At 38.7% G+C, this 137864-nt stretch overlaps 19 protein-coding genes, 1 long non-coding RNA gene and 4 other non-coding genes across 40 annotated transcripts in view; 10 read left to right on the forward strand and 14 right to left on the reverse strand.

The window, feature by feature from the left end:
* Positions 1-9961: 9961 nt before the first annotated feature.
* LOC6561350 (protein telomere ends associated) lies at positions 9962-18183 on the reverse strand. Of its 4 annotated transcripts, none has more exons than XM_043214659.1 (15): positions 18071-18183; positions 17696-18004; positions 17329-17637; positions 17213-17269; positions 17145-17157; positions 16714-17081; positions 15972-16655; positions 15578-15913; positions 15451-15516; positions 13942-15387; positions 12700-13885; positions 12106-12643; positions 11949-12047; positions 10864-11888; positions 9984-10190 (listed from the first exon to the last, which is right to left on the reverse strand). In XM_043214659.1, exons 1-15 carry the CDS (start codon positions 18163-18165, stop codon positions 10182-10184), a joined length of 6540 nt encoding a protein of 2179 aa, XP_043070594.1. In that variant the 5' UTR covers positions 18166-18183; the 3' UTR covers positions 9984-10181. The 4 variants fall into 4 exon arrangements, with proteins under 4 accessions (XP_043070587.1, XP_043070594.1, XP_043070592.1 ...); XM_043214657.1 differs by having other exon boundaries at positions 17145-17166; XM_043214652.1 differs by having other exon boundaries at positions 9962-10190; positions 16714-17166.
* A 270-nt stretch (positions 18184-18453) lies between these two features.
* Positions 18454-19228, reverse strand: LOC6561233 (mediator of RNA polymerase II transcription subunit 29). Its single transcript, XM_001986430.3, has one exon. It carries the CDS (start codon positions 19166-19168, stop codon positions 18551-18553), a length of 618 nt encoding a protein of 205 aa, XP_001986466.1. The 5' UTR covers positions 19169-19228; the 3' UTR covers positions 18454-18550.
* A 122-nt stretch (positions 19229-19350) lies between these two features.
* LOC6561147 (probable N-acetyltransferase san) lies at positions 19351-20602 on the forward strand. The gene is made up of 3 exons (XM_001986431.2): positions 19351-19497; positions 19629-19952; positions 20015-20602. Exons 1-3 carry the CDS (start codon positions 19490-19492, stop codon positions 20220-20222), a joined length of 540 nt encoding a protein of 179 aa, XP_001986467.1. The 5' UTR covers positions 19351-19489; the 3' UTR covers positions 20223-20602.
* Positions 20603-20605: 3 nt separating this feature from the next.
* LOC6561148 (putative gustatory receptor 47b) lies at positions 20606-22379 on the forward strand. The gene is made up of 3 exons (XM_032734849.2): positions 20606-21607; positions 21672-21833; positions 22234-22379. The coding sequence occupies exons 1-3, from the start codon at positions 20651-20653 to the stop codon at positions 22354-22356; spliced, it is 1242 nt and encodes a 413-aa protein (XP_032590740.1). The 5' UTR covers positions 20606-20650; the 3' UTR covers positions 22357-22379.
* Positions 22380-22557: 178 nt separating this feature from the next.
* LOC116805144 (putative gustatory receptor 47b) lies at positions 22558-23559 on the forward strand. Its single transcript, XM_032735637.1, has one exon. The coding sequence runs from the start codon at positions 22558-22560 to the stop codon at positions 23557-23559; it is 1002 nt and encodes a 333-aa protein (XP_032591528.1).
* A 790-nt stretch (positions 23560-24349) lies between these two features.
* LOC6561341 lies at positions 24350-25764 on the reverse strand. 2 transcript variants are annotated; one of them, XM_043216257.1, is made up of 4 exons: positions 25587-25764; positions 24887-25493; positions 24787-24817; positions 24350-24407 (listed from the first exon to the last, which is right to left on the reverse strand). In XM_043216257.1, exons 1-4 carry the CDS (start codon positions 25750-25752, stop codon positions 24387-24389), a joined length of 825 nt encoding a protein of 274 aa, XP_043072192.1. In that variant the 5' UTR covers positions 25753-25764; the 3' UTR covers positions 24350-24386. The 2 variants fall into 2 exon arrangements, with proteins under 2 accessions (XP_043072192.1, XP_001986469.2); XM_001986433.2 differs by lacking the exon at positions 24350-24407 and having other exon boundaries at positions 24564-24817.
* A 4576-nt stretch (positions 25765-30340) lies between these two features.
* On the forward strand, positions 30341-35326 carry LOC6560840. The gene is made up of 3 exons (XM_001986435.2): positions 30341-30862; positions 33594-33744; positions 33825-35326. Exons 1-3 carry the CDS (start codon positions 30676-30678, stop codon positions 35233-35235), a joined length of 1749 nt encoding a protein of 582 aa, XP_001986471.1. The 5' UTR covers positions 30341-30675; the 3' UTR covers positions 35236-35326.
* Positions 31863-32620, reverse strand: LOC116805033. 2 transcript variants are annotated; one of them, XR_004364986.1, is made up of 3 exons: positions 32591-32620; positions 32364-32486; positions 31863-32175 (listed from the first exon to the last, which is right to left on the reverse strand). It is a non-coding gene; the product is annotated as an uncharacterized LOC116805033 (long non-coding RNA). The 2 variants fall into 2 exon arrangements; XR_004364985.1 differs by having other exon boundaries at positions 31864-32175; positions 32375-32486.
* Positions 35317-36244, reverse strand: LOC6559308 (translocon-associated protein subunit delta). The gene is made up of 2 exons (XM_001986436.3): positions 35846-36244; positions 35317-35788 (listed from the first exon to the last, which is right to left on the reverse strand). The coding sequence occupies exons 1-2, from the start codon at positions 36083-36085 to the stop codon at positions 35528-35530; spliced, it is 501 nt and encodes a 166-aa protein (XP_001986472.1). The 5' UTR covers positions 36086-36244; the 3' UTR covers positions 35317-35527.
* A 2962-nt stretch (positions 36245-39206) lies between these two features.
* LOC6559309 (AF4/FMR2 family member lilli) lies at positions 39207-45462 on the forward strand. Its single transcript, XM_032735638.2, has 4 exons — positions 39207-39292; positions 39879-40463; positions 42993-43663; positions 44561-45462. Exons 1-4 carry the CDS (start codon positions 39207-39209, stop codon positions 45172-45174), a joined length of 1956 nt encoding a protein of 651 aa, XP_032591529.2. The 3' UTR covers positions 45175-45462.
* Positions 45463-45871: 409 nt separating this feature from the next.
* LOC6560541 (CD151 antigen) lies at positions 45872-48779 on the reverse strand. Its single transcript, XM_001986438.3, has 3 exons — positions 48514-48779; positions 46824-47012; positions 45872-46764 (listed from the first exon to the last, which is right to left on the reverse strand). Exons 1-3 carry the CDS (start codon positions 48586-48588, stop codon positions 46294-46296), a joined length of 735 nt encoding a protein of 244 aa, XP_001986474.2. The 5' UTR covers positions 48589-48779; the 3' UTR covers positions 45872-46293.
* Positions 48780-50639: 1860 nt separating this feature from the next.
* LOC6560542 (extracellular superoxide dismutase [Cu-Zn]) lies at positions 50640-55443 on the reverse strand. 2 transcript variants are annotated; one of them, XM_032734965.2, is made up of 5 exons: positions 55293-55443; positions 53036-53104; positions 52513-52969; positions 52402-52423; positions 50640-50918 (listed from the first exon to the last, which is right to left on the reverse strand). In XM_032734965.2, the coding sequence occupies exons 2-5, from the start codon at positions 53096-53098 to the stop codon at positions 50807-50809; spliced, it is 654 nt and encodes a 217-aa protein (XP_032590856.1). In that variant the 5' UTR covers positions 53099-53104; positions 55293-55443; the 3' UTR covers positions 50640-50806. The 2 variants fall into 2 exon arrangements, with proteins under 2 accessions (XP_032590856.1, XP_001986475.2); XM_001986439.2 differs by lacking the exon at positions 50640-50918 and adding an exon at positions 51023-51285 and having other exon boundaries at positions 55293-55416.
* An 851-nt stretch (positions 55444-56294) lies between these two features.
* LOC6560297 lies at positions 56295-64192 on the reverse strand. The gene is made up of 4 exons (XM_032734420.2): positions 64072-64192; positions 58603-59024; positions 57365-58426; positions 56295-57096 (listed from the first exon to the last, which is right to left on the reverse strand). The coding sequence occupies exons 1-4, from the start codon at positions 64147-64149 to the stop codon at positions 56649-56651; spliced, it is 2010 nt and encodes a 669-aa protein (XP_032590311.1). The 5' UTR covers positions 64150-64192; the 3' UTR covers positions 56295-56648.
* LOC116804991 (persulfide dioxygenase ETHE1, mitochondrial) lies at positions 59829-61993 on the reverse strand. Of its 5 annotated transcripts, none has more exons than XM_032734421.1 (6): positions 61654-61764; positions 61017-61363; positions 60800-60944; positions 60371-60734; positions 60194-60312; positions 59829-60140 (listed from the first exon to the last, which is right to left on the reverse strand). In XM_032734421.1, exons 2-6 carry the CDS (start codon positions 61212-61214, stop codon positions 60085-60087), a joined length of 882 nt encoding a protein of 293 aa, XP_032590312.1. In that variant the 5' UTR covers positions 61215-61363; positions 61654-61764; the 3' UTR covers positions 59829-60084. The 5 variants fall into 5 exon arrangements, with proteins under 5 accessions (XP_032590312.1, XP_032590314.1, XP_043072316.1 ...); XM_032734423.1 differs by lacking the exon at positions 61654-61764 and adding an exon at positions 61814-61993 and having other exon boundaries at positions 59831-60140; positions 61017-61194; XM_043216381.1 differs by having other exon boundaries at positions 59831-60140; positions 61682-61763.
* Positions 64193-70518: 6326 nt separating the features above from the next.
* Trnat-ugu lies at positions 70519-70590 on the forward strand. Its single transcript has one exon. It is a non-coding gene; the product is annotated as a tRNA-Thr (tRNA).
* Positions 70591-78982: 8392 nt separating this feature from the next.
* Trnat-ugu lies at positions 78983-79054 on the reverse strand. Its single transcript has one exon. It is a non-coding gene; the product is annotated as a tRNA-Thr (tRNA).
* Positions 79055-85510: 6456 nt separating this feature from the next.
* On the forward strand, positions 85511-85582 carry Trnat-ugu. Its single transcript has one exon. It is a non-coding gene; the product is annotated as a tRNA-Thr (tRNA).
* A 614-nt stretch (positions 85583-86196) lies between these two features.
* Positions 86197-86268, reverse strand: Trnat-ugu. Its single transcript has one exon. It is a non-coding gene; the product is annotated as a tRNA-Thr (tRNA).
* A 449-nt stretch (positions 86269-86717) lies between these two features.
* On the forward strand, positions 86718-94019 carry LOC6560578 (SET and MYND domain-containing protein 4). 2 transcript variants are annotated; one of them, XM_001986441.2, is made up of 6 exons: positions 86718-87151; positions 87430-87625; positions 87685-88044; positions 88573-88815; positions 88878-89765; positions 93963-94019. In XM_001986441.2, exons 1-5 carry the CDS (start codon positions 86827-86829, stop codon positions 89746-89748), a joined length of 1995 nt encoding a protein of 664 aa, XP_001986477.1. In that variant the 5' UTR covers positions 86718-86826; the 3' UTR covers positions 89749-89765; positions 93963-94019. The 2 variants fall into 2 exon arrangements, with proteins under 2 accessions (XP_001986477.1, XP_032590504.1); XM_032734613.2 differs by lacking the exon at positions 93963-94019 and adding an exon at positions 89865-89933.
* On the reverse strand, positions 90483-93345 carry LOC6559224 (mucin-5AC). Of its 2 annotated transcripts, XM_032734615.2 has the most exons (3): positions 92783-93302; positions 92471-92689; positions 90483-90563 (listed from the first exon to the last, which is right to left on the reverse strand). In XM_032734615.2, exons 1-2 carry the CDS (start codon positions 93285-93287, stop codon positions 92511-92513), a joined length of 684 nt encoding a protein of 227 aa, XP_032590506.2. In that variant the 5' UTR covers positions 93288-93302; the 3' UTR covers positions 90483-90563; positions 92471-92510. The 2 variants fall into 2 exon arrangements, with proteins under 2 accessions (XP_032590506.2, XP_032590505.2); XM_032734614.2 differs by lacking the exon at positions 90483-90563 and having other exon boundaries at positions 92346-92689; positions 92783-93345.
* Positions 90563-91387, reverse strand: LOC116805011 (gibberellin-regulated protein 14-like). Its single transcript, XM_032734616.1, has 2 exons — positions 90871-91387; positions 90563-90776 (listed from the first exon to the last, which is right to left on the reverse strand). Exons 1-2 carry the CDS (start codon positions 91370-91372, stop codon positions 90598-90600), a joined length of 681 nt encoding a protein of 226 aa, XP_032590507.1. The 5' UTR covers positions 91373-91387; the 3' UTR covers positions 90563-90597.
* A 437-nt stretch (positions 94020-94456) lies between the features above and the next one.
* Positions 94457-115487, reverse strand: LOC6559225 (aquaporin). Its single transcript, XM_001986443.2, has 4 exons — positions 114646-115487; positions 102843-103027; positions 95181-95534; positions 94457-95111 (listed from the first exon to the last, which is right to left on the reverse strand). The coding sequence occupies exons 1-4, from the start codon at positions 114659-114661 to the stop codon at positions 94923-94925; spliced, it is 744 nt and encodes a 247-aa protein (XP_001986479.1). The 5' UTR covers positions 114662-115487; the 3' UTR covers positions 94457-94922.
* An 8063-nt stretch (positions 115488-123550) lies between these two features.
* Positions 123551-130175, forward strand: LOC6560222 (aquaporin AQPAn.G). 2 transcript variants are annotated; one of them, XM_001986444.3, is made up of 5 exons: positions 123551-123796; positions 128346-128579; positions 128645-128788; positions 129150-129572; positions 129767-130175. In XM_001986444.3, the coding sequence occupies exons 2-5, from the start codon at positions 128388-128390 to the stop codon at positions 129800-129802; spliced, it is 795 nt and encodes a 264-aa protein (XP_001986480.1). In that variant the 5' UTR covers positions 123551-123796; positions 128346-128387; the 3' UTR covers positions 129803-130175. The 2 variants fall into 2 exon arrangements, 1 of the variants encoding a protein (XP_001986480.1); XR_004364972.2 differs by having other exon boundaries at positions 123563-123796; positions 129150-129686.
* Positions 130176-130747: 572 nt separating this feature from the next.
* Positions 130748-137864, forward strand: part of LOC6559362 (protein quiver) — an 8476-nt gene continuing 1359 nt past the window's right edge. The window contains exons 1-6 of one of the 4 annotated variants that reach the window (XM_032734470.1): positions 130748-131005; positions 132541-132659; positions 132730-132805; positions 134964-135020; positions 136733-136879; positions 137626-137864. The exon at positions 137626-137864 is cut by the window's right edge and continues 1359 nt beyond it. In XM_032734470.1, coding sequence (XP_032590361.1) covers positions 132757-132805; positions 134964-135020; positions 136733-136879; positions 137626-137858 — 486 coding nt within the window. In that variant the 5' untranslated portion in view covers positions 130748-131005; positions 132541-132659; positions 132730-132756 and the 3' untranslated portion in view covers positions 137859-137864. Of the gene's footprint in view, positions 131006-131620; positions 131640-132540; positions 132660-132729; positions 132806-133428; positions 133477-134963; positions 135021-136732; positions 136880-137625 lie in introns of those variants that run through there. The other 3 variants (XM_032734471.1, XM_032734468.1, XM_032734469.1) reach the window with 3 other exon arrangements.

Consider the following 137864-nt stretch of genomic DNA (forward strand, 5'->3'; position numbering starts at 1 on the left):
AAAAGATTGACTTTTTCTGGTAGTAAAATATATATATATTTTTAGAGATCATATTGCGTTACATTTTGTCAAATTTAACTCTTTTCTTTGTGCATTTAAGATGTAGTAATATTTGAAGCAAACTATTTTATTGTAAATATATTATAAATTAAACTAAATAACAAAGTATAATAATTTTGACTTTATCATTGTAGTCCATTGTGAATAAAATGGTTTGTAATCATATTGATGGTTCGCAAATTCTTAAAAAATTATCTTTAATTACTATTGTCATATCAATAAACATTGTAAGACAACTGAAACTTCAATTTATTTATTTATTTTATTGGCTACTGCTATTACTCTTTGCCATCATTTCCATTTGCTCGCAAGATCTTGAAAAAGGAACTTTAATAGCTATTCCATTATCAAAATGCAAATCTCAATAAACATTCAATAAACAATTTAAGGAATATTGTAAAGGTTTTTCCATCTCTTTTTCCTCTCTCTCTCTAAAGGTTTTACAACTTTTGCCAAATTGTCAAATTCTTGTTCGGATCATTTATGTTGTCCTCAGTTCACCCACTGCGTTCACAAGGTCACCAACTCCAGCTCCTTCCTCGCAGCGGGTGGGAAAGTGCCGGCGCTTAGCTTCGATAAGCTTCCGATGGAACACAAATTAAATAAAAATCAAGCAATAAGGCAAACAAAAAAAAAAGAGGCAAAGGAAAGGAGGAAAAACAATTTGATGAACTACCAACTAGGATTGCCATGGGAGCCGGGCTCATTACACACCGCTGGGATGCCGCGTGCGCACGTTGCTGCCACACCCACAATCTTGCGCCCGGTTATGAATAGAGATGGAGTAGGATGGATTACTCCAAGGAGTAATCAGGCAGCCAACCAGCGAATCAACGAACCAAAGAAGCAACCAGCACGCAGCCGGATTCAAGATGACGACGACAAATTGACGTAATGAAAATGTTTTCGAGTTGAATTTACTTTGAGGTAATCGCGAATGACTTGCCCAATCCAAGTGTGTGCGGCTGTGTGTGTGTGTGTGTGTGTAGAGTGTTGAAGGGTGCTCAGAAGTATGCTATGGAAAAGAGAGAGAATTTGTCAAATTGCATATCCCAAAAAAAGTTATGAAGCAACAATAATAAGAATCTTCCACTGCGAGCAGAGCACCTTCTGGTGCAGATCGCATCTTTCTATCGCAATGCGAAATGTTTCAATATGTTTTTATGTTTTCCAACAGCATGTTGAATGCTTCCAAATCGCTGATAAACGCTACAAAAATAAAGCAACAACTTGTGAACTGAAGGCGAAGAGGGACAACAGAGGAAGAACAGACTCCGATTCCGATTCCGATTCCTACTGCGACTTGGACTCCAACTTGGCAGCAGCAGCAGCAGCAAAACAACAAACAAAACAATACAAAACGACAGACAAAACCCAACCAACGAACGAACGGACGAACGACGACTGACGACGACGACGACGACGACGAATTTCGGTGTCTTTGAACAGCGCCTCCGTCCATGGAGTCATGGGAACCAACTTTTCACATTCCGCGCGTGCTTCTGTTTTGCAGTCTTCGCTTTGACTTCGATATTCGGTGTGCGTTTTTGCTTTGCTACCCGCGTCCCCCTCTTCAGACCATTTGGTCTCTCTCAATCTCTCTTCGCTGCGGCGGCACTGGGCAAAAGACAAAAGCCCAAACACAGGCAGCAACAGCAGCATCAAAAGCAACCAAGCCACGATGGGCAATCGCAGCAGGACGAAATTCTAAGCGCAGTTTTTCGATATCGAACACGATCGCTTTTGTGCTCGTCAGTTGCAGTCGCAGTCGCTATTGCAGTCGCAGTCGCAGTCGCTGGCTCTGATAAGGCATGCGCTTTGCAATACCTGGAAGTGGACCGACTACTCGGACTCGGACTTGGACTTGGACTGGGACTCGAACTGGGATAATCAAATTGTTGCTTTTCTAGTTTTTCCCAATTGGTCGTCGCTGCGTCGTTCGAGCAGCAATCGCAAATTTCTTATCTGCGTCGGCAAATGGCCAAAACAAACAAAACGGCCGACGCTCGTCAGCATGGCATTAAATTGCCCATCGCAGATCCTCACTCCCCATCCACTCCCCATCCACTCCCCACACAACCATCGGCGAAAAGCACACTCAGACCCAAAGATGATGAAGTCCGCGGCGGCTCAACTGCAAAATGCTTTCAAGTTGTTTTTGGTTTTTGTTTTGCTCGTTGGCAACGTTGGCAACGTTGCGTTTTGCAGCTTCGAAGTTGGCGAATGCAGTTGTTAGCAGCAGCCGTTGTAGCTCCGCCTCCCCTCGCACACACACACACACACATCCCTCCTCTCTCTCTCTGCAGTCTCTCCCTTGCCGTAACAATGATCATCGATCGGGCAGCTCGAAACAAGCAGCCAACGAACGAGTAGCAACCAAATTTGTTTCATGATGACGGCAACTACACAAAACCCACAAATACATTTACTATGCATTTATAAAAAATACATACACTTAGAGAAAAATTAAGCAGTTTATATAAAATTTATTATTATATCAAGTCCAAAAATTGTCCAAGTTCATTTATAAAAATTTAGAGATGCAAGGCAAAATCATAGAAAATCTTGGACTCCAATCAAGTAAGCGATGTCAAGTTTAGTTGATTTTTTTCCAAGTGTATATATATATATGTATTTCTATACACTCGCACACATGACGCACGATCCCAATCCCAGTCTTGAGAAACTTTAAAGTCATTGTTACTGTTGTTGTTACTGTTGTTGTTGCTGTTGCTGTTGCCAGCAGTTGCAGTTGCAGAGCAGTTGGTAATGGCAGGGACGCGGTTGCATGCCTCCCGTGTACGCGCGGGTATGCAACACGGTTGTTGTTATTGTTGCTCTTGGACCATGCCCCGATTGACGTTTAAGACGTCGAAGTTGATGTCGATGACGATGACCGTGTGACAGGGGCAACTAATACAAATGACCCACAGCTCAATGGTTGTCCACGTGGGCGCATGAGTCAGTGGAAGCGGCAACAGCATCGAAAATGTACAAATAAAATATGCCAAAATGCAATTTGCATATTTCCACTAATGTATTATCTATGTAAATTTGTATATTTATTTTATAAATGTGCTCTAGCGAACAGTAGAATATATTTAAAGATGTTTGAAATAATTAAATGCACAATTTAAAAAAGATAGAAAGAATATACACCTTCTCCTCGCTGCAGCCCATAGGTCATAGAACAAAAATTAATAACTATTAAAATAAGTATCTATATACTTAGCAGATTCGTGAACATTCACACATAAACAATTTTGTAAGCTTTATGGAAAGTTTGATAATGAACAAGTCTCAAACTACAACTTTGTACATTAAATAGAAAAAAGGCATATTTTCTGGAAAGTTGGCAAGCAAGATAACTTTTATACTTCAGTTAATAAATTAAACAAAGCTAAAAGTAATTACATATATATGAATTCTTAAGCTGTATATTGCATTAACCAATAATTGAAAGTGAAATTGATGTATTCCAAGTATAAAATTAGAAAAACAAGATTAATATTTTATTTCAATAAATGAAACACAAATTGCATGCATTTATACAGAAAATTAATATAATATGCATATATTAAATGAATAATAATGAAAATATTAAAGACTGTTGATAAAATCAATAATAATTATCACAATTATTATGAATTCAAATAGAAGAACAAAACAATCTCATACTCATAATCTGAAGGGACAAAAAGTAAGAGAGTAGTGATACCTTATGGAGCAGCCATTGATAAGTTCACCTTGAATCATCATCCATTTTGCCAGCAGCTCCAATACCAATGCAAAATTGCAGTCAGTTTTATTTATCGATCGATTGCTGGCAGCAGCATGCCCCCAGCTTGTCTGCCTCTCCTGTTGCTATCGGGGCAGCGATTGCCTTATGATGATGATGATTTGCTGTCATCAGCGATTGCGAACAGGGCACAACAACGTCAATGAGTAGATCAATCAAAAACGCCGTCAGAGTGGAGGCAGCAGCATTAAATGCCTGGCAATAATGACCAATCGGAAGAATCTTAAATGCATCATCACGTTTAGCGCAGTATCCGGTCGTTGGACTTGGGGACTTGGACTCGCACTCGGAGCTCGGAGCTCGGCGTCTTTTTCCCAATGTGGCCACAGCGCGATAAGAAAAACAGAAATTAATTTCGAAAAATTTCATGTTCGGCATTTGCTTGGGTTTCTTTGCTTTTTCTTTTTTCTTCTGTTATTTGTTCCCTTTTTTTTATTCTATGCAGGCTCCTTACTTGCCTGCCTTCGCAGCAGCCGAAAGCCAGAAGACAGTCGAAGTTGCAATTGCAGTTCCAGTTGCAGTTTTCACTGCACTCAGAAAAATAATAAATGCCCAAGAATTGGTCAAATCTATAAAAAGTAGTTCAAGTTACAAAACTGTTTATGGTTTGATGATTTGTATTTCAAATTTAAGTCCCGACGGTATTCAAAATATTGGCAATAAAAAACATATTTAAGTTATTTCTCTTTAAGCAAAATAAAACGCTTTATTATACTTAAAAGAAGAGCTACAATTTTTGAAAACTTGTTGATTTATTTCTGTATGCAAATAAAAAAAGTAAATGCAATTATAAATATTGCATAGCATCAATAACAAATTATTTTCTTTATCCTTGATTAACAAATTTTATTTTTTGGAATCCATTTTGTAGCAGATGCCACATTTTTCTCATCAATAGAAAAAAGTATTTCTCCCTTGTAATTTAAGCTTTTATTCTAAGTGAATATAAAATTATCTATTTTCCTTTTGCAGATATGTTTTTCTAAGTGTAAGCCTCCATAGCCGACCAGCATTCGAATTCAATTGGCTTGTGCCTGGCTCATTGAGCCGTTTGCGGTTGATATGCGTTATTAGCCAACAAGTATGGGCCATCCGCATTGCAGCACAGCATTTGCCGCATTTGCCGATGCAACGATGCAACTGCCCCATCCTTTTCCGCCCCCTTGATAGCCCACCCTTTGTAGCTAAGCCGAAAAATGTGTATTTTGGTTAAATTTAATTAAAATTTCATTTAGCCATGAGCTCACTTGCCGCTAATGGCTGGCCACGTCACACACACACACACACACACACAGAGAGACACACATACTGACAAATACCCACATCCACAGCCCAGTCGCACTCACACCGCCGCCCCCTTGCAGCTCCACACCCTGCTTGCCATGACGATTAGATTTTATTAAAAAGCCAAATATGCACAATTATTATGCTACGCCAACCACTTGACAGTCCATGAGTCCATGAGCCTTAATATATACAGGATGTGTTATTGCTGTTGTTTTGCTGTTGTTGTTGCTGTTGTTGTTGTTGTGCCGCACCCTGCCCAGCTGGCCGCCACAACCGAATCCACCACCCGACCATTAACATTAACAATGCCCTTCCTTTGCTGCTGCTGCTGCTGTTGCTGTCTGCGGTGTCCTGGGCTGTGCACAATTCGCTTATTTGCTTTTTAATAAAACAGGTGCTCGACCTTCAACGTTGACGGCGCGTAAATGAAGGGCGGCCCATCATCATCAGCGTGGGTTGGAGCGGAGCAGGAGGGGAGGGGTTGGGGGGTTGATTGTATTCCCTTCCTTGATGCCCAAAAACATACGCTCGTCGGTGCGTGTGTCCTTGCTATCTTTTATCATTTAATTTCGCATTCAAACGTTTCGCACCCTCGCAGCATCAAAAGGATGCAAAAGGGATCACACACACACACACACACACAGCCGAAAGTCATGGCCTTCCCCTCACAGACCCTTCTCCTCTGCCGAAACCCACTACTATTCTATACCCTCTGTGCGTGCGGTCGTCATTCGACCCTGGGCAATGTTGTCATTTTTCATTTTGCACAGCGCCCCCGAAAATTTGTATATGTCAAAAAGTCCAACATTCCAAGCAGGACCAGAGCAGCATCATCATTCTCATTCTCATCACCAGCAGCAGCAACAGCATCAGCATCAGGCATTGTCAGCACAAGCATCTTGATGCTGCTGATCTGGCAATTAGGCCAAGCGGAAAGCGTGCGCAACTATTGAAAGAGGGCGCCTTGGCCCAGGATCAAGCACGAGGACATTTAGTGGGTGGTTGGGGAGTTGCTTGGTTGGTTGCTGGCTTGCTTGCTTGCTGGCTTGCTTCTTGTTTGGTTGCTTTAGGCTGTGCGTGTGCTACAAATCGTTTTGTGATTGCTGAAAGCTGTCGTTGGACTTTATTGGTTTCTTGCCACGAGATTTCATCTACACAGAGAGAAAATCTCAAGCAATCAATGCAAGCGTAAATTAACATGTAAATGGCATTAAATAACAAATAATTGATATGAATTTACTACATTTACCATCACTTAAATAATCTGCAAATCTCTGGCATTCCTCCAAACGTAAACTCAAATGAAATAAATAGAGGATGCCTCAAAGCACGAAATCCCTTTAAAATAAGTTTAAAATTTAAGAAAATGACACCAAGCAGAAGCTAACAATCTAATCAAGTATTAAATTGATTTACAATTGAATTTATAGTTTTATAGAGATTTACTTAAGAGTACAGAATAAAGTAATATAAAGAATATAGTCTGTTAAGAGTCTTTTACTTTATCAGCTGTATTAATTTTGTTGTAGCTCCTACTTTGATATATATATTTTTTACTATTTGCGATTCACAATCATTTCCAAGCTTTACACAGATTCAACATTTCGACATTAGGACCATTTTAATAATTTGCTTTTCCTTTGATATATCACTTTAAATATTTACATCTTAAAATGAGTTTATGCTTGATGAAGTAGCATTTCGAAACAGGATGATTTCAAATAATTTGTTGGAGATTTTGAGCAGTGCATCACCGAAATTGGTGCTAGTATTTTAATTTTATTTATTTTTTTTTTTGTTGACTATCATTTCTATTATCAAGAGTCATTGACACCCTTTTATTTGTTTTTACATTTATTGTTTTTCTGCTTCATACATTTATCTGAGCGATAATCGCTTACATGCCACTTGTGCGTCGCTGAAGGGGGATGCTGCTAACTTGGGCCGGGGGCGGTGAGGGGAAATGAGAACAATGCCGTGAAATAAGGATTAATGGTGTACACGATTATTTGTGCCTTGGCGACAGACAGACAAACAGTCAGACGGACAGAGAGAGACAGACAGACAAACATATTAAAAAATACAATACGAAAACTGTCGCGAGGGCGGCTCAAACAGGAATGGGAATGGGAATGGCAATGGGAACGGGAATCAGGATGAGGATGCGGCTGCGGATGTGGATGTGGATGAGGATGAGAACATAAGGACAGGCAGTGCTCGCATATTCATGGCATGGCGTAGGTCGAATTTAATAAAAGTCCCTGCGCGGCAACATCTCGAGTGCGAGACTGCCCTCAGCGGGATGGGGGCAGGAGGGCGAACTGAGATGTGTGCGTGGGTGGGTGGATGAAATGGTGGTTGGGGATGGTGGCTTGGTTTTACTGGTTTTGTTTTGTTTGTTGCTGCTATTGTTGTTGTCGGCGATTTCGCCACGCTTCTGGTTGGCTGTTTTTCTGCTTTCTGTTTGCGCACAATTGTTTTAGCTGCTTGGGGTTTCCTTTATTTGGATGATGAAGAATTTATTTGAAAATTAAGAAGACAAATTATTTAATTTCGACTTTATGAGGTTTTTGCAGCTGCAAGTTGCTGCTTCCCTTTCCCTCCCCCCCACCCAAGCTAAGTGCTTGAAAAATCCTTTTTGTCAGAGCGTGGCGGGTGGGGATATAAAATCAGCTTGGACAGTCCTGGACTGTCTCGGCTGCCCTGGTAAAGGGTTGGCTACTTCAAATTGGAGGCGGCAGCGTTGGCGGCCATTTTGTGCCATTTATGTTGGTGGACGCGGGTTTTTGCATTTTATGCCCGTTGTGGTAATAAACACGCAGTAAACGCGAAACGCAACCAAGGATTAAGGAGGGGTGGCCTCTTGGAAAACGAGCACGTCAGAAACTTAATTTCATTTAGTTTTATGTACATTTCATTAAGCAAAAAATTTCTAGCGACGCGACACAGCTCGGGCTGGCTGGCAACACAATGTATGCCACATTGAAGTGCCCCCACGACGTGGCAAGGACTTGGACTTGAGCGAAGGGACAATCAAGATAAATAGCAAGCGGAATTTTTATTGCCGAAAGGATACGAATGAAAATAAACAACAAAAACAAAGCACACAAAACAAAACAAAGGGCAACAACAGCTTAGCTTATAGTTAGAAAAAGAGTTGAAAGTGTTGACGTGACTGCGAGTTTGTCCTCACAGGACACAGAGAGTCCCTTACACACACACACACACACACACACACACACACAACTATTCAAAAGTAGTGGTAATGCCCCACACTCGCCGCACACCTTTTATGTGGAAAATTTTGTCAGCGTGTTTTGTATTTTCCAAATTTATTGCCACTTGCAACATTTTGTAGACGGGTCCCATTGCCCATAGATTATCTCGTCGTTTAGAGCCTAATATGCAGCCCCGAAGGCAGCAACAATATGATTTATAACCCGACCAAACCGATATATGATCGCACTGTGTATGTTTGTTTACGGTTGCGGCAAACTTTACAGACAATGTCCCTGCCCCTGTCCCTGCCCCTGGCACTGCCACTGAAACTGTTTCTAGCTGCCACTCCAGCTGCGATGCGCACATTTTTAATTACACTTTTTACAAGAAAATTAAATGACAACATGTCATCGCTAATTAAATTGTTCTCCTTTCGGTTGCTTGTTTGTTTTGTGTTCCGTATGTGTGTCATATTTGTGGTGTGGACAGCGGGGCAAGGGTTGTGCGAGATGGCACCGATGATAGGGTTAAGGTAAACATATTTATCAAAATGTTATAAAATGTTCTATATATATTCATTAGGTTGACATTTGTTAGTGCAGCAGCAAACAGTCATCAAATAAACATTCTATGTTAAATGATAAACATAATTATTGAATTATGATAAACATAATTATTCTCAATTACAATCATTTACATAAATAGTTTCTTTTGACTTAATTTAATATAATTTCAGTATAATTTTTAGACTAAACCTTCTACGGTTGCTGCTAGGATATTTAAAAAGCGCGCCAATTACAGCTTTAAATTGGGAAAGCAACTCTGCCAGAAGCTATAAAACAACTCTGTGTTTACATGGATGGTAATCTGAATGGCAAACATGCAAAAAGTATTTTAAGTATTTTCGTCTTTTGCCTATCTGTGTGCTAATTTAAAATTTGAAATTGCCTTCGAGTACAAAGTAAAAAAAACTGCACATAAAACTGTCTTATAAGATATAGATGTCTAATATTATCAGAGTAAAATCCAAATAATCCTCCCTTTAGTACTTGTCTCCATTGATTCACTTTACAATCGACGCTTTAATAACAATTCATTTGTAATTTGCACAGATTAAATTTATTTTATTTAAAAATATAAAAACAAATTGATGTCATACTCTCCATAAATTTTTCTGCGTTGCAACAGAATATTGCTGTGGGGAATCTACAGCTTGCATTTTGAAAATAATACAAAACAATTCTATGATACTTCAAACACTTCCCCAACCTTCGTCATATAAATTGAACACCATTTAAGCATTATTATTTTGGCGCCTCTCAGTTGTTATTGTTAAAATCTGCGCTTCTGTTCTCTTAATTGTGTCTAGATACCCACACCAAAATAATAGTTGCGCCTTAATTGGCATTTTGCATATGAATATCAAGGATCACTTTCCGGATCTCTTTCAACTGATTACCGATAGCAATTAAATCAAAAATTTAAAAAATATTGATCGTAGGAATACGATTTTTAACTATTAAAAATAAATATTTAGTTATTGGAGATTGATGATATCATACCTAAATTATTTCATTAGTTTCTATTGCAATAAATGCAGTAATACAAGCCTCTTTTATTTTCAAAACAATTTTAATATCATACATAAATACATAATTAAACTGATGAATGGTTAAGAGACTGATTTTGAATGAGAAAGTAACAATTATCGAGGTTCGACTGTCTGATTGACAATCTTTAACTTCTTAAAGATTTAAATGACAGCAAATTTGAAAAGAACTCAACAGCAGGCACATAATTACATCAATTACTATCATTATCGCTTCTGAAAAGAGAGAAACAAACATGTGAGACTACAGTGTATAAATCAGTTTCCTTTTTATTTAAAAAAAAGATGATATAATAAATAGATTTTATAATAAACACTTGACCTGTCGCATACGTTCGAGTATCTCAGGTCGTATTACTGAGCTAACATCACATTTGGGATTTCGTTTGGTGGATTTACTCACTGATTTATTCACAACACCACAGGCAGCCCATTCGCGCGTCTCGTTCTCGAATTCAAGACTAAACTGGGCAAAAGGACTCGCCACACGCATGAAAATGGCAAGGACTCGCATGCGTAAATCTACAGTGGCATCCTTTTTCAAGGAACTGTGCAAATTGTAGCTAAACTCGCCAACTTCCGACAGCAAATACTGCAGATCAGCCAGCAAACTGGGCGTACAATACGAGAACAAGGACTCCAGCAATGGACCATAGACATTGCAGAGCTGTCCATGAACGGAGATCAGTGCCTGCTGATAGGCACCACCCACAACAAGGCTGTTAATGTGATATTTGCTAATGTGGGCCGTCGTCAGACAGCCAAAGTATATAAATCGCTGCAGACTGCGGAATACGATGATCTTTGGTCTTTGAAGCATGGCTTGTGTCCTCGCCTGGGTTTCTTGCTGCGTATTACTAGCACTAATCTCATCTATTACTAAATTTACCTTGCGCTGACTAACAAATGGAGCGTCCAGCAAATTTTGCAGTTGCGAAGACGCCAACAGTGTATTGTCTGTGGAGAGCGCTTGGGAAGCAGTCATCGCTGGTTGATCCTCACTGCCCTGATTGGAACTCGGGGACAACTCCTGCAGTTGCTGGTATGTCGGCAACTCATTGTTTGTAGGCGCGGCGGATCCTTGCGGCTCCTGATTGACACGATTCGAACCTGTGGGCAACTCCTGCGTTGACATTTTTTTGTTTGCATGCGCGGCAAATCCATCCGGCTCGATGCGTACCATTGCTATAAGCGGCAACGGACGAAACTCGTGCCTTAACTGTGGCACATTGTCCGTCATCAAACGTAGTTTTTTTCTGGGCACTGTTGTTGCTGCTGCTGTCGCCTTCTGTTTGCCTAGCACGGTTCTGATTGGCGCCGGCGCTGGCGCTGGCTCTGCTGTTGGTTGCACTGGAGCTAATGCTGGAATTGGCTCTGCCTGTGGTTGCACTGGAGCTGATGCTGGAATTGGCTCTGCCTGTTGTTGCACTGCTACTGATGTTAGACTCGGTTGCCCGGCAACTGAGGGTGTCCACGGGGGATTTGGAGAGTGCCACTTTATCTCTGAATAAGGAACTGTTGGAAGCAACTCCAAAAACAATTCTTGAATTATATCTTGCGGTTGAGACAAGCCTTCAACAGGAGGTGAATTAGGCATCGAAAAGCAAGCAAGATCGGCGGTTATTTGTTGATCCTCATCATTGTCGATATTGATGATTTGATCCTCCGACGCTATAAGTTCGCAATTGAATTCCCCGCTCACATTGCTGCTGGGCGAGAAGCGCATCATGTTCAGCAATTTAACTGGCTCCTTCTTGATGACAATTGCCGGCTGCGTGTGGCTCTGATTGAGCGGATCGTTTTGAGGGTCCGCCGCTTGTGAGGCCGGACAGATACTATCCATGTTCACAAAACATGGCGGGCAGAGCGATGCATCAAGTTGTGTCGCCGGACAATTATTAGAATCCTCAAGCACTATAGACAAGAAAATAATTGCATTTAATTACTCATTAACATTACAAGAGCAAAACTGACCTGCATTGGGAGGAGGAAGCTCTGTTGGATTTTGCTCTGGGCTATTGGCGACCACTTCGCCAGATGAGCCAATGCAATCCTCAATCATGCACAGTGGCACTTAAAATAAGAAACTGGTTAACACAAATTGTAGCATTTAAAAACTATTTACACTCACTTGTAGAAGGCGGTTCCGAGAATTCAATTGGCACCTGCTGCATCGCGTTAAGTGACTGAGTTAGCTCCTCGGCCGTTATTTGGGGCACCTGATATAGCCAGTGATCGTGTGCCCAGCACAGCGTATAGTGTTCCACAATCTCATTGTGCAATTCTTGCATATCTTCAATGTCCTGGCCAGTGCGTGCCTTAAACTCCTGCTCAACAATCTCATAGAAATTGCTGAACCGCACCAGTTCGGTCCAATGCAGCATCTTTGGCGACAACTGACCCAAATCGAAGGACTCTAGTCGTATGCCTTTGCTGTGCAACAGTTGCGGCAGCTTTTGCAACTTGACGTGCAGATTAATCGGCCAGTTTCCCTTGCTCAGCACATGATTATAGCATTTTCCCAAAATACTCGCATCCTTGTAGAACGACGTGTCCTCATAGATGCTCGTATACAACTCGAATTCCTTATAGCTCAAAGACGAGAGGATACGCCAAATGGTATTCTTTAGGCCATAACTCGTGCATATCAGATACTTGAGATTGTGCTCCTATTGCATGGAAATAACAAATTAGTTATGGTTTTTAATAAACGTTTAATTATTACCTTGCTGCTGTCCTTGAAAAAAGCGGAAGCTGTTGCATCGTTCAAGCTAGTTGTTGCTAGTGAAGCGGTGCTCGCTTTGCTTCCCTCTTCCATCAGCAAATTCAAGAGTTGTTCACTTGTCCTTGTCACAGCTGTTGTCTCAGTAGTGGTTGCCGTTGCTTTGCTTGCAGTTGTTGTTGCTGACGAAATTGTAGTTGTACTGTTTACAGTTGTTGTCGTCGTGCTAGCAGCTGTTGTTGAGAGCTCCTTCTTTGCAACTGTTACTACTGTGTTGCCAGTTATGGTTGCAGTTGTGCTGGCAGTTGATGTTGCTGTTGCTGGAGTTGTTGAGGCTCTCGTTTCAACTGTTGCTGTTGAGATGACAGTTTTTGTCACAGTTGCTGCTGTTGTTGGAGCACTCTTTGCAACTGTTGCTGCTGTGTTGCCAGTTGTTGTAGCTGTGCTGGCAGTTGCTGCTGCTGTTGTGCTGACAATTTTTGTCACAGTTGCTGCTGCAGTTGGAGCACTCTTTGCAACTGTTGCTGCTGTGTTGCCAGTTGTTGTAGCTGTGCTGGCAGTTGCTGCTGCTGTTGTGCTGACAATTTTTGTCACAGTTGCTGCTGCAGTTGGAGCACTCTTTGCAACTGTTGCTGCTGTGTTGCCAGTTGATGTTGTAGCTGTGCTGACAGTTGCTGCTGCTGTTGTGCTGGCAGTTGTTGTTTCTGTTGCTGGGGTTGTTGAGTCTCTCGTTGCAACTGTTGCTGTTGTGCTGACAGTTGTTGTTACAGTTGCTGCTGTTGTTGTAGCGCTCTTTGCAACTGTTGCTGCTGTGTTGCCAGTTGCCGCTGTTATATTATCCGCTTTGCTTGCAACACTTGCAACTGTTGTTGCTGCTGCTATGTTTGTTGCGATTATAGCTGTTGTTGTTGTTGATGTACATTTTGCAACGGCTTCACCAATCTCCTCAGCGCAAGTTGCAAGCGCATCTGCAACAGTCTCGTTCTCAGTAGTTGCTTTCACTTGATTATCCTTTAACCCTTCAGCTGCTGTTGCATTTCGCTCTGTGCTTTCTTTAACCAACTGTTGCTTCTTCGTGCCCACAAAATGTTTCTCCAACAAACCGCATATCCTGGGGCACTTTATGCGCCGCGCGATATACGTTGACAGATTGTGGGGCGTATAACGAACCACATTCAACTTTTCCATTCTGAAAAAAAGAGATTGTTAAATCAGGTTTAAATAAAGTTGAGCCGCATTATTTACTTGGCAAGTTCTGCTTTTCTGGCTGCATACAGTGCTTGTCTGGTTTTCAGTTTGACGGCTGCTGGATCCCGCCGGGGTTTCTGCTGTGGCACTTCCAACAATCTTGATTTCAGTGCAGCCGGACACGGATTCATCATGCACCTGTATTTATCTCGTATCTGCGGCGTCCGATAGAAAGCATCAAAGTAGGCCAGTTTGCAGTCATCTTCGTTCATCTGGGCGTACTGCGGCTCCAGCTGCATTTGCTTGACAACCTCATCCAATTTGAGTAGTTTTGAAAAAATATTGTACGACAAGGGATATTGAATGGCCGTTTTGGGTTGCGACTGTGCCACTGCCGCCAGCTGCTCAACTCTTGGTGGTTCAGTGACTGCGAGTGAATCCTGTGGCAAGGCTAAGGCACATTCGGTGACTGCAACACTTGACGCTTTATTATCGCTCTGCCTGGCCAAAGGTATAGCTAACTGTAGCAGTTTCTGTTGCAAGTCAACGGGTGCAGCATCAAAATTATAATTGCACAAATGGCGCGCTCGCCTGTCGGTGTAGAATGAGTGATAGAAGCGCCTCAGCATTCGCAGATCACTGCGCTCATTCTCCAAAATATGTTCGTCGTCCCGTTTGTCTGTCGATAGCGTATTTGCTAGCTCAACCCGTACCGAGTCGTAGTTAATGCAACGTGTGAACGTCTGAAAGGAAACTGGAAATTCATAAGTGATGTCCTTCAACGTTATCAAAATCCTCTCGCTCTGCACCAGCATATCCATGTTGGTGGTGGGAATCTCAGTCACTTCTTTCACAGGCTCTTCTCGTTGGGGCTGAGATTCACATTCAGCTTGTTGTTGAGTAGGAGCAGCAGCAACCTCTGGCATCTTTAGCAGTTTTATTCGGAGTGTAGCCGGACATGGTTTCAACTTGTATTCAAACTTTTCACGCATTTGTGGATCCGTATAGAAAGCTTTATAGTATTCCAAGGCGCATTCATCTTCAGATTTATCCTTGTACTCCGCACAGTTCATCATTTGCTGCACGATTCCATTGAGATTCGTAAAGCAGTTTTTAAATGCTTTGTACGAGACGGGAAAGGTTTTGAATAGTTGATCCTCTTCTTCATTTACCTTTTGTGCCATTTCCCTTGCAGCTTCATCCACATGTTTTTTGGCAATCTCATTCAGCGGCACAGCAAAGGCCAAGAGTTTAGACAATAACTGTTCGCTCACATTCGCAAATCGATATTCATATTGGGTGCGAACGATTGGACGCACATAGAACGAGCGATAATATCTTCGAAAGATCTTCTGACACTGTGGATGTCGGGAATTTGGTACCATCGCCGCCAATTGTGACTCGTCTTCTGTGACACGCATCAACAATGGCCTAATTAGTTCACCGTAGTTTATGCAACGCTCGAACGTTTCAAAAGACACCGGAAACATATAACGACCAGCACTATAAAATAGATTTTACAACTTTTTAATAAACATTCAAAAGAAGAAAGAAGATTTCTCATACTTGCCAAGATCCATAACGACATCGAATACGCAACCAGAACTGATCATTTCAGGCATTTCCACATCACTACAATTGGTTAAAACGCTCAAACTGATTTTAAATTTTCAGTATATATTTAAGTAATTACCAGTTCTTCTCAGTTTCTGCTTGCTCCGCTGCCTGCTCCGCTGCCTGCTCCGGTGCCTGCTCCGCTGCCTGCTCTGGTTGCTGCTCAAATTCTTGCTCCAGTGCGTTGTCAGGTGGCTGCTCCGATTTCTCCTCCGTTGCCAGCTCCGGTTGCTGCGCCGGTGCCTGCTCCAATCCTTGCTCCAGTGCGCTGTCAGGTGGCTGCTCCGATTTCTCCTCCGTTGCCTGCTCCGGTGGCTGCTCCGGTGCATGCTTCGGCGCCTGCTCCGGTGTCTCCTCTGTTGCTTTCTCCGTCGCCTTCCCTGGTGTCTGCTCCAGTGCCAACTCAGTTGACGTTCTTTAATAGATTTGGCGTTTTTTAATTCACTCAATTTGACTAACAACGAGAATCTTACTTAAGTACGTTGTTCGTCTCCTGTTGTTCCTCGCTGCCCACTGCTATTGCCAATTGCGTTAATTTTTCTCTAATTTCTGCTGGGGCTGCATTAAAATGGTTTTTGAATTTTTGGTGCAATCTATCGTCCAAATAGAAGGTATAATAGAAGCGTTTAATGAATTGATCATCACACGAACTGCTGCCTGCTGGTTTGCCTGTTTGCTTATCCAAGGTCTTAACGATTTGAGTTTTCAATTCATCGTAATTGATATAGCGCAGAAATGTTTCCAAAGAAACTGGATATTCATAGGTAATACCATTGATTGTAATCAGATTCCTTTCGGATGGCAACGAAGTTTGGTTATCATTGCAGTCCTTCTCAGCGTCCATGATTTTATCAGACGAAACGACAACTTTTGCTGGCAAACTTAGCAGTTTTTTTCGCATCTTGGCCGGGCATGCTCTGAGCTCGTACTCAAAGCGAACGCGTATTTGTGGATTTGCATAAAATTGCTGAAAATACTCCAAGGCGCACTCATCTTTCGATTTGCCTTGATATTCCTCGCTGCGCAGCATTTGTTGTGCAATCTCATCAAGATTTTTGACGAAACGCTGAAATACTTTGAATGTAACTGGAGGCGTGACTGGGAGAGACGCCTGCTCATCAGTTGCAGCAACAATCTCAATCTCGGGCGACAACTGTCTGTAGAAGATAATCAGGGATATAGTTCAGTTATTTATATGGTTACTTCAACTCCTACTTTTCGCAGTCCACTGCCGGCTGATCGACCATTTCAGAAAGGACAATTTGCGTTGCTTGTTGGATATTTGGAGGATCCTCTAATTGAACAATGTCCGTCGGTTGTCGGTCAACATCTGCATCGTCCACTTGATCCTCAACTTGATGCTGTATTGCAGCTGGCAACGGTTCGCTCTGCATCTGCATTTGTCGCAGTATCCTGGCATCCTCTTCGCTCGGCAGAGCGAGTATGAGGTTCCTCAGTCGAGTCGTACAGCCTGCCAGTTGATATGGATAAGTGTCGCGTATTTCCGGCGTCAAATAGAAGGACAAATAATACGCATGGGCACATTCCTCAAATCCCTTGTAAGCATACTCGGGTTCGTTGACCTTTAGTCGAAATACGATATCATAGATATTTGTGATGTATTTCTCGAAAACGACATAGCTCACAATTGATTTTAAGCTGCAAATACTAGAGATATTTAATTATCAGCATATGCTGCTGGCATTCAACTCACCTGCTCGGCTGACTCGTGGTTTGGGGCAGTTCTTTAGTCGTTTTGCCCTGCTTCTTTCTGCGCGGATTCAAATGATAATCAGCAGATTATGCGAGGATTAAAGCATTGTAACTTACTCTGACTTTTTCCTCAATGTTTCCACCGCTTGCTCATCCAGCGGTGAGCCCATTTTCAGCAGCTGCGTCTTCAGTGCCGCTGGCGCCTCCTTAAAATTCCGTTTGTCCAGATTATGCTGATTTCGAAAGATGTAGAAGGCATTGTAGTATTTGCGCACGAGCTTCCGACACGTTGCCTCATCGGACAACATGACGGCACGTTGTTTCACATTATCAGTCTCCTTGCGAACAAGATAGTCGAGCACCATCTTCCTATCGATGTTCTGCTCGAAAGTGGCCAACGAAACGGGAAATAGGAATCGTCCGAATCTGAAAATCAATCAAAATCATTTATAAAAAATGTATAAATTTATGTTATTTAGCTCACCTGTTTACTTTGACCACAACGCCATCCTCGGTCTCCAACTGCTCAGTATCCTTCTCAATATCGGCTGGAACAACTCCGTCCGGCAACTGCAGCAACTTCTCCTTCACAGTCAGTGGGCAGGATCTCAGCCGGAATTCGTATTTCGAGCGAACAGCGGGCTCAGAATAGAAGGCATTGTAATACCATTGAGCGCACTCATCCAATGTTTTGTTGGTCGCACCAATCTCGGCGCACTGTATCTGGAAGGCGATGTCCGGCAGATTTTCCACAACGTTGCTAAACATTTTGAATGTGACTGGAAACGGCGCACTACAAATAAAACACTTCAAATGCATCCAGATCGGAATTGTAATAATTGTTAGTGACGCTATATACCTCTTTGTGCTCTTTGGGGTGGTTAACCATTTGCGCAGTTGGGCAGAGGCCCTCGAGTCGCATTTATGCTTTTTCTTTTTGCGTACACTCGTCATTGCTGACGAAATAAAAAAAGAGCTAACGACGCAACTAAAAATTCGAGGCGCTAAATGCCGAAACAATCTGCTGTCAGATTTTAGTGTGACCAGAGAAAAAACAATATAATGTTCCGAAACAGGCTGACAGCACTGGCGCCTTTTTGTCTTGTTGATATTTCTTAGTTCATGCTTTTAGCGTATAGATGGCGGTTTTTGTTTTGAAAATTGTGCGAAGCATTAAAAAATCAACTTTAATGACCTCAAGTTATATAGTTATTTCTTTTAACATTATTTATTTAAAAGTTTTCGTAAGATAGGAAAACCTTGAGTTTAGTATAATTTCACTTAAATCATAAGCTTAATAGTAATTCATTATAATTAAACATAAAGCGTACTACAATTATCAATCGGCCTGTGATATATTTTGGGCAGCACTGATCAGCGTATCGTGAATATCCTTGGCGGACTGCACATGCACCCGAACCGTATTCAAATAAGTGGGATATGGTATGTGACCGGCGGGATTATCTGTCATAAAGTTATCCATGCGCATGGCAGTCACAGCGCCAGGCAGATAATGCTGCGACGATGTCAATTGTTGCATGCATTGAATGGCGGTCTTCAGATGCACTTCCATCTGGTCGCAGCACGCATAGAAGTCCTCCAGGTGCTTGTCGAAGCGCGGCATGTGCCCGTGTCCCCCTGTGTCCCGCTTCAAATTATCGGCCAGATTGTTCTGTTGCAGTGTGAATGCACTCGAGCGTATGGTGAGAAACATGGATTCGCGAAGCGGTCCCAAAAGACTTTTCACTCTCGAAATGTTGTCCAATTTTTCCGCCTGTTGTTGCTGTTGTTGTTGTTGTTGCTGCTGCTGCTGTTGCTGCTGTTGTTGTTGGTGTTGCAGGGATACGGGACCGGGTGGACCAGTTGGCATCATTGGCTGTGGCGATGACTGCATCATCGGCGACACTTGCATCATGGGTGGCCCCGACATTTGCATCATATTCATGTTCGGATTCATTTTGCCCTTAATTCAATCACAATTTTCACAACAAAACGCGACGCAGTGTGACCTGTGGTGACAATTGTCACCCTGTTAAATCAAAAACACATGCAACAATTAATTCACAATTGGTAATTTTTGAGCTGGTCACACTTCCCACAGATACTCACAGCTGTTTTCTGTTGTCGATATTTAGCATTTTCGATAAACATATCGATGAATGCGTAAAAATAGTTTACCAAGATAATAGCGTTTTATTCCAATTTGAAACAGTTCTAAACACAAAATTAAAGCGCCAAGCGCATTGTTAAAGCATCAATAATTAGCCAAACAAAAACAATGACCAGGTAAGTACGTTAGCTCGCGCAGCGACCACAACCCATCCAAAAGGGCGCCGAAAACCCTAACCTAAAAGTGAACGAGGCAACCAAAAAAAAAGAAAAAAATATGTATCATCGTGTTGTCGAATTTCTTACAGATCCAGTATCGAATTGGGCGACGTAACGCCACACAACATCAAGCAACTGAAGAAGCTCAACACTGTCGTCTTCCCCGTTAGCTACAATGACAAATTCTACGTGGACGTGCTGGAAGCCGGCGAACTGGCCAAGCTTGCCTACTACAACGATATTGTTGTTGGCGCCGTCTGCTGTCGCATCGATACGACGGACAATCAACGTCGCCTCTACATCATGACCTTGGGCTGTTTATCGCCATATCGACGACTGGGCATCGGCACCGTCATGTTCGAGCACATACTCAACTATGCCGAAAAGGATGGCAATTTCGACAGCATCTTTCTGTGAGTAGATTGCCATTAGTTATAATAGCAACGATATATATTTATACATTTTACACTCATAGGCATGTGCAAATTAATAATGATGGTGCCATCGAGTTTTACAAGAGATTTGGCTTTGAGATTGTCGACACCAAAGAGCAATATTACAAACGCATCGAGCCAGCGGATGCGCATGTCCTGCAGAAAACGCTGCGACGCAAAAAATCCGATTTGCACAATCATGCGCATACCAACGGTGCTATCAGCGACAAGAAGGATCGTCGAACTTGAATAGGGATACGCAACACACACAACCAGTTGATTGATGTTCCTTAATATCCAACAAAACACACACCACACACACAACATCCTCCACAACCACAGCGGCGACAACAGCAACAACAACAGGCGAAAGCATCTTTCATATTTGAACAAAAAATGAAGAAAAAAAATCATCAGTTTAGCAACAACTATAACAACAACAATACGAACTAGAACTAAAGTACGCCAATTAAATACGTTTATATGAAGTAATATTATATATATATATAGCCGTTAGATAGACGACACAATATGTGTGTATATGTATTGGGCGCTAAATAAGCCGAACTGGCAAATTATGTTTTCAATTATTAAATAATAAAAAGCGATTTGTATCGCAAGGCAATTAAGGAGCTAAAAGTTGACGTGCGTGCTTCCGGTTTTGAACAGTATTAAGGATGCAGTCGTTGCGGACAGACGGATTCGTGGATTGCTACGATTCCATGTACAGGCTTCTCTTCTATGGTGGTGGCACCACCTTTCGTTTGGGTGATGGTGGAACCAAATCAACCCTGCAGAGAGTCATCTATGCGTTCGGTGTGCGTTTCTGTCTACTTTTTGGCTTCCTGGCTGGAATTTATGTTAAGCTGACCGATCCGCAAATGTCGCAGGCGATGTTTAGCCACTTGTCGCCGCTGGTCAAGATCATCTTTACGTGGGAGTGCATCTCCTGTATCATCACCTACGTAAGCTACTGTATTTCGATGGACTCGCACCGCTCCCGTCATATTAAATTGTTGATCAGCATGCAGCTGCTGGACACGGAGATATCGGCAAAGTTTGCACATGTCCGCTGGCGCTATAATCGCAGTCGCTCCAAATATTTGTATGGCACTTTTGGTATTCCCTGTGCCTATGTGCTCATTTCACTGGCTCTCATGTTTGATACGACTCGCTGCGACTGTGGCTACGTGTCCACAGTACTAATTGCAAGCACTTACTCCTTGATAACCAGCACTATCGGGGGGGTTGGCTTCATACACATTGCCCTCATGGACTATCTGCGCATACGCTTTCGTCTAATCATTAAGCTGGTGGGTCAGCAGTATCAGGCAGCTGAAAAAACAGCTGGAGTCGATTCGATTGAGCTTCAGCGGAACATGGATAAGCTTTTTCAGTTCTCTAAGCGCTGCTCCCAGCTCTTAAATGATTTGAATGACGTGTTTGGGTTTGTGGCTGCCGCTGGAATATTCTACGACTTTACGCACATGACCTGTTTTGTGTATATGCTCTGCCAGAAGATGCTCGTCCATGAGCCGTGGGATACACAATATGCATTCCTATCGCTGCATATGGTCACGTATTTCTACAAGCTGCTAATTACCAGCATCTACGGCTATTTGCTGCAACGTGAGGTAAGAAATCTCCTTTGCACAAAATCCTTATTACATCTGACGACACCACCTTCATCCTTCCCAGAAACGCAACTGCCTGCGTCTGCTGAGCAACTATGCGGCACATTTTGGCAATGTGGCGAGCGCACGGGATCAGGTGGAGTGCTTTCAGTATTGGCGTATGCACAATAAGCACATAGCTACCATTGGCAAGAGTGTTCCCATCAACATTTCCTTGATCTACTTGGTATGCATGTTACTATTCCCATATTCGAAGTATTATTTATTCGATAAATATTTCAGCTATATATTTATCAAATATGTATTTGCTTAGACAAACAATTATTTTTTCATAAATTATGCCATTTTTATTTCTATTTCAAATTTAAATTAAAATAATTTGATCTCGTTGACTTATAGTTTGAAAATAATATAATAATAATAATAATAATTATATGTATTTAAATTAAATCCTGCTTTCGTTTTTTAAATTACTTTCTAAAAAACCATCTGTTAAAAACAAGTGTTTTTAATTTATTTATTCACAATTAGTAGGTGTGACATTATTATTTAAAAGACAATTTCAAATCCAGATAATTAAAAAATATTATTAAAATATTATGCAATAAATATTATATATCTTTCAGTTCGTCAATGCATTGGCTAATTACGTAATTGTTCTGGTACAAGTGCTGTTCCAGCTGCAAGCTAAGGATATTCATCAGGGACACACGATCCCAGTACCCAAGGATGTGGAGTTAATAAAATAACAACGACAACAATACCCAATGAAATAATCATATCCAAATATATATACGAGTATATATATATATATATATATCCGTTAGATAGCCGATACGATATGTCAAAAAATGATTTCAATTATTATTAATTCAACGCGATTTTTATCGAAAGGCATTTAAGGAGCTAATTGCTCAAATGCGTGTTTCTGCAGGCATACAGTTGTAAGGATGCAGTCGTCAGGGATAGACGGATTCGTTTATTGCTACGACAGCCTGTACAGTATTGTCTTCTATTGGGGCATCACTACCTTTCGTTTGTATAGTCACCAGAATGGTGGACCCAAATCAACCCCGCTGGGAGTCCTCTACGTGCTCGTTGTGCGTTTCGGTCTAATCTTTGCCTTCCTGGCTGGAATTTATGTTAAGCTGACCGATCCGCAAATGTCGCAGGCGATGTTTAGCCACTTGTCGCCGCTGGTCAAGATCATCTTTACGTGGGAGGCAATCTCCTCTATCATCATTTTCGTGGGCTACTGTATTTCGATGGACTCGCACCGCTCCCGTCATATTAAATTGTTGATCAGCATGCAGCTGCTGGACACGGAGATATCGGCGAAGTTTGCACATGTCCGCTGGCGCTATAATCGCAGTCGCTCCAAATATTTGTATGGCACTTTGGGTATTGCTTGTGCCTATGGGCTCATTTCACTGGCTCTCATGTTTGACTCGACTCGCTGCGCCTGTGGCTATGTGTCCACAATACTGATTGCCAGCGCTTACTCCGTGATGACCACGACTGTCGGAGGGATTGCATTTATACACATTGCCCTCATGGACTATCTGCGCATACGCTTTCGTCTAATCATTAAGCTGGTGGGTCAGCAGTATCAGGCAGCTGGAAAAACAGCTGGAGTCGATTCGATTGAGCTTCAGCGGAACATGGATAAGCTTTTTCAGTTCTCTAAGCGCGGCTCTCAGCTCTTAAGGGATGTGAATGACGTGTTTGGCTCTGTGGCTGCCTTTGGAATTTTCTACGACTTTACGCACATGACCTGTTTTGTGTATATGCTTTGCCAGAAGGTGCTCGTCCATGAGCCGTGGGATACACAATATGCATTCATATCACTGCATCTGGTCACGTATTTCTACAAGCTGATAATTACCAGCATCTACGGCTATTTGCTGCAACGTGAGGTAAGAAATCCCCCTTGCAGAAGATCCTTATTGTAACTAATGACACCTTAATCCCTCCCAGAAACGGAACTGCCTGCGTCTGCTGAGCAACTATGCGGCACATTTTGGCAATCTGGCGAGCGCACGGGATCAGGTGGAGTGCTTTCAGTATTGGCGTATGCATAATAAGCACATAGCTACCACTAGAACCAGTATTCCCATCAACATTTCCCTGATTTACTTGGTATGCATGTTACTATTCCCATATTCGAAGTATTATTTATTCGATATATATTTTAAATTCAAATTAAAAAGAAATGGTTTTGCCTTATGGTCAGTTTTTTTTTATTTATTCTGTTATATACATTAAATTCTTTCTCGTTTTAAATAACTTATACGACATGTTTCCAAAATTGTTTTTTTTTTTATATTTATTCAGTTAGTAAAAAACCTTCGAGATAAAAATTCAAAAGACAATTGCCAAAACGAAATTATTATAAAATATGATTGTGCAATAAATTGTATATATCTTACAGATCTTCAATGCATTGGCTAATTACGTAATTGTTCTGGTACAAGTGCTATTTCAGCTACAAGTTAAGGATAGACATCAGACACACACGATCCCAGTTCCCGAGGATGTGGAGTTAATAAGGCCAATCGGTCCAATAACTCATCAAAACGATGGTCTATAATTTTAAGCCATAATACAATATATATATTTTTCATTTGTTAATAAAACTTTGCACATGTTAAATAATGTGTATTATTAAAATCAAAAATCAAAACTCATTTTCACAGAAACTATTTTAGATATGGCGTCGGTATTTGAATTCGATTCCGTTTGATCCTTTCCAATTTCTTGAGTGATTTTTAAAATTTGCCTATTCTCTATTCCCGATTCGATTCCATCTCTAATCTATCCACTCAAATTAGTTATTTATCGAAAAATAATTTTAATTTTAATATGTTCATTGAAAACATAAATGATTCAGTATAAAATGTTGTAAGCTTTACCATAAAGTTCAAATTCCATTTAAACAAACAAAGTTGATGTCGTATTGGTCAAAATAATATTAATAATAGTGTAAATGTAAAGGTTGCCAGCTGAATGCTGCTTAAAGTGTTTGGCACAAGTTGCATAACTTAGATATTTATCGAACCTATAAGAATTGAGCTTGTGATAGGCCAAATGAAGTTTGTTGGTATACTGCGTCATCTGGCTGGGCGTTAGGGTGTCCAATAGATTAATTTGCGAGTGCCAGGCACTGGGCAGATGATTCGCCTTGAATGCATCACACAGATCAGACAGCAACTGCAAGTGACAAATTGATTGAAACGTATGACTGAGATGATGTTGATGATTTTGATTTAGTACATATACCGTGAGGAAGACCTCAGAGACAGACATTTGGGCGACAGTGGTGAGACCCCGACGCCTGGGCAGCCAAATGTCCAGGGCGACAAAGCGATAGCAGCGCAGCATTGGCATTTGCGAAAGGCTTGCAGCAGACGCAGTGCATCTCTCACATTTTCACCGAAACGTGCCATATTCTGCAGCTCAGCCTGCTCATTGCTCATTATGAACGTGAAACAATTCGTATTATCCGGACCACTGGTGCCCTTTGGTAGTGCATGCAAGGTTTCGGGCGAAAGATCAATCTTCACGGCCGGCACAAAGTCAATGCAAAATGAGCGCAACTCCGAAACCGCCTCAATGGTATGGGCTATGCCACGCCACTTGTAGCCCAGCGTGTATTTCCCCAAGGCACCGTTCACCGTGTTGCCATACTTGTCCAGCGCATTTACAAAGACATTCTGCAGCCAATTCTGGAGGCAGGCGCGATTCAGAAATCTGCGATTATTATTGGCTAAGCGATCAAGAATCCTTTTATCGTAGTAGGCCGCGGAAAAGTCAAGATGCGCATATTCGGGAAGCTGCCTGTCCTCCACCAGATGGATGCAAGCTTTTATACCATGCGCCATACTCCCTGTTGGAATATGAAAATTAAAATGAATATGAATATATATATATATATATATATATGTTTATGTTCCTATACATCGAGTATACTCACACTAACCAAAGAGTATATCCTTATGGCATATCTGACGAAAGTCTGAATCCTGCAGGCGCATAATATGCAGCACGTGCTCTTTGACACGAGTAAAGTCATCCCAACAGACGGGGTGCACGGGATTGCTAATATTCAACGCAATATTATTTAGATGGACCTCTAAGGTCGACATTTTCACGAATCTATAATAAGTGATAATAAATGCAGCAATTAACTATAAGTCATGATTATGGATTGGTTATGTTTAGATAACTTTGTTTGAATTCAGAAACTACATTTTCGATAGATACTTGAAGATCTTACAAAACATATAAAAAATAAAACAAACCAAAGCTTACAAGTTGAAAATGCGATTAATATTTGTAAATACTGAAATATAAAGATATGATAAAGTAGAAATAATATGGATGCTTTGACCAAAGCGCTATTGCTAATCTAGAGTAAACAAAGTTTTTGAAATATATGTACATATGATATGCAGTATTTAACTAAGTTATGATCATGGCTCAAAAATGTTTTGACAAAGTTCGGGCTTAAGAAACTAAATTTTAGAGAGATACTTTAAGATTGAACTTAAGATCTTGATCTTTACCAAATTTATATATATATATGAATCAAAAATACGACTAATGTTTCTAAATACTGAATTATAATGAATTGAAATGGAAATTATATGGAATTTTGAATCCAAAGCGCTGTTGCCAAGCTTGAGTAAGCACATGTATACATGTGTATGTATTGATACATATATATATATATATATATGTATGTATGCACATATGTATTTCCTTTACATAGTTTACATGGTGAGCGGCGCAGCGATAACTGCATCAAAATTCTGAACGCTGCTGACCAGTCACGGGACATGTTTGGGGTCCTACATAGATACATACATACACACACACACACATACATACATACATAATTATCTGCATACATATGTACAGGCATATATATATATATATATATATATATATGTGTGTGTATATACCACAATACAGACATAGAGGCATACACGCAAAGCGCTTGGCTTTGCCGCAGTCCCGGACATCGTTTATCGATTTGCGAAACAACAACAGCAACAGCAACAACAACACACACAATGTAAGCAGCGGCTGCGGCGGCGGCAACTTCGTCGTCGCTCTTTGTAGGCCGCGCCGCTTCAGCATTGATAGCAAAAACCCCAAACAGCAGCAGCAGCAACAGCAGCAGCAGCAATAGCAGCAGCAGCAACAGCGGCAGAGAATCAGCAGAAACAACAACAACAGCAGCAACAACAACAGCAGCCCACACATACACAAACAATACATGCACACACAAACACACTTCTATATTCCCAAGCACACACACACACACATAAATATATACACATATACATATACAGAGCCATGCCCCCGGCTTCATGCCGCCACCGCACGCAAACCGCCCCACGCCTCTCTCTCTCTCTCTCTCTCCCTTGCACAAGCACAGCACAACACAGCACAGCACACTCGCTCTCTCTCTCTCTATGCTTCTCTCTGCTCCGCTGCTCCTCCTCTACTGCTGGCACTCCATCAACCGTTCGTTCGCTCGCTCAGCCATTTGGCGCTAGCTGTTTTGGCGAGGGTAGGGGCGAGGAGGGGCGGGGAGTGGTGTGAGACGTGCGTTGCCGTCCCTGGGCTGACTGCCTGCCTGGCTGCCGGGCTTTTGATGGCAGTGCTGACGATAATAATGACGACGACGCCGTTGATGATGATGATGATGACGATGGAAACTGGTGACTGGGCATACGGGCGGGAGGAAGGCCACAAGGACGCGGGCAGGCGTGCTAGTAGAGTGAGTGGTGGGGAGCGGGGGGAGGCGTCAGTCTCGTTGGCAGTAGGAGCTGGTAAAAGGAAGGTGCTTGTTGTTGCTGCTGCTGCTGTTGTTGTTGTTGCTGCTGCTGCTGCTGTTGTTGTTGCTGTTGTTGTTGTTGGTGTTGTTGTTGGCCGTCGCCGTTGCCGACGCGCTGGCTGAAAGCACGGGACATAGAGAAAAGCGAAAAAATACACACACACATACACACTCGCATGCATACATACATACATATAATAAAAGCAACAAAAACGCGCACAAGCTGAAGAGATACAAACGCACACACACATATATATGTATTTGTTTGTGTGTGTGTGTGTGTATGTATGTGTGTATATAGCATATATATATGCAGGCGCGACGACGACGACGACGTCGACGACTTCTACGTTTTAGTTTGGGGCACGCTAGTCCGCCACACACACACACACAGATAGACGCACATGCTGTGGTAGCAGCAGAAGTAGGAGAAGGAGGAGTGAGGGCGGGACGCAGTGCTTGGGTAAGGGAACTGGTCGTAGGTTCGCTACAGTCGACAACAGCAGCAGCAGCAACAAAAGCAACAACAGCTGAGTGGGCCAAGTGTGTGGCGTCGTCGACGACGGCAACGGCAACAAAACAACTTGGAAAAGGAAAAGAGCCACAGCAGCAAGAGATGAAATGATGACGCTGCGAGAGGGGAATGGTGGGGGGCTGCGGGGAGGGGTATCTGGCAATGGCGCACAAAATTCTACAATCGATGGAAACAATTTTTTGGGATGCTGCTGCTCAACGTCAGCGGCGGCGGCGGTCGGCCGTACGTTCGTTTCGTTCGCTCGCTCGCCAAAAAGCAGCTTATGCGAGATGAGTGCAAACGAGAAGGGGAAGGCAATGTGAGGGGGAAGAGAGAGTCAACATTAAATGCGAGTCAGCTCAGCGACGACGACAACATTGAAAACAAAGCTAAAGAAAAGCAGAGGAGGCAAACGGCAGCAAAAGTTATTGTACAACAACAACAGCAACAAAAGCTGCCGTGTTGCAAAAATACAAATAGCAAGAGAGAGGCAGAGAGGGACAGAGAGCGTAAGCGAAAAAAAACAGACCCAAAGCACATTGAACGTGCAAGAAAAAGGAGAGGGCGGTGGTCGCAGCTGCTGCTGATAAGAGCAGTTCAACTTTTTACAACAACAAGGGACATTTTTGTATACATATATATACACAAATCGGAAGCAGTGCAAATGCAGCAACAACAGCGATCATTTCGAACAGCGGGTGTCAAAATCGAATGCAGTGCAACGATGTATGTATGTATGTATGTGTTTGTATGCATACATAAATAAACTCATATACATAAGTGTGCTATGTAATGACCTTGAACTTCAGTTTCTGCAATCGCAAGGTTATGTTAACTGCCCTCGCATTGAATGAAGGTGCAACAGTTTCTTAAATTACAAATACACGCATACAGGCCATGTTGTGCTCTTATGGACATAAGCTAATGAAGCTGACTGCGGTTGCACTGCCACTGCGGGTGGGAAAGTCCAGATTAAGTGCAATCACGCACACAAACACACTCGCACACAAGCATACCCAAGAAATACATGCCGTAAACTTTTAGGCAAGCAACGAGATGTTAACTGAAAGAAATACTCACTGATGAACAGCCGTTAGATATCGCCAAAAGCTGAGTGTAGACATTAACATAGTGCATTGATCCTGCATTGAGCTAACAGCATAATAACAGCAAAAATCTTTCTCCACATAAATATAATTCTGTTACGGTTCAACTGTTAACTGCAAAGTGAACGGTAAATCAACATCTCTCCGCATTGTAATGAAACAAGGAAACTGCAAGTAAAAATAACACTTAGTCATCCACTTCTACTGATCAAACAACTATTTATTGTAAAAAGTAGTGTAGATCCGTTTTGGTTGCCATGCAAGGAAGGAGCTTTAACTTATAATATTCTGTACGAACTCCAGCAAATAGGACACCCCCATCCCCCGCCTCAACAGCAACAACGTATAACGTGCAGAGTGGAGAGTGGGGCTTGGTGGTTTGAGTAAGAAGCTCGTCAGTTCTGGCATACTAGTCGTACGGTTTTCACACATACACACGCACACATACATCGACATCGACGACAAAAACAAACTGAAACGGCAACAACAAAAAACTCATGCTTTTGCCTTGTGGGTCGCAGCGACAGCAACGGACGAACGAACGAAACGTAGTCATGAAATTGAGTTTTGCTGTTGTTGTTGCTGCTGCTGTGCGGAGCAGCAGCGGGCGTCGCATGTGGGCGGTTGTGAACAGAAACAGAAAACGTTGGAGCGTTGCGCTGTGTATAGCGGGCAGACGGGCGGTCGGGTGCAAAACCGTTGCGCGCTTATTGCGAGCGCCAAACTGCGCTGCCTCGCTATATGTGCGCCTCCCCACCCCCTCCCCACACCACCTCTCCCTCTTGTCTCTCCTTCTGTGTATATACATGTGGATGTATGTGTGCTTGTATGCCTGTGTGTGCATGTCATGGGGCTGCTGACTGCCTGCCGCCGTTGCTGCTGCTGTTGTTGAGCGACAACAACAACAACGACGACGACAACGATGATGATGTTGATGATGATGATTGCTGTTGTTGTTGTTGATGAGGTTTTGCGCTGCTTCTTCTTGTTCTTCTTTACACGTCCTCCAACAACGGTTTCGCCTCACTGTCGCTTCTCGTTCGTACGCTGCTGTCGTTTGTTTTTCTTGTTGTTGTTGGTTGCTGTTGTTGCCCTGACTGCCTGGCTGCTTGCCTGGCCAGGCCTGGCTGCTGTCGCGTCGCTGGCGCCGCTGCCAGCTGCGGTCTCTGCTGCTGCTGCCGCCGCTGCCTTCAGTTAGGTTGTGTGCATGCAGCTCATGTGCGCTCTTCTCATTCAAGTGTCCAACTTTTGTCGAGGCGGTCGTACAAAACGGCAGTCGCTCGTTCGCTTCGCCTCGTTCGCTCGCCTCTCGCCTCTCACACACTGTTCGCTGCTGTTCGTTCGCTCGTTGCTTGTTCTGTTTCTTTTCGGTGCCGGGGAGGGAACGTGAAACGGGGGGAGGGCGGGGCACCGTCAACGGTCAATATCGCGCCCACACGCCTATAAAAAGATTTTTTGTTGTTCGCTGTAGCTGTCGCTAACACTGTGTGCGTGCGTCGTCCGTGCGTACGTGTGTGTGTGCGTACTTTTGCACTAGTGTTAGTCCTACAAAGTACTCAAGTTGATTTGAAAAACCGTTAGCAAAAGCCTTAGCTTAGTCGCCATGAAGGAATTGAAGGTGGCACGTGCGATTAGCGAATCCTCGACCACATCCGATAATACATCCGATTTTATTGATATTGTCAAGAAATATGATGTTGTATACAACAATCATAATCCGGACTACAAAAACGTTGAGGTGAAGATGAAGGTCTGGACCCAAATAGCGGACGAGATTGGTTTATCTGTGGGTAAGGAGTCGCTTCATACTAACAAGTAAAAAAAATTCACATAATGCAAATACACACACACATATACGCCGACTGCCTGAAAAATCTACGAAAAAAAAAGGAAGTTGCGGCGGTAACAGCGAGCAGCAACAGCAGCGGCGGCCGCCTGTTCGCTCAAATTCAATTACTACGTGCAAGGGAAACATGCACACACATACACATAAATATATACTTGCTCACATACATGCACATGTATATATACTGCGAAACACACACACTGAAACTCAACCAGCGGTGCGCGTCGCACAGTAAAGCGGACAAATGGTTTGCCGTCGTCGCTGCGACGTCGAACCGCCGGTCGTTTTATTTTATGTATGTGTGTTCTCCGCATGCACATACACATACACACCTACATACTTATGTATTTATGTACGTCCGTGTGTAGTGTGAGCGCGCCTACAGATGGCGATGACGGTGTGTGTGTGTATGTGGGGGCGAGTGCGGTGCGGATGGCATGGCGCTGTGCAGAACACAGGCGGCCGCAGTCGGCGAATTGCAGTGAGAGACAAAAACAAGAAAAACTGGCCAAGCTTGACGAAGCCTGCATACCCTGCCAGCCACACACTCACACGCCCTTTTCAACTTGTCACATTAAAAACTAATTTACCAGCGTCAATACCAACTAATATCAATTCAATGAATGCAAAATATATCCTTAATAATTTATGTAGCCTATACACATGCATAGTAAAGATTTCAACCTGAGAACAACACAAACTGGATGACAAAATTGGAACACTATGCGAAAGAACATAATGAAAACACGAACACGCAGAAAAAGCAAACAAAACACAAGAGCGAAATTGATACAAGCTGCGCGCTCTGTACTGTTGTTATTGTTATTGTCAGAGTGATGCTGACAGAGAGAGAAAGAGCGGGATAGAGAGAGTACTGTGACGTAAAATGTAGTCTGATTGGGAACAGGATAACGCATCCATTGTCAAAAACCTCCGACTGCAGTTCAAGTGTGAATCACACTCAGGTTTTAGTTCATTTTTTTACTTAACATTGATATTTAACAATATTAGCTTGAATTTTACATTCAGTGATTTACTTTTATATAATAGCACTAGCTGTGACACCCTGTTGCTTCTGCGCATCGCTCCCTTGTCTCTCTCTCTCACTCTCACAGAGTTCTGCCACCTTTCAGTTCGTGTTCTCGAATGTCAGCATAAAAACAAATGCCGACGCAAATTCTTTGGCATTTTGTTGTTATTCTTTCCGTCAGGCGAGCTTGTTGTCGGCGGCTGTTGCACTTCGCTTTCATTCAAGTTCTGTCGAAATATTTCTAATTGTAAGTACTGATTTACATGTGACTAGGTTATGAATGAAAATATGCAGTGTGTAATTGAAAGTGCGATATTAATTTAAAAATCTTGTCGTGCAACAGAAGCATCTGTGGTGAACGGAATATAATACATTGTAAACTGTGCTGGCAAAGCAATTAGAAGCCGTTGCTTACATAATAATTACCGAGTATTTGTTGTTTTTGATACAGTGATCACTTGAAAATGTGAACACTCGCAGATATTGGAATTCTTCAGAAATTGCAGTTGTCATTCACGATTTATAATATATTTGCATGCTTAAGTTTTTTTAGATGAATATTTTCATAAATTACAATCTTGTTTTAAACTTCTTAACAAGCTCAGTTTTTTTTTTTTGTGTTTCTTGTACACATTAACTTACATTCGAAACTATACCAGTAATACACAATTTGCTTATGCTCGAAAATTAATTCAAAAACACGTCCACCCTGAACGAAATAACTCGATCAACTGATGCAACAGGGAAACATCAAATCGAAAACTTAAAAGGAAACCCATTGAGCAAAAATAGTCTCGGTTGCTCAGATTTAAAAAGGATGATGTCGGCAAAATCGAGGAGACAGGCAACTAGGGATGAGCAGTAAAGCGCGTCACATTAAATAATAAGTAATAGTGACTTGATAGATTAAGAGTCTTCATCGGTCGAACATTTTTCGATATTATTGATATTGAGTCAAAGATGATTAATCGTATAAGTCACCCATCTCTAAGAGCAAGGGACGAACACAACGGTTCTTGTGATTGCCTAGAATTTCTAAGATGAGTGTCGTTTAATTTTTTATTCGATAATTATCTTCCACGGACCAATTTCAACAGAATATGTTTACCAAGGTCATAGACGAAATGTAAGAGAAAAGAAAAATCGCTAATTTCTAACGGGATCGGCCGAAAAGGGAATTGCAAAATCGTAAACGGCCGATGTTCAAACATTTATTTGACAGTCCAAAGAATGTACAATTTTGGTTTTTATAATTTCACAATTAATTAAATGAATAAATCTTATTAATTTTTTGTAAAATAGTTTAAAGAAGTCCAGTTAATAACATAAAAATAAGAAAATATATAAAATTCAATAATAAAATACTTTTTTATTGGAAAAGAAATGAGAAAATATGAATTTTTCCCGTGTCCAAACACTTCATTCACATACTGTATATGCGCACATAAGTGTTTACTTGCGAATGAATGAATTAACACGTTTAACTGAATTGTGTACCAAAAGTATGCAGTTAAAATTTTCTAGCAGTTTTTTTTTACTAAACTAAAAAAATAAATGAATATATTAAATTCAATTAAGAATAATATTTAATATATAAGTTAAATTAAAAATGAGAAATATTTATTTATAAATATATATTTTGCAGAAGCATCGAAGCGAAAATGGAAAAATCTGCGCGACAGTTATACGAAATATTTGCGCTCCTTTCGCGTTGGCACAAAAACCTCCAAGAAATATCAATATTGGGCGCACGCCGATCATATGGAGTTTCTCAAGCCATTCCAAGGACCCGGCAGGTAAACCAAAAAAAAAAAAGACTAATCCTAAATAAAAAACACATTTATTAATATTGTTGACTATTGTTCGTTCCATACAGAAATTCGGCTAATGGGAATGGCAAGTCGAACGATGAGGATGACACCGAATGCGATTTTGGCTACCAGGTGCTGGCCAAGGCGGCCAGCAATGGTGGCGAGGATGATCTGAAGATGACGATAGCAACAGCAACAGCGGCATCCACATCGGCGCTCAGCACTCAGACCGTCAACAGTTATACGACACCGATACTGACGGCCAGTGTGGCTGCCACGCCGCCCAGCCTCATCTCGCCGGGCAGCAATCCGGCCGGCTTGTGCCACAATAGCAATAGCAATGGCAGCAGCAATTGCGCCGCCGTCGCACCACTCAACACATCACTCAGCCACGCAGCACTGACGCCGCCAACGACGAACTGCAGCAGCAACAATTCCAATAGCGGCATGCTGTCCATGTCTGCTGCCGCCGCTGCCATGCCGCTCAAGGCATCTGTGGCGGCGTCGGTGAGCGCCAATGCCGCTGCTCTGGCCACCTTGGCCAGTCTGCCCATGGGCATTGGTGGCTTGCCGGCCGCTGCTGCCGCTGCCCAAATGTTTCCACTGGCAACGCTCAAAGCGGCCGCAGCTGCCGCTGGATTGCCCACATCGCTGACCAGCAGCAGTTGCAGCAGCACGGCGAATAGCAATGTGGGTTGCCTCATTATCGAGCCGCATTTGTTTGCCGCCGCCGACAATTTTAAGAAGGAGCTGAGTGCCGCGGCGGCGGCTGGTGCACCACTGGGTCTCTTCCAGAACTTGGCCAATCGTCATCTGAATGGCAATGGTGGCGTCATACCGGGTCTGGGCACGCTGACACCACCGCCGCCGCCACCACCGCCCAGCGCCGCCAAGGTGCGACGCGTTCAGCCCTCGCCACAAACCGCTGCCATAAATCTGAGTTGCTCCAATTCTGCTGCAACAGCAGCGGCCTCCTGTTCCCAACCCTCGCCTGCAAAGACACGCAAAATGAGCGATCCACGTTACCCCAGCGATTGGGATGTGTCCGCTGTACTGCAAGCGAACCGGGAGCTGGACGCAAACACGCTGTTCTTTTTGAGTTTGGCGCGACAGGTGCGCGCCATGCCAATGAAATTCCAATCGCTGGCAAAGATGCGCTGCATGCGCATCGTTAGCGACATTGAGCTGGAGCTGGAGAATTTCGATTGTAATGGTGTGCCGCCGCCCGAGGAATCTATTGGCAGCACAGCGAATCTCAAATATTGCACAGATACGCCGCCGCCACAGCCACCGCTCGATGGTTCAACGGCAATGTCGGCATCAACAATGGGTCACGAGGGTTCCACGGAGCATTTTGTGTATGTGATGTCGCCGTCGCGTGTGGAGAGCATGATCGACATCTCATCCGACGAGGAGAGCAATATGAATGGTGGCTTGCCAGCGGCTTCAGCTGCGGTCACTGGAGCTGTCCACTGAGCATGATAATCAGCTAATCTTACACAAAAACAAACATGTATTGTTAAATTTTAAGTAAAATAAATTAGATATTTTGTCGTCTTCTGATGAACTCTCTCATTTATTTACACGACTTTGTAGCTTAAACATATATATATATATGTATGAGTGTGTGTGTGATATATAGAAAAAGTTGTGGGAAAATCTATAGAAAATGGATTGAATTTGTTGCTACTTGGTATGTGAATATTATTTGGTGAATGAATTTCATTCAAGAAGTCTCGATTGGGCAACATCCCAACAAACAATTGCATTAGGACTGCACCTTGCCCTTGGTGGTGAAGGCAAAGTAGGCAACGCCGCCAACAAGAATGGCGGCCAGAATTTCGGCCTTGATCCAGGGTCCCTTGTAGGCGCCCTTGGTGGGCACACCGATGTCCAGCAGCGATTTCACCGATGAGACCTTGTCGCCATCGCGTTGCGCCTTGCGCACATTCGCATAGCCATCCTCATCGAAGAGACGCACCTGCACATTGCCGCTGCTGCCACCCTTGATATCCTCCACCCAGCTGACCTGGAAATGCCATCCGATTAGGAATCACCTAAGAGAATGTCATCGAGTGTTGCTTACCTGGTATTTGTTGTCGCCCACCTTGGCAACGGGCACCACCTTGCCGCAGGGGAACTCAGCAAAGAGGCTGGGCTGTGCCGAGTTGCTGCACTGCAGCGAGAATTCGGCCACATGCGCCACTTGCGTCAGAATTGTGGCATCCTGTGTGCTGAAGGCGTTCACCGTCGCCTTGCAGCTGCCATAGACGCCCGTTGTGCACACAACGGCAAGCAGACACAGCGCCAGCATTTCACGATACATTTTGCGTTTTATGTTATTATTATTTTAATTGAAGAAAAGGCAATGCGACCAAATCTGCAGCTTAAGCGTCGGCAACCAACAAACTTTCTATCTCTCTGTCCCTTTCAGCGCCACGACAGCAAACGTCACTTGACAGTCGACGACGACGATGACAGCGCTGACAGCGTTCGGACGTCAGCAGCAGCACCGAATGCCATTTTACAACATTGCCAGCCGTTGCGTAGTTGCCGGATCGTTGTGCATTGCAGACAAAAGCTGTGTGCTGCAAAGCAACTGGGCGGTGTAATTTGAATTTGAATATATTCAATAATATATAGAAAATGCATTTTTGGAGCACTCTTTTCAAATGTGTAAATAATTTGAATAAATGCATATTTAAGTGTGCTTCTGCTAATCACAGAATATATATTTTTTACAATAATGAATGAATATCTTGTTCAATTGGATGTTCGAAAATCCGTATAAAACATAAATGTTTTGTCTTTGCACTTTTCACTTAATGCTGCAGATTTTCCAAGAATTTTTCATACCGTTAAATTCAAATAAAGTTTTGAAAGCTGAGACGAATTTCAATCTTATCAAATTAGGCTACTAACACTTTCCCAGCGGATTTTACCATAATATATTATATTTAACATGTTTTGTTGATTTAAATGCTTGCTAGCGCTCAAATTTGCAGGGTATCTCGTTGCTGTGCACATCACAATGCCTGAAATTTGAGTCGAGTTAATTGAAATAGTTTTGGATCTCGTCAAATGTGTGGTGGGTGAAAGTGGTGCCTGTTGGTACCGCTTGGCATTTTGACACCGCCTGACAAATATGAATTTATTTGGCGCTTTGCTTAGCTCATTTCTAATATAATTGACTCGAGATTGCAAAATGCCAACAAATGAGAAAGAGAGAGTGGGAGAGAGATAGATAGATAGAGAGAAAGAGAGAGAGAGAGAGAGAGAAAGAGGGGTGTGAGGTGTCGCAAATAGCTAACTCTGCCACCCATCCAATAAATATCGACTTGAAATGATTAATGCTCCTTCGTTTGGGATTCAATTGCTTTGTTTTAAGTACTCGCAATGATTTTTGGCATTGATACACTATAAAAGTACACTTGGAAAAATCAGGTGATCTTCAATAAATGCGACATTCTATAAAAGCTGTTGTTTATATTTGAAATACAAATGGTTTCTTGGAATTATTTACTTAATTCTTTTTCTGTTTACGCCAATTTATTTAATCTTTTTACTTAAATAAATCTTAGTCTATATATTTATTATATATTATTTGTAATGGATGTTAAGTGAAATTAATGTTTGTTTATTTCTGAAAATGATTAAACTGTTTATAAATTATTATTCGTTTTTTTCTAGAATGAAAACTTTGTAAATTGATTGTCTTCCATCAATTAATTCTTGATTTTAGATATAAAATTTTAGTTTGAATTTGACACATAATTTTAGATTTAGCATTAGAATTTTGTTTCCATTTCTTTTGTCGAGTGTGGAATATCTAAATATTTGAGTGTATATTATATTCAATTGGATATATATTCACGGGTACTCATAGTATATGGGTGTATATACATATATGTGTGGCATGTGACCCTGAAATCGGCTTGATTTGGTTCTTGATGCCATTTGCTGTTGTATTGTTGTTGTTGTTGCTATTCGTTTCCTTTGTTTGTTGTTTTTTATTTTTTTTATATTTTTTTATTATTATTGGTGGTATTCCATTTGGGTGCCTAGGCTAGGGCAGTTATGTTCGTTACTTTTTGATTGCCAACGCGCACGAAAAACTTTTTCTACAACTTTGCATGTCTTTGATGAATTTGAAATTGTCACAAATGTGAAAGTTTTTCACTTGCCATCAGATACTCGTACTACTCCCACAATCCCAATCAACTAGCTCACTCTTTCCCCCTCTCTCTCTATCTGTCTCTCTATCTGTCTCTCTATCTGTCTCTCTATCCATCTGGCTCTATTTATGAAATTTGCATCTAACATTCGCGCTGACATTGGGCGACTTGTACGAGAAGTTGACTTCACGCACTCATCCAACTCTACTCGAGTCGAGTCAACTCGCATTTATTCATTCATTCATTCATTCGATTGGGATTTGCTTATGGATTTCTTATAGCTAAATAACTAAATTGTCATCATTCTCCTCTCCCCCCTCTCTTGCTCACTCTCCAGCTGTTGTCGCCAGGACATTTGATTACATTCGAAGGGGGCGTGTGTGTGTGTGTTTGTTGGGCGGGCGTCGAAATGAAAACAAAAGTTCGTGCGAGTTCATTGAGTTTGGCCAAAAAAGTTGCCAGTCAGCCAATCAGCCAACTTACCTAGCCTACTTACGAGGGCTCCTTCAACAATTTCAATCTTTAGACTGGAATCAAATGAAGTCAAATTGTCGACAGCTAAATTTCACTCTTAATCTATATACATATAGTTGTCCGATGTCGATGTTTATATGCCTGTATATGGGCAACATTAGAACACGCATAGTTAGTGAATTTGATTGGGATATATTAATAAAAATACATGTTTTTTGTAGTTGCTTTATAATTGAAAGTGGAAGTTTGGTTAGTAAATCTTGGTAATCAAAAATGTTTTTCATACAAGAACTCATATTTCTTGCTAGAATTTTTTCAGCTATATGAAATATGATCAATCATTATATATAAATGGGTAGGCTTGGCCTTCAATATTGTTATTATTATATAACTTTAATATAGTATTTAGTATAGATTAAGTTAAGACTTGTGCTACGAGGAATATACAAGTTTTTTTTATTCCAAATTGAATGTTTGTAGTTCTTATAATCTCTGAGTCGACTCGGCTGCTTATGAATATATATACGAGTATATATATATATATATAAGGGATTGGAACTGATTCTTTAGGGGATTGGAGCAGTGTTTTCCGCTGCCTGTAACACATTTTTAGTGGCTTTGCTGTTGCTTAACTCATCGATTAACCCTCGCTGTTGCGACACACGTGTGTGAGCCGGCGGAAATGGGACAAACAAACTCAGTAGGAGTCCAAGTCAAAGTGGAAGTCGAAGTCGACGGCGAAGCCGAAGCGAATGCCGAGCAGAGAGCATAAAAGTCGCTGTTGCAACAACGGTGGCGATGGCACCGTCTAAGGACAGTTGTAGAGCTGGCACAGGTGGCACAGATGGCAAGGGTGGCAGGGAGCGGGGAGCAGAGTGTGGCAGGTCTGCGCGGGTGTGCAGAGTCGTTGGCAACGTTATGTTGTCAACATAAAGCGAAGCTGCTCCTGCTGCTGCTGCTGCTGCTGCTGCTGCTGCTGAAGCCTTTCATTCTTCATTCACAAAAGCAGTTAGCAGTTATCGCGCGGCAGGCAAACAAAGTGGACGTGGGTAGTCCCCGACAGAGTGAGAGAGGGAGAGAGTGAGAGAGTGAGAGAGAGAGAGAACCAGGACGACGAAGAGAACGACAAACAGAGTCGCCGCACCTGGCCATAAACAGTTGCCAAAATTAGTGAAAGTTGCGCTTGACTCAAGTGGCAGCAGTTTTGTTGCCATTTTTGTTGTGTTTGTTTTTGTTTTTGTTGTTTTCTTTTTGGTTCGTGACTTTTGCCGGTTTTTTGGCTGTTGGTTTGGTTTCAGTTTCGATTTTAATTCTGACTGGCTGGGAGGGGGGGTGGGTTGGTTGCGGCCCTCTTTTGTTGACAAAGTTATTGCTTTTATATTTATTTTTTTTGGAGGGGTGGCTTTAATGGCCGCGTAATTGATTTGCATTCGAATCGACAGCAGTTGAGTTATAGATTGTGAGTTGCAGTTGGCTTTCAGTCAGCGGCGCCAACGCTAATCAAACGGGCCAAGTTAACATAAGCACTTCTGGCCATGTCGTTGTCATTGACGAGTCGCCGTCGCTACAAGACGACGCCGGCGACAACAAAACAACAACGACAGCAACAACACCAACTATAATATCGGCAACAACATCAGCAATACGCAAACAACACTCTCTGATTGAGTCGGCATCCAGCCACGCCCACTGCAACGTGGCCAGATACACGGCCCAGCAGCGTGGTTACCTCTCGCGTGGTCTCTCCGTTGGCCGTTCCATAGAGAGTATACGCCAGAAGCTGTATGCATCGCCAGCGCCCATCGTGGGCAGCCTGAGTCGCCAGACATCCTTGGCCCTGGGGGAGTCCACAACGACAAGACTTGCCGGCCGGCTGGCAACCACAGAGGCCACACAGGAGCTGGGCGTACGCTTGAGGGAGAAGAGTCTGGTCGCCTGGTCATCCACAACCTCGCTGCAAAGAGCTGGTATGCCACAGCAGCAGCAGCAGCAGCAGCAGCAGCAGCATCAGTGGCTGCCGGATGACCAGAAACCAGATCAAACGGAAACAGACAAGTGAGTTCCAAATAAAAATAAAGCAAATATTTTTAATTTGAAATCAATCAAACTGCATTTAATATTTAATGAAGATTTATACAAAAAAATATGCTGAATTCAATACTTAAATTAACTTAATTCTCAAAATGGGAAACTTATTTCACATTTATAGAGGATGTTATAATTTTGATATCACGTTGTCAACGAAGGATACGTCTCTGAGTAATATAAGATATTGAAAATAAACGAATTCAAAATACAACTTTGGAAACAAATATTTAAAAAATAGAATAAACTGAAAAAACAATTCCAGGTTAAAATTCAGATTGTGGTCTATAATAATATGTATTCTTTGGCAAGTCAAAGATAAGCGTTTCTTTCTGTTTTCTCTAAAATCACGATAAGATTTGAGATCGGAACATAAGTAAAAATTCGAACCTGATAATCGGCAAATGGGCATAGATCGAAGCTTCCCAAAGCTATAACTTCCTCAAAACTCAATGCATTTCCAAAAGCAGGATAATTTTGATCATAGTTTGGCCTGCAGATCAATCGTATATTTCAAGTTTAAAACGTGATTTTAAATCGGAACATAAATCAAAATGCTAGCCTTAAAATCGGCATATGAAAAGTATTATTTTATCGAATCCCAACTTGAAATTTAGTTGCAACTACAATTTAAGGCCTACAATTGATGATGACAAAATGTTGACTAAAAGTCGCTGAGATAAGATAAAAGATACACAGCTAAGCTAAGATATAGATAGATATGTACATAATTCTTAGATAAGAATTGTCTCTTCGAATATCTTCGCAAAACAACAAAAGCAATTAATTTCCAAGTACAAAACTTAAATTGAAACGTAATTGTCTTTAAGTTGGATAACAGTAATTAACAAATGTTTTTCGAAAATTGTGTTTGTGTTTTGAAAAACAGTCAACAACGCGAGACTTAATTGAATTGTGCCAGAGTTTGTTTCTTATTAAGATTAGATATATATATATATATATACTTGACTAAAATAGCTCCAAATAGCGCTGACTTTCTGAGAGTGCTCAAAATTGATAAACGACTTTAAATAGAAGAAAATTGCAGAAATAATCAATGACAAATTGTTGAAGTGGGGTGTACATATGTACAGAATATATATATATATATAGAATATATATATTCTTGTTTAGTATATGATAATATAACAAATATCAATATTTCTTTTGACCTTGTCATATTTGCAGCTCGAAATGCGTATTTCTTCATTTGCATATCTGCATATATACATATATATCTATATATTCGTGTAAGAATGAGCTAAATCGGGTTCTAATATTACCATTTGTCAAACAGTGCCACACCCACTGCCACCCTGCCACATACTCGTACACCGCTCTAAAAATATGCCCAAATGACACTTTTGATACTTTGCGCAATTTGCATGCTTGACACCGACGTCAAAGTTTTTCACAGTTTTTTCTTTTTATATGTGAATTGCATACGATTAGGCGCAGGCAAGACACCCGTACACGGCCCGGAGTTTGAGTGGGTGCAGGGGGTAATAGTGGGATCCATCCATTCGTCTAGTCGAGTCCCGGGGCGGGACACCTTACCAAGTCGCTCAGGTTGTGCCCACGTCGCGACACAGTTAAGTCGATCATAATACGAGCACGGACTGCAGACACGGACGGACTAGATAAGGATACACTCGCAGAAAAACGTGCTTGCCAAATGCAAAACACAAATAGACATGGATTTGTCAAGTTTGATTTTAAATATCAAGTTTCATTCTTGCAGATTCCCAGTTCAACTTGATTAGAAAATGTTAAGTTCAGCTGAAAAAGGCTTAAATATTCATTTTTGTGCTATAAATATCTTGTTTGATAGCTATATAGATATAGACAAATATAGACAAATATATTTGTTAACTTTTCTACTTTTCTGTTATTGTAATTTATACGGAATACGCTTTAGATTTTGGATTTTCTGCTTTGAACAATAGATGTACTATATATTTTTTTAAAGTGTAGCTGCACTCCAGTTGCAAATGCAGTTCATTGAACTTTGGCCAGTGTTGGCAAAAGATTCACTTTCGCGCTGAAGCACCTGAAGCAGCAAAACCAACACATTTATTTTATTTTCGGGCGCGAATTTGTACAAATGTAATTGACATGGTTTCATTTTTCAAAACTCGCCAAGCACTGCCAGATTGGAGTCGAGTGGAGTACAGCAAGGAGAGGGGGAGGGGCAGGGGAGTGTATTGGATATGGGAAGTTGGTTGATGTTGGCGTTGCCGCCTTCGCATTTGCACGAATTAATTTCTATTTTTGGGGTCGCTGCATGTTGCATGCGGCCAATTTGTATTTGAGAAATCGAGCACAGCATAAATTGCATCCAAACTAATGCCAAATAATTTGATTTAAATTTAGACGTGCCCCGCCGAGTAGGTCACTCGGCCAGCTTAGACAGACAGACAGACAGTCAGTCAGTTAGACAGTTAGACAGTTAGACAGACAGGTTTGAGTTACTCTCATTTGTATATTATATTTCCACAGTGCCAAGAATCGCATCAATCTGAATATTGTGCTGGCCCAAACAATACGCGCCACCAACGAGCAGGAGCCGCTACACAGTGATCTCGACGAGACCAGTGAGCTCTGCAAGGAACCGCCAACAACAGCAGCAGCTGCAAGGGCCAACTGCAATCCGGCTGCAATTGCAACAGCAAGTCTCAGTCCAAGTCTGGTCGAGGAGAACGTTTCGTGCGCTTTGACGGTGCAGCGGCGACCGCCTTTGGTGCGTGCTATGTCCGCTCCGGTGCGCCTGGACGAGAACAGCAAGAGCGGTGTCCTGGCCAGCCTTGCTGCCGGCAAGCGCAGCCAGCAGCAGAAGTTGCGGCGTCGCAAGATCTTCACACGTGCCACCTCCTCGGTGGCGGTGCCGGTCGATGGTAGTCCACTGCTAGGCGCCGATGCCAGCGGCTCCAACAACAACAACAGCAGCAACAAGAAGTCATTGAGTCGTGCTCGGAGCGTCATTGCACCGGATGTGATTACGCTCGTCTCGCTGCTGAGCTCCGAGGGCAGCGATTCGGAGCGCGAGGAGAACTCCTCCTCCGCCCATTCCACGCCCACGGGCAACGAGAAGAAGCAGCTGCATTCCTCAACCACATCGCAGCGCAGTCCGCAGCGAAGGGCGCCACTGCTGCGCAAAACGGGCAAATCGGGTAAGTTCAATATCAGAAATGCTACAGAAAACCGATTCAGGTTTCAGATTTGGAGTCTCTACTCTACTTTAGACTGGAGAGATGGTAGAGAGAGCTAGCTAAGCAAGGCACTAATCGAGCTCACTCGACTATGAGATACCGTAGAACCAGCTTATAAATAAATATGTATATCAGACTAGTTGATATTAGTTTTGATTACAGTTCACTAATGAAATAATACTCGCATACCTTAAATAGATAAAGTTTTTTTGTTTTATCGATAACTGCACCCGATTGCAGAATATCGATATAAATCGATAGATAATACATTTAAAGAAATATAGCATTAAAATCAATAATGGTAAACGGGTATTTACATTCAAAAGAATATCTTATAGTCTCTGACTTACAGTTAGAGAATAGCTAAGCTTGACACATACTTAAAACAAGTAAAAATCGAGAGTCGAGAAAGATATTTTAGTACCTGTAAAAATTCGTTTTTTCATATTTATTTACGACTATACCATTTACTGTTACGACTATATATTTATATATAAATATAGTCATGGTTTTAATTTAATTACTATCGGTAATCGATTTGAATGGATATTTGTGAAACGGAGCAGGTTATCGATAAAATGATAAAGAAAACTTTATCTGCGTCTGGTATACCCGATGGGCAGACGGACAAGGGACATGACTAATTGACTCGACTATGAATTTGAATTATTCAGCTGATAGGGTTTAATAATATAGACAGTTGGACCTGGCTTAATCTGTTGATCCTGATAAAGAATATATATGCTTTCTATTCTGCCTGGAATGGGCGCAACTTGAATAGGCTTATTTCTAATGGGTTCATTATATAAATATAGATGCATAAACTTTTGCCATCAGATGGACTAACTTGTTTTGCAGTCTCGTTTCAAGACAGCTATCCGCCCACCTTCCAACTGGCCTCCAAGGAGTACTCGCACATGATACGCCGCGGATCGATTGCGCCGCTGGCAGCGCGAATTCGAGCAAATCGTCCGCCGACGGCGCCACCCGTTTCCATATTTCTCAGCGAGCCGGGCAGCAAGTCGAGCAATCAAATGGATGCCCGCCAGCAGACAGAGGCGCCCGGCTCACCCACAGAGGAGGCCAAGAAGGAGAATAATTCGTCCAACTGCAATGTGCAACAACAGCAACAACAGCAGCAACAGCAGCAGCAGCAAGAGGAGCAGCAGCAGCAGCAGGATTACAATTTCCCGTTGTATGTGTGCAGCATCAAGGAGCGGGAGTGCTGGAAACTGCATCAGAAGATGTGCGCCAAGGGTGTCAGTGTTAGTTACGATACCGTGCTGCGTGGCATGTTGACACCCACGGAATTCCGGCACTTTCAAAAGCAGCGCGAGCACGAGGAGGCCAAGGTGCAGGAAGCCGCCGATGCTGAGGCGGAGGCAGCCGCGGCGCTCACTGAGAAGGATGCTAAGAAAACGCCATCGACGGCCATTGAACGCCTCTCCGAGTCCTTGCTGCAGCGAGAGTGATGAGGGGCAGGTGGCAGATGGGAGGTGGGAGGTGGGAAAGCCGTGTGGAAGTGGACCAAATTATGCATTTGCCCCCATTCAAAAGATATCCGACACTGCAGCAGCATCTTCAGCTGTAGTCGTAGTAGAGAGCACTTGTTAACGGTCACCCTGCTGAGGCACAACGTCGCAACGCATCCTAGTTGTATCCTGTAGTTGGTAGTTGTATTTGGTAGTTGTGGCAAGTATCTTAACGCTTAAGGACGTTGTGCTGGCCAATCGCAACTGAAACTAGCTGAGAACAAATAAATTGTAGACACAAAACTCAAATTCTTTGGAGCAATTTCATTTTATTTATTTTTCAATGCATACAAAGCAATAGGTAACATTTATATATTTATATATATATATATATATAAACTGGAGCATCTTTCGGAGTGGGAGGAACAGGTCAAGTTGAGCTGGTAAATTACTGTTGAAAATAGCTGATATATACTTGAATGAAAGTCAATAAACTTTCCATTGATTTGTCAATTTTTATGATTTGTTGCGTTTTTTAGTGCGAGGGTTGCTCAAATTATCTATTCGATAACTCTTCCATTTCATTTTAATTGCATTTTATCTTATTTTTACGGATAGTTTCTAAAGTGAACGTAAAATGTGTAAAGTTTATCTGATATTATTAGAAAGTATAATCAGAATTTTGAAAAATTACCAGGCAATTGAAAAATAAATTATACTTCTTCATAAGGTTTTTAAAGGTAAGTTCTGTATTTATACTCTCAGTAAGACTTTTTATGTTCAAGACAAATTATACTAAAAAGTGAAATGCAAACTGTTTTTCGATATATATAAATATATTATAAGTTATCTTATAGAAGTTCCTTTGCCATAAGTAGATTAAATTGAATTCAACATAAGCTAGACTTTTCACTTCTCACAATAGATTCCTTTCCAGCTTACTTTTGAGCAACCCTCGCTTAGCTTTCGATTCAAGTTCTGGCTGTGACTCATAAAATTAGCTAGTGAATTAAATAGGCTCATGTAGCGTATGTATGTCTGTTGACGGACTGACATGAGATCAATAATAAAGATTATGTTTAAGATAAGATTAAATTGTGAGGGATTCTCGTTGTTCGATTAGTTGGCCTGGCGGGCGTGCCTGATGGCCGAGGCCAGGTAGCAGGCGAGTATGATGCCCAGGATCTGGATGAATGCGATGCCGATGCCAACACCAATCAGAATAACGGCATTCTTATCGATGCGATCCTTCAGCTTGCCCACACACCCCTCCTGGTAGTACTTATCCTTGCCAAGAGCCGGAGATTCTGTGCAATGCCCAACGGCCGTATCGATAAACTGCGGCTGGCAGCAACTGGCCGGCAGCGTCTTGTTCAAGCTGAGGGCGCGCCAATCGGCCGGAGTATCGACGCCACAGCACATCAGCTTGCGCTGAACATTGTCCCAGGCGATGGTGTCCTCGCTGTTGGAGCGCTTGATCGACTCCTGCAGCGAGTTCTTGATCATGCTCTCCAGATCCTTCTTGAACACGCTCGCCGCAATGCCCACGGCCAGCTCAATGATGAATATGATGGCCAGCAACACGGCATACTGTTGATTGATTAAGCCATGAATTGGTTTAAGTGCAAGGATAACGAAGGAGTACAAACCGTCAGAAGCAGCGTGGGTGACTCCTTGATGGCTCCAAAGCAGCCGAGAGATGCAATCAGAAAGATGATCAGTCCGGTGACAATCAGGACAATTGGTGGCGCCAAAACGCGTCCCTCCACAAAATGATTGAACTCACTGACATCGGCTAGGACGACGGAGCCGGCGATCAAAATGCCGAGACCCGAAAGCTGCAAGCAATAAATAAATACAATAAAAACAATAAAAACAAACATCGATTTTCTGAAAACTAGAAACGCATTTAAAGGCCCCACAACTCAATCCATAACACAATTTGCTTAATGACCACAGACCCCAATCGAAATCTAGAAAACTAGAAAACAACAACAAAAAAAACCCACGCATTTTTAGTCGTATGCCTCATTTGGTATTCGTGTTTACGTTTGCCCAACCAACTCTAATTGCCCGATAAGGCATCAACCACAGCCACAACCACAATCACAACAACAACTACACAACAGGACATTGGCCAATGGTCATTGGCATTACCATGTCGTCATTTTTAAGGACACATAGCCTCGTGTTGGCATTGAAAGTTGTGCTGCCCAGTTTTGAGTGCACAATTGCAAATGCAAATTGCCAACTAATCACTATCAGTATAATCCATTTGACGGCCTGTCATCTGCAATCTTGTGTAATCAATTTTAAAGAGCAACTAATTGCATGCAGTTAAATTATTGCCACAACTGGCATGCGAGTTCAGCTTGGCTTGCAGCACGCAATTGCATTCAATGTCACACTGAACATGTCTTTGGCAATCAGTTAACATCTAAATTAGTTAATTCGAGTCTGTACTGTGAATAAACTGTAAATATTTATTTTACAATTGTTTTCAGTTGTTTATATTCTGTATAACTGGTTAGAGTGTGAAGTATCAGATCGGAATTGAAAACTCTGGCGAGTTTTTATAGTCATTTCTATAATTTTCTATTGTTGAAATGACACTAAAATAATATTAGAATTAAAGTTTTTAAAACATATAATAATAATAAATATCCGTCTTTATGCTGCAAGCAGTACACATATTGGATCCGGCTGGATCTGATCACTGTATCCACATATCTTTCAGAGGAAATATATATATCTTGTATGAAAACTTTTTTGTTTACCAAGCTAACCCAACCAAACTCATCTTTTATGATTCATTTCATTATTGTATTAACAGTTTGACAAAAAAATCTACAATATCGGACTTCTATATAATATTGCTCACATAGAAGCAATCTGTCAATTATCATTATTATTATAAACCTAAATAAATGTTTCGCTATGCAAAGGGGAAACTAGAGATAAATAAAAATATTCTTAAATTGAATAATGACGAACATGGAATAAAATATAATTATATTTCAAGATAAAACCCCAATTTTTAGTAAAGAAAAAATTGAATTTTAGAGTTGAGATAATAAAATAAATTACAAAAATAATATATAAATCAAATAATTGGCAAAACGATGCTGACTAATGACTAATGCACGATTGGGTTCGGTTCTAGAATTCTGATGAAATTAAAATTTATTGGGTTCGGTTCTAGAATTCTGATGAAATGAAAATTTACTCACAGAATTAAATGTGATTTGTATTAAACTAAGCCTGCGACTCGGATATTATTTGAAGCCCCCCATCCACAGATAGATGATTAATTAGTTGATGGGTTGAGTCATAACTTACCGCAAATAGAACATTGAAGGCAAATAAGACGTATTTTATTAAACTGGGGCCGCAGGACCTCATTTTGATTCGCATTTAATAATTGAAAACTGACCCAAATGCGACAAATATAAACCACTTTCAAATGCTGTCACGTATTAACCCAAAAATAGAACTTGGCTACAATTTGATGGGCAATGCTGATAAGTATGCTGGGATTTTATTGGGTTACACGGATCGTTTGGGAAGCGCGAACGCGTCTTGACAAAATGGCGTTGGAATTGTAACTGACCGTTAGCTGTGAACTGGTGCTGGCCAAGCTAATAAATGTTGGCAACCAAGTCGGCTTTTGTGTTGTGGCCACAACACACCGAGGCTGACAACCACCAACGGGAAATGCCCGTTCGACTCCCGGACCCAAGCCGCCTATTTTCTTCTGTTGGTCACAACAATAGGCGGCAACAACGAGCATGCCACACAAAGTAAAAGTGAGTGAAAGTGCGATTTTCGAGGAAAGAACCGAGTTGGCCTATTCAGGCCATGCGATTAGGGTCTGTGGTCGATAGAATCGGGTGGCAAAGCCAGCTCCCACCAACTCAGCTACCAGCTACTAGCTACTCGGCTCCCAGCCCCGTCCCTCTCGCCCGGGCTTTTATGCTTTTCGTAACCCATTTCTGTTGAATTTACAAACTGCGTGTTGGGGCAGCCACAGGCAGTTTGAGGTCTCCTCCAACTTTGACCAGCGGCTGCGCAAAGTTCCCAGACGTGAAGCTAACCAAAACTAACGCTTGCTTTCTGGGTCGTCTGCGGCTTCCGCTCAGTTCGAAGAAGAAGACGAAGAAGAAGTAGAGAAAGAAGCACATCGAAGGAGTGGCAAAAGGGGCAACAAGTCAATGCACTCATTAGGCCAACTCTCAAACTCGCTCGAAGTGTGAGCGAGCACAATAAAGTACACAAGTGCATATTTACATTTAAAGTTCAGCTGCTTGTCACCTAGAACTACTTACGAGGGTCGCTCAATACATTGTTAATGCTCTCGACTCTAAAATCTATTTAAAGAAGATATTTGGAAAGTGGTCATAGAACATATACCTCATCTATGAATTATTTAATGATATTAGCAAATGTTTAAAGAGTTGATAGAGTTTTAATATATATTTTTTATTTGATTGCTAAAACTGATTTTTCCCAGTGTAGACTAGTAACTAGCAACGCAAGTTAAGCAAGTTAATATAAAGAAATTTATGGATTTATTTATTTATTTAATTTACTTCTAAGAAGTTTTGTTAGTCTTAAGACTAGAAAAGAAAAGCATTGTTTTTATTTATTCTGCAAGAAATTGATATATTTTTGCTGAATTATATATTTTGCTGCTGCTTGAATCACTTTTACATTTACATTGCAAGAACATGTAATAAATAAATAAATAAATAAACTTTGTTGTGTGTATTTAAGACATTAAAAATTTATGATAAGCGTAAAGCACACAAATCAACAAATACTTACCCACTACTAATACAAAATCGGAATAAAAAAAAGAGCTGTGAAAAGTGAGTAATAGTAATGAAAAATGCTCAATTCCAGATGTGAAATTGTGACAAATTCAAGAGCATAACTTGTTTCAAGTCCAACATATAATAAATGAGTTAATTACGAAGTGGTAATTTAACCAGCGGGCAGTGTGAGCCCACTCGGGATGTCATTGGGCCAAATAAATTGCGTGCTTTCATTTGAATAACTCGGGCAAAAGTTATAAATGCTATTCATGAAATAAATGCCAGACTGTGCGAATAATTAAAGAACTCCGGGAACTCTTTTGCGCTTGAAATTCAACTTGGCACCTACCGAAGCATGCCAAGGCGCCTTCCTAAAAGGGGCGGTAAATCGTCAGTAATTTTGTTTAAGTTTGAGTTGATTTCAATGTTGCGTGTTCAAGACACAAAATGTGTCCAACTGTGTGTGTTGGTGTGTGTGCTTAGCAATTTTGGTTAGGCTCAGTTTTAGCACCTAGAAATCGCTATCGTATCGCAGAAATCTCAACTTGGATTTTATGGGTCAGTATGGCAGTTTACCCAAGAAATGTGTAGTGAATTTCGCGGATTAGGCATTTAGAAATCATATATATATATATATATATATGGCATATATAAAAGGAATTTCGATTTTATTGTTAATGAACATTTCAGGCAAATTTACAAGCAGAGTGTGAGAGTATTTTTTTTTGGTTGTTGTTTTGTTTGTTGTTAATTAATTAAGTACTGTATGAATGACATAAGATTATAATAATACTTGGTCACTGATCGGCGATCAGCGATCACATGCTGTCCCTGACAATGAGCACACCAACAACGAACATCAGTATGGATAGGGATTGGTGCAGGGTTCCGGCACCGTCCCGCAGACAGGGCCAATCATCCACATCCGACCTATAAGTAAAGTTATTACAGTTAGCCAAAAAGTTCGGGCCAAATGCTGTATTTGGGGAGGTTCATAGGGACGATAACACAAGAGACAACAAACAAACACACACTTTATAGATAATACGGATATGGATATGATGGATATGGATGACGCAGTAGTGGATATACAACATGATCGTGAGGCTGATCGTGCGGCACATAAAATGTGGGCTGATTGACGACTGATTGGCGACTGTTTGTGTGCAATGCAGATGCTTCAAGTTGATGTTGATGCTGATGCTGATATTGGTGCTGATGCTGGAGTTGTTCGGGCTGTTCCCATTGTTGTATTGGTTGCTGTTCTATTGTTGGCTGTTCGTGTGTGGCAGGCGAGCTGCAAAAACAAAAAGCAGTTGCCCCGACAAAAGGAGGCACATTTTGTATGTTTTGTTGATGTGGCATTCAGTGCGATATGTGTGTGGATTTGGTTTTGCGGGTGTGTGGGTGGAAAGCACAGTTAGTTCAACACAGGTTAAGCAAACACAATTAATCGAATTAGATTGGCTATTCATTAGCATGCATGTTATTACAGCTGAGTCCGCTGCTAATGACATTAGTATGAATACAGTTAATCATCGCTAAGTCAAACACTGCACAACAGAAGAGTGTTACAATCTATATGACACTTGCCGCAAATATTACAATATTATCATAATTGTTATTACGTCACTCACTCCATAAATCATATTAAAAATCAGTCGAAAAATAAGCTCACATTTATAATCACATATTTCATAATTGGAAATAAAATCGAGCAGAATTCGACTATGAGTTATTCCCAAAAAACAGATATTATGAATATATATATTATATATATGTAAATATAATGAAATGAAATGAGTTGTTAGTGCTGATCAAGAATATATATACTTTATGGGATCGGAAAAGCTTCATTCAGTTTGCTACATAATTTTACACAATTTCAACTTTTTTTTACACGTTTTTAATAAACTTTCATTAGTGTGGGTAGTTCAAGTTAGCGAAGTTCAACTGTATGTGTAAAAATACCCTTATTACCTACCTACCCTTTAAGCCAAAAACTTATCAATAGACGTTTAGATGTTTGTGTAGGCCGACAATAATATTAATGACTGGCTGGAAAATACATGTTACTTTGGGATGGTAGTATATATAGTATATAGATATGTTGTACATATATATGTTGCACACACACACACACACACACACAGATACAGTTAGGGAGAAAGCCGGAAATAGTCCAGTCATATTTCATAGAAAAGACACGCTGAATGTATTACAAATATGGTGAAAGGGTTACAGTTACAGTTACAATTGCAGTTGCAGTTACAGTTGTAGTTACAGTTATATTTAACGAGCGTTAAGAAAACAAATTTTATTTTAAGCTGACACAAGTGAAAGAGAAGCTTTGTTAAATTAGAGACAAGAACATTGATTCGATTCGTTTTAAAAGTATTACTCTGATATTTACTTAATGCCAATAACACCGCAACCTGAAAGAAAAATAAAAGAAGAAGAAGAAACATTTGTGTGATTATTATTTAAAATGGGTTTAAATAAAGTTGTTTTGTGTGAGGCTTACCGATGCGGCCGCCAGCATTGCCGGTCTTCTTGGAGTCCGTGTGATTGCCCAGTCCGAGATCATCCTCCATTTCGTGGACGACAACACCGCGTCCGATGATTGTACGCTTGCCGCTTAGACTGATCACGGCATCCGTGTAGGTGACGTCGATGGTACCGCTGGGACCCACCTCAATGTTGCCCAGATCACCGACGTGCCGTACCTCGTGATGGGGAGCGCCATGATCGACCTTGTCGGGATTATAGTGAGCGCCCAAGCTGGCACAGCCATTGCTCAGGTCACCCTTCTCGTGAATGTGGAAGCCATGCTTGCCCTCCTTGACACCCTCCAGCTGGATGCGCACATGCACACTCTGGCCACAATCGTTCTGGGTGAAGGTCACGTTGCCCTTCACCTGCCTATTATCCGCCTGCATCGGTCCAGTCACATACGCAATCGCCTCCATGGGTGAGTTGCGCTACAGCGAATTACAATTGAATATTTAACGAATATTGTAATAATTATTATATTGTTAATTACTTACAGTTTGTCCTGCATTCGTGAGTGTGGCACAGAGGGCCAGGCTGATGATTACAACTCGCATCATTTTCAACTGCAATTGAAAGACGAGTGATAAATTTAGCATAAACTGATGGAACAACACGCAAATCCCACTATATTCATCTCTATGTATATATGTACATATGTGTGTATATAATCCTATATATAGAATTTATTCGCACCATGCTGATTTTCTATTTGCCAGACGGTTACGTTAGAGGTAGCCTCTGACGCCGTTTCGGCTACCTTCATCTAGAGAGAGAGAGAGTTAGACAGAGGAAGAGAGAGAGAGAGAGAGAGAGCGATAGAGAGAGACTTTCATTACTCTCTTCTCATCCGTATCAAACCCATCCATCAGAGATGATCCATGTTTTAAATAACTGACATTACTTGAGTAAAATATTGCCCAATCTGGCTTGTAAAATGATTCAGTGATATAATTAGTATCAGAAATTTCTTTTTAAATTGTTATTTAATTTTATTATGATTCCCAAATCAATTTACATCATAATTATCAATCAATTATTTTGTAATTTTATTTTTATTTTTGCCAATTATATTTTAAATGTTATATTTGTTTAATGTGTATTTAATCACTCACTGATTTGTGTAGTTTTTTCAGCTATATTAAGTAACTAAAAGTATTATTTTAATGTTTAAGCTTGCTCATCCCTGTTAAAGTGAAATCAGCTGTTTAAAGTGTATATTTATTTACTTAGCTGCCTTGGCGTGTGTGCGGAATTGAAGCGCCTAACCTTAATTGACGAAGCGATTTGTGGGTCATGCACATTGCTTAAATATTATATAAGTGGTTAATATACATATTTCATATGTACATTCTATACATAAGTAAATTAAAACAGCCTTTTTCCGACAGGGTTAAGTGCGGATGGCCAACAAGTAACAACAAGTTGTTGTTATTTTTGCTGCCGGTTACGATGAAGGCCAAGCAACAATCTATTTTTTGTACGCACTTTTGAGCTGAAATTTACGAGTGATCCTTAACTTTCAGAAATACATTTGTATTTATTTATGTACTAGACGCTCAAAGTAATGTTGTTTTCTTTAATGCTTATCATCAAGCTGCTACGGACTAAAGTGTCAACGACTTGCTACATTAAGTTGTTGCACGATGATGTGTTCCAAAGTTACTTCTTCAAACTGGCTCGCAAATCAGTCTTCTCATGGATAAGATAAGTATTATTGCTTTTGTTCTTGTGTTGAGCCAAGGTGCTCAAAGTATATATTTAATTAAGTGCCATGTTGCCAGCACTAAAGCAATTGTTGCTGCTATTAAATATGTTGTTGTATGATTATAGATGGGTTTGAGTTACTATTACAAATACGTCAACGTTGATTGATGAACAAATAATGAACAATTTGCTTGCTTACAGCCTTTAGTTATACTGATTGGTGTCATTAGTCAGTAACTACTGTAGCTCTAATCACCCTGGTAACCCAAATCAACTTGAAGTGCTTCAACTTTTTTTTTATACCAGTAAATATAGTTTCAGAAATTATAAATTGTATGCATAAAATGTTTTCTTCAGTTTTTTCGTTTCTCAACAGTAATGGACAATTTGTGTAGTTATATATATATTTATATATTTATATAAGTATTTCAGCTGACCCTGAACTTCACAGATGCTTATTCGCATAATAAATTTCTGCTTAGTCATTTGTTTCTTTGAAGATAATACAATAGATGTGCTTTACAGTCAAACGCTAATTAGCACACAATAAAACGATGCTAGTTTAATGATATTTTAACGCAACAAGCATTCAGAGTGATGTTAGATAAGAACAGTACATAAATTGTCTACTGGGTTGCATTCCAAATTGTAAACATTTGTCTTCTTCGAATTTGGGTACCAAGAGAAACTGGAGCTAAAGCGCAGATGCAGCGTTAAAGAAACTGAAAACTGCAGTTTTGCTTTATTTCTTGTTCGTTCTTTATATATTTTTTGGGGCATATATATATAAAATTATAAACTGGTTACAGTAACCCACACACTGAAGGACGGGCCAATGTACGGCGAAACAAATGAAGGTTTTTGTTTTATGTTATTTTTAACAGCGAAACCAGTTCTGATAATTGTTTCAATAAACAATTAAAAATCGAATCATTGTTGTTTTGTAAACATTTTCTTTTGCGCATTATTCTCGAGTTGCGCTTAAATAAGAATTCTGTACAAATTAACAACAGTTTTACTTATTCCCTGATTCGTGCAAGCACTTACCTAGTTAGCAGCAGCTGTTTGTTGTTGATGTCGTTATTCGTATTTATTAATTAATTGGGTTCACAGCAATACCGAATTTACCGTTTCAATTGTACAATGCACCGTAGCGATCGTTGATTTGGAGACCTGCGACGCAACTGATTTCGGTTTTAAAATGTCAGCGCGCAAGTTGACTGACAGCGTACCTGTGCTTCAACTCGAGATTGCGGAGCGTCAACGTCGACGTCGGCGCAGACGACGCCATCGTGGGTGTCAAGACACGAACACCGATCGTGCTCTATCGTAATCTCTCCGCTCACATGTGCGCATTGACTGAGCAAACTCTATTCTCACGTTCTCCACTTTTGACGCACCCACTCTTTTGAGCGCATTCTTGCTCATCTTCTCTCAGTTAACAGTTGAATACTCTCTTTCGCTCTCTTTCTGTTGTAAATGAGATTTGGAGACTTGTCTCTCCCGTGTTATCTCTTGTCTGACCGTTTTTATAGAAACTCTGCTTTGCCAAGATTTATAGCCTTACAAGTATTTATTAATTATGTCCATAACGACCACTGAACACGACAACGTGAGTTTAATACAAATATTTATCGTATGTAAAAATGCATCATGAATGGAGCTCAATGATCGTGCCTGTTGGCATTGAAATAGCAACACACTCCAGAAAGGAATGCAGATTGGGTAAACTTCAATTGTTTTGGCATAGTTTTAAGCAGTCCATTATTGTAAATATGCCACAAAATGTATTATCTAATACTAAGGAGGAAAATCAAACCAGAATAGCTAAAGAATATGCTTTTTTCAAAATTATTATTGGTATTTGGTTCCAAACACTTTGAATACAAAATAGAGTTACTGTTATGCAGTACCATTATTTATTCGATTAAACTCCTTTTTCATTTTCATCGGTTATTTTCGGGTTTTAGTTTGAAACTCTGGTCACATTTTTCAAAATGAAATAATCAAAGCAATCCATAATTTAAAAAAAAAAAACACATGCCAAGATTCAAATGACAAAAACTCGTGTATTTACATAAATAAAAAATGGTGCTAATAGATTTTGTGTACAATCTTTCAATTCTCTCGAGTTTGTGATAATAATAAAGCCGAAATGGTAGCCAAGCCCTAATTACGAGTACAGCAAAATATATATATATATATATCTGGTAAGTTGTAATATTTAAGTCGAACTTTAAGTGTATGAGAAAATTCACAATTGTAATCATAGTTATTAGTTATAATTAGGTTATTCAATTTTGCACATGTCCGCCTGTCTGTTGGATGGAAAACTCACTGACTCAGGTCAGCCAGAGCAGTTTCCACCAAGTTGTAAGCTAAAAGTCCAAATCAAACTCAAACTCAGATGAGTTTGTGGCGCCCCAGCGAGGCCGTATGCATCGGACTGCAGTTCTCGATGAGCGCCACAGATCCGCCATGGCCATGGCCATGGCCCTGACCCTCATCGCTTGGCGAGGAGCCGCCACTGGCGCTGCTATTGTGATGCATCCGCTTCATGGGCCGCTTCCGATCGTGTTCGGCGCACGGATGCAGCTCGACTGTCTGCAGGCTCTGAGCGCGTTGCAGTGAGAGGCGCAACGGTTTCTTTGGCGGTGTGGGTCTCACATGATTCGTGCGCGATTCCCCAGACGTCATCGATGTCGTCGTCGTCGTCGTTGTCGTCATCGGCTTCGATTCGTTCTCGCTGTCAAAGTCGAGCGATTTTACGCTCCGCACATCGCTCGGCAGCCGAGCGCGCAGAGTTTGAGCCTCGCTCTGCCGTGACACATCGCCCCGTCGACGTTCCAAGCTGTGTGGGGGTGGAACAAGAATCGAGTGAGTAAATATGTACATATATGTATTCACTATATTTATATATTCTAGATATATTTATTATATATATACAGATATATTTATTAGATTCTAGAAAATCGCTATACTTTTAGTGGATCTAAAAACCGTTGGATTTTATCTTACAATTATGTAGTGAAGTTTATAACAAAAAATTTCAAGTTGATTTTCGATTTTCCATAGCTCTAGTTAATATTAATTATTTGTAGACTGCTGCTGCTGCTTACCCATTGTAGTGGTTGAGATGCTCCACGCTGCGTGCATGTGTGCTCCTTAGATGATCTCTGTGCAGCTGCTGCTGCAACTGTTGCTGCAGTGCATCTCTGGGTCGCTCTCGCTCCCGCTCCCTGTCGCGTTGGCGCTCGTGACGGTCGCGCTGGCGCTCCTTGTCGCGCTTCTGTTGCTGCATGTAGGCGGAGTCGCTGTTGATGGATATCTTGGAGGCGGACAGGGACTTGGAGGGCATGGCATAGAGATGCGAGTGATGGGGCAGACGATCGCGCAGATCAATGTGAGTGTTCTCCTTGATCAGGGTCTTGGTGACATGTGCCGGCGGCAGCTCATCGCCCACCAGCTCAATGGGTTTGCCACCCACCAGAGTGGTGATATAATTGCCACGCTGAAAGATGAGCGGCTTGTCCGACGGCGGTGTCGTTGTGGGCGAGGGTGAGGGTGGCGAGGAGATGCTAATGCTGGTCACATGGGCACTATTCGATTGGGTTGTCTGCTGTTGTTGCGGCTGGTGCCTCAGCTGCTGATGCTGCTGCTGTTGATGTTGCTCCTGCTCCTTGACATTCTGCAGATCATGCACCTGCTCCTCGAGGTAGGAGATGCGATGCTGTAGTCGCATATTGTTCTCCTTCTCCTGGTCGAGTTGCTTCTGGGGTATGGCCACGGTTTTCTTGCGCAGCACAACCATCTGACATTTGCCGGAGTTGCCCACATGCTTCTGCAGCTCCTCTTTGGTCTTGCTGGTCACCAGCCGTCCATTGATCTCCAGTATGCGATCCCCCTTATACAGTCCATCCCCCTCCAGTGCCCATTCCACATAGAAACCGGGCTGATCCGCTCGCTGCTGGGCCGCCCAACGTCCGGATGTTGCATGCACCGCATGCAAGCTTAGCGCCACACCCGAGCTGATTATATTGTAGAGTGTCTGCGCCTCAGGCTTGGATTTCTCCAGGCGTGCCTGCAAGGCGCGCGCCTCCTCCACAATCGATAGCATCTGCAGCTCCTCGCGACCCAGCGCATACTCCAGTTCCGCCTGACGAATTCGTATATCAATGTTACTACGGGGCAGAGGAAGGAAATAGAGCGTTAGCATGTTGCAAATAGATACACTTTAATATATATTCTTTAGGGTATCTTTTATTTGTTTGCATTAAAGTTCTACATTTAGTTATAGATCGATTCTTAAATATTCTTTCTTAGCCATTCATCAATCAATCTGAACAATTCCACTTACTCTGTGATATCTAATTTTTCGAGAGCGCTCTTCAGGTTTTTGATCTTGATGCGTTTGTTTTCCGCCTCCGCCTTGAGGCGATTCAGCTTATGCTCAGCTGCTGGCTTCTCTGACTCATCGAGAGGCGGTCCACTGGGGCGTGGCAATTTGCCCAAGCACAGCTGAATGCGCAGATTCTGAATGACAGCCTCGCGATCCTGCAGAGCGGAGCGCAACTCCTTCGACTCGCTGCGCGTGGAGCGCGAGGAGAGCGTTCCGCCCAAAGAGCCACCCTTCCGTCGCCTGCCCGTTGTCGAGCAGTGCGTCGACGTCTGTGTCTGTGTCTGCATCTGAGTCTGCGTCTGCGTATCGTGATTGTTCTCCGATCCCGAGTGCAGACTGTACTTGGCCGCACTGGAGCAGCTCTTCGGATTGAGAATGGTCTGTGTGGACACAAAAGAAAGGGAATTGATAATTATTGAATTTAGTTTGGACTATTATTTGGTTTGTAATACAATTTGATACAACAAATGCTTGAAATTGTTTAGGATTTACATAATTTGTAATATATATGTGGAACTCAATAAAAATGGGAGTCATAAGACAGGATCTTGAATCCCATAAAGCATATATACATATATATATATACTTAATCAGCAGTCAAAGTCTGCCCGACTGACCTTTAATTTTTTATTAGAAAGTTCTCATCTAACAAATAAAGTGTATTTGCTTTTATCGTTCACTTAATCCATATTGTTTACATCTATATATCTTTTTTATCACGTATATTACTTATCTTATCGGTTTATACCTTGACATAATATTGATCAACTGTAATAAGTTCATTTTAATAATTACACACCAGCAATGATTTCCTCTTTACATATACACACATATACATACATCTATACACACATACATATATATAAATATATATGTACATATTATATATTTAATGGCTAAGAGTGCGCGTGTATTATAATGGGTATCGATTAAATATAATCTGCGTGCTACCTGTTAAAAATACACACTGATGAAATACTTTCGTGACCAACAAAAAACCAACTGCCGAATTTCGACCACAAGGGCGATAGTAGTTATTAGTATTATTATTATTATTTGATAAGGGGGCTTAATAAAGGGGCTTGATTGGAAACTATGAGAATCAAAGCAGCAGACAACAGCTTAAAGTACGCTTAAAAAACATAAGTATTTTATAATCTGACGAAAACTCTAATAAAATATTTGTATTGCACTTTTCAAGAATGGTTTATTTAACATGTATAAAAATATAGATCAGAGGTAGTTGTCTAACTTGAATGCACATTGAAATACATATTGGGTATATAATATTAATGAATGCAATAAATACATATCAACAATGGAGCCTATTGCAGTCAAAGTTAGAATAGTAAATGTATCTTGAGCCGTGGCGTTAATCTCCAATTCCACTTAGACAATCAGTATATATTTATTATATATTGTTGTAGATGTTGCGCCTCTCTACTCCTTGGGTATATCGTAAACACCACACTCACGATTAGCTGGCAGAGATGCATCTACAAAAAACGAGTTTTTAGCTTTTAAGTCTTGTATATTTTTGAATACTTACCGATTTTCTTGGGATAAGGCAAATTCAGGTTGTCCATAATCTGGACGAACTCATCGATGCTCTTTGTCAAGCGTGGATTGTAGCGTTTCTCCTCCCACACGCTGCTCTCCAGCTGACCCCTGCAAGGCAAAAAGTTATCCACCTGGCAAATCCACAAAGTCAAGTCGCTCAACTCACTTGTAGTCATGCGCCGGATAGACGCGATAGTTCTCCGGCAAAGAGAAGATCTTTTCATGGACATTCTGGTAGAGGTGCTTTGCGCTGCCCTCCTGAAAATCGGTGCGTCCACAGCCACGAATCAGCAGCGTGTCGCCGGTGAAGATGCAACCCTGCTCCTTGATCACATAGCTCATGCAGCCGTTGGTGTGTCCAGGTGTCGCCAGTGTATCAATCGAGTGGCGTCCAAACGCAATGTGATCACCCTCCACAATATGACGATCCGCCTTGGCGCCACTTGCAGCAGCAATGACAGACTGACAGCCAGTCAGTTGCCGCAGCCAGCCGCTGCCCGTGATGTGATCGGCATGCATGTGCGTGTTAACTATCATATATCGATATCGATAAATGCAATTCATATCTTTCAGCCACAGAGTGTAAGGCACTTACTGGCATATTTGAGCTTAAATCCCAGATCCTTAACGAGTTGCGCATCACGCTTGGCCTGCTCCAGGACAGGATCGATGATGACAGCTTCGCCTGTGCCAGCGTCTGCCAGCAGATAGCTGTACGTGCTGCTCTCCGTGTCGAATAACTGTTTGTTTTTTTTATTGTTTTATTCATCATTTTGCAAAGCACAAATAGTGAGATAACACGGCGTACTCACTTGCCGAAAGAAGAAATCCGGCGTGAATGGCTTACGCTCTGGCAACGTCATTGCAGCTGCTGATTGACAAAATGACCGTTGTGATGAAACACTTAAAGCGGCGCAGAAGCCTTTATTATGGGCCACGACAGGTGAGCGGATCACAAATGATGGCAGCCGAACGAGAGCTGAAAGCAGACTAACGCTCGCGATTCTCATTTTTCGATTGAAGCTTGCAGATGTGTGTTTGTGTGTAAACGGGAGAGGTGGTGGCTACTCTTGCGTGTGCAAGAGCTTAAGCTGATGCCGAAAGCTTTTGATGGCTTTATTTATATTATTTTACTTTAACCGGTTGCCCAAATCGTCGGCTGTTTATTGTTTATGTTTGTGTGTGTGTATATGTATATGTGTATAGATAGGCACGTGTATGGAATGGTATAAATAAATTAGCGAAATGTTTGTAAACGTTGCTTTACCGAAGCATTAATTGACTTAATAATTTATGCCATATAATGAATTGTTAATAGATAAGCAAATACAGTACACATACACAATTGACTTGTGTGTGTTTCATGCATGCACTTTAAATTTGCAGCTGTTTTTACATTAAACTAGCATATCACATAACGAACACAAAGAGCATAATGCGTTTACAAACATTTCTGGTGAATTTTTTATGAATTTACAAACAAAACAAAACTGTGAGATAAGTAAAAAAGCTGTCTCGAATAAAACAGCTGTTGGCACGCGTACGTTCTTTCGTCAACTGAAAGCTTTGTACACATTTATCAAGCTTTTATGAGCAGAAGCTAGCTAACCTGTTGCTGCTCCGCTGGTTGCCAATGACGTAAGAAAAGCTTTCGGTTGCGTGTACGTGCACATCGACAGCAAATCGGAGCACAAAGTAAAATGTGCAATAAGAAATGCCGACAGCCGGCAAACAAACAGAACCGTTACACTCGCAACTCGCAGATGCACTCGTAAGAACAACCACCGACCGAATGCACTGAAACCGAAGCACCCTTTAAAATATATGTGTGCGTGTGTGTGTGTTTGTGTGTCGCTTAGAGTTAACCCCTTATCTTGTAATATGCTAGCTGCACAGAAGTTGTTGTTCTTGTTACGACCGGACATTGTCCAGTTTGAACGTGAGAACTTCCTCGTCCTCTTTTTTTTGTGACTTTTTCGTAGATCATTAATTCATTTTGCGTACATTACAGCAACTGTTACTGCACCGTTTTCACAATTTCGTTAGTGTTGAATAATTGGTGCAATTTTGTGGAAGAAATTAATTGACCGTATTTGACACAAGGGTATTCATTGGGTGTGTGAATTTACACACGGGGTGTTGAGTTGGGAGAAAATTGTATTAAATATTCATATCTTATGCTAATTGTCAGCTCTAATTCAATCAGCATCTGATCGTCTTTTATAAGGATTTGTATGTATGTAGTAATTATACATGACTATATACCCACAATTTAATTTTTTTGGTTTCTTTCTAAACATCTAAAAATACTCGTACGTTACGGTTGCTTTCAATATTTTCGCTTTCAGTGAAAGTGTTTCAATAGAAGACTTTTGATGCTGTTATTTTCTTTAGTGCCATGGATGACTGCTCAACCAATTTTTTTTTGTCTTTTTCGCATTTGTATTTAAGTATTTATGTGTGTGGAAAGTCAAGAGTGTGTTATTTTCTTTAACAGACGTCGGAAATGGCCACATATTATTAGAGGTAATATAAAATAGTCTTCACTTAAGTGTTGGCCACCTACAGGTCTCTTTCTATTTGTGTTTTTATTTAATGTGTTCATCCAAAATCTCTTTCTCTCTTTTTCTGAACGAGCATTGAGTAAGAGCTGTTTTTATTACTTCATGTAGGCGTAAAACTAATATCTTTCGAGCATTGGGCATTGTAAGAAAACCACTTAATGCCACTAATTTATACAATTCTATAAACATAACAAACGTCGAAAGTCTTTAAATAACAATCAACTTGTTTTGTCTTTAAATAATAATCAATTTGGGTTTTCTTTAAATAATAATCAACTGGTTTTGTCTTTAAATAATAATCAACTTTGCTTAATTTTCTGCTCATTACTGCTTTCAACTGCTTTAACTGATTTTGCACTGCTTTGTCTAGTTTTCTGTTAATATTAACATAATAACAAATTGCTAACAGCGGCAGAATTTTAATTATTTCGATTATTAACTCATCACGATTAGTCAGCTTTATTTTCATTTCATTTAAACCAATACACATAAAGAGTACTGCACTTTTGAAATTGGCTTTTGCGTTAGTATTTTTGGGCACAATTCAAAAGAGACTTTAATTCCATTTTTAGATTCTACAGTCATTATAGAAATATTTCAACAATGACTTGACCATATACATAATTAAGCTAAATGACATACAATACGATATTGAGGTTTTCGAAATTCACATTCGCGAAAAACTAATGGATAGGTCACGCTGACTGTGTGGAAAGATTATTGTCGAAATGTGTAATTTAAGCCGCTGGCTGTAAATGAGTTTGAGAAAGTGTTGCCCAAAAATGCATTACGATGCATTAACAATTAATAGCTGTAAATTGTTGGTGCTTTAGGCTGGATGTATTCACGCTTTATTAAGTTGCCAATTTTTAACTTTCTGGCATTATTTTTCCTTTACATACATCATGTTGCATGTTAGCTGTGTACTTGTTTTTTTTGTTTGCTTTTTTTGGGTTTTTATTTGCGCTTTTTATTTTCGACAACTTTCTAGCGCGAAATTATGTTAAGTAACTGATGCTGATTAATATATCCATATATTAGTATATATATATGTATATGCATGTATTTATTTATGTACAATTATGTATGTAGATACTTAGTTCGTCTGTGCGTGGCTGTAGCTAATTAGCTGCGCTTTATTTGCGCGCTTATATCATCGAATTAGACAATGGGGCGCCAGTGAACTATTTATAATTATGGGCAAATAATACTTTGAGTGCTTGTTTTTGTTGCTTTTGTTTTTTTTTTTGTTTTTGGTTTGGTTGGTTTACACAACTTTACTTGAACTGCCAGCTGAACTTACCATGGAGGCCGATTTCTGCTTGGCAAAGGCTCGATGATGCGCAGAAATCGGTTCGCTAACCACACTTCCGGTGTCCATTTTTGAATTTGAATAGTTTCGGCACTACAATTTTTTTTAGGGTGATTCCTGTAAGTTTAGAGAAGAGCAAATATGTTGAGAATTATTCATTGCAATTGTTATTATATCAAATTAAGGGGCAAGGTAAGAGAACAGTAAACTAATTGAGAATTATTTCAATTATTATTAAATTATATTAATATGGGAATTATAAGTTGTATTGTAGCAAACATCTCCGATCCCACAGGGTATATATATTTTCCAGCAGCGAGTGCAAAATAATATCTTGTTTCATGTCATTTTTATCTTAGAAAATTTGAACAAGTAGTATTTAATTGGTTACTTTTCTTAAGGCTCTTTGGGCGAGGATCACTGAACTCGAGTCTGAATTGTAAGTTAATAGTAAGCGTGAAGTTCTTCGTGATTAAATGGCCAATCTGAGCAGAGGAAAATATTTTTTATAAAAAAAAACTTCCCCTTTTTTTTTTTTTTTATTTTTTTTTTTTTTTTTTTAAAAAAAAAAATAACAAAGTAACAATCGAATAAGGAATTTAATTTACATCCTAAAGCAGCTATATAAAGCTGCAAAGAGTATCTTCGTTTTGCCTTTTATTTATTTAGTTATTTTGTCTGGTTGATTATAAACTTTGAACTTTTCAACTCTTTACAGGCAGTTGACAAGCCCAATTTGAGTGCTGCCACCTCAAAGCCAATTTAATTTGTGTTCCGCATTGTTGCACAAAAACAATTGCCTAGTTTGAGGTTGTCTGCTGTCTGCTGTCTGCTGTCTACTGTCTAGTTGCGATCTTAGGTCCTCGTTCTTGGTCTCAGTGTATGTGAGCAATTTTCGGTTCGTCGGATTTAACAACTTGGGCATGTTACAATTTTGTGGCGCGGCTTATAATTAAAGTCGCTTTGTATATTGTGCTTAGAACATTTTTTGTTTTCCTTATATGCCGCAATGAAATGAGGCCCTTATATATGCCACATCATTAAGTGGCTTTTTTTTACGAGCAACGCCACAGAATCTTCATAATGGCATGCAAATCCGCTGTGGGGCGTTGGATGTGCCGTTACAGCAACTGGAGTTGCAACTGCCACTGCCACTTCAACTGCAACTGCAACTGAAACCACTCAAGGCAAGGCAACCCACTGAGCTGCTGATTGTCAGTTGAAAGTCGCCAGCTCCCAGTGAGAGGCACGCACTTTTGGCAGTCAGTCGGAGATGCCTATCTTCAGCGTACACTCAGCGAAAATATTGAGTGGGTTTCAAGCAGAAACTGTTTACTTAAAGTAGGGAATTTAGTTACTCAATTTACGTTGTGAATGATAATAATAATGAATATGAATTTAATATTAAACAAAAACCGATGAATACAGAATGAAAGTTTTCTTTCATACAAATTAAAGAAGCTTTGATACTCTGCATAATATTTAAAATTATACCTAAATCCACCAGAAAAGAATTGAAAAATTGTATAGAATTTTTACCGTTTTACGCATCTTTTGAGTCCAAGAAAGTAATTTGTGCTTAATTCAAGAATTTTTGATCGTCGATTTTAGTATTGTTCTTATTTTATATTTATGATTATATCACATTAATTTAAAAGAGAATTCTGCTTGAAATTTGAAGGCAAAAATGTTTAAAAATGCATTTGTATTCCAAATGAGTTATTTCTCTCAGTGCAGATGGGCGCAATGTAGCCGAGTTTTTGTTTGGGAGCCACAAAACAAAGATATGCATTCGATATGCAGATTTGCATAGCGACAAAAGATACACACGCAAAAGATACACACACAAAAGATACACACACAGCTAGATACAGATACAGCTATGGGCGAGCAGAGATGATGTTGCTGCTGATTGTTGCTGTTGTTGTGTTTGTCTGTTTGCCTGCGTAGATCACATTACCTAATGGCGGCGGCAACAGTTGCCTTTGTGCTTTTCACTTGTTGGCTTTTTTTTGCTGCTGCTGCGGCACATAAAAAACAAAGACTCTCATTCATAGTTTGTCATAGAGACACTTGTGGCACACAAATGTGGCTCAAGAGTTTCTTTCCTTGTCTTCATATTCATGTTGTTCATGCTTGGAGCACAGAGTGTGGAAGATTAATGCTTCGAGAATTGTTGTTAAGCGTTTGCTTCCTTTTCCAGAAGCGTTTTCCATCTTCTAAGCATATTTTTACAAATTATGTTGCAGCTTGAACAACTTCAGACACTAAATGTGATTTTTCAAGCATGAAATAATGACAAGTTCTAGGAATAAATTTTATATTTTTAAGTCTTATTTGCGCTTGCTTAAATATTTTTAAATATTTTTTTTAATCGTACTTAAAATTAAAAAAAACTGTTGGAGCTCTTTCGCTTTCTTTTTCAAATGAAACTTTGCCATTAAATTAAGACGTTAAATTATAAGATGTGATTAGCTTTAGTGATTACTTACTAATGACTATCTTTGTTTCAAGTTTTACTTTTCAAGAACTCTTCATTTTAAAATTGATGCTTGATGTTCTAATTCAACAAAAATAAGCTTAGTTTTCGTATAGTTCTTAGTTGGCAGCTGCATTAGATGGCTGACAAATTACAATCATAATTATTGCCAACGCTTATTTTAAACAGCCAACTTTTGGCTTGCTCTGTGAGCCGCTGTAGCTGCAATTTGTGTACTCATCAGCAGTGATTCACAGCCAAATCAGCATCATCTTGGCATTGTACTAATTTTGACTGAACTTCCTTGTGTGTGCCAAGATAATAAGGCAACAAGGTAATCTCCCAGCCTAATTACCATGTTTGGCACCGCCAACGTTCTACAAAAACTACAAGATTTAGAACTTGGTTCTTCATCAGCATGCCAGCTTTGGGTCTTATCTGTGTGTTTTGTTTCGGCTTGCGTGTTTTTGCCTACAGGCAACGAAGACAGACAGACAGACAGACAGACAGGCAGACAGACAGGCAGACAGACAGACAGAGTGGAGAGGCAGAGGAGACTACACGACATGATCTAGTCTTAGAGTGGAGTCTATTGTTGTGCTGGTGGTGTTTCTAATTGTCGAGTGCCTAATGTGGGCCCATCATTAATCTAATTTAGCATTAAAGCCTAATTATGACTTGACGAGCAGCTTAGCGACCTCAAATTACAGCTTTGTGGAGCGAGTTGAATATGAATATATATATATTATACTATTCATAGAGTTAGATAAAGAGAGAGAGAGAGAGAGAGAGAGAGAGAGTGAGAAATGGGGAGAGATTTACATGCCAGAGAGACATAGAAAGGCAGTGAGAAGTAAATTCCAGTTCAGTTTGATTGGAATTCATAGTTTCGGTCTTTACATCATCATTTTATAATTTAAATTCGACAAAATATCATGCATCAATTATAAAATACTTAAAGCAAGCATTTATTTTGCTTAAAACAAGTTTTAAACATTCTACAATCAGAATGAATGGAATTTCTAGTGAAATAGTTTTTTTGCATATTCGGTAAATCACCATTTTTTTAGTTGAAAATCGACAATTAATAATTAAATAAATAATACTTAATACAAGCATTTATTTTCTCTAAAAAAAAAATGATCTCATGATTGATTTAAGAATTTGAGTACATAATTTAAGTAAGAAACTGCCAATGAACAAGCTCTTGCCTAAAGAAATATCTAAATGATAATATTTAAATCGAACTTATACTAAAATAGTATAATAAAATAATTTCGTGAGTGCTATAAAGACCAATGGATTTTCGCCAAGTGTATACAAAGAATAGACTTTGTAGGAGCTGAAATGAAAATAATTTGTGTAAATTGCAGACCAAAGGCCTCCAAATAAATTGCCGCAGTGTCAGTTACAACGTGAGAGAGTGCAACAAGCAACAAGCAACAAGCAACAAGCAACTAGCAACGACAACGACTTTTGCAACATTTTGCACTCAAGCATGAAGATCATTCAACTGTGTGCATATATGTATATATATATATATGTATGTATATAGAAAAAAAGAAATAACCATAATATACATGGCATAATGGCAGAATTTGCGTGTCCAAACGTGAAGGGCTCTCTGGCCGTAATTCAATAAGAACAAGTGCAGCAAGACATGGCCAAAAGCGAAGAAGGCAAATGTTTTCCCAGGCACCAAACAACCAACAACACCAACAACAATTACGAGGGGGCGTGTGGGCGATAACGGGGCGTTGAAACCGCTGAGGCGCAACCACGCCAAGACCAAGACCCCAAAGACCACAAGAACCACCAGCAACATAGTCAGCGTTGTACAAACTTATTTATGCCCCTGCCACTGCCCCAGCCACTGCCACTGCCTCTGCCACTGCCTCTGCCACTGCCTCTGCCACTGCCTGATAATTACCAAACGATCGTCGCCGTCGGTCAACACACAAAAACCAACAGAAACTAAATGTTGCATGGGTTATGAAAATGTCCAAGAGGGTGGTTCAATAACTAATGAAATTACTTGCTCGGGGAATAACAAATTGGCGCTTCCCAATATTAATGGTCGTATTTATATAGAAGTCAAATCCATATTAAAAAGTCATGGAAAATGTTTGAGAATAATACTTTAACATGAATTTCGCGCCAGAATCGTGATTCAAAATCGGATTAGTTTTGATAAAGTTAAGGCAACGATCAAATCTTCAACTCCCTTTTCCCTAAATTTTCTAGCTTTAATTGCGTTTCCAACTCTAAACGTAGTTTTATTCTATAAGTCAAATCATAAATCAGATCACTTTTGACAAAGTTAAATGTTGACTTCAGATATATGTTTATCAACAATTTCTAAAAAAAGAGTTAATAGTAAACAACTAAATTGTATAATAACATTAATTAATAATTTCTCGAGCAGTCCTCGCTTAAATATTTTCACTTAACCAGCGTTCCGTGAGGTTTTAGCGAGGTTCCGGTGTTAGTAAACACAGCCAAACTGAAACTTGACAAAAAAAGAAGATGAAGAAGCAGAAGGGAGAAGAGAGAAGAAGGAGAAGCTTGTTTTTGGGTGCGTGTGTTGGAACAGAAGAGGTGTCAGTTGAACAACAACAGCAACAACAGCAACAACAACAACAGTTGTAACAGTCGTACAGCCTGTGTCCAAGAGAAGATGAAGAAGAACAAGAACAAAAACTAGTTGCAAATGTACTGTTAAATCGATGTTGAAATACAGACTGAAATTGCTGCATTCGACTTGTCGCTGGTCAAGCAAGCAATCAACTGGGACAACATTTGCAAGGTGAAAGAAACTCGTTGGCCATTTCAAATGATTCCGGTCTATCGACGCATATTCAGGCATCGCCTTTAAATTTGACCGAAAAATGGTGTCGCTTATGTCGCCGGGAAGGTCTCCCCTGGGATAGCAGACAGATAGCTGGGAATAAGTCAACAGACCCCGTCACTGTTAATGGACATACAATCTAATTAGCGGAGAGATGTTGTTGTTGTTGTTGCATCGCTGTTGAGAGATGTCTTTGTCCATGTTTTATATGGCCTGGCAATTAAACGCCTCAGTGGCGACGCTGCTCTCGTTTGCCATAAATAGTGCATTGAAAATATGGCTGATCTTTATCAGTTGACAATTACATAAATAAATTACTTGTATGCAGCAGCACAATAAAGTGAAAAGCTTTAATCTTTCGTTAGATCGCACCAACTTCCAATCTTCCAATCTTTTCCAGGGCTTCCCACGCGTGGTTGAGCTTTGCACTTTAAACGAAAATTTGTAATGAGCTTTTTATGCAAATTAAATGCACGAATTTCAAAGACGAAAACACACACATAATCTTAACGCACATACAACATTTATACAGTTGCTTTACTATTATTGTTGTTGTTGTTATGCATTCGAGTGAGCTGAAAAATAATAAAAATATTTGTAGAGACGTCTGCCCCCCACGTATAAAATGTCCAATTTCAAACGCGTTTCGCTATTGAAGGTGTTGCCCACCTTTCAGCCTGCTGCTTATATCAAAACATATGCACATGTTAATTTATTTCACCTTTTTTTTGTTGTGTTTTTTACAAAAAAGCGCACCTATAAAATTGTTGTGAGATGATCTCAGTGCGCCCACAATTTGAGTTGCTTGCTTGTTGTTTGTTTTGTCGCACAAGCTATGCATATAATTTTCTACAATTACCTAATTGGAGATGACACCTGTTTTTGTTGTTGTTTTTTTGTTTCTCTGTAAATATGTACATTGAAATCGTAGCTTGTTTTATGACGCGTCATTTAATGCAAATAAATCTGGTTCTGTAATTGGGCGCACTGTTAACTACTGCTTGCTTTAACACTGCATGTTGTCTGCTGTGAGCACGTTCTGTTAACATTTCCAGAAACATTCTATGGCCGCTGTACATGTTGTTGCTAATCAGACAACACGATGGCAAGCGCCTCTTTAGCTCAGTGGCAGAGCACTGGTCTTGTAAACCAGGGGTCGTGAGTTCAATCCTCACAGGAGGCAAACTAAAAAGATCAATACATTTTGCTGATTTTTTCTTTTTCTTAATTATTTTTATTGAAATTAAGGATTCAATTAGTACAAATACTAGTTAAATGTTGCATTTTGAGGGTGATTTAACAATAAATGTCATTAAAGCTATTTAATAATAATTGTTTATTTTGTGTCATTGATAAAAAACTAATATTTGCACAAGTTTATTTATTTATATTTGTTTACACATAGCTTTCTAGTGCATATTGTTCTTTTTTTCTAGTCAATTAAGTCGTAATAATAAAAAATGGGCACAGTGCAAAGTTTTTTTTTGTGTGTGTTTGTTTTTTAAACATCAACAACATTTGGGAGCCGCCGGGCTTTTGGAATTTCTGAACAGCTGCCCTCCGATAAATACTCGAACGCAGGTCTTTGAGTGGACTCATGAATGCGCGTATCTCTGCCGAATGAATATGAATGCCTTTGGCACCGTTTTTGGTTCAATTTCAACTTGTGTGTGCCTTTGCTGCTTTATAGCAAATATCTTGGAGTGTGTGGCACACACAAATTAGCACAACTCTAAATACACTTGACAATTGTGCTCTGGTATGTGCACAAGTGTTTCACATTAACAACGACAACAACAAACAAAAACAACAATAACAACAGTAGTATTAATAATGACAACAACAAAAGCGACATTGATAGAAATAATCACCTTAATAGAGGCTGAGCTCTGAGCACATGGCCAGTAAATGGACCAGCGACAAAGTGTTGGCAACACAGTCTCACTCTGAGCTGGCTAAAAAGAAAACAAGTAAAAGTGTGCTCTAGAGCAGAGTGCACGACTTGAAGATACCCTGTAGAGCATGGAGCAGGAATGAGATGCACTTGTATTTATATGCCAACAAATTGACCTTTAAAATTATAATCTCTGAGTTGGATTCGCCTTTTGTTGAGGAACATCTATACTTATGTATACCATCATAACCACATGCCTACCCTTTATGCCAATCTTTATTGGGTACAGGGTATCGTGAAAACTGAGAAATTAGTTAATAGACTTGACACAAATAAGAAAACTTTTTTGTTTTTTCGGTTCGTGTTTTCTTCAGCATTAGCATTTCTTCATCTTAAACATCAACTTCAACTTCAACTTCAACTTTGACTTTGGCTTTGGCTGGCTTAGTTGTTCTTGGCCAGTAGTTGCCAGTGGGTCTTTGTTGCAGCTGCTGGTTTGTACCAAGTACACGTTGATAATTAGCCATAATTTGAGCGCAACACAATTAACGATAAATGGATTCTGTGAGCGGAGTAGAATGTCATTTGGGTCGCGTGAAAGTTGTGTGCTTAACAAATCACTTATGCAAATCAATTCGCAAGACTCTAGAAAGTTGTACATAGTTATAGACGATAGCTGCCCGAATCGAGGTATTATATATATTTTGATTGGAAATGAAAGCGCAAATTGTTGCTTATCTTTTAGCGAACGGAAATATCAATCGAAAAAATATTGTGATTTTTAATTGTTTGTTTGTTTGTTTGGCCAACGACTTCTTTCAAACTGAAAGTGAAACGCAAAACAGTTTAAATCCCATCGAGAAGCTCTCTTAACTCGTTCGTTAGCTGCTTTCCACTGAGCAGATTAACTTTGTGTCAACATCCAACCAGTCACCTCCATCCACAGTCTCCAGTCTAGACACAGCCCAAATAATCAGAGTGTAGCGATTTACATATCAATGCCCAACAACAACAAAATAGTAATGCTGATTGGGCAGCAGTAAAAAGCAGCACCGTAAACACAATAGACAAAAGACTAAAGACAACAAACACACGCAGAGCAGAAGCAGAGCAACTACGAAGCAACAAATACGACAAAGTCAATAGAAGAATCTCAAAAATTATGTTAATTGGGAAACGGGCGAACATCCTGCTTGGGACTTGGCCGAAAGGGTTGCTGCTGCTCTTTCGAATTTCTAATCAGCTCGTACACTGCGAGAATGTCACTGTTCTAAACGCAATAAAGAATTCCTTAATTTATGTTGTATTTTATAGTTTAAATACCTTTAAACTTGACTTTTCAGTGTGGAATTCCTGCTGCTGGCAGAGGGCACTTTTCGAATTTCTAATCAGTTGGTACACTGCAAGAAAGTCAGTAGACAATACTTAAATTTAAGTTGGATTTTATACTTTTATGCATACTACAATTATGCTTTACTTTTCCTAAGAGTTTATTGTTTAAATTTTACTTGAATCTCCATAAATTATATTAAACGTATTTAAGATTTCAGAACATTTTTATCACAATTTTATCTTTGAGCTTGATTTGATTACCAAAAATGCTCATTTTTCTCAGAGTGTAACTCTCCTGCTTGTCAATTGTTATTCAAATGCAACGCAAAGAGCCAGAAACGCTGGGAACACTCTTCAAATTAATGACTCCATCGAGAGAGAAGCACAAAATACACGTACACAAAAAACAAAAAAAAACCTGCTACTGAATTGTTGAAGACAAATCACTCGACTCAGTCAGAGTCAACCGCAGAAAATCATATGTAATTATATATATAATATATATATGTATATGTATTCTATATACGACAATCGCTGGAATTCAGCTGCAGCCAATTCATGCAGGGGCCAAGGGCATTAAACATCATTAGAATTCCGTTTATAATGAACTCTTGACTTGATTTGATTTGATTGGAAATTGCCATATAAATTGCTGCTAAATGCAAGTAGTTTGACTGCGATTTTAATTACGAAACAGAAAAGCACTGGGCAAACAGCATCAGCAATTCAAATCGCGTTTTCATAGACGGTAAGCCTCGTAAATTATAAGCTCTTAGCAAATTTGCGCCTTTCTTTCGCTTGCGAAAGCAAATTCTTTTGTCATGATAAACTAAAAACCAGAATAAGGGTAGAGATATAAGTATATATAAATATATCTATATATATATAAGAGTATCAGCCAGTAAGACTATAAAGACGACTATTTTGTAATATTTAATTGATGCGTTGAATATTTGAACGTGCAGTGCAATTTAAAGTTGAGATCTGAAGAATTTTGCAAATCTTCCGCCGAAGAAGGTTGCATAATCCAAGTAATTGTTTGTGTGTGTGTATGTGTGTTTGAAGGAGTGGCCTTAGCCTCGTCTATCGCATATATTTGCCACGTCATTGTTGTGGGGCGCGCCACTTTAGGCAGGCTGCACTGTAACATGTGCAACGTGTGTCAAACAATATGACTTTGGCTTTAGAAGGTTGAACACAAGCTGAAATTATCATTTCATTTTGTAGTTTTTAATTTTATGATTGATCGTTAACAATAATCTCTAAAATAATATTTTTTATTTAAATTTACATTAAAACCCTTTTCTAGTTGTAGGAATCTTTCTAAAATGCAATTTAAAGAAACTCTACTTTTTTTTTTTAAGTCTAAACATATATCTTGAATCTAGGTCATCATTTTTTGTTAAGTGTAAGTACACGAAAGCCTTCAACAAACGATTTGACCTTTGCCAACTTAAGGTAGAGGTAATCACTCAGATTGTGGGCTGCAAATATTGGTTAATTGTTGCACTTACCACAAAAATCAGTATTAAATGACTACAGTTGAATTTTGGCCTTTTGTGTTGGTGGCGGCGTTTTTAATGCGAATATATTGTCCAAATGCGCATCAATGTTGGAATTTCAATTCAATTGATTTCATTTAGTTTCGTTTCAATTCATTGCCGGCGATTATTTACACTCCGGCCATAAATCAATGCAATGCGGCTATTGTTGCAGCTCTTCTTCTTCTGCTGCTGCTGTTGCTGTTATTGCCGTTGTTGTTGCTGCCGTTGTTGGCTTCGAGATCCGAGACCGTCACTAAATACACACCACACACTATAATTCACGTTGATTATTGTTTGTTATTACTGTTATAAATATGTGTGTATGTTATTTTTTTTCCTTTAAATTGTCGTTTTTTCTCTGATTGAATTTAATTAAAGATTTGATCGTCGCCTCAATAACAATTCAATTTCCGTTTTGTCAAACGATTTGATTTCCTTTGTGGCTGCATTTCCGCTCCCCCTCCCCGCCGACGAATCGCAAACAGGAAACTGACGCTCGAGTGCGATAGACAAATAAACAAACGACGCTAACAAAACATTCTCAGCAGCTCCTTCCTTGCCTACAAAATGTTGCGCAGGCGCAGCACTAAATCCCAAAAAAGATCTCAGCGAATGCGAGCGAGAAAACGAAAAGCGAGAAACGCGAATCGAGAAACGCAGAAACGCGAAACGAGAGAAGAGAGCGAGCGCAGCGTTGTGTTTACTACGGCGGCTACTTGAGCACTGAATGTGCTCAACAACAGCAGCAGCAGCAGCAGCAACAGCAACAGCAGCAGCAGCATTAGCAAAGGCAGCAGCAGCAACAGCAGCAGGCAGCAACTGCGCGCATGCGAGGGCTACTCGATAACTTTGTTAGATTCATACGAGTGTTGATGTTCCCCTTAAGGCTGTTTAGCTATTCTAAAATTTTAAGTTATTTTTCATTCAGAGCTTCAACATTTGGTTAGAAATCAAAATTGATATTTAACTTCTTATTTTAGTAATAGAGTTGTTAAGTGACTGCTCCCAAAAATGGAATTATTTGGTTGATTAATTACATTTCAAATATGGAAATGGCATCAATGAATGATCTAACTTGAGCAAATGGCCAAAAACTCTTACACCATTCAAACCGGTCTGCCCTTTCGAGTTTCACTATTAATTTAATTTATTTGTTAACAGCAATCTAAAATTTGCTGTTGCTTAGTTTATTGTTTGTCTTTTCATAGTCTGTAAAAAAGAAAGGTAAATTTTATACAAATTTGAACAAGACACAAATGAAATAGTTCTAAAATGAACAGTTTCAGTGAATATGTATTTGATAATTAATTTAAATGAAGTCATTTGAGATATGCAATCAAAGTGATCATTGCTGTTGCACATACATTGTTGCACATACATTCAGATCTGCCCTCGAACGCTATGCACTCGCTCCAAAAGTCGCTCTTTGCTCTGTTTAGAATTGGTGGTGGGTTTTTGGGAAAGAGCGAGAGTTAAGAGCGTTGCACGGATTACTAAGGCCATCCGTGGATGATGATGCTTGGCTCGACTTTGACTTGAAGCGCTAGATTCGAAAACTAGTTGAAATTTTGTAGTTAATAAAGCAGTGCGATGAACTTCCCCTGCCAATGGCAATCTTCTAACGCTGGAGGATTGTATAATTTTTAAGAAGGCGTCTCCTTATTTTGACAGCTGACATCGACATCGAGATTTGAATGATTTGATGTTGCTGTTGCTGGTTGCTGTTGCTGGTTGCTGTACCATCTTAAATGCCCATTTCCGTGCTCAAGTTTTCGAATCTCTCCCAGAAAACCCAATTGGTTGACTGAAAACGTTGGTGGTGCCTTTTTTTTTTGTGTCGGTTGAAGTGTATCTGGCGTCGGAGATAGCGATCAGTGCGCGCTCGTGCGCAAAGTCAATTAAAATGATCACAACAACCCAAACAGGGCACACGAAAGTAGCACAATCCAGCGGGCAACCCTTTGTTGTAGGGGGTTGTCGAGTGGTCTGTCTGTCTGTTTGTCTGTCTGTCTGCCTGGCAAGGGGTAGGGGCGGTTGTTGCCAGCGTTGATTACATTTGGCCATTAAAAATCATTAAAACGAGCCCAGCACGCAGCACCCAAAACACACGAGAGACACTCGACTAAAGGGCATAAATCATATAAAAATAAAGGATGCAGCTACCCAACATTAAATTGAGCAAATGTCCTCGCCGCACGCCGAGCACACTTTTCGAGTGCTCTACTCAACGCAACGATACCTTTTTTTTTGGCTGTGTAGTTTTGTATTCATGATTTCGATTAGCTAATTTTGCCGCCCATAAATCAAAACTGAGACAATGTTGCGGGTCCATTAACAAAAAATGTTGGCGAGTAGAAAATAGTTACCGTTATTAGACGGTTACAAAATCAAAAACTGTTTATTTGATATGCGAGTGATTTCCATACGAGTTTGCTGCTTGAGTCTTTCGATTTGCAGCCAAACAAATGACAAAACACACAAAAGAACTCGCTGAGACTAGTAAGAGAGGTCAGCAACGAAAAGGTAAAAAGAATATGAATCCATTGTATGTTCTTGTGTGTGTGTGTGTGTGTTTTGTGAACTTGCCACAAAACGGGGAGTGCCACAATAAAGCAGCAGACAGTTCTTTGTGAAGATGCCCTGCCGAGGGATAAGAGGAAAATCACTTGTCGCTGTCACTCTGCAGCTACATTTTTTTATGGTTTTTCCGAAACGAAAAAAAAACTTAAGTAAACACAAGTGGCAGGAAAGAGATAGAGAGAGAGTCAGAGGGAGCGAGAGGAAGAGGTGCGAGAGAAACCCAAACCAATACATCGACAGTGGTTTTTAATTTGCTGGCAACCCGAAACGAGCCAAAGGCCACAAAGAAACACAATTTTCAGGCACTTGAAAAAGGACGCTGACTGCCTGCCCAGAACTAATTTATGCCCCTGAAATACCAATTGCCCCCTCAACAAAGCAGAAAAAGATGAAAGAAAAACAACAAGCAAGAATGCTCTAGTAGAGAGTGCTCGACGCGGAGATACCCTGCAACGAAGTCTTTACCTATTCATAAACGTGAACTTCTTAGATATTCAGCACAGATAGACAGACCAGCACAGATAGACAGACCAGCACAGGGAAATGCACAAGTATCCTTGGTGTATGTGTGTGTGCACATATTTACTTTGATAAATATTTATTCTGGTAAATATGAATATACGAACTTCTTATGTGTTTCTCAAGCAATGTGTTGAAGTATTGACAAATCATCAAAATTATGTCAAAAGCATATAAACAACCGATTAGAAAGATATATCTTTAAAGTCGTGGGTTTTATTGCTATTAGAAGGCGATTTTTATCTATATTTGCGGGGGTACTTATGAAATAAACTTGATTTACCTATGGTATGCCGTGTGCGATGGGGAAGAACAGGTTTAGAATACTCACCGGTGTATTGACAGGACACTGTGGATAAGGAAGTCACCTAACTAAAAGGAACTATGCACATCCTAGCGAAGTGTGTTGACTTAACCAGGAAAGATGCAGCATCCTGGGAATGCATGCTATGAGCTTCAAGGACATAGTAGCCCTCAACCCAACAGAGATCCTAACATTTGTGCAGAACCTGGGAAGGGAGCAGAATATATCTAGGAGGTCGCAGTGCACGTACCCCAATTATAATAAAAGTTGGAATTTGAAATGATTAGCTGATATAGTCTCTGAGATAGGCACATTCGTTCAGACGGACAGATTGACAGATAGACTGACAGACAGGCTGACGAACATGACTAAAACGACTCGCTAACAGACTGAACTCCTACAACTCTTTAAATATACACAAGATCAGCGTCGACAGTCTAGTATATATATAGAGAGAGCTGACAGATAACAGACAGAAGGTAGGCTTTACGACTCTCTATATATACACTAGACTTCTAGTCTGAGCTAGTCGTAATGGAGTCGTAAACCCTTCCTCCTGTCTCCTACATACTTTTTGCACAACTTCATTATATTTTTTAAATGGGTTTAGGGTTAAGGGAGGGAGAGACCTTTGCTGTATCTGCTTCAGCAAATTTCTCTCCCCTTTTTTGTTTATTTAAATATTGTAATATATATATTTAAAAGTGACTTGTCGCGCCATTTTCATTTGATCTTTACAACTGGCAGTGTCAGGTGCAAAATATGACTCCCGTTTCTCGTTGCCTGGTTGCCTATTCCCGGTTGTTACCATGTGCATGTCCATGAAACATGAAAACATGAACAATTTCGTGATCATGGCACCATTAATTGTGCCACAAATGCCACCTTGCAATTAAAATACAACAAGAAAGTAATAATTATATAGTTGTGCATAGAAATTGTCATAGTTTTCTATAACAGCAATAGCAATGCTATTTCAGATCTTGTTGTTGATATATATGTATATATATACATATATATATGTAGATTTCTGCTTAATACTTTTTAAGATTCCAGTTTAGTGACTTAAACATTTTTTAGGCTTAAATATTTAAATACTATTCCATTGTTATTCTTAAGTTTTTGGTGATTGATTGTTGGCTTGATAAGATTGCCGACTGAAGAAGTGACTAGATTTGGTGGGCAGGGCTTAAGAGAAGACGTTGAGTAATTAATTGAGAGTTTTGACTGTCAGGCGATTCATTATTCATTAGACACTATTTCGAAATTAATATGCATTATTTGAAAGCCAACTTTTGCCAAAAGATGTGCAGATAATTTCAAGTAATGCCGAGATACATATCTCTGTAAACAAACTGAGAGTTCCAATGGCAAAAAGTAAATCTCAAGACATGGCCTGGTTTGCCTCCTGTGAGGATTGAACTCACGACCCCTGGTTTACAAGACCAGTGCTCTGCCACTGAGCTAAAGAGGCTCTCGTTTTATGAGCGCAAAAGTAGCGAACTTCAGCAAAGAACTTGAGGCAGTCGTGCTGCAAAGAGAGCTTGTTGTATCTTGTATCTCATAGTTTGCTGTATCTGTGGCAACACATGTTGACACAGTTGTCGCCTACTGCTGATAACTGTTTGCATGTTTTCAACACAGCCACATATGAAATATATATACTATATACATGCAGACAAGGTCAGGCTCACGACCGGATATTAATTTTCAAAGAAATTACACACACACACATAATAATCATCATCATTATCAGCGCTGAACTCAAACTCAAACTCGAACTCGATGTTAAAGTTGTGCCTCGGGCTGCGCTTCAGTGGCCCATGACAATTAGGGCCATAGAAATGTAGTTTTTGGCAGGCTCACCTGTTGTTTGTAAGTGAAACCCGCTAAAATGAAAAGACGGCCCAAGCCACACAAAAGGAGATGGCGATGGCGATGGCGATGGAGATGGAAACGGAGTTGGACTGAATCCATTAGTCTTTAAAAATGAAAACGACATGCCCAATGAACAAACATTTTCACATCATCATTTTGATTACCGCAGCACTTGTTAATATTTCGATGCGTGTGTTAGTTTCTGTGTGTGTGTGTGTGTGCGTGTGCGTGTGTGTGTGTGAAATGCCGTTCGATTTCAGTTTCGAGGCAGCAGTGCGTGCAAAATGGATCAGCGATCAGATCTTAACGCCGCTTCACTTACCCATCAGACACATCTCTCTCTCTCTCTCTCTCTCTCTCTCTCTCTCTCTCTCTCTCTCTTTGAGTCTCTGCTGATCAATCGATTTTTGGCCACATATGTTGCACACACATTTGCTGCACAGAGCACAGTTCACGCTGGCAGAGGTCCTGTTCCTGTTCCTGTTCCTTATACCAAAGGAATAGGTATTGGCAATTAGCTGAGACAAACAACTGGCGCGTGCTGTGCGCCGCCAGATGAACTGGAAATTGAACAGCTGCCGAACACATTCGAGGCGTTAACAAACCCATTGGCCAAAAGCAATAACAGTCGTAATGGCCACAAGCAATCTTAAGGGGTGAATGAAGGCATTTTGATGTCTCACATGGCATTGGCTATTTCGACTGGAATTCGACGCAACTCACTAATTATGATTATTATGAAATGCTAATTAATCACTTTATGTCATATAAACAATTTGGCATTCTTTGATTTGTTGATTTAATCTTGGAATTTTTTTATATATCTTCTTTTTTTAGATTTCTTTTTGTGCAAACTTTGAAATAGGTTTTCTATAAATCTCTTTATAACTAATAATAATAATAATATATAATCACAAGGTAATCGATCTTTATGATGATAAAATCAAACTATATTTAAATGATTATTAATATAATTTATAATTTATATTTAAAAGATTTTAAATGCCACTTGCAGTTTGATAAGGTTGTCAGAAGTGAATACGGACTGAAGTCTAAATTTACCCATGAATTGAATTGAATTGTGTGATTATCAAAATCGTATTAAAAGCAAACCGCAAACAGAGTAGAGTGTGGAGTGTAGGTAATTTGAGGCAAATCTCATCCGATCTTTATTAGCCGCATTTAGCAGCTTAATTTTTTTTTGTTTTTGGTCTGTCAATCGACCCCGAAAAATGCGCAAAACAATAGACGAATTGGGTGAGAAATTGTGTGATTTAGTGTAAAATTGCCCGAGCGCAGAACAACAGAAAAAAGAGACATAAAAAACTGGGCAGCCGACAGGAAGAGAAGGGAATCCATCAATGTGCGCCAGCCGCATTATCCTTTGCAACAAAAAAAAAAAGAGGACGCGGCTGAGGCAATTCGTCACAGGCTGTCACAGCGTTGCCGGGTCTCAGCTCTCATCAATCTGGCGCTGTTCAGGTTGCAACTGAATTATTTCCAATTTACATTGCAACAGTTTTGTGTCCTGTGCATGCTGCGCACGCGCCACTCGCAACTTGCAACTCGCCACTCGGTTGCAGCTGTCGCCGCCGACGCCGCCACTCGAAAAGCAGACTCAGCTTAATTTTTGTTGTTGCTGTGGCAGTTGTTGCAGTGGCAGTTGTTGCAGTTGTAATGTTGCGCATGTTCAACCCCCCCAACGTTGCTGAGTTGCGGGGAAATGCTTTTGTTTTCCACTTGAATCGCATAAATGCCAGAGAAAGGCTGTCATTGTTTTCCGTGCAGTTCTTTTTTTGCTTTGTTTTGCTTTCCACTTTATTTTTCGGCGCTCTTCATTAAATTTTCCATTTGATTTCCAATTTGTAAAGAGTTGCATTAAATGAAAATTCAATTAGGGCTTTTGTTGGCTTCTGATACAAGCGACCCTCCCAAATTATTTCCATTCCCCGTTGAGTTCGTCTCTGCTCTAATCTAAACTGTGGCACACATGTGGAGTTTCTAATGAAATGATTAGAAAAGAACGTTCTCTCAAAGGGAAACGGAAATCAAACAATCAAATTTACAGCCAAATCGAACTGCAAAAAAAGACTATTGAAAGAATGAGAACATATCTTATAGTGTTGTTTGTCATAAGACTCAACTGTTGTACTTCCAAAAACTACTATTTGTATTTGAAATATTTATATGTTAATATAAGTACAGACCACACCTATTTTATTAGAAATATTGACAACATATCTATAATTATAATAAAGTCATAACGGACTGCGAGCTAAAATCTATTTTTATGAGACTCTGATTTTTTTGTATCTTTACTTTATGGTTTTAATCTGCTTTAAGTATGCAGATCATCTAGATTAATAAAAGATGCTGACTAACAACAGGTGTTATGCTTGGGCTGTGGAGAGGAGGTGTTAAGCTGATCTGGAAAACATCCAATCAACATCATGTTTTTAGTGCTTGTTTAAATAATAATCGAGATACTGAAAAGAGATACAGCAAACGTAAAATTTAAATTAATTTCGAGTTGGCGCTTATAAATCAATAAAATCAGTTAACTAAATTGAACCGGTTTCTAAATCATGGCTATGCAAAGCAAAGATATTAAGAGAAATAAGATAAATATAAATATAAAAATGTATATATTTTTTACTTTACATAATCGAAATGAGTTGTGATTGTTTGTGATTTTGGTTGGTTCAATGTCAAAAGTTGCATTTGAATAGGCAAAGATTGTCAACACTGTGTCAAACTTGAACTCAAATGGATTTAAAAGATCGTTTAAAATTTAATTAAGAGGTGCAATTAAATTTGCATTGCTAGAGGCAAACATTTCGTGAACTCAACTAAAACTCGTTTGGGTACAATTTGAAGAAGCACCAACAACGACAACAACGACAACTTTTGGTACAACATGCTAAAATGTGTTGGTTTCTATCAGATTAGTCAGACAATGGCAACCCAAATTATTATAAATTATTTATGACACAACTCAGAAAACACCCACCAAAAACAAAAACCATAACAAAAAACTCTGACATTTTGTAGATTACGAAAATTGTTTCAATTATGCTGCAAGTTGATTTTTACACTTAACGGCAAGCTGCTTAACTCAGTTAATAGCCACAAATATGTTGCCCATAGCCATTAATTGCATTTCTTGACGTTTTGTCGGTGATCGAGTCTGGTGGGCTTGGTCAAAGCGAATGAATGAATGAATGAATGAATGAGTGAGTGCTCGTGTGTGAGTGCACTTCAGGTTGACGTGAATCGCTTGCAACATTGCAACAATGGAGTGCACTTTTTTAATTGCAACGGGCAACCGAGAATTGCGGAAGCACATTGCATATTGCACAACAAAGGGGCAAACAGCAAACAAACAAAACTGTTTTTTGTTTTTCTTTTTTTTTTCACCAAAACGGAAGCTTAATGAATTTTTTGTATTTTGCACAATCGAGCAACAAATAAAAAACGCAGAAATAAACTGTAATTAACTGGCAGCAGCTCACTTGAGAGTGCACAAATAATGGGCTCTTATGGGCGGGTAGGTAAAGTCCATTTATTCCACATGAATTTGCATATACTATACTATATATATATAATATTCACAATTCATGAGTATCTGGCTTCTGGGCAGGGTCCGGCAAATGACACTGCAATGCAAAATGCATTCACAAACACAGATCCTGGCTACACTTTGCGAAAAACATGAGCCTATTTTGTATATTCCTTAATAAAAATTAAAGATTTCTTTAACAATTAAAGTGTTTTTTGAATGTTGAAATTAATTCCTTGATAAAAAGTTGCATACCATCGATAAAATGTAACATTTTATATTTTAATATTATTTTTTATCTCCCATATTTGTACTGATTTTTCATTTAAGATTTCTAGCTGGATTTTGGCCTTTTAAATAATTAATTTCTGTATTTTTATTTATAAGAACCCTTTTTAAAAATTGTAGACTATTTGTAGTCACCTTTAAATAAATAAAAATATTATTCTGCTGTGCCAATTTGAAAGAAATATGATTAATAAATGTGCAAATAATGTTGCAACTATATTTTTTGCGCGTGTATCTCGCACAATGCACAACAATTAGGGGTGGCAAATGGAAGGAGAGTTCGAGGCAAGAAAGGAGGGAAGGATGTGTGTGTGTGTCATCTGTGGATGATGCGGCAACTGCTGAGAGTGATAAATATTTTGCGACTGAATGACAGGCCATAAAGATAGTTGCCAAATGGACTGTCGACTGTCGACTGACTCGCATTGACAGTTTAGTTTACTGCGCAGTGGCAACCTTATTGATAATGGCCTTGTTCAATCGGCAGTCGCAACACTGATTAGAGCCGAGCGCATCCTTTGAGTGGCCAAACTGACTGTACTGCGATCAGCAAGTTGACAGCTGTCGGATCGGATTTGTTGTAAGTGCAACGTTCATTCGGGCCGATTACAAGCTGTTGGTCGTTAAGTCCTTCAGCCCCCTTTTTGATTGATGACGCTTGTGACAAGTTGTCCAGTTGCTGTTTGCTGTTTGCTTCCTCTGACAATAGCCACCCTGCAACTCTTTTCCAACACTGCCGCACACTCTGTAAAATAAAGGGTTACAATGCCAAAGTCATCGCCAGCGATTCAACAGCTTACAAAAAATTATCATCCAACAAATCCTTGTGCCTCGAGCACAGATTCTGATTCAGATTCAGATTTATATTCAGAGCCAGAAAGAGACCCATTTGAAAAGCTTATGCAACGTTTGAGGTAAGTTCTCGGTTTCGGTAACGCATTACCGTTGTGCATAATGCATTTTCACAGCGGTATGCCACCCCAAAATAAGAAAAAGAGAAAAGGAAAGTGGGCGTTGTAATGTTGACACTGTAATTTACGCATTTCACCTTTTATGCGACATGCAAATTTGCATACGCAACGCATTCAGACTTCAGACTTCAATAGCGAAAGGGCTGTCGCTTGGGTAATTTGATATGTGCATTGTACACGAATCATAATGAACAAACTTATATACATATATATATAGACATACATACGAATGCATTAGAAATATATGCTTTTTACACAAACCCCATCTATGAGTACAGTTAACATAAAACAAAGCAATTTCATGTTAAACGCAATTCAAATTAGGAAATACAATCTCCAAATAAGTAAAGGTGTCAACACTCTACAGCTTGGGCCTGAACAAATATAGTCTTGACAAACTGATGGCAATGATAAATATTGAGCATTTTTCAGGGTATAATTTGAACTTCGAACTTCTAACTTTAAATGTAGTCTGAATCCACAAGTCAAATAATGAGGGATAAAATGACAATCTTTCCAAATCAGTTCAGTTGTGAAATAGTTCTGGTTATGGCAAGTTATGAGCCGATTATTTTCACATTATCAGTAGCAATTTCCCATTTTACAAAAATAATCGTAATAAGAATCTTAGAATCTTCAGCATTGGCTGCTTCAGAGATAAATTAAAGTCGAGCTGCAACTGTTTGCCTTCCCATGCCACAGAAACAGATAAAGATACTTCAGCCGAAGTCGGTGTTTTTAGTTACCATAACAAATTGCCTGACTTATAGTGCAGTCAGTAAGTGTGTAAATATATAGCCAACAATTTGGAACATTTCCAGAGCCCGCATGTCTTAATTAGTCGAACAAAAGCAAAAAGCAAACGCAGACGGAGAATGGAAAGAGAGCAGAAGCAGCCACCTTTCAAGGCAATTTTCCGACAGCTGTTGGTTCCATTTCCACTTTCAAGGCAAATTGACGATGCTCGATAAAATGACTGGCTTGGGGCATTGCAGCAACAAAAACAAGTAGAAGAACAACAACAAACATTTATCACTGATAGCATTAACACGTCTGCAAATTGGCTTACTTACGGCGCTCTAATGAGCAACTGCGCCTCGCACTTAGCTGCTGCTTGTACGCTGCCGCCAACTGTTTAAACAGCCCACGAAGCCAACGAAATTGCGTCAGCCGACGACTGGCTGCCGACGAAGCGCAGACTTTGTTATCGGTTTTAGCGGGGCGCGTTGCTCATGCCTCTTTAGCTCAGTGGCAGAGCACTGGTCTTGTAAACCAGGGGTCGTGAGTTCAATCCTCACAGGAGGCAATCCTTTTGCTTGATTGGCTTATTCTCTTACAACATTTTTAAACTCTATTCTCACTCGAAAAATCAATGAATCGAATTATTTTTGTTTAAAAGGACTTATTGAGAGACACTATCACCCTATGGATATGTTATTAAACTGAAAACAGAGTATATTTGCTGATTATGGTTTGTCACGCTTATTAATAATCTCTTTAATAAATGACTAATAAAATTACTGTCAACACACATTTTTTAGTATAATAAACAAAATAATCAAAAAGTTCACAAGAAGTTAAATTTAATCAGCAGTAAAAAGTCAACGTGTCTATTAAACATTTAGTTAATTATTCGAGCTGCATTTGCACTATCCAATTAATATTACTAAGAGAAAATTGTTCTGTTTTATTGCATTGAAATCGATATAATTAATATTTAAAGAAAAATCGATCGTCTTGGTAAACATATTTGCTTCAACGCATGCGTGAAACATTCTAAATAGAAGCACTTCTGTATCAGCCCAAAAATATATAAAAGTCAACATTTCCTAAAACTTAAAAGTTCGGTTTGCAGTCACAAATATTTGAAATTAAAGAAAAATAAATAAAAACAAAAAAAAAAGTGTAATTTTCGAAGTTTGCCTCCTGTGAGGATTGAACTCACGACCCCTGGTTTACAAGACCAGTGCTCTACCACTGAGCTAAAGAGGCGAATGGTGCACGTGCGGCAAATAACTGGCATCATATATAGGGAGCGAGAAGCCAACCTTTATTATTGACCTTTTTTTTTGTTTTGCAGCTAAATTTAGCTAAAAATATAATTAGGTTAACTGTGTTTTCATGTTGCGGTTTCTGTTTCTGTTCCTCTTTTGTCGCCTCTGCCGGCTGCTTGGCAAACAAAGGGAAGAAGAGTATTGAAAACTATTTCGAAAATTTGTTTGTAAACAAAAATGTTGTTCCTCTCTCCTGCTCTCTCTCCCTCTCTCTCTCTCTCCCTCTCTCTTAATTTTAATCTCTATATCGCAATAGTTCTGCTTTCTCTCTGGTGCTCTGAATAGCATGCTTTTTCTGATCTAAAAATAAAAGGCCCGAAAAGTCTGTCTGGATACCACACGTTGTATTCTTTCTGACTGTATTTTTTTTAGCCTACTGCTCAGTGCGGCTGCAGTATTCAAAGGCACAACAGAGGCGAATCTTCAATTTTCATCACTTGCATAATTGAGATTTTCAATTTGTTAAGATTTAAAGATCAGTTAAATAATTGACGCGATGAAATTGCCACTTAGCCAGCAGAAAGGCTTCTTTGCCGAATACTATCTGAAGTTGCGGGCAGCGGGTGGCGCCACCTGCGAATCGGATATAGCCAAATTGTCCACATGTGGCAACGATGACGAGCGCGTGGCCTACGTCGATCAGCTGAGCTGGGTGCGTGACGGCGATGCGGAGCTGCAAGTGCAACGTGAGTTCAACGGCAAGAGTCTAACTGCATCAGCGGAGCTGAAGGAACGTGCAACTGTCTCGTTCAAGCAGAAGAAATGGATCGAAGCCATGCTGCTGTACAGCAGGAGCTATGTGGCACTGCCCAACGACAAGGGTAAGTACACTCAGAGAAAAATCTGAAACGAGTATTTAAAATTCATTTCTGAGATGTAGAAATGCCTTCCCTAAGTTAAAATATTTATAAACTTACTTTTTGAAAATATGTAAAACTAAGAAACTTGTTTCCTATACTCAGATAAATATAATATCTTTGCTTTTTAGAAAGTAATTATTATATTTATATGTAATTAGTTCGTTCCGTGCTTCGTAATTTTTATTCAATTTATTTTTCGAAGTGTATCGTCCTTTAAACATCCATTTCGTGTATTTCAGTTCTGGAGCGCTCCATAGCGCTGGCGAACCGCTCGGCGACGTTGTACCACATGCAGAAGTACTGCGAGTGTTTGGTGGACATCAGACGGTCCCTGGAGCTGGAGTATCCCAAGGATCTCGTTTACAAGCTGTACGAGCGTCAAGCCCGCTGTTACGTGGCCCTCAAGGACTATCCGCGCACAATCAGTGCCTTCAAGTGGGTGAAACTGTCGTGATTCCAGCTGTAACTCTGGCTAAATAGATTTACTTTTGCAGGAAATGCATCACTGCGATGGATGACTCAACGCTGCCCGCCGACAGACGCTCCAAGCTGCATCTGGATGCGATGACCATGATCAAGATGCTGGAGCGTGATCCGCGTACGGGAAAACAAGCTGCCAGGCAGGAGAAGTTGGCCAAAACCAATTTCAAGTATGAGGAAAAGGCACAAGCCCTGCCGGATGAGAAGGAGTTCGTCAGCTCGCTGGTTCGCATCGATCAGAATCCGCAGGAGGGCAGATTTGCTCGGGCCGCTGCCGATGTTCAGGTGGGGCAGGAGCTGCTCGTCGAGCATCCCTATGTGGCGGTATTGCTCGAGAAATATGCGCACACCCACTGCGAATATTGCTTTGTGAGGTAAGTGAATGTTCTTACCGATGAGCAAATAAATAAGAAGAAATAAATATATAGTCAATGTAAAATGTTGTTATTGGTTGTGTATGGTATAAAAAATGTAGCAAAACATGTTTATTAGTGTGATAAGCATATGTATTAAAGTCGTGACAAGTCAATTGTTTTATATAAACAAGGTATTTAAGCAATTTCGGACTAAATTCAACTACTTTTCTGAACATATCCATAAACACATATATTGTATGCATTAATGACTGCTTATACACTGCTTGTTAATTACATCATTTATCTATTTATTAATTTCATACCTGTATGCACTTAAAATGACTGCTTGCTTTACTTATGAATATTGACTGCTTATACACTGCTTACTAGATATCAGTATATGCATATCTATCTATAAATACAATCTATACCAGCATGCTGTTAACATAACTGCTTATCCACTGCTTGCTTTACATATTTACCTGTATATGCATCCCTGTAATGTTAGTAACTGCTTACTAACTGCTTGCTCCATTGTCGTTTCAGAACCGTTGTGCCCGTTGCCTGTCCCGGCTGCTCGGATGTGATCTACTGCTCGGAGCAGTGTCAGCAGCGATCGGCGGACAAGTATCATAAATATGAGTGTGGCATCTTGCCGATCATCTGGCGCTCGGGTGCCTCCATTAACAATCATATGGCGCTGAGGATTATTGCCAGCAAACCGTTGGATTACTTTCTGCAGCTGAGGCCAAGCTTGGACGAGGATCTGTCGCTGGAGCAGCTATTAAGGTGATAATATGATGTCATATTGAAATAATAATGTAACCAATTATCTGGTATATTTATTCCAGCCTGCCCAAGGACGACTTTCGGCGTGTGGCGCACCTGGAGCGTCATCAGAAGGAGCGAGCAGCGTCGAATTTCTTTCAGTACGTGCTGATGGCACGCTTCCTCACCCGATGCCTGCAATCGGCTGGCTACTTTGGCACTGAGCCTCAGCCGGATCAGATCAGGACAATTAACGCCTTGCTGTTGCGCAGCTTGCAGTTTATTCAGTTCAATACGCACGAGGTGGCAGAGCTGCACAAGTACAGCTCGGAGGGCAGGGAGAAGTCCATCTTTATTGGCGGTGCCATTTATCCGACTCTGGCGCTCTTCAATCACTCCTGTGATCCGGGCGTGGTGCGCTATTTCCGTGGAACCACCATTCACATTAATAGTGTGCGCCCCATCGAGGCTGGGCTGCCCATCAATGAGAATTATGGCCCCATCTACACGCAGGATAAGCGTGAGGATCGCCAGGCACGGCTGAAGGATCTGTACTGGTTTGAGTGCAATTGCGATGCTTGCCTGGACAATTGGCCGCTCTTCGATGAGTTGCCCCGGGATCTGATTCGATTCCGTTGCGACGCGCCCAACAATTGTGCGGCAATTATTGAGGTGCCGCCCACCTGCAATGATTTCATGATCAACTGCGTGACCTGCGGCGAGACGACCAACATACTCAAAGGACTCAAGGTTATGCAGGACACCGAAATGATGACACGCACAGCCAAGCGGCTCTACGACACCGGTGAATACTCCAAGGCATTGAACAAATTCGTCGATCTACTGCGGATCATGTACGAGGTGTTGGCGCCACCATTTCCCGATTTCTGTGAGTGCCAGCAGCACTTGAAAGATTGCTTCCTGAATCTGGGCAATGTGTACAAGCTGGACTAGGGATTGCAACCATCTTTGTAAGTAAATTGAAACTTAATTTCAGCTTTTTAATATTTGCAGTTCGATTTTAATGTATTTTATGTTCTAATTTATTAAATGTTATATTTATCACTTAGATGAGCTGATTGTTGAATTAGGATGCTTTCATATTGGGTATATAGTATTGTCATTATCGGGGCATCTTTGAGTTTAAAACAAATAATTTTGAGTTTGAGTTTTTTAAATGCAATACAAATTGTGAACACTCGAGAGAAATTTAAATACTTTAAAGGGCTGAATGAGTAAATCTATTGTGTTAAGACTAGGACGATAACTGTTTAGAAAAATCAATCTAAACCAACCAAATCGTTGCAAATTTTCAAACAGAATAAATCCTATCGAACTAAATTTATGGATTTTCAGTGACATGGCCGAGATTTTGTTAATTTTCTGATTTAAGAAAAGTTACTAAATAAATTTCAATTGTTTTGTTGAACTTCGTCCTTTTCATTGCTTTATTCGTATCGAAAGGCCAAAGGATTTTACTCATTTCTTCTGGCCCCTCCTTTTGTAATATTTTTTTGAATGATATTTTTTTTTTTTCGAATCCCGAAAATTCTTGAATGTTAATCATTAAAAACCTTTACTGTGAGCTGGAAGAGAAATGTGTTTTTTTTTTTGCACAACTGTCATTTTGGAGAATCAGTAAAATTAAAATCAATATTTATCAATGAATATTTATTTCTGTATGCATAATTCTGTCTGGAATATATGTACATTACTCTACATGCCCATTTAAATTGATTTCCTTCGCTTTCTTATTTACTTAGTAAAATTTTACAAATTGAAGAATGCACGAAAACTTGTCAATCAACGCTCATCGATAAATTCATTATATTCGCCACTTTGATAAGGAAACTTTCCCGATTTTTTCAACCTGGTCTGTATCCGATTTATACAGGATCTATATTCCACTTTGTTGCAGCCAGCAAATTCACCGTAGCCAAGACAGCAGCGATAACAGACTTTCAGAAACACCGGGGAAAAAGCTGCGTAATCGAAATGAATAACAAAACAAAAAAAGAATTCAAATGAATGCGTAATCCAGTCTAACCTTCGACATCCCTATCTCAATCTACTCACTTCCGCTGAAACGCACCACTCTCCTCTTATACTTCACGCGCAGATAGCAGAGCTGCTCCTCACTCTCATCGGAATCGTCCCACGATATGCTCTTGCTGGTGGTGGTGCTATATGGCGGTACAACAGGTGATCTTGTGGGTATCGGGCCAGGTGGATAGGTCGGATATAAGGGCAGTCTGGGAGTGGTGCTCGCCACAGCTTCTGTGGTTGTTGTTGCTGGTGTTGTGGTTAAAGGCAACTCTATTGTTGCCTCTGCTTCAGTTGTTGTCACAATTTGTGTCGTTGTTGTTGTTGATGGTGCATCTGTAGTTGGTTCTACGGCTGGCTCACTTGTGGTTGTTGTCGCAGGTAGCTCTGTGGCAGGTCCACTGGTGGTGCCGATGGTTGGAATTGTTGTTGTGTCAAAATCCTCAGGAAAATCAGGCACAATATCTTGTGCCTGTACTTGCAGCAATGTTAGCCACAACAGGCATAAGAATTTCAACTTAAATGTCGATTGCATTTCGACGGGTTCGTTGTTTTCGTGTGCTGCCCAAGTTTCAGACTGAACCACTGACAACCAACCAGCCTAGCACCAAGCCTTGCTCAATTCACGAATATGTTTTTTAAGCGCTATGCTCTCGGTGTCATCTCGGTTAAATGGCAACAGATAAGGTGCATTTCTTGAAAAAGTAGCAAACCACTAATAGCAAAAACAATTGCAAGCGAGAAGAGATGTGCGAGGAGCCGGGGCCCCTCGGGGGGAAATACAGTGGCTTATCAGCAGTGAAACCCACAAATGAGTACCGCTTAAATTACTCGAACTGCGGGTGGATCTTTTCTCTCAATTTTGTGCTCCAGACTTTGTGCAAAGCTTTATTAATCAATAAATATGAATTTTAAGGCACAGATATTATTTGTATACACATTAATTTAAAATGGATGTGATATTTCTTCCATTAGTTTATCCAGCAGCGCTTAAAGCAAATAATTTTGAGTTTGAATAAATGCAATACAAATTGTGAACACTCAAAAATAAAATCGCTTGAGAAACTCGAATATTTTAAAGCAGACTTTTGGGATGAATAATTAAATCTATTGTGCCAGGATTAGGACGATAACTTTTTAGAAAAATCAATCTAAACCAACCAAATCGTTGCAAATTTTCAAACAGAATAAATCCTATCGAACTAAATTTATGGATTTTCAGAGACATGGCCGAGATTTTGTTAATTCTCTGATTTAAGAAAAGTAACTAAATAAATATCAATTGTTTTGTTGAACTTCGTCCTTTTCATTGCTTTATTCGTATCGAAAGGCCAAAGGATTTTACTCATTATTTCTGGCCCCTCCTTTTGTAATATTTTCTGAATGATATTTTTTTTTTTCCAATCCCGAAAATTCTTGAATGTTAATCATTAAAAACCTTTACTGTGAGCTGGAAGAAAAATGTGTTTCTTTTTTTGCACAACTGTCATTTTGGAGAATCAGTAAAATTAAAATCAATATTTATCAATGAATATTTATTTCTGTATGCATAATTCTGTCTGGAATATATGTACATTACTCTACATGCCCATTTAAATTGATTTCCTTCGCTTTCTTATTTACTTAGTAAAATTTTACATATTGAAGAATGCACGAAAACTTGTCAATCAAGACTATCTGAAAAATGCATTACTTCCATATCGACAAGGTACATGTAATTGCCAGTATTTATTCCAGGTGGTGTAGACCGAATTTCTACAGGGTCCATCCTTCACTCTTCTGCAGCCAGCAAAACCACTGTATCCATAACGACAGCAACGATAACAGATTTTCAGATTCATCGGGCCAAAAACTGCGTAATCGAAATGAATAAGAAAACAAAAATGAATTCAAATGAATGCGTAATCAAGTCTAACCTTCGACATCGCTATTTCAATCTACTCACTTCCGTGTCTCCATTGCAGCCGTCTGTAGTCATCCTCCTCGTGCAGATAGCAGAGCTGCTCCTCACTCTCATCGGAATTATCCCAGGATATGCTGTTGCTGGTGGTGGTGCTATATGGCGGTAGTACAGGTGGCCTTGTGGGTATCGGGCCAGGTGGATAGGTCGGATATAAGGGCAGTCTGGGAGTGGTGCTCGCCACAGCTTCTGTGGTTGTTGTTGCTGGTGTTGTGGTTAAAGGCAACTCTGTTGTTGCCTCTGCTTCAGTGGTTGTCGCAATTGTTGTCGTTGTTGTTGTTGATGGTGCATCTGTAGATGGTTCTACGGCTGGCTCACTTGTGGTTGTTGTCGCAGGTAGCTCTGTGGCAGGTCCACTGGTGGTGCCGATGGTTGGAATTGTTGTTGTGTCAAAATCCTCAGGAAAATTAGGCACAATATCTTGTGCCTGTACTTGCAGCAAAGTTAGCCACAACAGGCATATGTATTTCAACTTAAATGTCGATTGCATTTCGACGAGTTCGTTGTTTTCGTGTGCTGCCCAAGTTTCAGACTGAACCACTGACAACCACCCAGCCTAGCACCAAGCCTTGCTCAGTTCACGAATATGTTTTTAAAGCGCAATGCTCGCTGTGTCGTCTCGCTTAAATGGCAACAGATAAGGTGCATTTCTCGAAGTGTAGCAAACCACGAATAACAACCACAATTGCAAGCGAGAAGAGATGTGCGAGGAGCCGGGGCCCCTCGGGGGGAAATACAGTGGCTTATCAGCAGTGAAACCCACAAATGAGTACCGCTTAAATTACTCGAACTGCGGGTGGATGAGCACGCGTGCGCGACTTACCTTGTAACGTATTTGCTTTTATTGCTGTTTTTAATGGAGTTAATAAATTAGTCATATTTTTTGTTACTAACTGCACCCGCAAAAGCCCCAAAAGCCGCAAAAGTTGGGTGACGCAAAGAACTTTTGCTTTTCAATAAACATCCAGTTGAATGAATGAGTGCAAGCGATGCAAATTGGTTACTGCTATTGAACTTCAATTTTCACGTAAATCCATTAAATTAGGGATATTTACATTTCATTGAATGCCTGGTATGGTATATACGAATATACGTGTATTTAAAATAATTATATTTCATACATTCATATACTATCTATATATTTATTAAGAATTCTTCTTTGCAGATAACAGAATTCTACAATAAATGGGAAAACATACTTTAATAAATGGAAAGAAATGAATTTAAATTGTTTATTATTTCGGGCTTTAACCAATATAAATGGGGCACATGAAGATCTCATAAGTTAAATATAGAATATGTCGAGGCTAAGGTCACCAATAAGTAAATAATCATGTGATATGATGAAATTTACTGCCTACTCGAGAATTAAATGTGTAGCATACTTTCAGGCTGAAAACAATGCGCCCTTCAAACTATATTTGACGAATTAAGAAATTGTAATGCATACTTTTAGGATGAACATTAAAATCTGCTGCGCTGAGGACAGTTGCTCATTAATAAAATAGCTCTAACTTAGCAAAACCCCTACGGATTTTTGCAGTGCCAGGACTATAAGTCTAGCAAATTTGTTCATCCCATTGATATCTCAAAACAAACTTAAAAAAAAACACTTGGTGTATATATTTTTTAATTTTTTATTACACATACAATTTGTCATTTATCAAATATCAAATACGTTTTTATTTGTGCTCGATAATTATTCCGTAGACAATAACAATTAATATTAAATAATATGGAATCGGATGTAGAGAATTGCATTTCCCATTGTTATTACATGTTTCGAGATATGAATTCGTGCAGCATCTACTACTATTTAATGCCATTTTCAATAAACAATGCGAATTTAAATTTAACTTAAGCTTACAAAAGTATAAGTACAATATTCAATGTATTTTAGGTGTTAGTACTACTGCTAAAAGCAAAGCAAATTTTTATTCTTCAACAAATAAAAATAGTACAATAAAATTATTGTGCGGCTTTCGTTTTGGCTAAAACGTATTTAATTCACACACCCATTTAGTTTTAGCCAACACCTTTTGCGAATGAGACGAATACGAATGTGAATAAGCATTACACATACATACAACAACAAGGATTTTATATTATCCCGGGGTGGATTCGTTTAGAAATCATACGAGCTGGTCTCATCATCGCCCTTGCGCACCTTAAAGATGAATCTGTAGATGAGGGCGGCCACAATACCGCCAGCAATGGGACCCACCCAATAGACCCAATGATCTGTCCATATGCCCTGGACAACGGCGGGGCCAAAGGAGCGAGCCGGATTCATGCTGGCACCAGTGAGGTGAATCTGCAAAATCAGTAAATAAAAATTATATTTATATCTCTATAATTGATCCGACTGGCCCCTTCCACTTACCGCACACAAATGTCCAGCTGCAATTGAGAGGCCCACGGCCAACGGAGCCGATCCCTTGATATCCATACGACCTGCATCCGACACGGCCTTCACGACAAACACCAGAATAAAGGTGATCAGTGCCTCGATCAGCACCACCTGACCCACTTGGAGCGAGGCATCATATGATGAGACGCCCAATGAGGTGATAGTCATGCCACTGAGCGCAGCACGAATGACAGCTGCCCCAGCAATGGCGCCCACACATTGCACGATTATGTAGAAGGCCGCCTTCAGGATGCTCATCTCGCCAACGATAAGGAAACCGATCGTCACAGCCGGATTGATGTGACAGCCACTGATGTGACCCAGTCCCTGTGAAATAGCCACAAATACGAAATGGGGATTAAATATCACGTCAAGATTGAGATAATAAAAGTTCAGAAAATGCTCTATTCCAGCGAATAAGTAAATGAAATTCCCCTAATCAAATTATTTATAGCCAATTTCAGTGAATTGCTAATCTGAAATGGGGTCATTAATATGAAGCTGCTTGGAAATCAAGTTCAGCTCGTATTTAAATCACTTAAATTTTAAATGTACTCGTAAGCTCGCAAATGTTGTTCTACTACTGAAAGATGATGAATGCCATTTAATTGGCATATAAAAAGAATGTGTAAAATCTAAATGTAAAAATCACTAATGAATATTGAGTTAAATAAATATGTAACTAAGTAAATTAATAAGCAGAATTTTAAGCATGCATTTTGAGTAAAAGGTTTTTAATTTTTAATTTATGTGACCAATGTGTATTTGTCTTAATTTCTAGAATATTTACCAAAAAAACATTCAAGTTTTAATGTTGGCTAAAATAGAGTTTGAACTCACATTCTTCCAGAGTTTATAATGTTTTCTTTTTTCAGATACAATGATACATTTGCCCTTTATGCACTTGTTAAAATACATATGGATGCAATTGGAATGTTTGGAAATTTAGGGCACTAAATGTCAAATTGGCAGCACATTCGAACAGCAGTTGATGCCAAGTGAGACAGTCTCACATCTGGGTTGGGTTGGGTAATGTTTACCCTTTTGCCTCGGAGTCGGAGTCTGCAATTTTGGCTATTACTCAATACGAGTCGAGTCGTTAACGCAGCAACAGTCAAATAGTCAAACAGTCAAAGTTGCAACGGATGCAAGCAATTTGCTTGACATGAGATGCACTCGACCCCAGTCAAAGCCAAAGACTATACAAAAATTCGCATCTCCAGATCGATGTCGATGTCGATGTCGGTGTCTATTCAGATACAGATTCAAAAGTTCAAGTGTGAGTGCGACTAAAAGTAAAAGTGAGTTTTGCGTTTTATGTTGAGTCATGCGCTGCTGAAGTGCCTTCATACTTAGAACTGAATTCAAAATTATTAAAAATCAACTACAACAAATTGCCACTCGAGCGTTGAGTGAGTACACTCATTCACTCGATACCAGCACTCACACTCACACTCACATTCATGTTATGAATGAAAACGCACATTTCAAAAAAGATCAAATAAAAAACAACTTGCCTATTCCCAAGGTCGATGTGCAGGCTTCTATGTAGCCCCATATCAATTGCTCGATTTGAATGCGATTCGCTGGTGGATTTTGCGATTTTGTATTTTGCGTTTTGGGCTTTTGTTTTTGTTGTTGTTGTTTTTTGATTTTGGTTTTGGCCAAGTGCACACATGGCCAATGTCGGGTGTCTGCGTTTCTGCGTTTCGTGTTTAATTAATAATAAATGCGCAAACTGCGACAACTGCAGGCGAATGGAGGCGAATTGCAGGTGATTGGAGGCTGTGCTAACCATTGGCCACTGGCCATTAACTGCTCCATAGCGCTAATTACAGCGACGACGTAAAGAGCAAGTTCAGGCCAAGCTAGGCCAGCAGCAACAAACTGTTTTAGATACCACTTACAATCTATGAGTTACGCCCGGCAACGAACTCAAAAGCGGCTGCTGCTTGACATTTGCCGTACGCATTGCAATTCTTATTATTAAACACTCGCAGCGGGCATTATACATTTTATATAAAACAGGATACTTCTCTGATTGATATAGATATATATATCGATTTAGATATATAGATATATGAATATTCTTCTACACATTATATCTTTACATAAATCGAAGTCGGCCGGCTCCCATCTCTATTTGATATTGTTGTCAGAGTAATTTAATTAAACTGATTAACTACGAGTGCTATACTGATACTATATCACATAAACTATCAATTGGAAGTCGAGTTTTTGGATAAAAAACTTTCATTTGATTTTCAGCATATCTGACTAAATTATTTGATAAATCTCAATCATTTTAAGTCTTCTAAATTTGCAATGAACTATATAGCTGATCAAGAGTACTTCGCTCGGTAAGGGTATATAAACTTCGGGGTTTTTCTAGTTTTTTCTATCAGATTATGCATTCATGGTAAAATGCGCATGTTATTGTGGCTTTTGTTGTGGCACTGTGGCAAGAGTGATTGTGTGTGAATAATACGCTGTCAGTTGCGCCTAATCATCAAGATCACACACTCACACACACGCAGGCACACACACACACACACTCACACACACACTCACACACACACTTACACACTTTTAATCCAAGAGACACAGCGATGACGGCGTCAGTTAGTTTTAGGCCCACAAAAGCAATAGCTTTTTGCCACATCGATCAGATTGGATTTGTTTTTTGTTTTTGTTTTTTTTTTTTTAGAATGCAGTTTGCTTGTTTACTCTTTGTTGCACACTTTTTAATTGCACACTCGAGCCTGAGTCACTTGATACGAGTATTAATCAAATTTTGTTGCCAGCACAGGCACACAAAACCCATCATTAACTAATCTTAACATGCGTGTGAATAGAGAATAGACCTAGATGAGTCACTTAAGATGGCATTGAAATCGAAATAATGGGCGAGTTGGATCCACAAAAGGAGCAGACCTCTTTCCTTAACTTTTAATACCACAAACTGATATCTTTTGGTATCTTTTCAGAGTGCAGTCTCAAGGCAAAAGCAAATTGAATTCACAATTAATTAATGTGTCAGCGTCGTGTCAGCAACTTCAATTAAGTTGTAATATTATTTATTATTTATTTATTATTATTATATTTAATAAACTTTTTTTTTATTAAAACTATGACTCTTGTGGTCAATGCTCGAACTAATTTGGTAGTTAACCGATCAAATGGAAATGATTGCACTACAATTTCATAATTACATAATAAGAATTGAATAAGAATTGGCAAAAAACTATTTTAAGAACACTTTTTGGAATATTTTTATCAGCTTTTTCAATAATTTTGAATGCATATTAATGTTGATATCAAATTCCGATTACAATCAAAGTTATGACAGTTGATCATTTAAACATGAAAATAAATTTAAATTTTATTATTATTCTTGACGTCAAACCATGATTAAAACAACCACGTTTTTTGCCTTTAAATTCGACAAATACATTCGAGTAATATAATTTAATTTAAATGCAGTCTAAAAAACCCCGAGTTCTAAAAATCAAATGTTTTTTTTGCCAAGTTGGTGTCAGTTGTGGCACTGGAAAGTTGAAACCACTTGTTAGGGTTTTCCGATATAACAAATAATAAAACAAATAAAGGTACAACAAAATCGATCGTTGCTTAATAGAAGCAAGTTAAGAACTGTCTTAATTTTGTTAGCATCTCTGCTGAATTGGCTTTCCCGTTGAGTTTCATAGAAAAGATACTCGATAGAGATATGTATCTCATGGATTGAGTATGGCTTACGCATGCGCATTGGCGGCGCACGAATGTCTGCAACAAATCTGTTGTTGCTGTTGTTGTTGCTTGTTGCTTGTTGTTTGTTGATTGTGCGACATTTGCGCTTAAATCATATTTTATGGGTTTTTAGTTAAATTGAATGTTAACTTGTTTGTTTCGTTCTGCTTTTCTGCAACTGCCCGATGCGGTTGCTGTTGCAAGTGTTGTTGTTGTTGTTGCTGCTGCTGGTGATTGTTGCTGTGGTGCGTTTCAAGTTCGTTGAGACCAAAAAGCCGAGCATTGCCCCAAAGCGACGTGTTGTTTTTGTCTTCTTTGCAAGCGGCTATTTAGTTGTCTTTGCCATTTCAGTTTATTTGAGTGCAGTATTTTTATTTTTTATGCGGATCGTTTGATTTCTGAATTGAAAAACGTGAATGGTGCACGCACAATTTAACTGCGAAATATTGTTGTTGTTTTTGCTATTGACTTATTGCTGTTGCTCGCATAATTAAGTCACACACACACACACAGTCAGAGTAGGGTTTTTTTTTATTGATCTTGCATGTTGCACCTTGATTGGCACTGGGGGCCTTTTCGACTTTGACTTCAGAGCCTGGCCTTTCAATGTCTGGCAGTAGCACACAAAGACAAAAACAAATCAAAAAATACCAACAAAAAAAAAAGATGTTCTATTCCATATTGCGATTTTGACAAATAATACTCGTAAATCAAAGAGCCAATCCCCTCTAATTGGCGGGCGTGCATCTGATTAAGCTCAACAATTGCCGGCACTCGAAAATTTATGATTATTTCTTTAGGTTGCATGGCCCGCATAAAAATCAACTCTGGACTTTTCCCCCACAAGCCACATGCTTATACAATACAAATATATAAAATTTATAATCGGACGATTAAAATCAAATGGCGTATCATCAAACATGCCATGTGTCTGTGTGCATTTCTATGACGGCCTGTTGTTGTGCACTATTGTTGTACTTTGATACCCAATATTATTATTATTATTATTATTATTGTTGTTAGTATTGCCATTTGCATTTTCTTTTTGCCCCACTTCCTTTTGGCAGTTGCCTGTCAAGCGTTCGTCTCACGCGGAACAATGCAAATTGCATACAAATGTCACTTTAGTTGTTGCCTCTCTGACAGCTTTATTCAATTGCCTCCTCACAGAGGGGGCAAGTGGTGCTTAATAGATCTAAGATTAACTTCAGACTGTTGCCTAACCTAATTGTCTGTCTGTCTGTGTGTCTGTCTGTCGTATGTAAGGCGTATTGTAATTAAATGTTAACAGTACCCAAGATCTGCCCTGGAATGCTCTTAATTTTCTTGATCTACATTATTAATAGTTTTCTGGGAAAATAATTGAAAATTGTAAAATACTATTCCAATGTCTTCAGCTGGCACTAACTGCAATATTTATATATTGTTTTAAATTTTGTTTGCAAAAAGAATTATGAAAATGTTGTTATTGAGATTTTTAATAGCTCGTTTTTAGTTATATGAAAATTTACACCTTCAAAGATTGCAGACGTAATTAATCTTAATGACTCGTAGCAGGCACGTTTCTCATTTGTGGCACGCTCCATTAAGCAGCCGACGAGGGAATGGAATGGGGATGGAGCTGGAGCTGGAGATGTGGATGGGGAATGAGCATGTTGCAATCGAGCCTTTTGGGCAATTGACGTCATATTGAGAAATGACCGCAAATTGGTTTGGGCAGCAAGTCTCGTGCCACACATGATTGCTGCAAGTGCAACTGCAACTAATTGTCGATCTGTTGCTCGGTTTTCATAAATATGTATATACAAAAAAAAAGAAAAACGAACGAAAAACGAACGTGACTCGAAACTATCTTCCACCTGTTTCACTTGCCGTCTTGGCCAAATCGAAACTAATTTGTTACTAATGGCTGATGATGCCGCCAAGCGGTGAAAGTGTCGAAATCCCTAGAGTCCATTGCCCAAAAGACCACTCGTGTGGCAATCAATTATATTGCAATAGTTGCAGTACAGCACTGCACAAGTGACAGTATCTCATTACGAGATCTCAGCTGCATCTCCAACCAGCAACAACCAGCTAAAGTTGTATATTAACTTTAAATTAAGTTAAGTGTGCAATTAGTTTAATTTCGTTTTATCATGCAACCAAAAAGTGGTAAGAGTTGTAATTTGAAACTGGTCTGCATAAATAAAAGTTTGGACTAACTTCAACTAGAAAGAAATGAATTCTTTATGAATGTAGAAAATACTAGAGTAATAGAAATATTGTGAAAAACAAGTTCACTTTGATCGAGTAACGTTCTATACGAATATGGACACTTTTGAATTAGTTAAACTTAGTTGTTTGTTTTAATTATTTTTGTCCTATTTCATCAGCATCCACTTACTTAACTATTCATCTTGTTGCATCATGATTGAAAAATGGTATTCAACTTGTGTCGTTTTATGTGAATTCTTTTGAAACGAATATTAATATATTGATTTGACGACCAATGAAACCCAATACAAAAATGCAATACTAAACTCGACAATATTTTTGTTGTTAATTAGCACTGCTTATGGCCAAGATCGGTGATTGATTGCAAACCTTCAACTGCGAAACGCTATAGGCACATATTTTATGGCTATAAAATAATTAAGAATTTGATAATATTCGAAGTGAGATCAACAGAGATCAGCTCGCATTAAGTTTCACTTGGGGAGATGCAATGTTTTGGCTTAATGCTGTCATAAATTCAATTCAAAATCGAGCAACGTTTAAGAATGCTCGCAAAGCAACAACAACAGCAACAACAATAACAACAAATAAACAACAACAATAACAACAAATAAGCAACAACAACAAATAAGCAACAAGCAACAACATGAAAAGGCATAACGTAATTAAATGCATAATAATCTAATTGCATATGTTGCGTGTTGATTAATGTTAATTGCCGACGCAGACGCTTTTGCAGTGCGAGTGCGCATTTATTATTCACATTCGTATTTGTTATTCACATTCGCATTCACATTCGTATTCACATTCGTATTCGGATTCGTATTCGCGTTCAGAAACTTCAACTCAGTGCGTTACTCATACGCAGCGTTGTGCAGCGCTAATGACCACAGCTGAATCTGAATCTGAATCTGTATCTGTATCTGTATCTGCTTAGTTGTATTTGAGTGTGTGTTGTGCGTGTGTGTGTGTGTGTGTTTACCTCTCTGTAAATCTGTCAATTTTGTAAATTACATTCGCACGCAGCCAACGCGACGACTGAGCTGCATTCGATTGCCGTTTTTATGCGTTTGTTGTTAGCCCGACGAAGTTTGTCGCTTGGCTGTTTTTTTAAATGCCAATGTCTTGCCCAAAAACAAATCTCTGCGCAGTGCAATTGCCACTTGCGAGACTTGTGAATGAGTTTTGGCCTGGCCTGGCCAGGCCGAAAGTGTAACGCGGCGGTGGCGTGTCCTTGAACGCATGATTTGCTATTTCTATTGACCAGAGTGCCACATATATTTGGTATTTGTTTAGGCCGTAACTGTATTGCTATTGCTATTGCTATTGCTATTGGCCCAATCTTAAGCAGAAAACTGAATTTTTGATGGCAATCTCAATGTTAATGCGACTACACTTCAAGCAAAACTTGTGCTGTGCCTTAGAAAAGCTGATCACTTCTGACTTGCCTTATTTTTAGCAAAGTGAAAACGATTTATAAATGGATCAATATTCTAGCATACTAAAACTACAGCTAAAAAGCTTTACTTTTATAATTTTTTTTTGTAAATAGTAAATTGAAACAAGTGAAGTTTAAAATATTTTTGAGATTGTCTATTTGAGATGGGGTTTTCCACTTTTGGGAGTTTCTTTGTGCGCTTGGGGGCATATAGAACGAATATGTTTAGTTACCTGGGCCAGCGTTGCCACCGTCAAGCCAAAGGTGAACGCTATCTGTGGCACTGTGGCACTTCCGGTGGCAGTGCTGCCAACGCCAATGAACACCAAGAAAAATGTGCCCACCAACTCGCCGAGCAGCATGCGCCAGATTTTCTTGTTCTCCGTGATGTCGGCGACGCCAACGAAATTCGTCATGGCTGCAAAGGAAATAGAGACACAAAAATATACATTTATATTTATTTATTAATAATCAGCAGTAGATTGATCAAAGACACGACGACCAACGCATGCCAAATGCGAATTAATTATTGAATTAATCATGCATCGGCAATCAAAATCAATCAGCAATCAGATAATCTTACAAATTCACTTTCGAAATATTGACATAAGGCTACAAGCCAAAATCAACTTAATCAGCGTGTTGCATACGATCAATTATATACCATATTTGAATACAGACAGATGTTGATCAAGAATTATTGAATCAAAATACATATAATGATATCAGAGATGCTTCAATCGTTTGCACAAATAAACCTTTTTGTTGAATGTCTTCAGAGTACAATAAATACCATTCTAGAAAATCGTGTATAACAAGTAATATATAGATAAAAATATAGTTGATTTACGTATGATATACATATACAAAATCGAAGCATTTCCAAAGTCGTGTGAAAATTCATACACTGCAATTACTCACAGCCCATTGATAATTTCACACTGTTTGATTAATTAATTTCTTCATTCGCACTCTGCGCATTATTTCCTCATTTGCTTAAATGATATTTACATTGTTGTTTTTTCTTTTTATTGTTGTTGTTTTTGTTTATTTAAGCCCAATGCTAATCAGCAGGTGCCAATTAATTTGTTTAAACAAAAAATATTGTTGCATTGACGCCCCATTTGCAAACAGCCAATGTAAATAAATTGATGAGTACTCAAATGAGAGGCTTTATTTAAGTTAACTTATTATGCAGATTACTACTCAATGTTTGAGCTGGAGAAGCAAATCAAATAGTGAACATAAATTAGCATATTAAAACAACTGATTTATTCACGACTTTGAGTTTGTTAACTGCTTGACTAAATCGCGTTTTGTATTCAGCGGCACTTTTTGGCAATAAGATAAAAATGATTGAAATCAGCATTTTGCGCTCGTTTCAGTTTACATTGTTTCCCCGTTGTTATTTATTTATTGTATACCTGTATTTAGTGAAGTACTCTTGCTCAATACATGACTTTATTTAATTCTTCTCTTGGCGTAGGTACATAAATTGGCCCTAATCCGCTTGTAAATAGGTGGCAAATGCTTATCACAGATTGCCCACTTTTAGTAGCCATATTATCTCAAGTTTATAGGTGTTTCTGTGTGTGTGATTGTGGCTACCTCTGCTCAGAGATAAGCGATGTTATCGCTGACTTTGCACACTTCACTTAATACCCCAATTATCTTCCAAGTTGCTCACGCCTTGACTTGTCAGAGTGGTAATGGTTATTGTTGTTGCTGTTGCTGTTGCCTCGGCGACCAGTCCCATGACAAGACGATAACGAGTTGCTTTGGGGAGGTGGGATTGTGAAAAACAGAAATAAGACAAGAATTTGACGCGACGAAGCTTAAATATACTTGCAAAAATGGGTCACAGTTTATTTCTAACATATTTAACTATGGCATATATAATCTTAAAGAAAAGAAATAGAGAATTTAGCTGGGTTTATAATATGGTGATACGATCTAATGCCTGCAGAAGTGTGATATGTTTCCAGCCTCATGAAGACAGTTTTAAAACTGATTGACTAACTTGGATAGAAACAGACAGATATAGTTATTTAATATCTGCTATTAAGTCTGGTCAAAGAGAACTAATTGTTAATTAAATTTATATTTTCAGAGAACTGATTAAGGGGCTATCAAACCGAAGAGCGTAAAATTAACTCTTTATTCTTTTTAATGCACTTTGCAACGCTATTAACAATTCAGAGCTCAAAATAAATCAATCATTGTTATTTTAGATGATGAATGGCCTTCAGAGCTTTGTTCTTTCATTCATTAAGAACTGTGGGAATTTGTTAATTGAAAAACTATTCTTTTATTTTGGTGCCAACTGCTTCAATGTGTGGCAATGTTAATCACAAAATCATAATACCCTCTCAGCACGTGTGTACAAAGCAATAAAAGCAGCATTGTGGCAAGCAGTTAGCAGGCAAACAGTTAACTCGACATTTGGCAAACAGCGCCAACTGTGCAGCTTCTTAAGCCGCATCGTAAAACAATTGGCAACGTGTTGCGAGTTGCGAGTTGCCAGTTGCCAGTTTAAACAACAATAATAAAGAGAATGCTTGACTTGCATTTCATTCCTATTCATTCGGCATATGACGGACATATTAAGTTACAATCCCATATACATATATATCTATATATATAGAGAGAAATCGGTGAGTGCAGCGAAACGTGCTCAGCATGTGAAATCTGATTAGAAAATGATTGCAAAGGGGCGGATGCAACATTTACAATGGGCGGACTGGGGTCAGGTGAACTACTGGTTGGCTTAGTGGAATTAATAGTCTATGTGAAGTACATAATTAATCACAGTCAATCATTTTTTCCGATAAAAATTACTTATCAATTTCATTTTGATTTGACGAGGTGTTTATTTTTATCTAATTGCCGAGCTGAAAATAGACAGTGACTAAACTGTGAGTAACAATAAACATATTATTTTAATAAGTAATATTTAAAGATGTTAAAAAAAGAAATAAAGATATAACTCTGTCAGTCAAATAAAGAATTTTGCAAGGCAAAAATTATTATTTTATGGTAATGAAACAGAAACAAAAACAACAGCAATTAAAGCTTAAAGTACTTAAATATAAATATGTATATATTTAAATAATGAAGACAACGATCAGGTATACATATTATTATTGTTATTTAAATAAATATAAATATATATAATAAATATAAATACATATCTTTCAGTCAAATTACAATGCGATCAAAATATTTGCAAGGCTGCGTCGTTTGAATATGATTAGAAACCCACAACAGAAATGCAAGAACTCCCACAGCTGATGGAAAACATGGATATTTTGCCAATTGATTTCGTAACAATCATAAATAATTCTCGAAAAAAGAGAGATAATAAAGTCAAAAGCAAAAACAAACGAGATCAGCTTGTTGACAGGCATTGCAATCTAAGCTAGCAATTAGCATAAGCCAAAATTTATGGTTTATTTGCATTGGACATTTGTTTAATTCGCGCTCTGCATATTGTATGCAAAGCGACTACCTGAGCTCAATTTGTTTATGCAAATCGAAATTGTGGCTGCTGTGGCAGCAACAATAAACTGCAACTGCAAATCGGCTGCAAGTTTGCGAGTCAGTTGGCCAAAAGTGTTCAAATGCGAAATGCCAAACAAGTAACAAGCAACAAGTGCCGATAATGTGTGTGACAGTCAATCAATCAGTCAATCAATCAATCAATCAACCAACCAATGCAATACAGCGCATCATTACTAGCTCTATCCATAACGGCGCTTGAATGCTAAATATATTAATCATTTTCAGATTACGCAGCTCAAGTTCAATGAAACCAACTCGACTTGGGGCACAGGCAACCCGTTTTTTTTTTTGTGTTTTGTGGCTTTCAACTTGAAGTGCTGAAATGGAAATCGAAATGGAAAATGGAAAATGCACTTGAGTTGAAATGCACAGTTCAGATTTGTCAACTATTTTGTGTAATTTTGTGTATTAATAAACTACAAGTGTAAATAAATTATGATACTAATTTGCAAGACTTGTTGCCCTTGGCACTTGTTGCTTACACCCTTCAGATAGTAGTTTAACTACGCAAATAGCAACTGTTTCTATTTTTAAAGTGAACTTATCAAATTTCACTCTATGACTCGATCAGGTATTAATGTTATTACGCCGAACTGAACTGAATCACAATAAATGATAGATGGCTTTTAGTTTTTTGCTTTTCTTTTAATAGTGTCGGCAATAGTTAAAACTTAAGTTACTTGATAGATACTTGATTTGTAATTTGTTGTTATATTTATTATATACCATAGCCATTGTTTATCTTTATTGTTATCAAAAGAAAATATAAATTTAAAGTGCTCTCATAAACTCTAAGAAATTTAACTTTGATGTATTTTTATCTTAAGTTTGAAGAAAGTGAACAAAAGTAATTTCCAACAGCATTATGAGAATAATTACTGATAAGTTCAAATAAATTATGATAGTTATATAAGTGTTTATAGCAAACTTGGTCTACTTCAGTAACTTTTGACTATCACATAATATTCATAAAGATACGTTGCTTGATTGCTACCAAATAGGAACTGTGTTCAAGAGTCCACTTCAGTGAATTTTGGACGTATCTTATCAAATCGCCGACCAGCATAATCTTAATGGCCACACTACTTGTTATTAATATGGAGAAAAGAGTAAATGATTTTATTTGGACTAAAAGGAAGGGATAGGAAAGTGCCTACTAAAGAAGTTGGTAAACAATATACAAGTCAGCTGAGAAATGTTTTGCAAAAATTCAAGATTCTTCGAATTATGTTAGATTCGATCTTTTATTTATTATGAAAGAATCATAGAAATATGTCAGATTATCTATAAAAAAAAAGCAATAAAAGAGAAACAAAAATGTGAACATGAATTATGTGTGGTGTGCCGATCAAAGTTATTTGTTTTCTGATTACATCCTTGGGAAGAAAAATGAGACAAATGAGTATCTCATGTTTGCAGACTTTTGATCTTAAGTGCTCTTCATAGGGGTCTGTTGCCATTGAACTGAAATCAGCAAGTTGTGGGCCGCAAGCCACAAAAATGGGTCTAAGAAAATGACAAAGCAAATGAATTATTGCCTGCTGCCGTGGCACATTAATAAATTATTGCAAGTAATAAAAAACCAGATAATAAACATTACACACAATAATCGCCAATTGGATAAAACAACAATATTAAAGCCAAATGGAAGGTGATTTTATCTCTGTGTGTATGTTTTTTTTTTTGTGTTTTGTTCCCTCCTTTTTTCGACGAGGGCGTGACGACAAGACATTGAGTGGATTTAAATTACCAGAAAAAAAAAGAAAAGAAACAAAAACAAATACGCAAGGCTACAGAAATTGATTGCATCTAATGCAAACCTGTTGGTGTTTCAATTGTTTTACTTAATAAACATCACATTAATTGTGAGTATGATTTCGATGAGTTTTAATTTAAGCAATTATCACAAGTAATCAAACACACAACTTTCATTCATATTTTTGCGAGTGGTTATTTTTTGTTGTTGTTGTTTTTTTTTTGCAGCTAATCTCAACAGTTGTACAACCCACCTATTAATTGTTATGTCTAAATCGGAGGCCAGACCCATATCGGAAGAGCGACATGCAATTAATTAGCGAGTGCTATCAAATCAAATACAAATAACATTAACTTATAATTGAGAAATGTCAACAGCGGACAGTAGCAGTAACATAAACAGCAACAGCAATAGCAACAACGCCCTCTAGCGCCAGTTGGCGCACATTCCAGTGGCATGTGTAATGAACGAGAACAGTGCGAGTAGTCTCTGCCACAACGGTATTATTCTGGGACGCTTTATAGCACCGGTGCATGTAACCCAAATACAAGCGTGAATAACGAGTAATAAAACGGGTAACGTAACGAGTACCCGAACTATTCACTCACCATTCGCTGGCACAAACAAATTACATATGCAAAACAGGTAGCTGCGGTTTCTGCTCGATTCTTCCGCATTTGGCTTGAACAGCAACAACAACAACAACCAGCAACAACAACAAACTCAAGCAAAACGGTTTTTATACCCTGTAGACATATAATGTCTGAGAGGGTATGCCATACTTGTAAGAAATAGCGAATATCTAAATGGAATATGCCACAATAAATAACTGATGTAGAAAATTAATTATAAAAAGAGCTAAGAAACTTAAATAATTGTATAATTATGTTTAATTTATCTATTTACAATGAAAAACTCTTATAATTATATCAGACTATCTTTCAAGTCTGCTTACAGGGCATCAACTAGTCAAAGGCCAAGATGCCAACTGAATATTTTTATAGTCGAGATTGATATCTTGATGTTGTTGCTGATGTTGATGTTGATGGCATATGAATTAAAATATAACAATAGTGCTTGCAACAACACACAATTCACAGTACTATTGTCAAGGTCACACTCATACGACGCCTACACACACTCGCACTGGTGCACAACACTCGTGAGGTATGCTGTCTTCGATACTTTCGCTATCAGAACTGTGGCATCAATGGAGAGCAACTGGGTCGAAAGCAATTTCATTTGCTTTATTTTGCAGGCTTGCCCTCCGTCATTCAAATAATTTACGAGCAACGGTAAATCTGCGGCCTAGAAAGGAAATTTCATTGCATTTGTGCGGCACGCCCCTAAAAACTTGACTCGACGTTTCTTTTGAAAATACTGCCAATGCAGTCTTAACTTTAAGTATTACTAGGCAAATAATTCATAATTTATTAATTTGTAGGTAGGATAAGTAATAAATCTTTTCATAAATTTAGTTAACTTAAATAATTGTGAGATTGTGCTCAATTTACAACTGGAAATTTTGAAGACATAAAAAAGTATCAATTTATTTGATGTTTTGATTGGCAGCCAGTGTTTTCTGACAGCTGTTTTCAAAACCAAGACAAGTTGGTATCTAATTCTAGTTAGGTTGTTGAGATTGCCTTCTCGCCCTGCTGCTCTACAGATACCATCTTCAGTGTGTGCCCCGCCTTTTATGTGCCTCGACGAAACGCCGCAATTTATGAGCATTGACAGACTGGGACTGGACTGATAAGATAACAAGGCCAATGACAAGACCACATTGAACGCAAAGAGTTATTTACTTTATGTGGCATTCAGATGAGTTCGAGTGACGCAATTCAATAATGACTACAAGTAGATTTAATCTCGCATGACTGGCAACTCCCATTTCCGGGCTCTCCAGGCACGCGAGTTGCCCAAAAAATATACAAAAAAGAAACAAAAAGAAGAAGAAAAAGAAAAAGGCCAACTAATTTATGGTCGCTGCAGTTGCAGTTCTGGTCGAACACTTCCGTTGCAAGTACCTTGGACCCACTTCCTGTGCTCGTTGAAGGTCTGCCAAAAGGATGTTGCTTGTAGCAACGACAAGGTGCAGTCGCAGTGTCAGCCTTGAACCACAGACCCAGTCACAGTCACAGCTACACTTAGAAAAAAATCGAAAAATGCAGTTAGAATTTGAACTGACTCCATTTCAGATGTGATTTCTAAGTTTAGCTGAAAATGTCATATTCATTTGTAGTAAATTTCTTTTTAAAAGTAAAACATTTATTATATAAATAATATTGGTAAAAAATTATATTTCTGCATTTTAGAAAGTATTTTGAACTTATACAAAATATGCCATAAAAAATTAAAATAAAATATAATTTTGCAGATTCTAGGTTATATTTTATTCCAAGCGTTAAGTCAAGGCGAGGGCGAAGGCAAAGGCGAAGGTGAGGGGTGCGGCACATGGAGCACACGTGTCAGTTTGACGGATAGACAGACACACACCTCAAATGGGAGTCAAGTCAAAGGCTTGGCTGGTGACCTGTATGTGTGTGTGTGTGTTAGCCACACCCGAATCCTGTAAGAAATCAGAATACACGATTCATTTGGGGCTTGGGCTTGACTGCCTATTCTTGGCTATGAGCGCACAACGCTGCGTATGAGTAATGTCATCAGTAGCAACTGCTTCGCCTCGTTCTCCTTTTCGCGATCCTTGCGCTGACTTCATTATGGTAAATTCTATTCAAACTTTCAGTTCACAGAACGAGCGAATCATTTATGAGTCGTAAACACGCAAAAATCGCATAACTTGATAATTTATAGTCGCTCACATATGTTTGGTTAATGTTTTATTAACCATTTATTTTTCGGCTCTTTGCTGTCTGCTTATTGTTTTTGAGTCTTGCCTTTGGCTCATTGCGATTCAGACAGCAACAAAAAAAAGGTAGCATAAAGTGAAAACAAAGGGCGCGTGTTTTCCACTCGTTCCACGATAATTAATCAAACTAATCCGATTATTCATTTCGAACTCTTTCTCCGCACTTGCCGCCACAAAGGTGATGATTTTATTAAAAATAAATAACAATACAAATAACAAGCAAACCGCAATTTTTCATAGTTAAAACAGGTATGTTTTGAGCAAAAAATTACTAGTCAAACAAAACTTTGCTTAGCCATCAATTTAGTTATAAATTCATTAATTAGCCAGCTCGTGCTTATTTTGTTTTTTTGTTGTTTTTTTTTTTGGGTACTCAAATAGGTATGTGTGTGTGTGTGTGTATGCGGGAGGTGTGTTTAATGACCTGCTAATTTATGCTTTTAAGCAGACCCGCTTGCCCAACCAAATAAATCAGCATAGATTCTCACTCATTCTGGGGGACTCCACAGAACTGGATGAGTCAGTAGAGCCATGTTTCTTTTTTTTTGTTAATTAAAGCTATAACTTTATAATGATATCCATATCAAATCAATTATTAATAATATCCCATTGTAATTTTTCACACTCACCATTAGTCAAGTTTTAAAGTGGTGCTTAAAAAAATGTTATTCAAACAAAACTCATTATTGTGAGATCTAATTGAGCTCTCTTTAATTGCTAATCGCATGGAAATTTGTTTAAAATAATTTTCATATTCTCATTACCTGAAGCCATAACTTTGAAAATAATGAGTTTGCCTTAATTAAGTCTCAGTCACGAAAACAACAAACAAAAAAAAAAACTTTCCATGGGAAAACGATGTTAGTTGTGGAAGTCGCATTGATCAATCCATATGACAAATTATTAAATTAATTATAAGCCGCGTTCATTAATAACATGTTCGATATCCCGTTGTGCAGCTCCCTAACCGATCCCCCCACAGAGCACTGGCGCCTATCAGAGGCAGCCAGTGGCAACTGTGCATTATCTTTTCAATTTGCATTTGCTACTTGAGATATTTTGAAACCATAGAAAATTGATTTAAAACAAAATTATAATGAGTTATGTGCACATTGTGCAACAGACAGAAAAAAATGGGATGCTTTTCCCCCCATAAAATAAAAATATATTTTTGAATAGGATCTGTCTGACTTATCCGTATCGATCTCTCATTTAGACACTTTAAACCTGGAATACAACTTCTTGTTTACCACACGCAGATCAAGTTTATTTCATTTTACGACTTTGGATAGTTAAGCAATTAAATTTGAGGTATCTGCTAGTCGAGTCTCCCATCTCAACTTAATCATTTTAGCATGATTTTTTTTGTGTTTTTTGCACTACCGTGGGAGTAACAGATTTGACCGTGTCGACATGATTGTTAACTGTTAACTGTCAACTGCCAATTGCTCGCACGATTATCTCTGCTCACGTATTTAGTGTGAACCATAATTGTATCTGCCACTACGCAATTTAGAATCAACGGCATCGTCTACAGTTCCGACTTCGACAGCGACATTTGCGACTTATGCTTACAACTTCACGATGTTGGCCAAGTCTGAGTGATGAGACGGCCAAGACTCCGGATGTTGCCATTGAAAATTGTTCGAAGCTACACTTAGCAAAAAATACATGCTAAAGAATTTTAAACAGAAACATATATTTTTTGGTAGTTCCAAAATATTAATGTTTGCAATTTTTCACTCTAATAACTCTCCCACTTTTAACAAGATTCAACGAACCGTGTTTAGTATTTCTTTTGTGAGCAGAATCCAAGTTGTAGAGCACACATTTCTTCAAGTGTAGAAGAGAAATTTCAAACATGTTTTTGGTCATTGCCACAATTATTTGTAGAACTCTCACCGTGCGAGCTTCACACGTCGCCAACTGTGAAGATCAATTCCATCCACTGTTGACTGTGTGTTCACTGTCAAGGTTGGTGGGGACTGAGTTTAAGGCCTATGGCGGAGTGTTGTGGCTTTTAGCAGCTCCATAAAGCAGACTGCACAAGCTGAGCAGCAAATATTTGAAACCAATATTGGCATTGTGTTTCTCGCGCGCTGCGCCATTTGTTTGGACAATTGTTGAAACAATAACCGCGTCGGAGAACATTAATTAGCCAGCGCAAAGAATTTCAATAGTGTTGCTTGGAAATTGCCTCAGACTCGAAACACAGCGCAAATTAATTAGTGCGGTAAATATTTTTCCTCTATTTTCAATTCTTATCGCTGTGAATTTGACGCCAGTTTGCTTTCAAAATTAACGAAAATAAGTAAACGATAAATGTTGTTTGCTATTCTATCAAATAATACAATTGACGTAAGCATTAAATAAAATGGATAATACCAATTGGGTTCGGGCCACCATTTTCTTGAACGATTTATGCTATGTTGTATGTATTTTCAAATCGCAGTTCATTCACTTTGTTGGCAAATTTGCTTAACTGTTTGTCGGATTGTTTTTATGGCATTATGGTTTTATAGTCAGCGCTTTCGTCAAGGAAGTCATCATCGTTATTTAAATAGCCAGAGTTTGTTTTGCTGTATGTGTTTACCATGTGTGTGTGTGAGTGTGTGTCTTTACGAGTAACTATCAATGTCTCTTTGGAACGCTTTTGTCATGATACTTTCTGTTCAGAAATCAACTTCAACAGTTGAAAGCAGCACGGAAGCAACTCAAGACAATAAAAACGAAAATTTGTTGTCATGTTGTGACGATGAAATTATTGAAAAGCATCGTTCATTTCATTATTGATAAACAAAAAAATATGGAACAGCTATTTTAAGCATGCCGAATATGAAATACACTTGCCGAGTGAGCAAAAATCATTATTAACTTAAAGTCAGCTAGTGAAAATAATAGTAGTCTGATGTTGACTAGTTAAGTGAGTTTAATTAAGATAAACATTAAGTTAATATATCTTTGTAAGTACATCAGTTACACACATTAAAAAAAATCAAATATAAATATGCAAAAGAAATGCAATTTTCGATTCAATTAACAAAGATGATTGTACAGTTTTTAAACAATGCAAAACGCATTTAGTTTAAATATTTTGACACCTTACTTCCTTCCTCCATTAGGCTGTGCCAATATTATAAGTTTTGAGATACCCATTTATCAGTAAAAAAAAATCAAACCCCCTTAGGACTTACAAAAGCTTAGCTTGCTTGTCAAATGTCAATTTGCATATATTAGCTGATAGTAGAATTTTGAAAATAATTGCCAAGCTAATGCTCGCATAATTATTTTTGATTTATTTTTGTGGAAATACTGAAATCGAAAGTCCATTAAATAACAGCTTTCTTCTACCAACAATACAAAAATTAAAATCAAAAACTAAATATTAAACTGAGGCTTGGCTATGTTTTAAAGAAGTAATGAAAAACTTATTAAAAAAAGTGCAGCTTTTCGAGTCCAAGCAGACAACTAACACAGCTAACTGAAAATGATGATTAATTAAATTTGACAAACAATTTAAGTGCCTCACTTCATGCTTGTTGGCAAGCGTATAATTCTATTTTGGCAATTTTGCGCGAAATTAAACAAAACATCTGCATTAAGTTTGTAAATATATGAAGAGAGAAAAAAGAGTTTGGCTTGAGTTAAGGTAGGTGTATTTTTTAATGGAGCTTTCTACAATTTTAATTTTCCATCACATATTCCACACACGAATCAATTTTGCACACCTTTCGTTACCGTTAACCTTCAGACACACACACACACACATACACAGAGAGAAACACTTGAAATTTCCCCAAATCATTCATGCAGCGTTCCACGCTTTTGCTTCAACTTTTGCACTCACCTGTTTTCTCAACCATTTTGCACTATTTCTGCTGCTGCTTCTTTGGCTGCTGTTTCTGCTACTCGAGTTAAGCGACGCGTGGGTTCGATTTTGTTGTTGCTGCTTTTGCTGTTGTTGTTGCTGTTGGTTGTTGCTTGTTGGTTGTTGCTGTTGTTGTCTTGCTTTCGTTTGTGGTTGGGTTGTAAAAGTGCGCTTTGGTATTTGTTGTATTTGGTTGTATTTGGGCGCACTTGAATCAAATGATTGTGCCAAAATCTCTTATTGCCAAATAACAATAATTGTTAAGGTTAAGTGGCTGGCTGGTAGGTTGGCTGCTTGCTTGCTTGGTTGGTTGATTGCACAATGGCCAACAGTCTCTTGACCATTAAAATTGAATTCGAAATTGTAAAAGCGAAAAGCGACTTCTATTGCGCAAAACCAAAACGCCCAACACAAATTGTGAATTACAGTCTTGACAATTTCACTTAACGGCAATTAATTACCAGCGCGTATCTCCCTCTTTTTTCTCGATGCGCGATCGTTTAATTGAGTTTGTAACGGGAAATGAAAGCGCGCTTAACTTTAACGCACAATTATCCAAAATTTTCACAAATTTTGAGTCGTTTCGAAATTATAAATGAAATATAATTTTGTGAGCACTTGACGAACTGAACTATCTTTAAGACTTTCTGACACCGACTGTTTTTCTTTTCTTTGGCCAGGTTTATGTTTTGCTCGACTCGCTTCGATTTAATTCAATTCGATTTGATTTAATTCAATTCGATTTGTTGCTGATTTTGCTTTTACTTTTTTTGGTTTTGCTTTTGCTTTTGCTTGCGGCCACGTTCGCTGCTCGAGCGCAAATAAACGTTGCTGGCGCTGTGTCTGTAACTGATATACTCTCTGTCGGTCTAACGCTGACGCTGACGCTGACTGCGACGTCGGCAGCAACTGCGACTGTGGCTGCGTTCATGTTAGCAGCGACTGCGACTGCAACGCAGGCCCGTTTTGACTTTTGGGCTTGGCGCTTGGGCTTCTTGTTAAAGGACTTGCTTTTGGTTGGCCCTTATGACTTAATTAGCACCATTTTTCTTCTTTTTTTGGCATTCTTTTTTACAGTTCACATACAAATTATGTGCTGCCACAGAGTTTGCAGCGCAGAGGTGTGTTTTTTTTTATTTTTTTATCAGTTTTTCTATAGTTTAGGAATTTTGTAGTCGAACGTAGTCAAGCGTGAACTTGTGTACAAAATGTATTTCCTTATGTCATTCTATGCAAAAAAAGCTATTAGCAGCACTCATTATTATTTTTTATTTTTAATTGATTAATTTAACGCGCCGCGAGAGAGAGCGAGAGAGAGAGAGAGCAACTGGAACAAATGTTCACAACTCTCTCTTTATTTCTTTTGTTGGCCAGCCAAGACTGATTGGCCAATTGGCCAATAAGATGAAGCTCTGCATGTGCATCTATCCAACGATCTCCACACTTCTCATATCCTCACGTAATTCTTGTAGTTCCCAATATTTATAAACGAATTTTGCTCTATTCCGATTGACAATTGAATTTTGACGAGAGTTTTCTCTCTCACTTCTTTTGCACATTATTTAAAGACATCAAATTGGAATTTGCCACTCGAGAAATTCCAATCGATAGGCGCAGAACTGATTAAGGCACTCAATGCTAAAGGCCTTATCAGTCTGAAGAACATAATTCTTTCAGCTGATTAACGGTAAGCCATATTGCCGCAAAACTAACGAAGACCTCGTAATACTCGTACTCGTAATATCTGATAGTGAAAAGGGGCTTTCCATTGCTGATTTTAATAGCATTTGGTTCCAAGTTAGTGAACTCTTTTCAGCCACGCTAATGGGTTATGCATGATGGCCGCTTATCACCTTTCATTTTTCACTCACTTTTCCCGCAAAAATTTCGCTTGGCCCTGTTTGGCTTTAATATTGATTACCATTGCACCATTAGAGTTATTCAAACCGTTAATAGGGTGCTTATAAATATCCAACAACACCCACACAGAAACCTTGTCATATTTATTTCAGGCTCGAGCAACAGTTCCAAATTATTGACAAAACAAATGACAAAAACAGACGAATAAACAAAAACACATATATATCATACAGAAAAGCAAAACAAAACAAAATACTGATGAAAATATATAAAACCGCGCACTTTTTTCAATATAAGTATGCCAGACAGATGTTTTATTTACTCCGCAAAAAAGAAAACAAAACAAAAAAACCAAAAAACAAATAATTCAGGTTGGCTGTTTATTATATGTACGATCATAAAAACGGTGCGAAATCAAAGGCAGTTAAAAATTCGCACAAATGATGTGAAATTATTCAAATTGATGATACTACCCAAGATTATATCGAACATTTGACAGTCTGATCTTTGTTTCTAGTTTAAAATGCGCTTCGCATTCTCATTAAACCAATTAGATGTCCATGCAAATGTTTTCAAACTGACAGATGCCACATCTCAAGCTATTTTATTTAAGACTTCTTGACTTTAATTGTAAGTATAGTGTTAGAATTTAACGTATCGAATCAATTACGGGCGAGGAAACATGGCAACATTTCGAAAGAATTCATCAATCTTTTGGTTCAAGAATGTTGAGTTGAAAACAAATTCTTCTTTGTAGCAGCTTAGATGACTTTTGTGATTAGAAAACTAAAGAAGAGTTGAAAACAAACTCGCAAAACTCAATTCAGTGATGTAATCTTTGCAGACTGACAAATACACATTTAGATACAAATTTAGCACTCGCAACTTTCAAGCAATTTAATTAATTTCCTTGCTGCCAAATATACAAACAGAAATGGATATAAAATGTCTCTCAAATTTGATGTCCATTTTTGTTTTTATTTTGCATAAATTTTCATTGCAGCTACCACAAAAAATCAGATTTGTACAGACAATAAATCAAGATAACCAGTATGGGACTTCGTGGGATTTATTAATATTAATAATAAGCCGACGAAACCATCGGCAAAACTATGGACTAATATCAAAAACCCCCATTGTCATACAGATAAATATCACAGTATTTTGAAGTAATTTTGTTTATCCCTTAACCAAAGTATGCATTGCATTTTTTTAAATCTTAACTAGCTAAAGTTAAGTTGAATAAGTCTGCAAGTGCAGTTGCCAGATGACAAACAAAAATTAGTTAATATTTTCTTCAGTCAATTGTTGCAAGTGCACAAAACAAAAATGAGAAGACAAAAACTAAATCAAGCCGCCAAATTTTACAAATAGTCATTCAATGAACGAAGCTATTGTTGGTGACATTGAAACTGCTATTGAAGCCAAAGTTGTTGGCCAAAATGATGGCTGTAATTGCGCGCGCTTCCAGACGAGAAATGTTTGGAGCACCACAATATCTAAGATTGAAATTGGCCAGCGTTGGTGGTGCTAGTTGTAGTTGTTGTAGTTGTTGGCCCAATGAATTCCAGTTATTGACGCTGTTCATCATGAATTGAACTGAATTGGCCAAAAATTACCAGGCAATAAACGCACATGAGTCAGTACAAATCGAGCCATGAAATTGCCAAAAATTGTAGACAAAAACTTGATCGAAATTTGTGAAAATTGGTTCAGTTTGTGGTTAAGTCAGGTGGGTCTGGCTGGAGGAACGTGCCACGTGCAATTGTTTTGCTTACTGAGTTATGAGCGCTTCATTAATTGTGCTCTAGCCACACACACACATGGACACACACACACACACACAGACATGGACACCTAGCCAAATAAAGGTCAATGTCGGCATCGTCGTCTCAATGCTGAGCTGCAGCTTTGACACTTCAGAGCGCAGCTTCAACTTCATCCATCAATCTTTGTACGGCAACTGTTTCTTTGCCAGAGCCCAATGCGTGAATTGAGTTGAGTCACTTTCAATCCGAATCCGTATACGGGTCCCGCCTGTCCCTCTAACGCCAAATCACCAGCGTCATACACTTGCACAAAAATATGATCATGAATCGAAACAAATATAAGAAAAGAAAGATTTCTAAATTTACAAATATTTTTGGAATATTTTTAATAAATGTATAAAATAAATAGCAGGTCTGGCTTTAAGAATAGAGTGTCTAAATACTATTTTTAATCTTAATTCAATTCTAATTCAATTCGAAATAGACAAACTAAATCCTTGTGCACATATACTAAAAAACATATTTGTATTTTTATATTTATAATTTCAATTCAATTCTAATTCAAATAACAAGTCTGCTCTTCACAATATAATACAACTTTTTTTTCAGCGTGTATTTTTCTATTTTCAATATTTAATTAATTTTTTATCTATTTAAAAAGTTTTTATCAAGTCTGCACTTATTTTTCAGAGTGTACTTTGACGTCTCTCTGCCCCTCTCCCACAAGAGCTACGATTTGTACCTTATACTTATGCCTATATACCTATATGCATATATATTTTGAGCAACAAACATTTGTGAGGTGTACCCACACTTGTGTTTCAATAAGGCCGCTGCTTGCGGCTAAAATTCATCGTCTTGTTGGTTTTGGCCAAATGCTTATTTTACCGCTTTGGCTTGTATGTTGCAGTCAGTGCTGATCTTGTCATGGACTATGACTAACTGTTACTTCAAGCATTAAGTGTTGTCATTATTGTTGCTCAAAATTGTTGTGTCGAGCTATTGACTAAATGATATATCAACTTGACACACGCATATCGTGGGAAATTCTCCAAAGTACCCCCAAAAATGATGGGGGCGTTTGCTTTAGTCTTAACAATGCAAATACATCTATATATTTATATATATATATATGTGTCACGACTTGGCTATTGAAACTCGTACAATCTACGCATTAGACGCCTTACAAGCTATACAATTAAAAATATATCTGTCTATCGAGTATTTATTAAAAAAACAACAGATTATTCCATTCAGAACTTAATTGTATAGTATACTAATTAACTAAAGAAGCGTTAGCTTTCTATATGCGATCATAGTTAAATTATATTTTGAATTGGTTGAGACTACTTATTTTTAGATGAACATGTATTATTCGACTAGGATATGCTCTGTAGCAGCTACTCTAGTCTAAACTCTGTCGTACGGGATGCTTGAAAACTTATACTCTGCTCGCAGTGTATGAAGAGCGGTCAGTTCTGACAGATGAGGCATCGTCTTGGGGCACTTCCTGCCAGCGAACGCGTGCGCAACTAAAATTTCAGGCAATTAACAATTTCAGTTTTGGCTTTTGGCTTTTTTTTTATAAGTTTTTGCCGCTAACACTTGAGTACCAGCAGAATGAAAAAAATGGAAGAGAATTGATTGACACACTCAAGTGTGTGTGTTTTTTTGGCTGTTGTGTTGGCCATTTGTTGTTTATTTAATTGTTGTATAAAATACTCGTATTTACTTAGCCAAATACCAAGAAAAGTTTCTCAATTTTTGTTTTCTTCTTTTTTGCTAGTTAACTTTTTGCAGGCTGCCGGCTTTTTTTTGTTTTTTTTTGGTTGTGTTTGCTTTTTGTAACTTGGGCACGGCTGCTAAAAAATCGTACGTGTTTCTGTTAAGAGCCCATTAGCATCGAAATCGGAATGGGTAATGGGTAATGGGTAATGGGCATGGGAACATTAAACGAAAAAAGCACAATTGATGAAAATATGTTTGCTTTCGGCTGATAAGCGACAGATTTGTTAATCTCTAACTTGGCCAGAACTGTAACCAGAAATAAACGGAGCTGCATGCAAATTTCAATAAGCTTCCGCACTGTAATTTCAGTTAGAACTTTTAGTGCGCACTTTACTTAACTTAATTTGCTTAATTGATTGACCCCCTCCAGGGTTGTATATCTGGCTTTGCATTTGTTATTCCCGTCACAAGTCGTAGGTAGCTTCAAAGCTTACCTAATCCTCGCCACAATTCATAGCTGTATGCAAATATAGTGCTCTGTCATGCTGAGCCTCTTAAGTTCAAGGACAACAATAGTCCTGGCACTCCAACTGGGCGTTGTTCCAGTCAAAATGTCAAATGTCCCTTCTGCGACTCATAAATTTGAATAATGAAAGTCAGCTTGAGGCGGAAACGGGACAAGAGTGCTGTTACCCTTGTAGAGGATATTTAAATATGTTCATGAAGTATAAGACCGGATCGCAACACTATATCATATAGCTCTGTGTGGAACAAAGGTAAGTTCTAATATTTTATATCGATATATGCGTAGTGCTACAATAAAGTAAAGTAAATATTTCAACATATATCACAAGGAACATAATACATATAGAATTATCTTTAGCTCCAGACATGACTTCTCTTGAGTCTTCGTTATACTCAATTTGACATAGTAGCAAACTGACTCCTGTCTTTAAGAGTATTGAATCGTCGCCATGACTTCTCGATTTTTTTTTGTTATATGAGTAAGCTGTAATTTTGCTCATTTTTAGTACAATTTCTACAAAGACCTGATAATGTTGTGGAACAGTAATTAAATCTACATGTGTCACATGTTTATATAGAAATAAATTCGCCTAAATACGTTTATATATTTCAAGCATGTAATTAGACTTTTTCATTTCAATACATGCATCTAAATTAGTATTAAGTTTGAGCAAAACGAAATAAAGATTTCGAATTTATGGCTTGCAATTCGAAGTAATTAAAATAACAGCCTAGCCGAGACGCAACCCAATTACAATTTATGTCACCTCATAAAAGTATGCTACAATTCTTATCGCAGTTGCTTGCAGTAAAAACTTTCTTTACTTTACTTACAATTTTTAACGATTGTTTAAAATGGCCTATCCTCATTAACTAATTGCTTACAGATATAGTTAAAGACATTTACCGAATTATGTTATATCTGTATTTCGCTTGTCAGTAAAATTTTTATTAAATTTTGAGAGAAACAATCATTTTTCCAACTACTTCGCTGGCAACTGAACCAAACTGAAATTCAGCTATAGGCAGTGGCAACAATTAGCCGCATGTCACGGGACTTGACTTGACAGTCTGAAATCGGATCGCCTTCCAAAACACACCCACCCATACTCACATGATCATCGTCATAATGGTTGATGAGGGGCCATAAAGCAAATTGAAAGTGACAACTTTAACAATATAAATGCAGAGCAAACAAATCAGAGTCTAATTATACGGCATGCCACAGTGGAAAAGTTCGAGCTGCAGTAAATTAATTAAAAATCAAATCCAGAGAAATGTTCGAACTGTGTTTGGTGTTCGTTTGCGGCATGATAAGCGCCTTGAAAAGTGCACAAAATTAAAAGCGACCGGTGGAAACCTTTACGCAAGCGTTACGCGAGAATCGGGTCCCTGGGGTGTTGTATACATTTTTTTATATATATTTTTTGTATTTGCACCAATAAATGCTTAAATATTTAAACAGATCATAAAACAAAAGAATGAACGTGTGTACATGGCTGATTGCACATGTTTATTTACTTACGAATTGGAAGTAATTGCGCAACGCTCGCGTCACAATTGACGTATCACACATTGATCATGGTATCATCGCTAACTCCACACCCCATCCCCACTTTTGCCTTATCATTAGGCGTATATCCAAGTGAAGCTCACACTTTGATGGGCATTGCAGCGTTCAACAACAAGAACGAACAGCAACGCAGCTTCTCCTTGGCACGCGTTCACATCTCTCACAAATGCTCTCACGGTGCTCTCCTCCTTGCCTCTCCTGCCTTGTTGCTGCTCATCTTTTAACTGCTCGTTTACAACTCTTTGCTAATTACTTCGACTGACTTAGCATCGCACAGTGGAATGAGCAATTTAGCTGAACAAACACCGCAATCAGCTGCAATGGGAGCAGTGCATTGTGGTTCACAAAACTCTAATTTAAATATTACAACTGAGAAAGGAGGCATATAAAAGTTACAAGTTTCACAATAAGTTAATAAAACCGAACAAGTTTTTTCAATGGGATCTATTTTATATAGTATTATTTTGATTAAGTTTGGCTTGAATATCCAATTGAATAAAAATGTTGTATACAAGAACTCATCTTTCTACCGATCGCTAAAAGATATAGTAATTCGGATATATATTCTGCTTACAGCAAAAGCACGAATAAATGAAAAGAAAGCTTTAAAACTGAGGAATTTGTTTGTTTCGACTCGGCTAGTGATGTTGATCAAGAATTTGTAGTCAAATATATCTTACTCAATGCTTTACAAACTTCAAAAGATAAGTTTAGTTATAAGTTCGTTAGCTTTCAATTTATAAAAAAAAAAAATGGTTGAGGAGTAAAAATTCTACATAATATTACTAATAAGGCTACATAATATTACTTAACACTTGACGCCAATAGACACCTGAATGTTTTGGCATGCTAATCGCAATGTCAGTGCCTGACAGCAACAATAGAGAACAAATCATATCTTTTTACAGCTTAGACGACTTAAGTCGGTTCTTCACAGTTAACAGCCCGAAACTAATTTAAAATATGTTATGTCGTGTAGATAAAACTGATAACACTAAAACACAAGTACACACACATTATATATAAGCACAAAATAAATAAAACCGCAACTTTACGAATACAAAAATAATATTTTTTCGACTATAGATATAGCTCATGTCGCCATTTTCACTTATACTTTCAAAATATATATTTACATACATGTATTCAGATACAAAAATAGTATTCTTTCGACTAAAGACATAACTCAATCCGACATTTTCACTTATACTTTTGAAATATATCTGCTAAGAAAACACGCCCAAAAAAATGATGATAATAAACATTTTTTTATTAGCTGTGAACTGCACTCAAAAATATAAATAAAAATATTTTACCCAGCTTTTTAATGGAAAAAGCCCACTGTGCGAAGCATTGCGCTGCCTGCCTGCCTTTTTTTTTGTTTCTTTTTCACCGTCTTCAAAGCTTTGCTGGTTTTGTGGCGCGCAGTGTTTGTTGTTGAGTCAAAGTGCGCGGATCACAAACATTGATCGCTCAGAGGGAGAAGGAGAAAGAGTGAGAAGAAGCGAGATATATATATATATATATATTCCAGTAAAAATAATTAAAGTGTTCGGTTTACTCTGTGTGTACTGTTTTACTGTTGTACGATCATTGCAAAGGTGGCATTTATTGCATACACCAAAGGTGTCAAAAAGCCGTAAAGCATATTCTTCAAATATATTTCACTAAAAAGGTAAATATGCAAAAGTGCTAGAAAAAAGCAGTTTCGAAATGTGAGTTAAGAAACCAATACAAATGCAGATTGAAACTGTACTTTGGAATATTTCTAATTTCCCTTTTGTTGCCTTTTTTTTAATTTGCTCCTCTTTTAAACGCCAAAACCAACAAGATTATCTCAACCAAAGAAACATGTGTTGTAAAATAAAAGAAAATAAAATAAAAAATAAATAAATATACAGTCCAATATTTTATGTGAAAATAAAACAAATGTTTCTAGGAAACCACTTGGCAATGATATGTTTTATATATTTACATGCATGTAGATCGAAAGATATGATTTACTTAGAAAATGATGCCAAAAAAAGAATTAATAAAATAAAATAAAAATGTCTAGCAGAGCATTAAAATTTGGTTAACACACAAATTACACTATTTATATAGAAAAATACGTATATGTTTCTCTTATTTTAAGGCGCGCCGATGCGTAAAATGATGCGAACATTTATTTGTATATGAGCACATTATACCTTTAATTTTGTATATTCATAACATAGTTGAGCTCTGTTGTGTAGCTAATTAGGCCCACTAATCACTGGGCTTCGTCTCAATTAGATGAACAAATGAATTAAAATACATCCGAATAGTTTTTGTGGCTTTGAGCCAGCATTACTTTATAGCTCCAACTCTCTTGCTCTGACCTTCATTTTTTGTATGGTTTTTTTCTTGTATTTTTAATCTCTGACTCCATATCAATGTGAGTAGGGTACAGAACATCTGGCGAAGCATACAAATGTCCATTTTAAGTTTAAGTGAGTTTTATTTCTATTTAAGTGACGATGATGATGATATCAACAGTTGTTATACAGAGCAATGCTAGCGATAATATCAAAAACATGTCGTCAGACGCCAGAAATGGACTCTTTCTGGCTAATCTCAAAAATACCACTTATATATATATATATATATATATATATATATATATATATATATAAAAGAACTGCTAAATTGATTAAAGTCAACCGACATTAGATCAGCTCTGTAATTTAAATGACTCCTACGCTTGGCCACTTGTCGCATTCCTTTTTTTGTTAAAAATAAAGTACTTACTTTTTATGTCAAACAATTAAAAGAGAAAAAACTTGCTAACCAAAAATATACATTTGTATTTACAAATGAAAATGGTCTAGAATTGAGATAGATGTTTTTATTAGCATATGCATTAGGTGACATCATTATGAGGCATTGACTTGTCAAATGTTAAAATTAAAGTATTACCCCGTCTCAAAATATACATGAACAAATGCATTTTATGGCATTATTTGAGTGTACTTTCTGTTGAGTAATTGATATTCAAGTTAACAGCACTTCGTGAACTTTTATATGACTGGTTCCGTGCATGTATTTGAAATGTGTGAATACTTTTTTCATTATTAAAAAAAACGCAACTTGTAATCGAAAATTTGTTGTGAATTTGAAATCAAGCTGTGTAGGTGTCAGAATGCAGTTTAAATATTTCTTTATGTTTTGCATTTTTATTGTTTTACTTATTGTTGTTGTTGTTGTTGTTGTTGTTGCTGTATTTCGTGGCGGCGGCGGCGGCGTCTTTTGTTGCATTGTGTGCAAGAATTCAGTTAATTTGTGTGTCTTGTTCGAGCCGTTTGTGCTAATTTGTTGAGCAAACATTTCGACCAGACGAACAATAGCCAATTTTATGGAAAATATCACGAACGGATTGCCAACACGAGAATATTACAAAAATAATCGAATATGGTTTTGATTTACAATTTTGCGAAAAGGTATTCTTTGGCCATAGCCCATAGCTTGTTTTTAATCAGTCTGTATGATTTCATTATTTGTTAACGCCAATCATTAACAGATAAGCGTCTTCTGATTAATAATTATAACGACAACTGGAACACGCTATCATTGTTGTTGTCATTATTATTATACGATTGCCACTTCAAAAATTCAATTGTTAATTGTACTTTGAGGCAGGTGTTGGCTAAATCCGTAAAATATCTTGACTGGAATGTTGGTGGAGAACAATTAAATGTGTAATAAACTTCCATGTAATAAACTAAGCTAATTATATGCATCAAAAACCCATTACTAACTGCACTTAGATGAATAATATTTGTTTCGATGTGAAAATGAGAAATGTCTTTGAACGAAACCAGTTTGAAATTCGTCGAACTTGACATTCGTTAATCTGAAACCATAAATCAAAACAACAAAGAAACGCTCATAGTTCATTCTTGTTGTGATTTTATTTAAATTTTATGTTCACATCTAAAGTTCGATCAGCAATAAAACATAAAATTTAAATTTAATTGTATTGGCGATTACAGAACCTGTTCCAATGTGAGTCAGAGCATAACGAGAATAGAATCAATTCAAATTTTCTGTTTTATGATCTCAGCATAGACGAATGCGATTGTAATGCGTAGAACCACAACAAAAAGCCAGAATGTTGTAGGTGCGGCTATTGGGCCTGTCAATTAAAGTAAGATATATTTGTCAATTCACCAAATAAACAAGATGTCACCATGAACGTTTATCTATTAAGAGAACCCGCCAGCAAACAATTGAACTCGATATCGACATGGAATGAGTACTCGAAATCATTCGCATGATATTGATTTATGTGCACAGTACTCGAATGCATCACAAGGAATCGATGAGATGAAGTATGAGTTCAGTTCTAGGTTACGCTGCAGTCATGATCAGTATTAAACCAGATTCAATTATCATATCTAGAATTTGTCAATAAAGTGCTTTGCAACTTTAAGTTGTTTATTCAAATATATTTATTCGATGTTGTTTGTATTTGTTTTATTTGTGTACACATTTAACAAATTTATTGAGCTATATTTAAATATATTACTCTTCGAGATACGTCACCACGTATTATGATACAATAGAATAAAAATAAGATAACTAAAAATAAAAAAAAACTATTGAAAAAAACACACATAAAATACTAGCCCAGTCTAAAGTTGTTCATTAAAAATTCAACATTGAATAATGGCTGATTGATATTAATGTCAGGCCTTTTAGTTTAGAATAAATAGATAGAATATTTGTTGTTATTGTTGTTTTTGTTGTTGTTGTTGCTGTTTTTGTATCTGTTGATGTTGTGTGAGGGGGCATGGCCAACTGCTTATAGCCCATTTTTGGGCTGGCTGCCTGCTCTTGACCGCGTTGCGTTCTGGCTAACAGTTGTGCCAAATATGTATACAGCTGTAAACAGTGGTTCTGGCCATAGCCAGCCAGCCAGCTAGCCTGCTGAGTAATTGCCTTGGCCAACTAGAACTAGAAGTCGTTGCTAATCCCCAGATTCAAGCGGCACACGTTCAATTAGCCTGCAGCTTAAGTTTTTTATTGACTTTTGCGGTTATTCTCTTGCCAATATTTGCTATTTAATATTTACACAGATTTTATGACTTCATTTGGCAATTAAATGTTTAATTATTTGTTTCCCATCTCTATAGCTAATCAATTTGATAATGCTTCGAAACAGAGTCTTGAGATAAGAAAATATTATATCTCCTATATATTAAGACTATAAGTCTATGGCAAGCTTAAGTCCTAATTAAATCAAAGCAGTTGAGTTTCTTGAACTGCAGTTGAATTTTCTTCAACTCAGTGAACAATTTTGAACGACTCTAAGTGGATTTTTCGAGAGAGATCTTGTTCCTGATAATAAATACTCACCGAAAGTTTGTATTTTTGAATATTGACAAAGTTGTTGCTGTGCACAATTTGAAATCGTCTCCAGGTACAACTCTTAATTGAATCGACTTCAAATCGTGCTTCGAATTTTCAATGCAGTATTGGTGTAGACCACATGCCATTTTTCTTCTTCTTTTTTTGTTGTTGCTAAAACCGTTCATGAATCGATTTAAAATCGTGCTTCCATTTTCAAATTAAGCATAGCCGTCCCTAAAGGGAACTTTTCGCAATAGAAGCTCTGTTATTATATAAATACATTATTTATCCGAAGGCCAAACCACAGAAACCACAAAAAGCAATTGCTTTTGAATATTTGGATATGTTTTCAAGTGGAGATAGATTTTTGAAATAGATTTTGAAAATGAAATCGTGCTTCTCGAAACTTAAATGTGCCTAATTATTTTCAATTTCTTTATGCCGTTTCAAATGATTTATTTAATTACAATCCATATGTAAATGCTACGATCCAAGTTAATTTGCAGTGTGTAGTTGTCTATATTTGGCGATGGTATCGTCTATGGCCAATTAGGTGCCATGTCAACGATGTCATCCAACGGAAGTGGCTATCATCGCCGACTCTAATTTGACGCACTACAAAAGTGTGGGCACCGTCCAAGTATTAACCATTCCATTGGCTCTGTCTGGTCTGGCTGACTGGTCGAGTCGTCTTATAGTCATGCCCGTATTAAGAGCTGCATTCAAATGCGGTCATCGTTCACTTGTGCCGACGACGACGACAACGACGAATCATGTTTGACAATTGTTCACATCCAACTTGAGTGCATAATTAATGGTCTGGGATTTATGTACGTGCCACTTGTTTCTTTCAGTGTGTGTGGACTCATTGTCTGGCTGATCGTCACCTGAAGAAGATGGGCAAATACGAGTACTCGCTGGGCCTCAATGAATTCAAATCGAAGGATTTGCGTCTGTGGCAGGCGCTCATCGCCGAATTCATTGGCAATTTGATATTGAACTTTTTCGCCTGTGGCGCCTGCACCCAGCAGGAGGATGGCACCTTTAAGGCTCTCGCCTTTGGACTGGGCGTCTTCATGGCCATTACGGTGAGTGGAGTTGTTAACATTCAATTGTCAACTTTAATCGAATTTACAACACATTTTTATTTCAGATCATCGGCCATTTGAGTGGAGGTCATGTTAATCCTGCTGTTACCGTTGCCATGTTGGTAGCTGGCAGGATTAGCGTCCTTCGCGCTGTCTTCTACATTGTGTTCCAGTGTCTGGGCGCCATTGCCGGCACAGCATGTGTCAAGGTGAGTTTGGGTTCGAGTTTAGAAATACTTTATATTCCTTAGAAACACATCTCTAAAAAGTAGAAAAAACGTGACTTATTTGAGACTCTGCCTTTGGCAGCAGTTATTGAAGATTCTTACTAAGGAATTTGTTCTTCTGCCCAGAAATATAAATCAACCCTTTGACAATTTAAGCAGTCAAGAATCTTATATCTAAACTCTGTTTTTTATGATGAACCAACTTGAACTAAGTTATTATCTTCATTTCAATCAATTTAACATGTTTCATTCTAGACTGAATAGATTTTGAGTCTATGTTACTTTTAGAATGCAATTTCTTATCTAGGCTAACTCATTCTTGGATTATTGTCCTCCCCTGCAGATCCTGCTGGACTCGAACTATCACAACGGATTGGGCCACACTAATCTGGCCCCAAATATCAGTGAGCTCCAGGGACTGGGCATTGAGTTCTTCCTCGGCTTGGTGCTGGTGTTGACCGTGTTCGGTGCCTGCGATGGCCACAAACCGGACTCGCGATACACTGCTCCGCTGGCCATTGGCATGTCGGTCACATTGGGTCATCTGGGCACAATTCACTATACGGGCGCCAGCATGAATCCGGCTCGTACACTGGGCACCGCCTTTGCCACCGACAACTGGAACGCCCATTGGGTGTACTGGGTGGGACCGGTGCTGGGCGGTGTGGCAGCTGCTCTGCTCTACACCCAGGTGCTGGAGGCTAAGGCGCCAGCGAAGAGCAACGAAACCGCTGAGAAATATCGCACACATGCCGACGAACGTGAGGTGAGAGCATTTGCGGCCTGGCACGATAAGAGTTTCTATTGAGACTACACACACACACACACATACACACACACTCATACACTCACTCATACGCACTCACAGACAACACTCAGTGTAAATACCACATTGAAAATGCATTCAGCAACAAAATGGATTCCATTAAATGTCTCAATTCCCTTTCACATTTCACACAGCTGCGCAAACTGGAAGGATCTCGCGACTTTGCCTAAGACAGGAGAGAAACACATTGCTCATATCCGCTGATTATTATAGCCACATCACACACACACACACACACACGCACATCAAGGCAACTCGAGTGCTGCGAGTCCAATTCAAATGCTCACAAGAATTGAAATGGAATATGCGATGATTGAACTTCCTTGTCTTGGTTCCGTTTCGTTATAATCTTGAATAATTTTTGCATATTACATGTTAATTTTTTGTATTTACGATGTATTTATGTATTTATTTATGCGAAATCATTTTTATAAACTAATATCTGTTAAATATAAGCTGTGCTTAACTCAAACACACACACACAAACTCAAACAACTGCTTCTACACATGAGTTCACAATAAAAATTTACAAAAATAAATAAATTACGCAGGATTTTTTAGGTAGAAATTTGAATGAGAACCGTTGAAAAGCTCATCGCGTAAGCTTTTTGCGGCACTTGAGAACACTGCACAATATTGGCGCCAGAAGCTTAACAGTAGAATGCACACACACACACACACATAGACGTCAAACAGTGTTCGAAAATAGCCAGAGAAATGAGATGCGCCAAAGTCGCGAGAAGCGTAAGGAAAATGAAAAGTTTGGCGCATTGCCTCAGTTCAGTTGATGTTGTTGCGTGTTGGCTGCTTAGTTAGCATAAAAGATACAACCTCCCACGTTCGTCGCTCGACATTTCCAATGATACAAGCAAAATGATAAATAACTAAACTAACGAAGCTCACACAAATCGCAGCAGAAAATTTGTTAAATTAAATATGCATATATCTATATACAAATCGAGTGAATAATAAATGCTATTTAGAGTTAACGTTGTGTTGTGTGTGCTGCAAACAAGCAAAACCAATCAATACGAAACAACAAAAAATAAAGCCAACAATTAGCCTTGTAAACCAAAAAAAAAATACAAAAAATACAACAAAAAAAGTAGTAAAAAAATATAATAAAATAATAAAATAAATCGAGAATGTCGCCCGCAACGGCAAAAGAAAACGGGCAAAATGAATGCGAGCATAAATTGCATTAGGTTCTGAGTTGGCCCACTTTGGTCGGTGGCTAAATCGATTTCTACTTACATATTATGAAACAAACACCTGCGCGTGACCTCTGAAACGGGCTGCAGGACAGTGTAAACGGCACACGACCAGCGTTGAATCAGTGTCTAATATATAAATCCTGTGGCTAGTGCAAAAAGGTAATTAAACTTTCATTTATCTGCACATCTAGAATGTCATAAAAATAAAAATAAAAAAAAAACAGAAAGCAAAAAGTTCATTTCAGCTGCAGATGCGTGTGGGAAAGGGAGCCATAAGGAACACGCAGCCACGCTAGCTGTGAAAGAGTGAGAGCAAGCGACAAAGAGAGCCGCGAAGAGAGCGCGAGAGAGAGGGAGAGAAAGAGCGCGGACTGTTAGTTGTGTGCGTGTGTTGTTTACATTGCCTCTCTTTGCTCTATTTTTCTTAGCTCTCCCACTCTCCCACTCAGCTGTGTGGGACTTTCTTAATAACCGGCAATAACAAACACTTAACTGCACTAAACAATTAAAGCACTTTGCTAATCATACGCTTCGCTAAATATTTGCTTACATATCTCATATGGCTGCCACTTATCACTCTGCTTGCAGCCAGACAACACACTTGTTGCCCCATAAATCAAACGATGTCGACTATTTAATGAGATACAACAAGAATCAATAGAACAATTCCGAGTGGCTATTAAAAGCTTAAAAAGCCTTAACCTAAAAACTGTCAATAAAACAAATGTGCGACATTCTTTTGCTCTTCTCCGCCATTTGATTTGGCGCATCTGTCAGTTGACACTTTGCCAAAGTAAGTTTTAAATTTGCAAAAGAATCGGATGTTAACTTAAGCCACTAGTCAAAATAGATGACACATATGTGTATCGACTGCATAAATATATATACACTTTCATTGAACTCACACACACACAGACTTAAATGATTTGCCACACACTCGATTTGACATCGGTGGCAGCAGCAACAGCCCTGACTTGGGTCTCTCACACATTGACCTAGAACACATATTAGAGGTTATGAGTGGCTATTATTAGTTTGCTATGCAAACATAAATACATATCTGCATCGATATATATGCATACATAATCAACTATATACATATACATACATATATACATATATATATGCTCATGGTTGTGGCAAGTGAAGAGGAAATTTGATAATAATCGCTTTGGCTTTTGGACTAAATTAATGGCTCATAAATGTGTCCAGCTAACTGCATTTTCTGTAATATACTTTAGCCTAGAACATATTTCTTGAAGTGTTAATTTGTTTATACTCGCTTAAAGCTAAACTTGATGTTTCTATGGAACTCTTCAATTGTCACAAAACATGTCTATCATCATCAGATTATTTAGACCTTGATGCGATGAAAATCACTTTTTCGTTTCATTCGATTTTCGTGGAAAATGTGTTTATTTTTACATTTTTAATTAAATCACCCACACAAAACAAATGCTTTCACGTAAATTTATTTAAATAAATTCAAATATAATACTAAGTATTCCATTCGTTTGTGGCACACTCGGCAAAAGCAATTTACTTTTAATATCAACAATACGGAACTGAATAAAAATTGTTTACTCTTTGGCGAAATACAAGAACTTAATGGCTTCATCAGTTAATTGGTGGTACAATAAGAGTAGAGATTGCTCAATTATTTATTGTTATTAATATTATATATATTATTATAGATACATCTTCTCGTTTGCAGTTGGCAAGATGACGTTATAACCAGGGAGTTATGAAGTTGCATCGCTTCTATGCCGAAACGGCCTTTTAAACTTTCACGCAGAATCATTATCAAATCGAGGTAAGCTATATATACAATATATATACAATATATAGGTATATTTGTATATAACTATATACATTTCTTACAGAAGTGCGGATTGAGCCTTCCAGACAAGATGTGGACTAAAGCAAATGCAGCCGGGAAAGGGCTGCTCACCTTGGCAGGTAAGAAATCGCTGTTTAGGCCAACAAAAAACTGATTTGATGATTTGTGTGTGATTTGTGTATTAATGTAACAAAAGCAAAATCAAAGCAGCTGCTTTATGGGCCCCATCGCATTTTATTAGCTCAATCGAATCGCCACGAAATAAAACAAAGAACTCAGCGCAGATTGTTTATGAGCTGTTTTCCATCTAGTTATCAAAAATTGTACAACGCTGCCACTGCCACCGGCAGTTCATAATTTGTATGTTCACAATTAATCGCGGACCAATATAGAATGTGTGAAGTGTACAAAAATAGCCGGACAGTTTCTTGCGATATATATATAGAGATATGCGCCATATATCCATATTCACAGACAGCCTCAGCGAAGTGCGATGTGACATGCTAATAAACAAACAAGAAAGAATCGCAACAAAAATAAAAAATAAACAGCAACAACAACAATAAATATATAAACATTGTAAAGGGCATATTGAGTGCATAGAGTACAGGTTATTTGTTATTATCAATTAGCTGGAATATATTTCAATTGATTTCCATAATTAATTTGATTTCACAATTTATTTTCTCTATGTAAAACAAAACAAAAACAAAACAAAAAATACAATAAATTGTACAAAAAGTTATTTTGGCATTGGCAAAATTCGGTACGGCTGATAATTGTTTTCCAAGTAAGTTTTAGTTTCGTTTCAGAATTTTGCGTCGTTTGTTTCTGTTTCCGTTTTGCATATGATTTTCATTTTTTTTGGAATACTTTTTGCGTTCGTACTAAACAAATTGTGTATATTATTTAGTTATGTACTCGTACTAAAAACAATATATATTAAAAAAATACATTTTCTCTGGCTAGCCAAAGCTTAAACCACCCTTGCAGTAGATTTCAGTATCCAGCTACAAGTCTCAAATATTTACATTCTTTTGGCTAACCTAAATCGATAATAAAAAGTAATGCAAAAAAAGAGCCATTTCCATTTGCAATTAATTTGACATTAATCATGAAAAAAAGAGAGATCGCTCAAGTTCATATATACATATAGATATAAATCAACTATAATTCAATTTTAGATACTCTGCAAGGGTGCATAGAGCAGATTTAAGGCTAAGACAACAAATCCACCCACAATCCATGTAAAAAAAACAAACTACTCGTAATACTCGTAAATGAAACAAGAGTTAAGTTTTGGTTAAGTTTTTTGGTACGTTTCGATTGCTCTGTACTCTGAGCGTCGTCCTTAGACAATTTGGCCACATTTCAACCAAACAACCAACCAAATATCTAACACACACCCACACACAGAGACACACACACACACACATGTCCTGCATTTAAAGAGTGCGATTGCCACAAATGTGTCGTCTCGTTCTCGCATTATGTCTTGCATACATTGTTGTAAAGTGACGGAAAGAAACACTGTACAAATGCATTATCAACAATCAAATATCAATCTGTATAGCTCTATATATATATATATATCTATATAAATATAAATCTATAAGCGTAACTGTTTCACCAAAAAAAAAAAAATAAAAATGTGTGTGTTCAAAATTCCCCATTCTCCGACAGCTGATCTCTCTCTCTCTCTCTCTCTCTCACACTTTCACTCTCTCACTATTACTCTATCTCTCTCTATCTCTCTCTCTCTCTCTCCCCCTCTCTTTCTGTCTACACTCGCTAATTATGCTCGTAGGTGAGGTTTTCCTAACTGTGTGTGTTTTTAATTGTGTGTGGCGCGCATCCCTTTCACCCCCCTTCGCCCAGAGTTTGTATAAGTCCTGTCTAAGTCCTTTCCTTGCCGGCATGCACAGCCAGCTGCCATGGAATGGATGACAATCTCACAGATTATATATTAAACGAGGTCTAAGATTTCTCCACATAACTAACTTAATTAACAATATCATTTTGCCTAACTAACTTCTTTCAATTTGATCGAAACTCCACAAGTTGAGAATTCCAAAGTAAACATATATTCAAAGTTAATTTAAGTATCCAATTTCTAATTAGTTTCCATTCCATTGGCTGGCTGTTGATGTTCATGTCGAGATCCAGTTTGTCTGTCTTATTTGCCCTTTCCCGAGAACCATTTTCATGCAACTGTTGAACTTCATTTATCATCATCCTGTGTTCTACTTTGCTCTTCCTTTTATTGTTTATTTGCAGCCATATTTGGATTTCTGACTTTCGTATGGATTCCATCAGCCTCAGCCGAATGTCAAAGTATGAATCCATTGATCCTCTCTGCCTATATACAAATGCTTAAATATACATACTTATAAAATAACCTTTTTGCAAACAAGAAAAAACCAAACCAAAACCAAAACCAAACAAAACCAAACCAAACAAAGAACTAAATTAAATTATTTTAAAAAAATAATCAAAAATCAACACAAAAGTCATGCATATAAGTATTATGTATATTCTAATTGTGACATTTTTAATTGGCTAAACTCAACTGAACGAACACAAAAATATATACAATCCAGAACGTTTTCTTTATCGGCATTATGTTCCCAAAAAGGCTCGCTGAATACTCAATGCAATTTGACTATAAATGTTTTTTCGATATACCTACTAAATTTACTCTCAGCCCTGCCCATTCTCTCTTTTGATTTATGCCAAAACAAAGCTGATTGCCCTTCCGACTCATAACTCAATTCTTGACAAGCAAATATATTTCATATTTAGCACAAATTATTTATGTTTAAGCCAGGCCGTCAAACCGAAACCGTTAAGCATAGTTAACCCATTGAAATTCAGAACCCGAAATTCCATTTCAATTTCAAATTTCAACAAACAGAACCAAATCGCTTAATAAAAGAACAAATTTGGAAACAAATACCAAAAGTAATTAGAAAGAAATAATATTTATTGTTTCAGTTTGCGACCCTGGCTTAAACTATGCATATTTGAAGACCCCCAAAAAACCAAAAAAAAAAAAAAAATAGAAAAGAATCTTTCTCATTGACTGTTCGCCTCAGCTGGCACGAAAAGGATACTCACATGTCCTTCCACTTGCTCAACCACAAATCGTTTGACCTCATGACGCCATCCTTATTCTTTTTCTACTTTGCAACAACTATTTATCTCTTCTATATGTTTCTCTGTATGTGTGTATGTTGTGTATGTATGTGTGTGTGTATGCCTTTTCAATTCAATGTGTATTATAAGCAGAATTCTATATTTTATATTCTATATCCTTAAAAACAAATATGATTTTTCTGACAATTTACCAATTGCACGTCGTTATTTTTGGCACTCTAGAGTCAGTTAGTTAGTTACTTTCTTGAAGCACTTCAAGTTGGACACTTTATTTTGATATTAATCGAAAATCTAATGAGCTGCATTATTAAATTCAGATTATCATTGAATGTGACTTTCAACAAGAATATATAGACTTTTAGAAAGTCCTCTCATTATAATACACTCTTCAGTTTCCACCCGCAAGTTTCCGATTTTCAATCAGACTCATTTTGTTAGCCACAAATATTGTTTTAGTTATCAATAAGTAGGAATTGAGTAAACTACTTCAATTATGTAGTTATTCTATTATTATTTTTGGCAAAGTTGAAGTATAACCCAACCTAATCCCATCTAAAACTGAACACTAATTAGACTATCAAAATGCAAGAAATTTCACAATAAAATAAGCAAATTCAGCATGTGAATTTAGGCAACTCTTCTTTGATTTGTTTTAATGTTCTGCTATTCACGTTGACTGCATTTTGTTACAGAAACTGCATGCTTGTCTATATATAATAAGCTATATATGTATGGTATATAACTGCTTTTGTACATATCAATTTATTATATAAATATATATGTAGGTTCTTGCGATTGCCTGACTCTTAGTCGGGTAGTCTTGGGCAAATCGATTTGAAAAGTGCTTCACGGTTCCAATTGTAATATATATCTTGTGCTTTATACTGCAGCGCGTTCCATCTACTGCTACGAGTGCGATTCGTGGACGGATGCACGTTGCAAGGACCCCTTCAACTACACGGCCCTGCCGCGCGATCAGCCCCCCCTCATGACCTGCAACGGCTGCTGTGTGAAAATGGTGCGACACCAAAGATCACGTAAGTCCCAATTGAAGGTGTACACAAAAACTTACACGATGCTCTATGTGCATCCTTGTTGCATCTAATGGCATCTGTTGGGGTTGCAAGGTGCCAAAAGCGTAGTCAGCAGGGAGCTAGTTGTGGGTTTGCCCATCTTCACTTTCAGAACTCTTTACATAAGTGGAAAGTTTATTAATTATTTTTGTCTCTCGAGAGATTGGTACATAGTTTCGGAGTTCAATATTTCTTATATACTTTTTTTAATGTAGAAAAAGCTCAACAATTATGCAGAGAATCAAATTAAATCGCGTTTCAGTTTGAGTTCTTAATTTCGTCTAACAATTACTGTTTAAATCCCTGTCAGGAAGTACCAAATTCAAAATTCTGTATCTGAATTTGAGTCGATTAAATTCGATTACAATTCCCATATTGCCTTAAGTCAGATATACAAATAAATATATATATGTTAACACTCCAGTAAAGATTGTGAATTGATTCCATATTTTTTGCCGTATTCATTTCCGTTATTTTACTATATGATCTAGAAATATTTACATCTGTAAATCGCTTTTAAATAAATGAAGAATTGAGATAGTGATTATCAATTTCACTCGTTTAATTTTGGATAAAGCAGATTGTGTAAAATATGCCTTAAAAATGTATAATGGAAAATGCCATAGATGAGTTAGGAGGGGTGGGTGGGGTTTCTCAATTGTGTCCAGTCAACATATTTTCTGTATGCTCTTCTGTCGTTTGTCTTGCAGCCTACGAGGTGGTGCGACGCATGTGTACGTCACAATTACAAATCAATTTATTCATGGTCGATCACGTGTGCATGATGGAAAGTTCAGGCAATGGACATATGTGCTTTTGTGAGGAAGATATGTGCAATTCTAGTAAAAGTTTATACTCATTCGCAAACGGTTACAACCATCTAATCATAATCACCCTAACGCCATGGCTAAAACTGCTCCTGCAACAATTTGTGCACAGATAGATCAAC

Source organism: Drosophila grimshawi, unplaced genomic scaffold (genome assembly GCF_018153295.1).
Source record: "Drosophila grimshawi isolate 15287-2541.00 unplaced genomic scaffold, ASM1815329v1 contig_1367, whole genome shotgun sequence".
Taxonomy (NCBI): domain Eukaryota; kingdom Metazoa; phylum Arthropoda; class Insecta; order Diptera; family Drosophilidae; genus Drosophila; species Drosophila grimshawi.

Excerpts from the sequence above, each read along its gene's own strand:
- LOC6560222 (XM_001986444.3), top strand. The coding sequence starts at position 128,388 with ATGGGCAAATACGAGTACTCGCTGGGCCTCAATGAATTCAAATCGAAG. Across the intron at positions 128,580-128,644 it reads GCGTCTTCATGGCCATTACG|ATCATCGGCCATTTGAGTGG; the intron begins GTGAGTGGAGTT and ends TTTTTATTTCAG. Across the intron at positions 129,573-129,766 it reads CACATGCCGACGAACGTGAG|CTGCGCAAACTGGAAGGATC; the intron begins GTGAGAGCATTT and ends CATTTCACACAG.
- LOC6559309 (XM_032735638.2), top strand. The coding sequence starts at position 39,207 with ATGGCACCGTCTAAGGACAGTTGTAGAGCTGGCACAGGTGGCACAGAT. Across the intron at positions 40,464-42,992 it reads GATCAAACGGAAACAGACAA|TGCCAAGAATCGCATCAATC; the intron begins GTGAGTTCCAAA and ends ATATTTCCACAG. Across the intron at positions 43,664-44,560 it reads GCGCAAAACGGGCAAATCGG|TCTCGTTTCAAGACAGCTAT; the intron begins GTAAGTTCAATA and ends CTTGTTTTGCAG.
- LOC6559224 (XM_032734615.2), bottom strand. The coding sequence starts at position 93,287 with ATGCAATCGACATTTAAGTTGAAATACATATGCCTGTTGTGGCTAACT. Across the intron at positions 92,690-92,782 it reads GCTGCAATGGAGACACGGAA|TTTTTGGCCCGATGAATCTG; the intron begins GTGAGTAGATTG and ends TCGATTACGCAG.
- LOC6559225 (XM_001986443.2), bottom strand. Across the intron at positions 95,535-102,842 it reads CGGTGGCAACGCTGGCCCAG|GGACTGGGTCACATCAGTGG; the intron begins GTAACTAAACAT and ends GCTATTTCACAG. Across the intron at positions 95,112-95,180 it reads CAGCTGGACATTTGTGTGCG|ATTCACCTCACTGGTGCCAG; the intron begins GTAAGTGGAAGG and ends CTGATTTTGCAG.
- LOC6560840 (XM_001986435.2), top strand. The coding sequence starts at position 30,676 with ATGAAGGAATTGAAGGTGGCACGTGCGATTAGCGAATCCTCGACCACA. Across the intron at positions 30,863-33,593 it reads CGAGATTGGTTTATCTGTGG|AAGCATCGAAGCGAAAATGG; the intron begins GTAAGGAGTCGC and ends TATATTTTGCAG. Across the intron at positions 33,745-33,824 it reads CCATTCCAAGGACCCGGCAG|AAATTCGGCTAATGGGAATG; the intron begins GTAAACCAAAAA and ends CGTTCCATACAG.
- LOC6560541 (XM_001986438.3), bottom strand. The coding sequence starts at position 48,588 with ATGCGAATCAAAATGAGGTCCTGCGGCCCCAGTTTAATAAAATACGTC. Across the intron at positions 47,013-48,513 it reads CCTTCAATGTTCTATTTGCG|CTTTCGGGTCTCGGCATTTT; the intron begins GTAAGTTATGAC and ends TATTGCTTGCAG. Across the intron at positions 46,765-46,823 it reads CACCCACGCTGCTTCTGACG|TATGCCGTGTTGCTGGCCAT; the intron begins GTTTGTACTCCT and ends ATCAATCAACAG.
- LOC6561233 (XM_001986430.3), bottom strand. The coding sequence starts at position 19,168 with ATGAATCCGAACATGAATATGATGCAAATGTCGGGGCCACCCATGATG.
- LOC6561148 (XM_032734849.2), top strand. The coding sequence starts at position 20,651 with ATGCAGTCGTTGCGGACAGACGGATTCGTGGATTGCTACGATTCCATG. Across the intron at positions 21,608-21,671 it reads GCTATTTGCTGCAACGTGAG|AAACGCAACTGCCTGCGTCT; the intron begins GTAAGAAATCTC and ends CATCCTTCCCAG. Across the intron at positions 21,834-22,233 it reads ACATTTCCTTGATCTACTTG|TTCGTCAATGCATTGGCTAA; the intron begins GTATGCATGTTA and ends TATATCTTTCAG.
- LOC116805011 (XM_032734616.1), bottom strand. The coding sequence starts at position 91,372 with ATGCAATCGACATTTAAGTTGAAATTCTTATGCCTGTTGTGGCTAACA. Across the intron at positions 90,777-90,870 it reads AGTGGTGCGTTTCAGCGGAA|CTTTTTCCCCGGTGTTTCTG; the intron begins GTGAGTAGATTG and ends TCGATTACGCAG.
- LOC6560542 (XM_001986439.2), bottom strand. The coding sequence starts at position 53,098 with ATGATGCGAGTTGTAATCATCAGCCTGGCCCTCTGTGCCACACTCACG. Across the intron at positions 52,970-53,035 it reads TCACGAATGCAGGACAAACT|CGCAACTCACCCATGGAGGC; the intron begins GTAAGTAATTAA and ends AATTCGCTGTAG. Across the intron at positions 51,286-52,401 it reads TGCGGTGTTATTGGCATTAA|CTCGCCTGCCACACACGAAC; the intron begins GTAAATATCAGA and ends TTGTTTTTGCAG.
- LOC6561147 (XM_001986431.2), top strand. Across the intron at positions 19,953-20,014 it reads AATTTCGACAGCATCTTTCT|GCATGTGCAAATTAATAATG; the intron begins GTGAGTAGATTG and ends TTACACTCATAG.
- LOC6559308 (XM_001986436.3), bottom strand. The coding sequence starts at position 36,085 with ATGTATCGTGAAATGCTGGCGCTGTGTCTGCTTGCCGTTGTGTGCACA. Across the intron at positions 35,789-35,845 it reads TGGGCGACAACAAATACCAG|GTCAGCTGGGTGGAGGATAT; the intron begins GTAAGCAACACT and ends TGGCATTTCCAG.
- LOC6560578 (XM_001986441.2), top strand. The coding sequence starts at position 86,827 with ATGAAATTGCCACTTAGCCAGCAGAAAGGCTTCTTTGCCGAATACTAT. Across the intron at positions 87,152-87,429 it reads GGCACTGCCCAACGACAAGG|TTCTGGAGCGCTCCATAGCG; the intron begins GTAAGTACACTC and ends CGTGTATTTCAG. Across the intron at positions 87,626-87,684 it reads CGCACAATCAGTGCCTTCAA|GAAATGCATCACTGCGATGG; the intron begins GTGGGTGAAACT and ends TTACTTTTGCAG.
- LOC6560297 (XM_032734420.2), bottom strand. The coding sequence starts at position 64,149 with ATGGACACCGGAAGTGTGGTTAGCGAACCGATTTCTGCGCATCATCGA. Across the intron at positions 59,025-64,071 it reads AGCAGAAATCGGCCTCCATG|ACCATTCTCAATCCGAAGAG; the intron begins GTAAGTTCAGCT and ends GTGTCCACACAG. Across the intron at positions 58,427-58,602 it reads GAAAAATTAGATATCACAGA|TAACATTGATATACGAATTC; the intron begins GTAAGTGGAATT and ends TCTGCCCCGTAG.
- LOC6561341 (XM_001986433.2), bottom strand. The coding sequence starts at position 25,752 with ATGTCGACCTTAGAGGTCCATCTAAATAATATTGCGTTGAATATTAGC. Across the intron at positions 25,494-25,586 it reads CCATAAGGATATACTCTTTG|GGAGTATGGCGCATGGTATA; the intron begins GTTAGTGTGAGT and ends ATATTCCAACAG. Across the intron at positions 24,818-24,886 it reads TCTCTGAGGTCTTCCTCACG|TTGCTGTCTGATCTGTGTGA; the intron begins GTATATGTACTA and ends TGTCACTTGCAG.
- LOC116804991 (XM_032734421.1), bottom strand. The coding sequence starts at position 61,214 with ATGAGAATCGCGAGCGTTAGTCTGCTTTCAGCTCTCGTTCGGCTGCCA. Across the intron at positions 60,735-60,799 it reads ATTTAAGCTCAAATATGCCA|TTAACACGCACATGCATGCC; the intron begins GTAAGTGCCTTA and ends GATATATGATAG. Across the intron at positions 60,141-60,193 it reads GCCTTATCCCAAGAAAATCG|ATGCATCTCTGCCAGCTAAT; the intron begins GTAAGTATTCAA and ends CGTTTTTTGTAG.
- LOC116805144 (XM_032735637.1), top strand. The coding sequence starts at position 22,558 with ATGCAGTCGTCAGGGATAGACGGATTCGTTTATTGCTACGACAGCCTG.
- LOC6561350 (XM_043214652.1), bottom strand. The coding sequence starts at position 18,165 with ATGACGAGTGTACGCAAAAAGAAAAAGCATAAATGCGACTCGAGGGCC. Across the intron at positions 17,638-17,695 it reads GTTGTGGTCAAAGTAAACAG|ATTCGGACGATTCCTATTTC; the intron begins GTGAGCTAAATA and ends ATTGATTTTCAG. Across the intron at positions 13,886-13,941 it reads AGAAAAGCAGAACTTGCCAA|AATGGAAAAGTTGAATGTGG; the intron begins GTAAATAATGCG and ends TCTTTTTTTCAG.